General features: G+C 41.7%; 1 protein-coding gene across 1 annotated transcript; it reads left to right on the plus strand.

Moving 5' to 3' along the window:
* Positions 1-119,385: 119,385 nt before the first annotated feature.
* Positions 119,386-120,554, plus strand: LOC309387949 (tetraspanin-3-like). The gene has a single exon (XM_081944891.1). It carries the CDS (start codon positions 119,465-119,467, stop codon positions 120,362-120,364), a length of 900 nt encoding a protein of 299 aa, XP_081801017.1. The 5' UTR covers positions 119,386-119,464; the 3' UTR covers positions 120,365-120,554.
* Positions 120,555-144,179: the final 23,625 nt, after the last annotated feature.

Genomic DNA, 144,179 nt, shown 5'->3' on the forward strand with positions numbered 1-144,179 from the left:
TCAGGCAGACATGTGAGGGCACCACTGTTGCAGCATTTTCATCTCTGGCTTTGTGGAGTGCTCGCTTCTCTTATGCTATGATTGTCCTTCTGTCTTTAAATGTCTGGCAGCCTTGGTGAATCAACGTGCGCCATGTCAATCAATCTTGTGCCAGGGTTTCCCAAGAGGCGGTGTCGATATCCAGGGACTTGAAGGAGGCTTTTAACATGTCTATGTATTGCTTCCTTTGTCCCCCTTGCGACTGCTTTCCTTGAGACAGCTCACCACAGAGGAGCTGTTTGGGGATGTGGTGATCTGGCATCCTTGCAACATGGCCTGCCCAGCATAATGTATATGTATATTATATATTTGAAAAAGAGAAACTGTGAGGATCAGGTAAAGTGTTCCTCTGTAACTTATGGATTTCAAATAACCACAACTGCTTAAAATAGGGGTCCCCAAACACCCGTCCATTGACTAACACTGGGCCGCGGCATACCAGAAACTGGACCATACAAACAAGCAAAGTTCTATTCATGCAAAATCATGCCCACTCCGATCTATGGAAAAAATGTCTTCCCATGAAACCAGTCCCTGATACCCAGAAGATTGGGGGCCACTGGTTTAAAACAAGAATCAACTATTGTGTCAAACATGTCTTGTTTGTTTCTCAAATATTCTTATTCCACTAATAGTAGAATGGAATGGAATGGAATGGAATGGAGTGGAGTGGAGTGGAGTGGAGTGGAGTGGAGTGGAGTGGAGTGGAGTGGAATAGAATAGAATAGAATAGAATAGAATAGAATAGAATAGAATAGAATAGAATAGAATAGAATAGAATAGAATCTATCATGTCACTCCTACTCCCTTTTCTCATTAAGCTAGACATACCCAATTCCAGCAACGGTTCTTTATAGCCTTAGTGTCAATAGCTAGAGAGACCTCAAATTGATAGATGGATTAAGGAAAGAAAAAAAAATAGAATGTCACAACAATAAATTATGTTTAAACACTCAAGCAAAGAAATTCAAAAAGGATATGAACATATCCTGAAAAATAAGTTGAAAAGCAGAAGATGCTTCTACTATAATTATATAATTATAAATATATATGTTTGCTCATAACATCTCAATATCTTATGGTAGGAATTAAAGGTATACGAAATAATTATAAACAAATAACAAATGCAGAATGTCAATGAAATTTAAAACTCTCCCAACCACTGAGAACTTCTTGGTCCAGTCCACATAATCCAGTGGCTATCAAAGAACTACCTTTTCGACTGTTGTTTCCATTAATTAGTAAGCTGAATATTTCCATATAACGATACTGCTAGGAAATTTGTGGAAGCCAGTCACCCTATCAACTGAATTGGGAAATACAGCATAAATGCAAATCAAAGCAATTATCCAATTTGGATGATTTTTTAAAAAACACTTCAGTGAGTACAGATGGCATTTCTTACAAAGATGACAAGTTTTTCCAGTAGTTATCTTTGAAGACTCTCGAGGTTCAATTAAAACTCATTTTTGATATATCTAGAATAAAGTAAGCAGATGTGGAAAATGTTGCAAATTTTGTGTACATTTCCAAAACAAGGATAGGCCTGAAATGGGGAGTTCATCCAGGTTTTGGGTATGGCATCAGCTAGAAGAGAGGCAGGGGAAAAGCTATAGTTATCTGGGATATTCTAGTACCTTTCAGAGGCATCCAGATAATTGGATGTGAGAGCATGCTTGTTAAATTGGGCTCTAGGATCTTTAAGAGCCATGGTGGCACAGTGGTTAGAATGTAGTACTGCAGGCTAGCTCACTGCTCGCTGCCAGCAGTTCAATCCTAAATGGCTGAAGGTTAACTCAACCTTTCATCCTTCCGAGATGGATAAAATGAGGACCCAGATTGTTGGGGGCAATATGTTGACTCTGTAAACCACTTAGAGAGGGTTGTAAAGCACTGTGAAGCAGTATATAAGTGCTATTGAGTGTGTGCAGAGCTGGGAGTAGCATAGGACAGTCACTATGGCAACCATAGACTTGATCCAGGGCCTATCCTATAACAAATATCCTCACCAGATTTGGTTTTCATATCAGGGCAGTGGCAGTGTGATCTGGAGAGATCCTCATCATTCCATGTACAGCTGGATCACTTTCGGATTGCCTTGGTGCTGCCTTCTGTCACAGGGAGCCCTGTCTGATCATTTTGCCCCAGAATAATGGACCTCCCCACCCCACTTAGTTACAAATGGTACTTGGGGTTGTTCCAGAAGGTCTGGCACACAGTCCAATCAAAGTCTCAGTTGCTAGTAATGAGAGAATGGCTGGCTGGCTCTGAATTGGATCTCACCTATGAGGCCTTTTTCTCCTCTGGCTCCGTACCATGTACTGAGGCTCTGAGAGAGATGAAACATAAAAAGAGATACCTGGAGCATAGCTAGAAGACAGTAAGGGGTGAATTTGAATCAGCATGGTAGCTTCTTGAGATATCTTTGTCAGATTTTGGTGTGGGTTTATCCTTAATGACCATTATAGGTTTTTATGCTTCTCAAATACACTATTGTTTTTTAATATTTTAGTAGGTTGTTAGATATCCAGACTTGCATTTGCGAGATGGGCAACCCTATAAACTGATCCAATAAATAAACCAGGCAGAAAACAATACTGTAATCAATGAATGACCTCCTATAAAAAAAACCGCAAGCTTCTATCTATCTGTCTGTCTGTCTGTCTGTCTGTCTGTCTGTCTATGTCTATGTCTATGTCTATGTCTGTCTGCCTGCCTGCCTGCCTGCCTGCCTGCCTGCCTGCCTGCCTGCCTGCCTGCCTGCCTGCCTGCCTGCCTGCCTGCCTGCCTGCCTGCCTGCCTGCCTGCCTGCCTGCCTGCCTGCCTGCCTGCCTGCCTGCCTATCTATCTATCTATCTATCTATCTATCTATCTATCTATCTATCTATCTATCTATAATAGGACAATCTTCTCTATATATGCATATATACCCAAGTAAATAACATTATGAGTACTAGAGAGTGTGGATGGCTGCTACCTAATTACCTACCTACACACACACACAAACACACACACACATACACAACAGCAGCAACCTCCCACACCCCCTCATACTCATGATGTTACTTATCTGGGCAATAAAACATCTGTAAGGAAACAACCAAGCTCAGAGAGCACCAAGAACTTCACACAGGTCAATAAATGTTATTCTCTATTGGAAAACTCAGCTTATAGAATTTGTCTTAAACCATGTGTCTGCAATAATTAGCAAGCACAATATACCACAGTTTCTAGAGGCAAAACAAAGTGGTGGGAAATTCATTGTGCTCTACATGCCATTTAGCATATTTAGTAGCAAAATCAGGGAGAAAAGCTTTTTCTTTTTATCACACATAATTTTCCGGTTGATCTCTATTATCATTCTGGGGGAAATATATAGCAAAAGCAAAGAAAGTAGCTTCACAGAAAAAAAAAGCCACCATTTAATTTTACAATGAGTTATTAGAAAGTTCGTCAAGCAATCTGACATTCAATGTACGGCACACTTGAAACAGTCATAAATATTTGGGATGGCCTTAAACCTTATTTCACGCAACTCACTGAATTGTGATGAAAATGAGGCTGTTCCATCAGAAGGAGCAGACAAAACCTCTGGAATCTTAGATGAGCAAGCATTCAAAAATGATATTTTGTTCATGCAATTATACTTTAATTCAAGTACATTAATATCTTACATTATCTTCTGAGTTAGAATCAAATATAGGTAGTCTTCGACTTACAGCTACGGCTGTCATTGTTTAGCAATTTCTGTTGCTAAACCAGACAGTTGTTAAGTGAGTCTTGCTCCCATTTTACAACCTTTCTTGCCATAGTTGTTAAGTGAATTACTGCAGTTGTTAAGTTAGTAACATGGTTGTTAAGAGAATCTGGTTTCCCCATTGACTTTGCTTAGCAGAAGTTTGCAAAATGTGATCACATGACCCCAGGACTTGCCACCATCATAAATACAGGCCAGTTGCCAAGCATCTGATTTTGATCAACTAACCATGGGGATGCTGCAACAGTCACAACTGTGAAAAATGTTCATAAGCAGAGGTGGGTTTCTCTTATTTATACCACTGGTTTGCCCCATGCGTGTGTGCACATTCTGTGCATGGGCCCAGCCTTCCATGCATGCGCTTTGCACACGCGTGCGCCTTCCGCACATGCACCCAACCTCAAAAATGTGGCTAAATAGGTCAGTATAGAGCCGGGACAAGTGGGAGGGGCAAGTGGGAGGGGCAAGTGAGAGGGTCCTTCCCGCAATCTCCGCTACTGATTCACCCGAACTGCTCTGAACCAGCTGAATGACCACCTCTGGTCATAAGTCACTTTTTTCAGGGCTATTGTTGACTTTGAACAATCACTAAACAAATGGTTGTAATTCGAGGACTATCTGTTTCTATTGGTATCACTCAAAGAAACTTCCAGAAGCCATGCCATGTTTGCGGGTTTGCTGCACTGCAGACGATGAAGGAGATGGAGCCACTGGAAATTCAGCATCTCCAACTGAAACACAAACATTTTGTCTGAAACCTCTTCTGCATTAAAACAAAAAAAGCAGATGTTCTTATTCAGTGATTCAGGACCAAAAGACATGCTTGTGCTTCATGTAAGATGAAAAGAAAAATTTAAGCTTCTCATTGATAGATGCTCTGTTGGAACAATTGTCTGTTTTTATTAACATAAAGTGGACCACAGATCACTGCATGGGGTTTTTGAAGTGTGAGTCTGGCAGATCGATCAGCCATAGATCTGAAGAAATAGACTGATCAGTGTCAACCTCAGTGATTTAAACAGCAGCTATCAGCCAATCAAGAGTTGAGCAGTTCTCATTTTGTGAAATACACGACACTGATCCCACATAATAATGTTTTCTGTTAAGCCATTTTTCAACATTATTATTGGGGGGAAAGTCTAATATTGCAAACTCCTAAGAGAAGTCAGCTGAAGACAGGCTGCAGCTAAAGTGCATATAAAATACACAGATACTACCATAAAAATGCTTTGAAAATGATATGGAAAAAGTGTTCCATATCTTATGCACAACACCTCTCTGACATTTGCTCAAGCAGCCAAACTTTTTAAAGTTTCCTTTATGGAAACCAATCATAATGTAGCAATCCAGTTCTTAAAACAGTAGCATCTTTTCTCAGGCTCATGTCTGTCTGTTTGTTTATTTATTCAATTTAGAAACTGCCTATTTTTCTCACAAAGATAGGCTGCTTAAATGGATCTTAGATACCAGATACTTCTTCCCCAGGGGTGGGCTGCTGCGGGTTCACAGGGGTTCGGGAGAATCTCTAGCTAAGATTCTGTGCAGTTTGGAGAATCCCAAATCCCACTCCTGGCAGGCCCTGCCTGTTCTAACTGGGAGAACACGGGTGGACAAACAGAGGAGAGCCAGGACTTAACAAATGCTAACAGTTCATTGCTAACAGGTTGCCAAACGCGGCACTTCACATTTCGCACGTCTCAGCTAACTGGCAACAGCTGAGCCCTGTTTGACAGCCTTTATATATGCCGGCTGTCAAACAGTCAACCAATCGCCGTCGAGCACAGCGCCCCCTAGTGAAACGGACCAGAGGGAAAACTATGATACATAACATTCCTTCACACTTAGAACGCGCATGCGTAGTCTTCCAAATAGCCTGGGCGGGGTCGAACCCGCCCTGATCTTCGCAGAGTGACCTCTGCTCCGGAGTTTGTGGCCGCAGTTCCCATGGCCTCAGGCCTCAGACTCTGACAACATTGGAAACTCATGGGGAAGAGCAGGTAAATGTATAGGTTGTTCTATTCTATTATGTGATCGCTCGGGGGAGGTAGACCGGGACCTAGGTGTTTGCTCTGAGCTCTCGGAGGCTTGCCTATAGGATAGGCCCTGTTGTTCCCCCACCATGTTAGACTCCCTTTGCCGATTTCATAGCTGATTGATATGGTGCCTCCATACTCAGCCATCCTCTAGCTCTATCAGGTACGAGCAGGGGCCCGTGATTTTTCTGACTACCCCTGGGACCCATAGTGGGTGGCCGGCGTAATTCCGTGCATAAACTGTTGCGTTTAATGGGAAACCCTTAAGCTGACTGTGCGAGTCTAAAGGCTTTGAAGGGGCATATTCTGGGTGTAGCCTGTCTAGTGTTGTTCTGAGTCGCCGACCCATTAACAATTCTGCCGGGCTCTTGTTTGTCGTGGAGCATGGTGTGGCATGCTGCCATAGCAAATACGTGTCTATGTCTTCCTGCCAATTGAGGGGGCCAAACCTAGCCAGCGCTTCTTTTGCTGATCTGACCGCATGTTCCACTAGGCCATTGGCCGCTGGGTTGAAGGGAGCTACAAAAGCGTGTCGGACCCCTAGCCTGGCAAAGAAATTGTCTAGCAATGCTGCAGTAAATTGGGGCCCATTGTCAGAAACGACCAGATCAGGTAACTCGTGGGTTGCGAACACCCTCCTTAACACTTTGATAATGGCCGGGGCAGTGGTGGTAGACAATAATGCAATTTCAACCCACTTAGAATAAGCATCAACAATAACAAGAAAAGATTGGCCATTTACTGGGCCTGCCAAGTCCATATGAATCCAGGACCATGGAGCCCTTGGCTGATCCCAATTCTGGATGGGAGCTCTGGAACAGGCAGGTCAGGACTCCTGGCACTGAGAACAGCCAGAGACCCACCTCACAATGTCCTGGTCCATGCCCGGCCACCAAGCATAGCTCCGGCCCAGTGACTTCATCCGGACTATGCCCGGGTGGCCTTCGTGGAGAGTTGTCAGCACCGCTTCTCGCAGGGAGGCAGGAATGATCACTCGGCCACCCCACAGGAGGCAACCCTGCTGAGAAGAGAGTTCATGTTGCCTGGTTGAAAAGGGTTGCCACTCGGTGCCCAGTGGTTTCGCTGGCCATCCCCGTTCAGTCCAAGCCAGCACCTTGGTGAGTAGTTTGTCCCGACTCGTGTGCGCGGCCACATCAGTTGCTGTTATCGGTAGCTGCATCTTGTCAATCAGCAAAACCTCAGAGGCAGGCAAGCATCAGCATGGCAACTGTGCTTCCCTGGTCTGTGATGCAAGGTATAGTAGTAGGCAGCCAGGAACACAGTCCATCTCGTGAATCTTGGAGATAGAATTTGGGGCATTTGTCTGTCCCCAGTGATAATGCCCAGCAGGGGCTTGTGGTCTGTCACTATATGAAAATGACAGCCATAGAGATAAGAATGGAAGCGCTTCACCCCGGCTACTATAGCCAAGGCTTCCCGATCCAGCTGGCTATAGTTCCTTTCAGGTGAGGACAGAGTGCGAGAGAAAAATGCCACAGGGACTTCTAGTCCTGACTGCAGATAGTGGCTTAAGACTGCACCGACGCCGTAAGGAGACGCATCACAAGTCAGAATCACAGGGAGGGATTCGTCGTATTGGTGCAGGACACTCTCAGACGTTAAGAATTTTTTTACATTGTCAAAAGCTGTGGCTTCCTTCTTGCTCCAAACCCACTTCGTTGAGTGGTCTAGTAGTCTGTGCAGGGGTTCCACAACAGACGCCTTGTGAGGCAGGAAAATATTATAAAAGTTGTGCAGACCCAGGAAAGCTTGAAGCTCGGCTTTGGTGGTAGGCGGAGGAGCCTGACTAATAGCCCGCAATTTCTCAGGGGTCAGATGAATGCCTTTCTTGTCTACTAAGAAATCCAAAAATTCAACTTGGGGAACTGCAATCTGGCACTTGGTCGTTTTAAGTTTTAAGCCAGCACCACGGAAAGGCCGAAGTACAGTTCGCAATTGGGCCAGGAGGTTGGATAGGGAGCGGGCTGATACCAGGACATCGTCAAAATAAGGAACTATGCCTGGTATCCCCTGTAGCAGCCATTCCATTAAATTCTGAACAAGTCCAGGTGCTACGCTAACCCCAAATTGTAAACGGTTACACTTAAATGAGCCCCTATGTGTAACTATAGCCTGAGCTTCAGCAGTTGCCTCATCCACAGGCAACTGCTGATATGCCTGAGCTAGGTCAAGCTTCGCAAATATGGTTCCCTGACCCAGGGAGTGCAGCAAATGCTGCACCACGGGCACGGGGTATGCGCTCTGCTGCAAGGCACGGTTCAAAGTGCATTTAAAGTCAGTGCAGATGCGCACAGAGCCATCATGCTTAACTGGTGTGACAATGGGAGTTTCCCAACGGGCATGGTCAATAGGCTCTAATACCCCTTGGGCCAATAACCTGTCTATTTCTGCATCTACTTTGGGTTTTAATGCAAATGATACCCTATGCAGCTTCAGATGCCATGGTGGTACCTGGGGGTCTAGGTTAAAAGAGATGGGGGTGCCAGTGTATTTTCCCAATCCTTCCCCGAAAACTTCGGGAAATTCTTTGATTAGCATGTCAAGGTATGGAGTGGTCTGAACCTGATCTATTCCCGTTATGGCCAGACCCAGGGCTTCAAACCATTCCAAATCTAACAAACTGGGCCTGGGACCCTTGACTACAATAAGAGAAAGTCTCTTATGATATTGTTTAAAGGACACCCTACAGAAAAACTTTCCCAGCACTGGAATTGGATTTCCCTGAAAATCCCTCAGCTTTAATGGGCACAATTTCAATCTCGCTTGGGAGATGTCTGGCACAAGTCTCTTAATGCCTATTGAGGCTGAGCCAGTGTCTACCTCCATCTGACAGGGTTTGCCCTCAAGTCTAACAGTGAGGAATATTTTCCCTCTTGGGGTATGGACAATCTGATCTACTTCAGATTCATCTCTGTCCTCAATTGACTGCAAAACAGGAATCCTGCTTCCTGAACCCTGCGTTCCTACCAAAACTGGAGGGTTTTTTGAAACCCTGGCTGGTGCTGGGAGAGGTTCCTTCTAAAGCACTTGCGCAAGGCACAACTGCCCTACAAACCCTTGCTAAATGGCCCTTTTTTCCACAACGGAGGCAGGACGCATTTTTAAAATGGCAGTCCGCTCTATCGTGCCAACCCCCACATCCTGGGCAATTTGTTCAGGACATGGCTTTACCCTCACCCTCAGGCGCCTCCTGGTGGCCAACCAGCCTCTCTGGTCCCTGTTCTGAGTCTGAACCCTGCACAGGGTCCTCCACATAGTCTAGGGCACACTCATATGGTTCCTAGCTATCCGAATCCATCAGCAGGTCAACCGGATCCTGCTGGGCCACAACAGATATATATATAAGATATGTATGTATGTATGTATGTATGTATGTATGTATGTATGTATGTATATGTGTGTGTGTGTATGTATGTATATATATATATATATATATTCGTAGATTTTCACGGGTGTAGGTATGCTGGTTTTGTTGTATTCGGGTCTTTTCCCGTGTAAGGTTGAGATTGTCTTTGCAACGTTTCGGCAGGATCTCACCTGCCATCTTCAAGCTGTGGGCTTAAAATGCAATCGGAGCTGCCGTATGACTAAATATGGGAGGTCACTACTCCCTCTTTCTGTCCTTCGGCTTATTCACAGAAGACCATGCAGGCAGAAAACAGTACAATTACAACATTATATATATATATATATATATATATATATATATATATATATATATATATATATATATATATATATATATATATATATATATATATATATATATATATATATATATATATATATATATATATATATATATATATATATATATATATATATATATATATATATATATGTGTTGTAATTGTACTGTTATATATATATATTGTGTGTGTGTGTGTGTGTGTGTGTGTGTTGTATTTGTACTGATAAATAAATAAAGGGAGACTAGTATAGATCTATTTCGAGCTAATTAGGTCACTAGGTTCAAATCCCAGTAAGGGTATGGCTAGCTGATGAGAGCTAATTAGCTCAAAATAGATCTATACTAGTCTCCCTTTATTTATTTATCAGTACAAATACAACACAAATATAAAAAGGCAACATTAAAAATAAAAATATGGTTTTCTACCTTCATGGTCTTCTGTGATGAGCCGAAGGACAGAAAGAGGGAGTAGTGACCTGTATATATATATATATATATATATATATATATATAGATAGATAGATAGATAGATAGATAGATAGATAGATAGATAGATAGATAGATAGATAGATATAGATATAGATATAGATATAGATAGATAGATATAGATATAGATATAGATATAGATATAGATATAGATATAGATATAGATATAGATATAGATATAGATATAGATATAGATAGATATAGATATAGATATAGATATAGATATAGATATAGATATAGATATAGATATAGATATAGATATAGATATAGATATAGATATAGATATAGATATAGATATAGATATAGATATAGATATAGATATAGATATAGATATAGATATAGATATAGATATAGATATAGATATAGATATAGATATAGATATAGATATAGATATATATATATATATATATATATATATATATATATATATATATATATATATATATACAGGCCATGACCTGCATGATTGCTTTTTTTCTTGCTAAAGAAAACAACAACAACAACAACAACAACAACATAGATATCTCCTCACCTTCATTCAACAACATGAACTTGTACAACATAAATCACCCGTGTTTTAGATAGCAGTGTTCCAATATCCAAGGGGCTGCCACAAAGCCATTCTCCAAAGCACCTGAAGACAGAACATGAAGCAATGGATGGAAACTAATCAAGGAGAGAAGCAACCTACAACTAAGGAGAACAATTAATCAGTGGAATGACTTGCCTCCAGGAATGCCTCCAGCGGGGTCACATTTTCGTTTCCGGAGCGAACCGTTTGTTACATTATGTGACACCCACCTCTGGTTACAACATGATAGAAACAACAACAGAAAACATCAAAGCAAGTATTAAAATTAAAAATTAGCTAAGTTAGGAATCACTATACAGCAGTGTGGAGGCAAAGTCTTCCTTTGAATCCACTAACCACCTCCAGCATTGAACACCCCCAGGGGGTGGAGGGCCCTCTTGTCCCCCAATCAACACTAATTGAAAATGACCTTGGAGGAAAGAAATGAACCAGGACAACATAGAAGTGGAAAAGTTGTTATGAGAAAAATATGGTTACATTTGCGGAACCTGATGGTTGGTGTATAGAACTGGCTACGCTCCAGAGGAAGAATGCCTTAAGTAAACTTTTGACATATCAAATCAAAGGCTATTTATGAATAATGGGATTATGATTGTTTTTTTTTAAAGGATTGCTTTCAAAATGAAACATGTAAAACTCTGAGGAATTACAATAACGGAATCGAGCATCTGAATCATCTAAAAAGGCTCATATAAATGGATCTTTCCTACCCAAAAGCAGATAGGACTAAAGAGATTTTACACTGCAATGAAAAATGTTGTTTGTCCTCTCTTTTTTTTTCCCAAAGTCCCTGGAGAGAAGAAAAGAGGAAAGGCTTGTGAAATTGACAAAGCTTTGAACAGCAGGCTGCCTTTTATGTATAACCTTTCCTCTTGGTTTATGGGTGGCTCACTCCAAATGCCAGGCTCTTCTCTGAAATAGTTATTTCCTTCTGATCACTGCATGGTACCTAAAGGACACGTGGCGTTTGAGCTGGCATCGGCACAGACAAGTGCACTGATCCGTCATACTCTTCGCCACAGTCACCACAATTAATTGCTTGCTTCTTGCCGAACAAGCCTGCAGAGGTAGTCCTGCCATGGGAAAAAGATAAAGCAGGTTGCTGCAGGCCATAGATTTGGGGCATCAGTCAGAGTCAAATAATCCAAAGCACAGAACACTATCCCTAGGGAAGGCATTGTGTCAAAACTCACCAAAACAAAAGCAAGCCGGATATAGAAAAGTGGCTATTAGCAGTGCCTTGAGCTGCAATGGGCATCTGGTAGTTTTGTCTGTCTGTTTCAGATGCCTTGGGCAAAAGGAACATTATTGCTACATTATCAGGATGCTGTATACCTATAGCACAAGAACAGATTAACTGATAGACAATGCGCCAAGGATTTGGTGACTAGCAAATCATAACATGTTGTATAATATATTTAAACATGAACTATCATAATCAATGTCCCAAACTGGACTTTCTGGGGTTTTTTCTTTGAAGACGTTTTGCTTCTCAGCCAAGACACTTCTTCAGCTCTGACTGCATGGTGTGGAATGGAAAGATTTATATTCCTTGCAGACGGCTGTTCATTTGCATTCTTTTTAGATAGTTGTTGAGGCCACTTGGAGGTTTATCTGTGTTCTCAATGACTCTCTAAAAAGAATGAAAATGACCAGTTGTCTGCAAGGAATATAAATCCTTCCATTCCACACCATCCAGTCAGAGTTGAAGGAGCTTATTGGATGAGAAGCAAAACTTCTTTAAAGAAAAACAAGCAAGCCGCTGGGTGAGATCATCCGTGGTTTTGGGGTTGAGTACCATCTGTACGCTGACGATACTCAGTTGTACATCTCAACCCCAAGCCACTCCAACGAGGCTGTCGAAGTGATGTCCCGGTGTTTGGAAGCCGTCGGGGTCTGGATGGGGGACAACAGACTCAAACTCAACCCCTCCAAGACCGAGTGGCTGTGGCTACCGGCACCTCGGTTCAGCCAGCTGATTCCATCACTGGCCATAGGGGGCGAACAATTTCCCCCTGTGGAACGGGCGCGCAATTTGGGCGTCCTCCTAGATGCCCGGCTGTCAATGGATGATCATGTGGCAGCCGTGGCAAGGGGGGCGTTCCACCAGGTTCGCCTGGTGCGCCAATTGCCCCCCCTTCTGGACCGGGATGCCCTACGCACAGTCACTCATGCACTGGTGACGTCTCGCCTGGACTACTGTAACGCTCTCTACATGGGGCTTCCCTTGGGACGCGCCCGAAGACTGCAGCTAGTCCAGAACGCAGCCGCGCGGGTAGTCATGGGGAGTACTAGGTACTCCCACATAACACCTCTCCTGCGCGAGCTGCACTGGCTGCCTGTAGTCTTTCGGGTGCGTTTCAAGGTTCTGATTACCATCTTTAAAGCGCTTCATGGCATAGGGCTTACCTACCTGCGGGATCGCATCCTCCCACACACATCCCTGCGGCCAATTCGCTCTCACAGGGAGGGCCTTCTCCTGGTGCCGTCCACTAGGCAATGCCAACGGGCGACACCGAGGAGTAGGGCCTTCTCTGTGATGGGCCCAACCTTCTGGAATGACCTCCCCCCCGACATTAGAACCACTACTGACCTCCGCTCCTTCCGACAGAAACTGAAGACACACCTGTTCCGACTGGCTGGTCTGGCATAATTTATAACATCTACCTCCTGGCATACACATTTTTTACTGGTTTTTAGAGGGATTGTCTCTTTTAAATTTAATCTTATATGATATTGGGATTTTAAATTTTGTATATTCTGATTTATTTATTTAGCTGTACAGTTTGGCATATTTTTTATCCTCCTCTCATATACGTATTTATGTATCTATTTATTATGTTTTAATTTGTTGTATTTTGATACGGACTGTACACCGCCCCGAGTCCCTTTCGGGAGAGGGGGCGGTCTATAAGCGCTAATAAATAATAATAATAATAATAATAATAATAATAATAATAATAATAATAATAATAATAATAATAATAATAATAATAATAATAATAATAATAATAAGAAGTCCAGTTGCCTTTTGGAAAAACCACCTTTGGGACAACCATGACCTGGATGACTGGTAATCTCCACAGATATCATAATCAATGCACTATATAACATGGAAATACCACAAAAGAATCAAGAGGGATATTTAGCTGAAGATCATTTTACAGATTCATGCTTTGCTAGTCATCTAAAAGAAGAGCAAGACAGAATCTGACAAAACCGTCTATAAAGTAGGTACTCCACAGATCTACTCCAAGTATTCTGCCATCTGGATCTCAGGAGGAACCTCTTTCTAGAGATCAAGCATTGCCACCAAGAAGTTGCATTTCCAATAGGTCGCATTATTTAATCTAAGGAAATTGGAGCATGCCAATCTTGCCAGATTAAATAGGTTGGGCCAATTCTATGGGAAACAGGTAGTAAACCAGACCCTGTTCCTTGATTGTTTTATTTTATTATTTTATTATTTTATTTTATTTTATTTTATTTTATTTTATTTTATTTTATTTTATTTTATTATTTTATTTTATTTCTTTTATTATTTTATTTTATTTTATTTTATTTTATTATTTATTTATTTTATTCATTTTATTTTATTTTATTAGTTATTTATTTTATTCATTTTATTTATTATTTTATTTTATTTATTTTATTTATTTTATTTATTTTATTTATTTTATTTATTTTATTTATTTTATTTATTTTATTTATTTTATTTATTTTATTTATTTTATTTATTTTATTTATTTTATTTATTTTATGCTGCCCATCTTGTATAGAAATGATTCATGCTGGTTCATTCACACATTGTGGAAAACTCTTCTTCAACCAATGTTTATCCTCCCCCCCCCAACCCCCACCCCCGGAGGCATATCTTGCTTGCAGTTGTGCAAAACAACAGGTTAGAGTTGATATTCATTTGTCATTGTAATTAACTGTCTGAGCATCAGCAACAATATTTCCTTGTGCAAATATTCAGTTTAAAGGATAGTTTAGTTCCCTAAGTGCAACCAGGAGGCCCTGAACTTAAAATAAAATAAATAAAACCCCTTTCAATTTGGAATTGTTTTCCCACAGGGAAATTCAAATTCACTCCTTAAAAAAGAAAGCCAAAGGAGTGTAACTGGCACCCTACATTTTACACACTTAATCAGGTAGTTATAAACTGGTTAATAGTAGCAATAGCATTTAGTTTTATCTACCACCACCACCCCTAGCACTTTACAGCACTCATTGGACAGTTTACGACATGGAAGCATTATTTGAATTTGCCCCCTTGTGTTGCAGTGGTTAGCATGCAGTATTGCAGGCTAACTGCCCACAGTCTAAAGTTCAGTTCTGGTGGGGTTCGAGGTAGATTCAACCTTCCATCATTGTGAGGTCAGTAAAATGAGGACCCAGATTGTAGGGGGCAATATACTGAGATTGTAAACCACCAGAGATTGCTGTAAAGCACTATGGGTCAGTATATAAGTCTAAATGTTGTTTGTTTAATATTGCTGCCTATTTGTCCATGGCGACTCAAGGCGGCTTGCATAATTTAAAACTACATTAATGAATGAATGAATGAATGAATGAATGAATGAATGAATGAATGAATGAATGAATGAAATTTAATTTGTTAGCCGCACCCTCTCCAAAAGGACTCGGGGCGGCGTACAATAAAACACATGCAATATACATATATATACAATACATATACAAAGACAAATAAACACATACACATACATGTACCTGGAGGAGGTAACACTCATAAAATATATATAAAAATACAATTAAAATAGCTATTTAAAACACCCTCAGTTAAAAATTACAAAATTTAAAAAACCCGTCAGGAGCAATAGGATAAAACTATGGTTGAGCCAGGCCTGCTAATTGGAAGAGGTGGGTCTTGAGCTTTACACGGAAGGAGCGGAGGTCAGAGGTAATCCTGATATCAGGGGGGGAGGTCATTCCACAGGGCTGGGCCCGCCACAGAGAAGGCTCTGCTCCTAGGCGCCGCCCCCCGACACTGTTTGGTGGATGGCACCTGGAGAAGACCCTCTCTCTGCGAGCGAATTGGTCGTAGGGATGTATGGGGCAGGACGCGATCCCGCAGGTAACTAGGTCCTGTGCCATGAAGCGCTTTAAAGATCGTTATCAAAACCTTAAAAAACAATAAAACTAATAAAAGAATCAGATAAATTGATATAATAAAATCACACACACACACACACCAGCGACAGCAGATCACACGAGCCATTTAATGGGCTCCATCCCATTCCGGGTTTTCCAGGCCTGCTGGCAGAACCAAGTCTTCAGCGCCTTCCGGAAGAGTATTAGACTGGGGGCCATTCTAATCTCTGGGGGAATGATGTTCTGGAGAGAGGGAGCCATACTATCAGAGAAGCCCTTCTTCTGGGTCCCACCAGGTGTATCTCCCTTGGGGATGGAACCCGCAGCATTCCCTGCCTCCCCGCTCTAATGGGTCAGGTAGATGTGACCGGAAAGAGACGGTCCCTCAGATAATTATTCCTATTGCTATTAACTTTCCTTTATATGAAAATCCACATTGAGCTTCATGAATCAATTCTTGCAAAATTATTTTTAGTCTATCAGCCACAATCAATCAATCAGAATAGAGCTGGAAGGGACTTTGGAGTTCTTCTAGTTCAACACCCTACTCAAGGAGGTGATCCTGTACCTGTGATGGTGAACCTATGGCACACATGCCACAGGTGGCACACGGAGCCATGTCGCCTGGCATGGCATCCACCGGGAGGCTGATTGGCGCCTGCTCCTGCGCCCAGAAATCAAAAGTTAATTCAGGTCCTCTTACGCCCTGTGAGAAGCTGAACTTTCGGCTGCTCTCGGGATCTCCACTTGCTCCTCCTGCTCATCGATTGTAAGTTGCCCTAGGTAAGAGCGAGGGGGTTCGGGGGATGCAGGGAAGCCTTGCTAGCTACTTCCCAAATCCCTCCACCTCTGAAGCCATTTCATGTCCTGCTTGCCCAAATGAGATGGGCTAGCAAGGGGAGGGGATGTTTTTCAAGGAGCCACAACCACTGAAATCTGGTTTCTGTCCCACAAGTAAGATTTTGTCCAGAACCAATCCCAACAAGAAGATCTTTTATTTGCTCATTCTACTCCTTCTCTTTGCATTTTTACCAGGTAAGAAATTAAATGTCTGATGATAAAAAAATACCTCATAACTCACCTTACTAGACAGCTAATATCATGTCTAAAAGCAAGATATTCTTCTCCATTTTGTCTGGAGTGCCATTTAATCTAGAGCCTGACTTCTGGAATTAATAATGTAAAAATGCAAAGGCAAGGAGTACAAGGAGCAAATAAAAGACCTTCATGTTGGATCAAATCTTAATTCTGGGACAGAAATCAGTTCTCAGCTCCCTTGTGGCTCCTTGAAAAGCATCCCCCGATACACTCCAACACCTGAGGAGGCAGGGGAGGGCTGTAGGTATCCTGGTTGATCCCAAGGGGGTCTGGGAGTGGGTGTGAATTTCCCCAGACAAACCATCCCATAGCCCTCTCCATCCCTTCTTCTGTGAAATTGCTTTCTCCCACTCGCTGGTGGTCAGCAAATTCAAAAGAACCCCCAGCTGAGAATTACCGCTGTACATTGGTTGATTCAGGGAATTTCTTTTGTGTTAACTAATAGTGTTAGCTACCATATTTATCGGACTATAAGACGCACCGGTGTATAAGATGCACCAAGATTTTGAAGAAGTAAGTAAGAAAAAAAAAGTTTTTGCTTCCCCAGCTGCCAGGAGCAGTTTGCAGGCTTCAGCAGGGCTAGGGCATGGCAAAAACACACCTGTTTTGGTGAAAAATGGCCCATTTTCTGCCCTTTTTCACCAAAATGGGGGCATTTTTCCCTTCCCCAAGCCCGCTGAAGTTGGCAGAGTGGTCTTGGGGGTTGGGGAAAGATAAAAACACCCCCATTTTAGTAAAAATGGCTTGTTTTTCACCAATTTTTCACAAAAATGGGACGCGGGGAGGGGGCTTCAGGGGGCAAAAATGGCTGTATTCGGTGTATAAGACGCAACAACGTTTCCACACTCTTTTAGGGGGGGAAAGGTGTGTCTTATGTTCTGTAAGCGCTGTTATTGTGGAGTTTTCTTTCCAGAGAAAAGACGTTAATCACGTATGAGTTGCTTTTTCTACACTAAAACCTCATTATTCGGCTTCAATTGCTGTATTTGCGCTCCGAAATAAATATGTGAGTTTTGAGTTGCAGTTTGAGCACTTGGTCTCAAAAAGGTTCGCCATCACTGCCCTATACCATTTCAGACAGGTGACAAGTCTTTTCTTTAAAAACTCCAGGGATGGAGCAGCTACAATTTCTAAAGGAAATGTTTTACTGGTTCATTGTCCACCACTCTTAGGAAGATTTTCCTTAGTTCTAGGTGGCTTCTCTCCTTGATTAGGCCATTTGCTGTTTCTTGTCTTGGCTTCTGGTGCTTTGGAAAATAAGTATTACAAATAATAATTGCAAACAACTTGTAGTCATTATTCAATGGGGATATTGGCCTATAGTTCGTTGCTAAAATCAAATATTGCCCCTCTTTATGTATTAGTACTATACTAGCCTCTTTCCAACTCATCTTTCCATAGCATCTTTCCTCCCAGTAAGCCAAAGCTATTTTGTACAGATTGTAAAAGTTCATCCTCAAAACATTTATAATAAGAACCTGATAATGCATCTGGTCGAAGTACCTTCCTAGTTTAATCTTTTTTATAGCTTCAGAAACTTCTGCTACAGGTCCATTCATAATCTTTTTCTGTTCCTCTGTAATCCTCAGTAAGTTGTATTTCTTGAGGTATTCATTTATTTTTCCCAGAGAAATGTCACTTTCTTTACACAAGTTAGAATAATATTGATGAAATGCTCTCTGTATGACCATGCTATCTGTTTATACAGTATCTCCCTCTTGTAGTTTCAATATAATTTTCTTTTTCTTTTTGTAATTTATATGCCAGCCACTGCCTGGTTTGTTTGTAAACTGAAAGAGTGATTTGGGGGGGGGGGGGGGTTGGCTTCACATAGTGCATTTTTATTTCTATTTCCTTTATTGTTATATAGATAATCATCATTAAGATAAAGGTTCCCCTCGCACATATGTGCTAGTCATTGCCGACTCTAGGGGGAGGTGCTCATCTCCGTTTCAAGGCCAAAGAGCCAGCGCTGTCTGAAGACGTCTCTGTGGTCATGTGGCTGGCATAAATGCCAAAGGCGCACAGAATGCTGTTATCTTCTCACCAAAGGTGGTTCCTATTTTTCTACATGCATTTTTTACATGCTTTTGAACTGCTATGTTGGCAGAAGCTGGGACAAGTAACGGGAGCTCACTCTGTTATGTGGCACTAAGGATTCGAACTGCCAAACTGCCAAACTTTCTGATCGACAAGCTTAGCATCTTAGCCACTGAGCCACCGCATCCCTTTCGTCCCTAATCATCATTGTAAAAGCTTAATTTGTTGAGAAATAATTTTTCTTGAAATTTCTTTAATTCTTCTTTTCTCTTTATCTCATTCAAAATAGCTTGTGTTTTCTCTTGCTCCTTGTATGAAGTAACCACTGATAAAAGCTTTACCATTCTTAAATCAGTACTTTGGTTTAAATTATTTTTTAAAAAAATAAAAATTCCTTTTCCCAGTTCTCTACTCTTGCTTCTTTCTGCAACAGCATTTCATTTTATTCTCCCTCTAAGAGAACTGGATTTTCTTTTATAAACCAAACTCAGAGGATTATGATCTAAAGACCAACAATTTATCCCCCATTAAACATTAATTTTCATAAGAAAAATCTATTCTTCTGAATATAAGTCATCTATGGAACTGTACTTTACCCTCGTTTGAGGCATAAATTCCAATTTCAGAGTCTTAGTCCCATGCAAATTAACGTCCACCTCGACAAATCTACCATGGTCATCAGTCAATACAAGTTCTGTTTTTTGTTGGGGATTTATATACAAAATAACTTCATTCGTTCTATGTGGAATTCACTTAGGCCATCTTAAGATATGGGCTCTCCCCATGTGAACGAATTCCAACAGGCAGAGTTTAGATAGGGTGAATGGATGAGGCAGACTCAGGCTTCAGCAACAAACAGCTCTTTATTAAGTGACAACTGTACAATCCAGCAAAGTCTCTGTCTGGCAGCAGCCCTTTTATAAGGAGCTGTCAGACCATTCAACCAATCAGATTTGAGTATTGTTTCCACCGGAACAGAGGACCTTGGTGGAAACTACCATACTGTTTGTCAGTATGTAACACCCCTCCCCTCTCAGTTGGGCTCGTCGAGCTTGTAACTTACTCACGCAGGTAGGCAGGTTTTCCAGTGGCTCGCCCAGATCTGCGCAATTCAGTTGGTGCTGGATCTTTGGTCAGGTTGGTTGGACCTGTTGTCTCTCTGGCTTCACCTGGTAGAAGCTCCTGAAACTTTCCACAGGGCACGGCTGGAGTGTCTGGAGCCAGTTCACTCGGAACTCGCTGCGGCCCTGCAACTTCCCCAGATAAGTACCCCAGTACCTTTGGGCTTGAGAAGTCTGTGGAAGGAATGAGTTTGTGCTCTTTTTGGGTAGGGCTTTGGCTAACTCGTGCAGGAGTTACCTCTGGTTGCCTAAGGTTGGATTAGGAGAGGCGGCCTTGGAGTTGGTCAATGTACCGCCTCCAGGTTCTACCATCCTAGAGCTCCAATTGATATGAGCGAGGTCTGGTAATTCCTGTAACTGTGGCAGGAATCCAGAGGGGGCCCCCAGCATAGTTGTGGGCATAAACTCAATCCCCTATGCTAAAGTGTCTAAGTTTGCCAGTTGAATCGGGGTGGAGGGTGTCACAGCAAAGTAGTTTGGGTGTAGCCATTCTAAGGGCAATCTTAGCCAGAGCCCCATTAGAAGCTCGGAGGGGCTTCTCCCAGTGGTAGCACTTGGCACTCGTGTTTGCCAATCTCCCAGCCCCATCCTAGATAGGGCTTCTTTAGAGGATTGCACCATCCTCTCCACCTGTCCACTACTGGCCAGATGGAATTGAGCGACCAGGGCATGCCTGATTCCCTGTGATGCTAAGTAAGTCTCGAATTGCACGGCCATAAATTGGGACCCGTTGTCAGAGACTAGGACATCAGACAGACCGTGAGTGGAGAAAAGTCTCCATAGTGCCTTGATGACCGCTTCTGCTGTGGTCGTGGCCATGAGGACTATCTCTAACCATTTCGAGTAGGCATCCACAGCTACCATGAATATTTGGCTGTGAACCAGGCTGACAAAATCAATGTGCATTCTAGACCAGGATGCCTGAGGTCACTCCCACTCCTTAGCAGGTGCCTCTGGGGAAGTTGGTCTGGACTCCTGGCACGGTTGCAGGTAGCCATCCATTCCTCAATCTTTCTGTCCACCACATGTAACTCCTGGCCAAAGATTTCATCTGGACAATTCCCGGATGCCCTACATACAAAACCTCTAATACTGCAATTCGCAGTTTGGTTGGCACAACGACCTGGTCCCTCCACAGTAGACAACCATTGACAACAACACAGTTCGTCCCTTTTAGCAGAAAACATTTTAAATTCTGGTCAAAACAGCCCTAAGTCTTTTGAAAAATTGTTTCTTGTTTGCAGCCAATACCAAAATGTCATCAAAATAGGGGTGACTCCTGGTATCCCCTGCAAAAGCCGTTCCATGATGCTTTGGAACAGTCCTGGGGCAATACTAATGCCGAATTGTAGCTGGGTGCATTTAAAGGCATCCCTATGCGTAACAATAGTTTGGGCCTCCACCAAGCCATCATCTACAGGCAACTGTTTGTATGCCTGCGCCATGTCTAATTTAGCGAACACGTAGCCAAGGGAACGTAGTAAGTGCTGTACAATGGGCACAGGATAAGTGCTTCATTATAAAGCTTTGTTTATTGTTCACTTGTAATCCACGCACATGCAGACAGACCCGTCAGGCTTGACCGAGGTCACTATAGGGGACTCCCAGCATGCATGGTTGACCAGCTCTAGAATTCCCTGGCCAATTAATTTGTCCAATTCGAGATCAATTTTAGGGCGGAGAGCAAAAGGGACTCCGTGCTCTCCACCTAGACTGGTGCTGAAGACATCCTCAAACTCCTTAAGGAGCTCCTCATTTCGGCCCAGAACCAGGATGCGGTTCCCCTGGTAGTTGCTCAGGTGTAGGTCTGGAACCTTTAGCTTGCCTTCCTAGACTGGGGACAGCTCTCTTTAGCATAGCCCAGGACATAATGGACTGTGATGACCAGTGGTGGGTTTCAAATCCCATTCCACCCAGTATGGTTGGAACGGGGCCAGCAGCACCCTCATGGATGTGTGCAGTGTGTGCATGCATCTTAGCGCCTCTGTGATGCTTTGCAATGCTCCAGCTGCTCCATGGAGCGTTGCGCAGGCGCTGTACGCACCATGTGCCTGTGTGGAAGTACAGAAGCGTTTAAACACCAGTAACTGTATCGGAACGGTATCCAGTGCTCCGGGCTGGCTCTGGAACGCCCGTACCAGAGTGTACCACCTGCAACCCACCACTGGTGATGACCCAGTGTCAATCTCCATTGATCATGGAGAACCTTCAAGAAGGATTGTGACTCTCAGCTTTTTGTTCCATGGGGTGCTTGCTTGACTGATGGTGGTCTGTAAGGTTGCATTGGTTTCTGCCCCGGGCTGCTTTGGCCGTGGTTGCCATGAGACTCGTCTTGGAGGTCTCAGGCATGCAGGTTGGCCCTTCAGTTGCTTTGGTGATGCAGGGAATTTGCTTCTGCAGATCCTGGCAATGTGCCCCTTTCATTTGCTGCACTGGCAGATGGCATCTGGGAAACGGCAGACAGATCGCTGGTGGTTGCCTCCAGAGCCGGCGCAAGGCGGGAAACATGTTTCAAATTTCCCTGCCGATTCTTTGCAGTCAGTACGCATGCGGTAGATGTCGTCCTCACTGTCTGAAGTTTCTGGCTCCGTATTCTTGAGATGCACCTCCGAAGTTTTTCGCGCACTCTTTGGGCTGCTCTGCCTCTACAGCATTTCCGTCGATTTGATCAAAGACTTGGTAGCCCTGGCTTCATCCAGGGCAATTTGTAGAGTGAGGTTTGTCTTGACGAGCAACCTCCTCTGTAAACTAATGTCCTGAACACCACAAATGATTCTGTCCAGCAAGAGTTCATCTAAGTCCCTGAACTCACAGTAGGCCGCAGCCTTTCGAAGTGCAGCAACATTTTGCCTTCCTTCTGGTTGTGGAGGTTGAATTCGTGCCTCCGCATGTAGACTGTCTGGGAATGTAGTGTGTCCGCAGCATCTGTTGTAGGACCGACCAAGCAACCGACTGGATCAGAGTTGGTTCGGACAAGTCTTTAGCAGTCTCGAACACATCTGATCCACAGTAGCTCAGGAACATTGCTTTCTTCCGGCCTTCAGACAGGCCTAAGAGGTCATTGGCTTTGAGGAAGCATTCGAACCGCATCACATATGAGTCCCAGTGCTCAGTGGCTGGGTCGTACGGGGCGTACGTAGTCATCTTGTCTCAGCAAGCAGATTTGAATTTGCTGCTTTAAGATGGCTGCTTGATGCCGCGCTTCGCTCTGGGCTGGATTGACTCTCTGGATTGCATTTGCTCTTTTTGGTGCCTAGTTGCCTTCCAATCCCACCTTCATTGCAAGTGTTAGATAGGGTGAATGGATGAGGCAGGTTCAGCCTTCAGCAACAAACAGCTCTTTATTAAGCTATGTACAATCCAGCAAAGACTCTGTCTGGCAGCAGCCCTTTTATAGGGAGCTGTCAGATCATTCAACCAATCAGATTTGAGTATTGTTCCCACTGGAACAGAGGACCTTGGTGGAAACTACCATAGTTTGTCAGTATGTAACACGGAGCATTTTTCAAATACCATGCAAGAGATATTGACCTGCACAGTGGTCTCAGACAGGCCCCACCCTATATTATCCCAACCAGAAAAAAGTGTTCCATCTGCCTGTTCAACATTATCTTCAAAAACACCATTTTACATTACAATTAGTCCTTATTTAGCAACCACAATTGGGATCAGCTAAATCATTTGCTATGTGGAGCAGTCACTAAGTGAAAGAGTCTCTGTGCTCATAATTTTACCTCAGCTTTTCAGAGGATTGCATTACAGAGCTGCCAATGCGAGAACTGGTCACACGGTTACATTTTGAACACCATCATAATTGCAGTTGCTGAATGAGGAGACAGTTGCTAAATGAAGCCTAGTTATAACCTGTTGCAATGCTCTCCTCTCGGCTCATCTGGAGGACAGGTACAATCACAGCTTTGCCCTTGTAGTGAGCAAGAAATAGAAATGTTGTGTCATGTGTTGCTGTGCTGCCTTTCCTAAGGAAAAAAGCAAAAAGCGAGAAAGAGCGATATCTTTGGCCATTCCTAACTTAATATGCAGGTGTAGAATGAAGGCTAAGTAGATTAACCTCCTTTTAGCTGACCAGAAGCTTGTGGTTTTAGGCAGCATAGCCAGGTTTTGCATACAAGTTACTTTTTTTTTCTTTTTACAATCCTTAATCCCTTTATTCATGGTGGAGTTGGGGCATTTACTGGCGAATGCCTCCCTGACACCTATGCACAGTTCACAGCAGATATTTTTCTCTCTGCCTCCTGATAAAGCAACATCTGCCTCTGCTTGGATTGAACTATCGATCATCTGAGTGGGAGGTGAGTGTCTTCACCTCTAGGCCACCATGCTGCTCTTTGCATACAAGCTATAACTAAACATAACTGCTGCAACTGAGTTGGCCCCAAGGTATTATATCTAACTATTCTTACACTTATCTCCTTATACTTCTTGAGTTATACATGTAATCCTATAGAAACCCTCTAATATCTCAGAGGCAAACATATTGAATAATTACATCTTTATTGTGTTATTAATACTTAATTTTATATTTTAAATTCTATTGTTTGAGTTGTAATTTGATTTATGTCATGTTGGTTGGAATGAAATAAAAAAGAAATGCTAACATTTGCCAGCTGGATAATAGATGCAGTGAGCTTTCGAAGATTAAATATATTGCAAGAAGGAAATAAAGTGCAGGAAAAACGTATTAATTCAGGAATATTAAGATTCCTGAGACATACTTTTGCAGAGGTTGAATATTTGACTTGAAATCTTCATAATATTTTGTTTTCAAGATTTTAATTTTCTAATGAAAGGTAATAAATAATTCCTCACTTCACACCCATAAGCTACACACAAAATTAAAGATTTCAAGATAAAGATGGGCGGGGGGGGGGAGAACTCTATTACCTCGAAGCAATAGTTCACATTGACATTTAACAGTTTGGCTATTTGCGTTTAATATATATTCGTTATATTTATAACTCAGCATTCTTGAGGAAACTCAAGGCAGCCTATATAATAGTTCTACTTCCAATTTTATCTCTACAAACAGCCCCCCTAAAATTGGTTCAAAGCTAGATTGTGAGGTGTTTTTTTAACCTTTCCAGTTCTAGCTCAATAGCTTTGGGTCTTACATTTATACATCTGCTGAACCTCTGGGCATGACTAAAATACCCCATTTGGCAACCTCTTCTAACACACTTAACAACAATGGATGTGAACTAATCAAGGAGAGAAGCAACTGGAACTAAGGAGAAACTTCCTAACAGTGAGAACAATTAACCAGTGGGTTAACCAGTTGCCTTCAAAAGTTGTGGTGCTTCGTCACTGGAGGTTTTAAGAAGGGACTGGACAGCCACTTATCTAAAATTGTATAGGGTTTCCTGCTTGAGCAGGAACAAAATTGTATAGGGTTTCCTGATTGGGTTGGATTAGAAGACCTCCAAGGTGCCTTCCAGCTCTATTCTGAATTTGAATTTGACTTTAGTTAATCAGTGAATTTTCTACACTAGCATATAGGATCAATTTATTATACAAAAAAAGTAAACCGGATTCTCCATTGTTTAGGCCGCAGATCATATGGAGAAAAGTGCTATAAACTTTCATTGATAGATTTTTTGTAAAAGCCTGATATTTACTTAGAGCCAAGGGAAAGCAAGTATTTCAGGTAAACATGTATATCAGTGGTCCCCAATCTTTTTATCGCCGCAGACGGGTCAATGTTTGATAATTTTACCACGGCCCGCTGAGGGGGGGGGACGTTGATTGTTTATATTTTAGATTGTTTTGATTTAATAATTTTAATGCAATTGTATTTAAACATGCCTTCAAAATAAAATACAGTTACACCAAAAAATGACTATAAAGTGATTTAACATTTTAACTCACTAGAATGCTAAATCAATGAGAACCCTGAGCTTGTTTCTTTGCAACGAGATGGTTCCATCTGGGGGTAATAAGAGACAATGACACCCGAAGTGTGTTGCTTATGTCCAGTTTATTCTGTTGTTTTGTTTTGGTTGCTATCACTGCAGAAAACCCGGCTTCACACAGATAGGATGTCAGAAATGGCAATAGGGATTTAAGTGCTGTGGTGGCAATCTCAGGGTATTCCACCATGACTTTAATCCAGAACACCGGCAGAGTTGTTGTCTCGAACGTAGTTTTAAGGCCGCCATCATTTGCAATCTCCAGCAGTTGATCTTCTTCTTGCACAGACATGCTAGATTCGCCTGGTTTGTTGACAAGTGGGTCGCGGATCCATTCCTTACCAGTTCGTGGGTGTTTTATGGTTGGGAAGTAGCGCTCAAACTCTTTTAAAAGCAAAGACAGGTGATTGTGCACCAACTGGGAGAATGAATGCTCAGGCTCAGTCTCGCCTAAAATCCCCGCTAATGTCTGAAACATGTCCAAAATGCCTCTGTTCACGTGCCGTCCCCACAACTCCAGTTTGGCTTTAAATGCAGCTACTTTGTCTGCCAACTTGAAAACAATTGTCATTTTCCCCTGAAGGGACAGATTGAGTTCATTGAGCAGGCTGAATATGTCACACGGGTAAGCCAGTTTTGTGACCCATACCTTGTCACTGAAATGTGCTGCCAGCGGTGACTTCTTTTCTGAGAGAAATCTTTGCAATGGCTCTCGTAATTCAAATACTCTGGTTAGCGATTTTCCTCTGGATAACCATCTTATTTCTGTGTATAAGAGAAGGCATCTGTGCTCTGCGTCCATCTCCTGACAAAGCTACTCAAACAGGCGCGAGTTAAGGCCGTGTGCTTTGATGTGGTTAATAACTTTAACGACATCAATCAATACGCTGTTAAATTCCGGTGACATTTTTCGGCTTGCCAGCATTTCCCTGTGAATGATACAATGTGTAGATTCACTCTCAGGTGCAACCTCCTTAATCCGAGCAGTTAAACCAGACAGTCATCTGGTCATGGCAGCAGCTCCGTCTGTGCATATGCCGACACAAAAGGACCATTTTAGTTATCCTGATATATAACCATCCAGTGACTTGAACAGTTCTGCTCCTGTGGTGTTGGTTAGCAAAGATAGTGCACATAAGAAATCCTCATGCACATCCTCCTGATATAGATATAGCACATAAACAAGTAGTATTGCCTTGTTGTCGATATCTGTAGATTCGTCAACCTGGAGTGAGTACCACGGTGATGTATTAATCCTCTCCAACCATTGTTTCTCAATGTCTTCGGCTATTTCCTCAATGCGCCTGGTCACAGTGCTAGCCGACAAAGGCACATGTGCTATCCTTTCCACAGCAGCCTCTCCTAGAAGTTCATGGCAAATGTCTTTAGTGGAGGGCAAGATCAATTCTTCTCCGATAGTGAATGGCTTTTTTAGCCTTAGCAATACGGTTAGCCACCAAATATGATGCTCTCTGTGCATTCTCCTTTATTGATGTGGTGGCCCTCATAAATTTCTTCTGCCCTTCATGTTCCCCTTTTTTTTCTTTCAAAATACTCCAGGGGCTTGTCTTTTAATCCAGGGTGCTTGGCGTTCAAGTAGCGAAGCAGTTTTGAAGGTTTCATTGCCTCATTAGAGAGCTGGTCGCTGCAAACTATGCAGAGAGGGGTTGGTGTGTGGGAATCACCTGTCCCGATAAATCCATATTTCAAGTAGGACTCATGGTATTGTCTGTTAAAAGTTTTATGTTTCTTTGATGTTGAAGGCTCTTCTTCTGTCTGTTCACTGGGCCTTTTCTTTTTCCCAAGGAAACTTTCTAACGACGTCTGTTTCGTACTCATTTTTGCTAATTTGTGGGTTAAATTTGAGCAAACACAATATACACGTACACCAAGCACTGTTAAACATGAGAAACATGTGAACAGAGAGAAGAGCGCCCAATATCACGATATTTTGTGCATGCGCGGTATTGGTGTGGCTTAACCTCTCGGTTAACCTCTCGTCCATGGAAAGTTGAACAAACCCAAGAGAAATACACCACAGTAAATATAATGGAAATAATTTAATGTTCCTTGGGCGGCCCGGTACCATATGATCCACGGACCGGTACCGGTCCGTGGCCCAGAGGTTGGGGACCACTGATGTATATGATCTGGTAGTCCAATGAGTCACTAACAGAGATGAAGAATTCAATGGCTTCCTTCAATAAAAAAAATTGACAAAATTAAAAGAAAATGTAGGCACTTTATCTCTGACAATATTTTTGACTGATTCCACAGTTAAAGTTTCTAAACTCTAGGCTTTGCTGGAATAATATCCAATCCTATTTCTAAAGAACATTTATGATAAGACAGTGATCATTCTCAGGATAATGTGCATATATCAGATCTCTTTTATATACTCTCCATTTTATAGGCAGATGCAGAGAATGTTCCAATTATCAAAGAAGTCTCAATATTATTAATTTTTCATGATAAATATTTTCATGTCACGTTCTTTGCAATATGAACAAGTAATCTCAGTAAGATTGGCATAGGGTGAAACAATTGATGTATTCCTTTTCCTATTGTATCCCTTTGTTTTGCATTTGCTTATCAAAGGTATTCAATGAAGGATAATATTTGTAGTTCAGGGTTGAAATGAGGGCTCCTTTTGTGCTCTCTGAGCTTGGTTGGTTTCTTGCAAATGTTTCATTATCCAAACTAGGTAACATCATCAGTGCTTATAAGGAGTTCCCACTCCCTATTAGCACTGATGACATTATCTCGTTTGGGTAATGAAACATCTGCAAGAAAACAACCAAGCTCAGAGAGCACCAAGGAGCCCTCAAAGGTATTTAATTAGCTAAGGCGAAATGTGAAAATATGGTCCCTTAAGTCATATATAAAAAAAACAGACAGGTTTAGGACAGTTGCTCTAAAGCATCTGATAGGTAAGTCCAATCTAGGGGATAAGATCAGAAGGGTGGTTTTTAAAGGCCATTCCATACAATTGTTTCACATTACTGATGGTAGATAGTAAATACTAAAAGTGCCATCTAAAAGAAAAGCAAGGTTAAACACAGCTATTCTGCAGGGTATGATTAGTCTTCTGTTTATCAGCTGGCACCAATATTCAATAAAATGCTGAAACTTGAACACCACACAAGGTCAAAGTAGCAATAAACTATAGCAAAGTATATCAACCGTAGACCATGAAAGTATACTCAGAAAAATGTTTCAAGGGTGATTTCTTCTCCTTCCTTCTTTCCCTGCAAACTTTCAAAACATTGCAACACTGTGAAGTATTGTGTTACAAAAACCTTGTGGCTCCAAACATCAATAGCAGAGTACTGCTGTTACTTTCCTGTAGTTTAAAAAAATGCTTTTAAGGGAACAAAAACCCCTTTGATGCTGGCAAAGAGAAGGCGGGAATGGTTTTGCCAGTCCACTAAAGGCTCTGATTTTCTTTGTCCTTGGGACCCAACTAATGCACAGAAACAAAACATTTCTATTCAGCACTCCACAATGTTAAAGCTGGGTGGAAAAACTAAATTTCTCTTAAGCGACTATGAAAAAGCGAACTGTTAAAACATATATAAGTGTCCCGTCCCCCCCAGTTGCAGTCAATATACAAGAGATAAGGATAAAGGTGAAAGCTTTATGATTGACAATGTGATTTGGGATAATCCTATTACGTTGTAACTTTTGCTTGTTTGCCTTGCATTAATAGAATGGAGAATTCTATCAGGAGTTTTTGATCCCTTATAGATTAAGCCATATAGCTGATGATAATGAAAATAGCTGTTAAGATGTACATGAACAGAATCAGATGTTATTTAGAGATGTGGACATCACCAGTTACACAAACACGGGTTTCTCTTTATGCTGGGGAAATGTATCCTAAATACACCATGTAAAGCCACTTCAGAGACACTGAACCAGTACAGAAAAGGGGTTTTCAGGGGATGGGGCCAGATTTTGTACCCCAAATGCATTGACAAATATGCTGGCAAACGTTTATGACCCTTTTCTTAAGGGCAATGTTCCACGTACAGTGAATGCGTTTTCTCTATCTTTTCTCCAGTTGGATTTCTAATGTATGTGTTTTTCTTGGGGAAGATGTAGAACGCATCCCAGCCCTACAAATTTTATCCATTTCAAGTTTTCATATAAAAGCATTGCCAATTTGAGGAAAATGGTGTTCCATTATTCTCCTGTACAGCAATTGAAACCACAATGTTCTATGTTCTATTTTATGTTCTACTGTATATTCTAAGTAGGGTTAACAAATATTTATTTAGATTCTCTTGTCAACCGAGGATAACACTTGCATCTGTTTTTTTGGTAGCTCTGAAAAGAAGCACTTCATCAGGTATGGCAGAGACCCTTGTAGACAGAAAAGCAGAGAGCTTAAAAACACTTGCATCTGTTTTTTGGTAGCTTTGAAAAGAAACACTTTGTCAAGTATGGCAGAGACCCTTGTAGACAGAAAAGCAGAGAGCTTAAAAACACTTGCATCTGTTTTTTGGTAGCTTTGAAAAGAAACACTTTGTCAAGTATGGCAGAGACCCTTGTAGACAGAAAAGCAGAGAGCTTATTAACAAGTAATAGAAAACAAAACACTGCACTATTCACGGGTATGCAGAGAACTGGCTGAAGTTGATCATGTCCAGTCATTTAGCATTCATGGGCAAGGTATGAAAACAAAAACAGACTCTCTGCATCCTCAGGGGCCCACACTAAGCACTTAAATAATGTTCAGATTAAAATGCCTAAGCAAAGAGGTTAAAACTGTTCTGGCAGTAGCAATAGGAAGCTTGTCTCAAAGTGTGCTTTTTCAAAAGGCAATCTTGGATGAGAAGCAAAAGTCTAGTTGCCTCTTGAAAAAGCACTTTTGGGACAACCATGACCTGGATGACTAAAAATCTCCAGACAATAGGAAACTTGTTCTACTGTTCTCTCACCAATAGTCTTGATAGATCTTCCAGCCACTGTGGATCTATAAAGGTAAAAGTTCCCCTTGCACATATGCGCTAGTTGTTCCTGACTCTAAGGAGCGGTGCTCATCTCTGTTTCAAAGCCGAAGAGCCAACACTGTTCGAAGACGTCTCCGAGGGCACATGGAACACTGTTACCTTTCCACCAAATGTGGCCCCTATTTTTTTACTTGCATTTTGTGCGTGCTTTCAAACTGCTAGGTTGGCAGAAGCTGGGCCAAGTAACGTGAGCTCACTCCATTATATGGTGCTAGGGATTCGAACTGCCAAACTGCTGAGCTTTCTGATCAACAAGCTCAGCATCTTAGCCACTGAGCCACAGTGTCCCCTAATGGATCTATAGGCAGCTCCTTACTTGCATAATCTTCAGCTCTTTTTCTTCTGTCCTCAGGAAAACTTTCCAGCTTGAGGAAACCTGGGCAATGTTAGTTTCCCTCGACAATGAATTAAAACCAGGCAAAGTAGGAAGGTGGGAGAACTGAATTTTACAGGCCTTGTAAGAGTAATTTAGCAGGTGCTTTCTTTATAGGTTTCTCTTGGTTGACCTCTGCCATCGCCATCTTCTTCAACCTTCTCCAACCCTCTATACTACGTCCTTCATTAAAGACTATCTTCCCTTCTGGTGCCTATCATTATTCCAGAGATCCTTACAGTTAAATTCAATTAAAAATAGTAAAAGTAGCCATGGTGATCTGATCCCAGTTGCCCCTTTAAAACTTAGTATAGAATGGTGGCCTCTCTCTTGGCCACCTCTTTATTTATTCATTTTGATCAATGCCTAATGAGTTAAATAACCATTAAACAATCATTTCAATTTTTTTAAAAAAGGTGAAAAGTCAGCTCCAGTCAATTATCACCTTGTTACGGTATTAAATGTAATAAGGAGATTATATGCTCACATCTCTACATGAAATTGATAGATTCAGGAAAATATTTCAGCCATAAAACAAGCTTGCTTTAGGCAAGGTTTCTTGATTTCTGACCAAGCCATCATTTTATCACATCTGGCTGAGCAATATTCTATCCTCCCTGTCAGACACTTTAAATAGCATCCACTGATCTGGTTAGCTTAGGATTCAGCAATTCCTCTATGACTGGTTCCTGTTGGTGTTCATAGAAGAAGAGTGTTGGACCCTAGGCCCCTGCCATTTGGGCTGCCTCAAGTCTCAAATCTTTCACCTTTCCTTTATAGTATCTACATGAAATCACTGGGGGAGGTCATCCATTGAGCAGCAGCAGCAGCATGCTGATGATACCCAATTATATATCTCCATCCCTAGCAGGATAGGTGATGTTGCAATGGTGATGGCCTTGCACCTGGAGGCTTTAAGGATTGGCCTTGGCTCAACTATGGCAAGTTGGAGTGCCCCCCAGGGCACAGATGATACTCCATCTTTGATTTTGGATGGACTTGCCTTTCCCTGGACTGATACACAATTTTGGGCTTCTCCTGGACTGATGGCTCCTGCTCAAGGAGCAAGTGACAGCCATGACTAGGGGGGGGGGGTTGCACTGATTCATCTGGTGTACCAGTTGACCCTTTTCCTGGACTTGTAGGTCTTAATAATAATAATAATAATAATAATAATAATAATAATAATAATAATAATAATAATAATAATAATAATATTTAATGCTTCTAGACCGCCCCCTCTCCCGCAAGGGACTCGGGGCGGTGTACAGTTCATACAAAATATAACAGGATACAATAAAATTAAATTAAATATGTACAGTTGACAATTGACATGGAGGAGGTTAAAATGTAGTTAAAAGAACTGTACAAAGCAGATATAAAATAAATTCAAACCCCTAAAAACAAATACAGTAAATTTAAAAACCCCTAAAATAACCAGATATAATACATTTGCCAGGAGGGACAGTTGAATTATGCCAGGCCTGCTAGTCAGAACAGGTGGGTCTTCAGTTTTTGCCGGAAGGAGCGGAGGTCAGAAGTGGTTCTAATGTCGGGGGGGAGGTCATTCCAGAGGGTTGCGCCAATCACAGAGAAGGCCCTACTCCTCGGTGTCGCCCGCTGGCATTGCCTAGTGGACGGCACCAGGAGAAGTCCCTCCCTGTGTGAGCGTATTGGCCGCAGGGATGTATGTGGGAGGATGCGATCCCGCAAGTAACTAGGTCCCGTGCCATGGAGCGCTTTAAAGATTTATTTATTTATTTATTTATTTATTTATTTATTTATTTATTTATTTATTATTAGAGTTTATATACCGCCCCTTCTCCCGAAAGGGACTCGGGGCGGTGTACAGTCCGTACCAAAATACAACAGATTAAAACGTAGAAATAACTATATAAATACATGTATAAGAGGAGGGTAAAATATGCCAAACTGTACAGCTAATAAATAAATCAATACAAAAGTTTAAAATATCAAGTTAAATTTAAAACAATATCCCTCTAAAAACCAGTAAGAATGTGTATGCCAGGAGGTAGACGTTAAAATTATGCCAAACCAGCCAGTCGGAACAGGTGTGTTTTCAGTTTCTGTCGGAAGGAGCGGAGGTCAGTAGTGGTTCTAATATCGGGGGGGAGGTCATTCCAGAGGGTTGGGCCCATCACAGAGAAGGCCCTACTCCTTGGTGTCGCCCGTTGGCATTGCCTCGTGGACGGCACCAGGAGAAGGCCCTCCCTGTGAGATGGTAATCAGCACCTTGAAACGCACCCGGAAAACCACAGGCAGCCAGTGCAGCTCGCGCAGGAGAGGTGTTATGTGGGAGTACCTCGTACTCCCCATCACAGCCCGCGCGGCTGCGTTCTGAACTAACTGCAGCCTTCGGGCGCGTCCCAAGGGCAGCCCCATGTAGAGAGCGTTGCAGTAATCCAGGCGGGACGTCACCAGCGCATGAGTGACCGTGCGTAGGGCATCCCGGTCCAGTAGGGGACGCAATTGGCGCACCAGGCGAACCTGGTGGAACGCCCCCCTTGCCACGGCTGCCACATGGTCATCCATTGACAGCCGGGCATCAAGGAGGACGCCCAAATTGCGCGCCCGTTCCACAGGGGGCAATTGTTCACCCCCTATGGCCAGCGATGGGATCAGCTGGCTGAACCGAGGTGCCGGTAGCCACAGCCACTCAGTCTTGGAGGGGTTGAGTTTAAGTCTGTTGTCCCCCATCCAGACCCCGACGGCCTCCAAACACCGGGACATCACTTCGACAGCCTCGTTGGGGTGGTTTGGAGTTGAAATATACAGCTGAGTATCATCAGCGTAGAGGTGATACTCAACCCCAAAACCACGGATGATCTCACTCAGCGGCTTCACATATGTGTTGAACAGGAGAGGCGAGAGGACCGACCCCTGCGGCACCCCACAAGTGAGTGGCCTCAGGGACGACCTCTGCCCCCCTGTCAACACACATTGCTTCCGGTCGGAGAGGTAGGAGCCAAACCACCGCAAAACGGTACCTCCGACTCCTATCCCCTCCAACCGGCGCAATAGGATACCATGGTCGATGGTATCAAAAGCCGCCGAGAGGTCTAATAGGACCAGGATAGAGGAACAACCTCTATCTCTGCCCTCCAGAGATCATCAACCAACGCGACCAAGGCTGTCTCTGTGCTGTGCCCGGGTCGGAAGCCGGACTGGCGTGAGTCTAGATACTCGGATTCGTCAAGGTGTCGTGGAAACTGCTGCGCCACCACATTCTCTACAACCTTCGCTAGAAACGGAAGGTTGGAGACTGGACGATAATTAGCTAGCTCCATTGGGTCGAGTGAAGGCCTCTTAAGCAAGGGCCTCACCACCGCCTCTTTCAAGGCGGTTGGTAAGGATCCCTCACCCAATGAGGCATTCACCAGGCCCAGAAGCCAGCCTCGGGTCACCTCCCAAGATGCCAGTACCAACCAGGAGGGACACGGGTCCATTAAACATGTGGTGGGTCGCAGCCGTCCACGCAACCTATCTAAATCCTCGGGGGCAACAGAATCAAACTCCTCCCAGGATGGTCTCACAAGACTCGCTGTTGGCGGCCCGTCTGGTCCACTGAGTGGGGCCCATCCGCTCCGGATCTGAGTGACTTTGTCCTGCAGATATTCCCCAAATTCCTCTGCTCTGCCCTGTAAGGGTGCCCCCTGTGTCCTCTGTGACAAGAGGGAGCGGGTCACCCTAAACAGGGCGGCAGGGCGGTTATCCGCGGACGCAATAAGGGTGGCACAATATCTACGTTTGGCCACCCTTAATGCCACAAGGTAGGTCCGCAAGTAGGATCTTACCTGTGTTCGATCAGATTCGGAGCGTGAGGACCTCCACCTGCTCTCTAGACGTCTCCTGTGGCGCTTCATCACCCTCAGCTCCTCGGTATACCAAGGAGCCCGGGTGGGTCGCTGCCGCAGGAGAGGTCGCAAAGGCGCAACCCAGTCCAAGGCCCCAGCCGCCGCCCTATTCCAGGCGGCCGCTAGGTCCTCCGACCGAGCGCGGGTCAGGGCTACAGGTAATGGCCCAAGCTCCGTCTGGAACCTATCCGGCTCCATTAGGTGCTTGGGGCAGTACCAGCGTGGACCGTCTGGTCCCGCCTCCTCGCGGTGGGGGGTAGCGCCAGGGAAGTCCAGCCGGAGGGATGAGTGGTCTGACCATGACAGGGGTGTAACAGTAAAATCCCCTCTACCCAGATCACTCGTCCACTGCTCAGATACAAAAACAAGGTCCAATGTGTGGCCTCCTTCGTGTGTGGGGCCCTGAATTAACTGGGTCAGGCCCATGGCTGTCATGGAAGCCATGAACTCCTGAGCTACCTCAGACGCTGCTCCCGTCGACGGCAGGTTGAAATCCCCCATAACCACAAGCCTGGGGATCTCAACCGCCGTCTCCGAGATCAGCTCAAGGAGCTCGGGCAGGGCTGCTGATGTATAGCGAGGAGCCAAGTATACAATCAGCAAACCCAACTGCCTCCCTGGGCCCCATTTCACACCAAGGGACTCACACCCGGATATCTGAGGAACAGTGAACTCCCTCGGCTCTAGACCTTCCCGTATAACTACCGCCACCCCACCACCCTTACCCAGGGCCCGAGGCTGATGGAATGCACGGAAGCCTGGTGGGCACATTTCCACGAGGGGTAAACCACCCTCGTGGCCCAACCAGGTTTCTGTTATCCCTGCAAGGTCTAGCTCCCCCTCAGAGATCAACTCATTAATGAGAAGGGCCTTGTTGGTTACGGACCTTGCATTGCAAAGCATCAGCCGTAGGCCCGGGCTCTGTAGTTCCTGGCCACCTAGGTTGCGGGGGTTGGTGCAAACGACCGGGCATAGCCAACAACCACGGTCTCCCAACCGACCTTGTGATCTTCTCTTGTCCTCGCATTCCCCCCTCCCCGCGACCGTTGTAATCAAACAACCCTCTATTGGAATCACTTGTTCCCTCTCCCCCCCCGCTCCGCTCACTTCCTTCCCGGACTCACCTGTCCGTCTGGCACTGGCACTGGCGCCTCTCCCGGCCTGGTTTATCACTGTCGCTCATGCATTTGTCACCTCTGAATTGGATTACTTCACTATGCTATACCTGGGGCTGCCCTTGAAATCCATCAGGAAGTTTCAAATGGTCCAAATATGGTGCTGCATGCAGTTATGGTTGCCCCATGTAAACCTTTTGTGGCGCAAGCTGTATATAAGCTGTGGTGACTTCTAGTTTCTTTCCAGATGCAATTCAAGGGGCTAGTTATTACTTTCAAAGCCCCATGTGGCACAGGATCAGGTTAGATCAGGTTAGATTAGATTACCAGATTAGATAGGGTTGGCCCACTTGTAGACCCTTGCTGTAACAATCCCACTTATGGAACCAGGAAACCCCTGCCCTCTGGAACACCCTTTCCCCTGAGGTTGGCAGGCCTCTACCATCCTAGCCTTCCAAAAAGCACTGAAGACCTGGCTTTTCCCCAAGCTCTGGGATAAGAAGAGGTGACTGTGTGTCAGAAATTTATATTGATGCCATGTTTTGGGGTTTTTTTGCTTGTAAATGGTTAGGTTTTTAATGTACTTTTTATGTTGTTTTATTACTTATTTGTTTTAATCCTTAATTGGGAGGCACATCAATTTTTGGTATAAATTGGGTGGCTATATAGATGTTTTAAATAAATGAATAAAATTATGGATTCTGTGGACTAATTCTAATGCTTCGTGGGGATACCTTTGGGCAAGTTAAATATGATGTCAAGGGTACAGGCTCTTGAGTTCTGCTCCCATTTCTGTTAATATTTTTAAGTTAATGCACTGTACAGGCCCTCTCCAAATGCAAATCTCACCCTTCTTCACTTAATCAGATTAATTTTCATGCTCTTTTAATGCTGATGGTAATTATTTCCCTGACCCAAGCTGGCTTTCATCATAACCCTTAGGAGTTGACTGAATATTGTCAAATTGAGAATCTAGGAATAAACTATTCTAAAACTGGCGCTGATCTTCATAGAGAAACATCACCAATACAGGTTGTTGTTTTTTAACCAAGGAACTAGAAGTATTTAAATATTTAGTTAACTATTTTCTGGTTTCTAATTCCTGGACTTAACAAATTTGAGAGGTTATGGCCCAAGATCAAAAAGATGCCGGTGCACGAATTAGATTTTCTAGCTGCAATTGGAACATAACATTCCCTGCAGTTATTTAAGTATATAATACTAAGGTGCTGAACCTATTGTTGTTTAGTGTCAATTTTTGTGCTTACCCTGATTTTGAAGTTATTCAAGCTAGAGCAATTAGAATCCTGTTGTGAGCCTCCCATACCAATTCAAATGTCTTTTTCCAGTTAGAACTTGGATGTCTCTCTATAGCAGCCTGAGTGAGAATCTACTGCCTAAAATATTGGATGAGACAGATTGTCCAGGTTGAATCACTGGCCCGGCTCACTTTTGCTGATGAGGTCATTTTCATCTGAAAGGAGAATACTGCCAGTGACTTGTCCATTTGTGGCTTTTCTGCCTCATTCCTAATATCCCTTGAAATTGATAAAGCCATGTGCTCTTGATCTGGATATACAGAACGTGAGATCTAATATTCCATCTTATTGTCTCAAAGACCTTTTCTATAACCCTTCCATGAACTCTAACTCTTCTTACAGGATTGATTTTGCTGCACACCGAACAGCACTCACACTAGGAAAGTTTAATGCCTTACTGTATCTTCAGCATCACTGGGGGAAGATACAATAACATCTGTTATCTGATATGTTTCTGCTTCTGTTACTGAGGGAGAACTTCAGTCGAATCAGTGGTATGGTATTAATCACAGAACTGGAAGGGACCTATTCCAAGCTTCTGCCCAAGGCAGGAGTCATTATATCATTCTGGACAAATGTTTGTACTTTTTTTTTTTTTTTGGAAAATCTTGATGGAGCTCCCACAAGTCAGGGAGGTAAGCTATTCCAATGATTAACTGTTCTCACTTTCAAGAAATTCCTCCTAAGTTCCAGGTTGAATTTCTCTCTGAGAATCTTCAAGCTATTGCTGTTTTTCCTAAAAGCAAGTAATATTAGCTAGATTTTTATTATTAGCTAGTGTTTGTCCCAACATTTGTTCAATCATAAATCTACTTGAAATGCAGACCCCCAAATCAATTCTTAACATAGTGGAGTTCTTTTTTAATCTCTACTTGAATCCTGTAACATCTTTAGCCTGATATTCTCTGAAATCAATAATATTTCAATATATTTTTTATTTCTTAACCAATATGTCATTTCATTATCTAAACGTTATGTGATAATGCTTGTATCTGCTTCGTAGTTTGTCATAAATTATGATTGGATGGCCAGAGGAAATTTCACTCCTTTGTATTCTGCAGCCAAATATCATCTATTGCCAGAGGAAAAAAATAATATGTGTAAACAGCTTCTTAAAATTATTACAAGAAGGAAACAAATCAATAAAATGTGTCTGTCCTTCAGCGTGACATTTGGATTAGAAAGGACACAGTCAAAAGGAATATTATTTCAAAATCCCTTACTATTTCTTTATTAATTCTATTTCTGTAGACCAGAAGTTCAAGTACATCTGTTTGTGATGAGTTATGTCTATGTATAATTACATACCACAGTAGTTTCTCCCAAAATATTTCTTCCAGAATAAAGAAACAGCTGTTCAGCATTAACAATGTATGCTTGGATTTAGCAGCAGTATTTTTCACCACTCCTTTGACAACTGACAAATAATAAATGCCCTTGGAGATCTCATTAAATATACAATTTAAACTGTATACTGAATTTACTACTCAAAGTAATACTTTAAAGGACTTTCACCTTGTAATGTATTAAACACAGGGGAATGAATTCAAACAGACTTCAAATTTAAATCAAATATTAATCATGTTTTCTTTTTTGCCTTTTTATGTGTTAACAAGTATTGTGTGTGTGTGTGTGTGTATCTATCAGTAGTAACATTAAATATGGATCTGTATGTACATGTGTATATATAATAGCATTTTAATAAATCTCTCAGTTCTCATTAACATTCAACTAGCTATTGGATAAAAGAAAGCAAATGTTGCTTCAACAAACACCATAGCTGTCAATCTTCAGCTCTTTTTAGCACTCATTGGGGACTGTCAGATCCAAAGAGGGTTGGAAGTAATATTATCCTGCCATTGTTCTATTTTAAGGTTTTATGGAAGATATTCATTGTCATTGTTTAAACAGACACTCAAGAATAGAAAATTCAAACTAAAAATCAAAAGCCTGATGTGGAATCAGTAAATTATTAAAAAGGATGCACACTGGGACAGGACTCTATGGGATACTCTTGAGTAGAGAGTATCTTGGAATTAGTCATGACACCTGAATATTCGGAAGAAAACTATAATCTCCCAAGGTAAAATGGCCCCATTTACAAGGAATGGATGGGAAAGCAATGCTGTGACAAGTGAAGAATCAATTAAAATCTTTTATTTATTGATTTATTTTGCTTGGGAATGAAGAAGGGAATGATACTTTCTTCATTCCAGCTTCAAAAGCTGATGGGACTGGAAGCTGAACATGATAGGGATATTAGTAATGAAGTGGCTTCCTTGCCATTTCTAAGGGCCACTAAATAACTTAGCAGACCAGAATGCATTCTTACAACAAATGCAAACAGCCAGAGGACCTGCTGCTACAGGTAATCCATATTTAGTGACACTGCAATTGGAACCAGAAACTTTGTCATTAAGTGAAGTGCTTGTTAAGTTGAACAGGGACTGTGCGTATAATCTTACTTCACCTTCCTTTGCTTTACAGATCTGCGAAGGTTGTAAATCCAGCACGTCACAAAGTTAGTTTTTCATGTTTTTGATCTGTCATGCTTACACTGAAACTATGTCTGGTGCCTCATGGACCATACTTGTCACAAGGGATTTGTGAATTCATGGGACTTCTCTTAGCACAAAGCATGTACCGTATTTATCGGCGTATAACACGCACAGGCGTATAACACGCACCTTCATTTTAAGAGGGAAATTTCAGGAAAAAAAATTAAATTTCAAATAAAGAACTTTGAAGCAAAATAAGGGTAGCTCAGAACTTTTTTTTTATTAATATTATTACCACTTATAAGGTAAATAATGTAAAAGGACAGTAAAAGCAACTATGAACACTGCTGCTTTCACTGCTACTATCTTCCATCCTCCCTTCCTCCTTCCCTTCCTTCCTGCCTCCCTTCCAGTTCCCTCCTTCCTCTTTCCTCCTGCCTGCCTGCCTTCTTTCCCTCCTGCTTATCTATGCTTCCTTCCTTCCTTGCACCTCCCTCCCTTCTGCCTGCCTGCCTTCTTTCCTCTTTCCCTATCCTCCTATCCTTCCTTTCTCCCTCCCTCCTTCCCTGCCTCCCTTCCAGTTCCATCCTTCCCTCCTTCCTTTTTTTAATTAACTTTTAGTCGGGAGTCCGGGGAGAGGAGAGACGGCTCATCCATTCTCTCCTCCTCTCACCCACACCCCGCTATCTAAAGCGCTTCCTTTCGCCCACCCGAGCTCTTCCGCGGGCGAAAGAAAGTGTTTTAGTCGGGTGTCTGGGAGAGGAGAGACGGCTCATCCATTCTCTCCTCCTCTCGCCCACACCCCGCTGAGTAGCGCTCCGTGATCCTTTTCTGTGCGCCTGGTGTTTAGATAGATAGCCGGATGTTTAAAACGCCAGGCGCACAGAAAAGCAGCTGCTTTTGGGGCGAAGCGCTCCGCGATCCTTTTCTGTGCGCCTGGCGTTTAAAACATCCGGCTATCTATCTAAACGCCAGGCGCACAGAAAAGGATCGCGGAGCGCTTCGCCCCAACAGCAGCTGCTTTTCTGTGCGCCTGGCGTTTAAAACATCCGGCTATCTATCTAAACGGCTGCTGTTGGGGTGAAGCGCTCCGCGATCCTTTTCTGTGCGCCTGGCGTTTAGAGAGATAGCCGGATGTTTTAAACGCCAGGCACACAGAAAAGCAGCTGCTTTTGGGGCGAAGCGCTCCGTGATCCTTTTCTGTGCACCTGGCGTATATCGCCTGGCGTATATCGGCGTATAACACGCATACATCATTTGCCCCCTATTTTTCGGGGGGGGAAGTGCGTGTTATACGCCGATAAATACGGTATCTAGTGATCCCCCACCCGCATCTTACAAACATTAGGAGTGTTCTAATTTTTGTTCCCAGGCATGTAACCAATTAAGACAAGATTTAATTACAGCAGCTACATTCCCTCAATCTCCTGCCTTTTCTTTCTTTCTTTCTTTCTTTCTTTCTTTCTTTCTTTCTTTCTTTCTTTCTTTCTTTCTTTCTGCAGCATAACAGCAAGAACTGGAGACTGGATTTATGAGTAGCTGGCAGTGTTCACAGGGAATAATAAAAAAAAAGGCAAGGTAGAAATTCCAGTGGCACAATGCTCTCTCCTTTAAGCATGTATATGACATTAAGGCATTGACAAAATGGATGAGATTTCAATCACTCTGCTTTTCACCTTTTTTTTTTGATCGCCCACCCTGCAGATACTACCAGAAGCTGTCCAAGTGTTTTTTTAAAGCAACCAACTTTGTAATGAGTATATATTCAATTTAAATTGTCAATCAACTGGGTACATTGCTACTTAAATTTGAGAATTACTGCTCAAAGTCAGTTTTGTGTAGTGGTTAAGGCACCAGACTAGGAACCAGGAGAATGGATTTCTAGTTCTACTTTAGACATGAAGCCATCCAGGACATGTTCCATCAGTCCTATGAAGAAAAAGGCAAAAACATCCAAAATATCATGCTAAGAAAACTGCAGAGGCTAATTTAAGTAGCCACAAGAAATCAACACTGACTCAAAGATACAGTATAATATCAAACAGCATAGGGGAGCATGGAATTTTGCAAATACACTAGACAGTTAAAGAAGAAAATGGGAAAATGGAAGAATATTGGATGAACAGTAAAGAAGATACACCGAAGCCAATACATCACAAAGGCTTACTGAACACTGAACAGACCACACCAATCTAAAAGAAAGACCAAATAAAAAGTAGAAAACAGACCTAGGCAAGACAAAGTATTAGGTGGCCAGTATATTAAAAACATAGGAAGCAAAGCATATAACAGCAAAACCTGACAGTAAGAGCAAGAAAGTTGAAGAGCGAGCCAATTTTGGCTGCACAAGACCAGACTTTAAGAACAAATGGATATAAATCCAGAATTGAGAAGACAATAGGCAGCCAATGCCACCTCTGCAAAAAAGCTGAAGTGGAGCATCTAGTTAGCTACTGCAAGATCACACACAGACTGATTACAAACAACGGTGTGACAAAGTAGCAACAATTACATAAGGCCACATTGCTTGGATCTGCACAAATACTATGCTGATTCATTATAGCATCCTAGATTCTTGGAAAGAACTTGATGTATACTGATGATAGGAGATGATGGAGGAGGAGGGGAGGAGGCAGACATGAAGAGGAGATGGAGAGGAGGAGGAGGAGGTAAAGAAGGAGGAGGGAGTTTTTCTCTTCAGGTTGCCATAGATACCATTTGCAGGGAGTAGAAGCCATACCTCATTGCCATCTATTCTATTTTACCATCACAGGATCTAAACCCTGAACGTACTTCCACTTCAAAAATATTACTCTGGGATCTCCTAGAACCAACAAGCCATCAACAGCCAGTACTGGTGTGGAACCCATGTTGGTTTTTCAAGCCACCCTGCAACCTTCTTCCCTCTTTTTAAGTCTTTGCTTCTCTCCTCTCCCTTGCCAGTTCAGCAACAGTTCCTCTTCCTTTTTTTCCTATGGAAAAATTCCTGTCCATGCGAAAGTATAGTGAGCATGTTTGGTTGAATATTTGACAGGATGGCTGACAGCTCTGGGCTGTAATGTGCTATCACAGTGCCAAATGGTCAAACTGGTAGAAATGTTTCTGCTGCTATGCTACTACCATCTGCAAAGAAATGCCATCAGGAGCAGAAACAGCCCCGAAACCTATAATCTCTCCCCTGAGAGAACTGGAGAATTTCTGCTCAATGAAAAATTCATTCAAGTCCCACACATACATTTCCCCTCCAAACAGAGCTTAAAAGGCTTTTTTTTAAAAAACTAGGTTGGGAAAAACTGGATAATAATGGAAATGGATAAAGATTCATTGTGAAAAAAATCCCAAATCCTCTTTATTTAAATGAAAAGGATAATAAAATTAACTGGCAGATTTGTAAGATTCCCTAGGACTGCATGAAATTATGGTGACAGCTGTCATTTATCCACCAAATAAACAGACACTAGCTTGGGCTTCATTTTTCTTCAAATGCATAGCATTTTAAATTTTATAGCCGGCTCTTTTTTTATTCATGGCAAAAATCTGCATAATTCATGGCACACTGGCTAAAATTCCATGAACCATGTCTGTATATAAGGGTGGTTTGCATCAAGAAAGGTAGGGAGTATTTGCCTCCAGAGTCAGCTGCAAAACTGGAATTAAAAGTTAAAGTTTGTTTCATAGCAAAACATGGAAACCACTGATAGGAAGGCATGGTGTACAACTCCCAAAGCCCACCTCAAAAAGGCTTTAGGAGACCCTCAGTTGCACACTAACAATCTTGCAGACATGAATCTAAGACATTATCAGGATTCAAATTATATTTAGTATTTTACAGCTTTCTGCCTCTATATAGAATCTTTTCTGGAAATCAATATAATGAATGAGAAATGCATTGTAGCTATTTATTCTTTTTTCAAAAAAAATATATGTGTGATTTGAGTAAGGAATGCCCTGGAATTGATAAAATATTCAAGATTTCTTCTCATAGGAATCTTTATGGGAAAATCCCTACTTGACATTATCTGAAGTGTTTTGTTTATGCAGGATTGGTATCTTGAGTCCCAGTTGTTGGGGAAACATACTGATTTTGAGAACATAGATATCACATGGGCTTAACAGATGGCTAATTCATTGAAAATTGTCACATCTGTGTAATCAAATGTATTGCGTAAGACTTCACAACTCTTGTTATAATTGAACTACTGATTTATCAGCAGTTTGGTAAATAGTCCAGGAGGATCCATAAGTCATTGGTAAAACCCAGATAAGGCATTCCAACTATCTATCTGCACCTTTCAAATGTTGTCTCAAAATAGCTTATAGCAAGGCTGTGTTATGTAACTGGTTCTGTGTCCAGTTCATGTGAATTCTTCTGAAATTGAAGACCACCAGAAGACAACAGACAACCAAGGCTGCAGAGGACATTCCCCCCAAACACAAGTGTTTTAAATACATACCAAGACCAGGCAACAACTTACACTGAAAACCTTCAGTCAGCTTAATACTCTTTTTATAGGTTACATTTATCGGATTATTTATTTATTTACTTATTTGTGTTGTCCATCTCACTGATAAAGTGATTCTGGACAGCTTTCTGATGCTTTCTCCCGAAGGAAGGCTTTTTGTAAAGCTCAAGAAAAATTCACCCTTATATATTACCATGTGATCTTGGGTAACTGTGTAAATTATTATCAGAATTGATAATCTGGTACTTTATTACCCTTGGTTGGGGGTACATTCAAGAAAGAGTAAGAAAATAATAATAGAGAAAATAACTTTATGACATACAATATTAAAGGGAGATAGAATAGAATAACAGTGTTGGAAGGGACCTTGGAGGTATTCTAGTTCAACCCCCTGCCTAAGCAGGAAACCCTACACCACTTCAGACAAATGGTTGTCCAATCTCTTCTTAAAAACCTCCAGTGTTGGAGCATTCACAATGTCTGGAGACAAGCTGTTCCACTGATTAATTGTTCTAACTGTCAAGAAAGTTCTCCTCAGTTCTAAGTTGCTTCTCTCCTTGATTAGTTTCCACCCATGCTTCTTGTTCTACCCTCAGGTGCTTTGGAGAATAGTTTGACTCCCTCTTCTTTGTGGCAACCCTGAGATATTGGAACACTGCTATCATGTCTCCCCTAGTCCTTCTTTTCATTAAACTAGACATACCCAGTTCCTGCAACCGTTCTTCATACGTTTTAGCCTCCATCCTCCTAATCATCTTTGTGGCTCTTCTCTGCACTCTTTCTAGAATCTCAACATCCTTTTTACATTGTGGTGAACAAAACTAGATGTAGTATTCCAAGTGTGGCCTTACCGAGGCATTATAAAGTGGTATTAACCCTTCACATGATCTTGATTCTATCCCTGTTTATGCAGCCTAGAACTGTGTTGGCTTTTTTGGCAGCTCCTGTACATGGCCGGCTCAGATAACAGGTAGATATTTGCCCTGCTAAGCCTGCTGAACCTTTTTTTAAAATATGTAAGGCATTTATGCTTCCATACAACTTGTGCAGAGATATATCTGGGCAAAATAAACAATTTTGGGAATGTCCTTTAAACCTTTAAATAAATTACTTTTCAGTGTCTGCCTGGTTCATACTTCTTATTAAGTATCATAAAGAATGTGAGCCATTGATTCTATTTCTCCCTTCCTATTGGCTAATAGGATATGGATCCTTCATAAATACTGTAAGGCAGAAAGCATTAATGTGTGTCCTTGAAAAGGCCCATCTATATTTGTAAAAAAAAAAACATTCTGTCAATAATTATCTGGGGCTTATTTCCACTAATGAGTGAAAAAAGCATGAGGTTTAGACCAGCTCCTTCTGGTGTTCCATATCAGCTGCCCTTAACAATTAGCATTCCATAGTTGGCTTAGAAATTCAGGAGGTAGCCACCAGGAATGAGCTACAGACTCAACCAACAGGGCAATTATCTTTATATTTATCCATGAACAACAGTGGAAGAAATCCACTGAGGTTTCAAGTAACTCTGACCTAAGGCTATCATTAGGGGGAAAAAAGCTTTAACTTCTTCCTTTAGTTATCTGGAATCCTGCGAGATGAAATCCATGACAACTAAAAGCCATAGTGTTTAGTATGGCTGGTTGGAACTACTGACTGGCTTCATATCTTGTACTGAACCATATCTTTGTTTGTTTGATTGTGGCTTTGAAGTTTTTGGTTATGTACATTGGAAGATGTGATGGTCAAGGGCATCACTTTGGCATTTGGGGCATAGAAGTTGCAGAAAGTGGGCAAGGATGAAAATGAACAGTATTGTATGTGACTGGAACCAGGATTTTCAAGTGTTTTGCCAAGTTTGCATATATCATGGACTTCTTCAGTTGGAGGATTTGGCTGCAGAGAAGCTAGCTCTGGACAACTGTCAGCCTCAGGAGATGGCCAATAATCAAGCACTTGAAACTGACTCAGTCAGGTATGAAATGAGTCAGATGATGGAGCAAATGTCCACCCCAAAAATGTGCTGCAAGCAGAGGGGATCTGAAAGAAGAGGTGCTGTTGTCAAACTCTTGAGCAACCATGGGAACCAAAACCTTAATTAGGTCAAATCTGGTGGAGGTAGCTACCATTGGCTACCGGCTCTTTGTTAGAAACACCCTAGCATACTCTTCTGCCATTCTCTCTCCTTTTATTAGGAAACTTCATTATAAACATACAATCACTTTACATTGTTTGATAGGAAAATGAAGCATGGATATTGAAAATCGAAATACTGAAGTAATTTTTTTTTAAAGTTACAATGTAAAAATCTTAAGGAGGAACTTTTGGTAGTTCATTTTTTTTCCCTTTACCCCCATTCTCCCTAGAGAGTAATCACAATTTTAGTATTTTTTTTCTTATCTTGAAATATTGGAGAAAGTTGCTTATACATAAATTTGCCCGTCTGCTATTTTTTAAATTGATCACTTAACTTTTAATTATAAGAAACCATTTTCCAAACGGTTAAACGCGGCTTGCTGTGTTATGTTACCACATGTAAGTCTGCTTTGTTTGAATTTAGTTACATTAAATTCAATGGCTATCCGAACCTTAATTCTTTTAATTATTGATTGGCTGACTATACTTTGATGATGCTGAATTTCCGGATTGTTTCTGCACTTACACTTTTGTATGCTATGTGTAGCATCCCAGACAATCCTGCAGACCCTGCTCAAGCATCGTTTATATGCAGGGGCAGCTTCAAAAATTGCAGCAATGGTTCACTGCCCCATTGATGGGTGGGTGTGGCCATGATGGGCATGGCCTAGTCAGCCTCCTGCACCACAGTGGTGTGTTTCAATCTCCCCAGGCTCCAGAGGTTTTTTTCGAGCCTCCGGGAGGGCAAAAAGTGCTTCCCCTGGGCTTTGAAGACCTTCCAGAGGCCCTCCAGAGGCTGGAAACAGCCCTGTTTCCAAACTTACAGTAGGTCCCCTCTCCCCAAGCCACCACGTGGGCCCTGCAATTACCTGACATGATGAATGGGCCCATGGAGACTCCTGGGAGGGGTGGGCAGGGCCAGCCAGGGGTGACATTTAGGGGTTCACTGAACTGGGCGGAATCTTAGCTAGAAGCTCACCCGAATTTGTGAGAACCCCCAGCAGCTGACCCCTGTTTATATGTTAATAATAATAATAATAATAATAATAATAATAATAATAATAATAATAATAATAATAATAATAATAATTTTATTTGATTAGCCGCAACCCTCTCCTGAAGGACTCGGGGCGGCGTACAATCAAAATGGATAAAAAATACACAAAAGACAAACATATATACAAAAAGAACAGGGACATATACATATGTGCATGGAGGAGAGTTGACTTATAAGTGAAAGACAATTAAAAAACACAACTAAAAACACAATTAAAAACACAATTTAAAATCCCCTTAAATAGAATTACTAAATTAACAAACCCATCAGGAGCGTTACAAAGTTATGGTTGAGCCAGGCCACCTATTTGGAAAAGGTGGGTCTTGAGCTTAACATGGAAGGAGCGGAGGTCAGTAGTGGTCCTAATATCCGGGGGGAGGTCATTCCACAGGGCTGGGCCCGCCACAGAGAAGGCTCTGCTCCTAGGCGCCGCCCCATGGCACTGTCTGGTGGATGGCACCTGGAGAAGTCCCCCTCTGTGCGAGCGTATGGGTCGTAGGGATGTATGGGGCAGAATACGATCCCGCAGGTAACTAGGTCCTGAGCCATGGAGCGCTTTAAAGATCGTAATCAAGACCTTGAAACGCACTCGATAGACCACAGGAAGCCAGTGCAGCTCGCGCAGGAGAGGTGTCACATGGGAGTACTTAGTACTCCCCATAATCACCCGCGCGGCCGCATTCTGGACCAACTGCAGTCTCCGAGTGCATTTCAAGGGAAGCCCCATGTAGAGAGCGTTACAGTAGTCCAGGCGAGACGTCACCAGTGCATGAGTGACTGTGCGTAGGGCGTCCCGGTCCAATAGGGGGCGCAATTGGTGCACCAGGCGAACCTGGTGGAATGCCCCCCTGGCCACGGCTGTCACATGTTCATCCATGGACAGCCTGGCATCCAGGAGGATGCCCAAATTGCGCGCCCGCTCCACGGGGGCGAGTTGAATGCCCCCAATGGCCAGAGATGGAATTATCTGGTTGAACCGGGGAGCCGGAACCCACAGCCACTCCGTCTTGGAGGGGTTGAGCCTGAGTCGGTTGTCATCCATCCAGACCTGTACGGCTTCCACACACCGGGACATCACTTCGACGGCCTCGTTGGGGTGGTTCGGGGTGGAAATGTACAGCTGAGTATCATCAGCGTACAGATGATATCCCACCCCGAAACCACGGATGATCTCACCCAGCGGCTTCATGTATGTGTTGAACAGGAGTGGCGAGAGGACCGACCCCTGTGGCACCCCACAAGTAAGGGGGCTTAGGGTCGACCTCTGCTCCCCTGCCAACACACGTTGCGTCCGGCCGGAGAGGTAGGAGCCGAACCACCGCAAAACGGTGCCCCGGACCCCCAACCCCTCCAGTCGGTGCAACAGGATACCATGGTCGATGGTATCAAAAGCCGCCGAGAGGTCTAATAGGACCAGGATAGAGGAACAACCCCTATCTCTGGCCCTCCAGAGATCATCTACCAATGCGACCAAGGCCGTCTCTGTGCTGTGCCCAGGGCGAAAGCCGGACTGGCGCGGGTCTAGATAATCATTCTCCTCCAGATGTCATGGAAACTGAGAAGCCACCACACTCTCTACAACCTTCGCCAAAAAGGGAAGGTTGGAGACAGGACGATAATTGGCCAGCTCCGTAGGGTCCAGGGAAGGCTTCTTGAGCAAGGGTCTCACCAGCGCCTCTTTCAAGGCGACCGGGAGAGACCGCTCACCCAACGAAGCGTTCACTAGGCCCAGGAGCCAGTCGCGTGTAACCTCCCAGGATGCCAGTACAAGCCAGGAGGGACACGGGTCCAGCAAACATGTGGTAGGTCGCAGTCGTCCACGCAATCTGTCCAAATCCTCGATGACAACCAAGTCAAACTCCTCCCAGAAAGGTTTCTCAAGACTCGCCACTGGCGTCTCGACTGGGCCACTGAAGGGGACCCAATCCTTCCGGATTTGAGCGACTTTATCCTGCAGATATTTCCCAAACTCTTCTGCCCTACCCTGTAAAGGGGCCTCCCGTGGCCTCTGAAACAGAAGAGAGCGGGACACCCGAAACAGGGCGGCAGGGCGGTTCTCTGCAGATGCAATGAGAGCGGCACAATATTGATGTTTGGCCGTTCTCAATGCCACTAGGTACGTCCTTAAATGGGCTCGTACCTGTGCTCGGTCAAATTCGGATCGGGAGGATCTCCAACGACTCTCTAGGCATCTCTTGCGGCGCTTCATCACCCTTAGCTCCTCGGTGAACCAAGGAGCCAGGGTGGATCGTTGCCGCCGGAGAGGCCGCAAAGGCGCCACCCGGTTCAAGGCCCCGGTAGTCGCATTATTCCACGCGGCCACCAGGTCCTCTACCCGAGGGCGGGTCAGGGCTGCAGAAGGTGGCCCAAGCTCCGTCTGGAACCTGTCTGGTTCCATCAAGCGCCTGGGGCGGAACCATCTAGTGCTTTCCGGTTCCGCCTCCCCGCAGCAGGAGGTAGCACCAGGGAAGTCAAGTCGAAGGAGTGAGTGATCTGACCATGACAGGGGAGTGATGGTTAAGTCCCCTCCTCCCAGATCACTCAGCCACTGGCGAGAGACAAAAACAAGGTCCAAGGTGTGACCTCCCTCGTGTGTCGGGCCCTGAATCATTTGAGTCAGGTCCATGGCTCTGTTATGTCCTGGATAGAAGGGAGTAAACTGCCAATAATCTTTTCTGCCATCCTCACCACTCTCTGCAGTCTTCCTGTCTGAAACAGTAATACTTCCAAATCAGAATGTTAAGTGAGGCAACTGAGGCACAAAACAGTAAGAATAAAAAAAATCTCTAACCTAGCAGGTGATCTCTTAAATAGGCTAATGTCTGATGTTTGATGCAATGTCTTTTTGCTTTTAATCTCACGCAGTGTAACTACACCCTCTCCTTCTTAGTTAGAGGTGCTGCCTAACTTTGCTTTTGAACAAACACGGGGATGTTTAGTTGTCACATCAACATGAATGCTTAGAAAGGAACCAAAAGAGAAAACAGCTGTTTCCACACAGAGACAATGCATTGCCCCTGTAATGGCTGACAACCATTATTGATGTTGCCTTGTGACACACTGCCTCATTGACCTTATTCTTTTTCCAAACTCCTGCTAGATAAGGAGTTTAGCAAAGTTATCATCCCATAGGAAGACATTGAAACTCCTAAAACTCTGTGCTGCATAGTAAAGAAGGAGCAAATCCTTTAATCACTGAGCAGAGATGGAAATACTTGGGAAACCTCTTGATGTCTGTCAGTTCCGGCCTTGAATGTCAAAAAGCTTGTAATAAAACTCAGAGTGAAATAAACCCAAGGCACCAACTGAGAAATGTCTCACTCAGATCTAATCTCAGCAGGATGATCCCTCTCAGACTCAGTGGATCCCTTAGCTGCAGGCTGATCAAGCTGGATGATGGGCAGATGACAAATGAATTTTAATATTTAATCATTGCAAGCAGGCCTTCCAAAATCTGGAAGTAAATTCATTTCCTCTATTTGTTATGACCCGGTTAACTAAGTTTTACTTCTGTAGCTGAGCTGAAAAACCATTTGAAGAAATCCAAGGTCAGTCCACATATTTTAAGGAAGAAAAAAATATTTTTTGATGTGCTGCCTCAACACTAGACTCTATGGAATTATTATTTGTGATTCAGTATATCTCCACTTTAGCCAATGGATTTAAATTTCTTAGTGAGTGCCAGAAGTGTGAATAAATCTGTGGTTTTTCTCATTAAGTCTATGAACTACAGGTAGTCTTCAGGTCACTAGGGCAATTAGGTTCTGTTGCTAAGCAATCGTCTATCTAAATAAAAATGGCTGTGTATGTGAGTATGTTCCAGCATAACTCTGGAACACCTTGAGCAATTTCAACCAAACTTGGAACACAGATGAGTCACTCTCTGGAAATAAATACTGTGGGCGTAAGACACCCATAACAACCCTCGGTGTGTGTGTGTGTGTGTGTGTGTGTGTGTGTGTTCCAGCATAACTCCGGAATGCCTGGGACGCTGAAATGAAAAGAACTCAATTATATCTATACTGTCAAGTCACAGTACTTTTGACAGTGATAGTGTGCATTTTGTATTCAAGTTCTGTTAAGATACAGCCTGTTGTGCCTTAAAATGGATTTTACTGTACAACATAGTGGAGTTGCCATGGTAACGGCTTTGCAATATTCCCTCTACTGCTCCCTCTAATACAGGATTGGGATAAATACATACCCGGGCTACGCCAGGTTATCAGCTAGTGAGGTTATAAAGCACAATGTCACATGGCCGCATCATATAGCAAAGGCAATCCCAGCAGTCCTGGTTGCTTTTTTAAATCCCAAGACTGTATAGCTCAGGGCTGTCAAACTCCCGGCCCATGGACCAGATGTGTCACGTGTTAGCCACACCCATGCACAGTTTAGCGAAGGGGGAAAGTCCCGATATGTCACGTGACGACAATGTGACAATGTGAGTTTGACACCCTGGCACAGCTCATTAAGCCAGAAGTGACAGGAAACACAGGTAAGCAGGTTGCTGAAGTGATAGGTCTGGGTGAGAGCTACAGGTTACGATGGGGTGACACAGGCAGGTGAGCAGGTGCACAAGTGCTGCAGAGGAAAGCCATGGGCAGGTGCTGTGGAGCACAGGCAAGTAAGTGGGTGCTGCAGAGAGGTAGATAGCACAGCAGATAGGCACTTTGGAGCATGGATAGGCAAAAAAAAGTAGTGAGAGTAGAAACTACTAAAAACTTCCTGCCAGCTTCCCCATTGAATTTGCTTGTGGAAAGCCAACAAGAAACATCAGAAATCACAATCTAGTGACCATAATCATGAGCTGGGCACTTACATCTCAGTTGCACTCATTCCGCTCTTATTCTACTGCTGTTAGGTACATAAAAGGGTTAAGATGCAATAACTACTACCAGTAAGGTAGTATAGCCCTGCACTGGAGGAAGTCACTGGTTGAAATCTAGAAAAACAGAGTCCCAGAAGTGTGGATGGTTACAACAATCCAGTAAGGATACTATAATGAACAGAACATGGAGGACTGCATCATAAGCCCCCCACATTCGATGCCATGGTACCTTTGAACCATCACTGAACAAGTAGTCATAAATTTGAGGACTATCTGTATAATCTTAAAGTCAACACTTTAAGAAAAAATAGCACTATACATGCTTATCGTTGATTTTGATCTTCCCTTTTCCAAACTGACCCCCTTTTAACAAAGCAACTGGGCCTTTATAGAATACCATTCTGCCTTTATCCTACCTATTTCCCACTCTAAGATGCAAGGCGAAGACCTTATTAAAAATTATTTCCCAGTGCAGCCTTTAATTTTAAGTGTTCTCCTGACAGTGACTGCTTGTAATTTGAAAACTTTCACATAAGCATATTCACAGTATTTTAAAAGTTACAATTTCAACAAATCGCAAAGACTTTCACATTCACTGTCAGTTTTGATTGAAAGAAGATACCCAGAGGCCTTGCAAGCGGCAAGCTCACTTTTTTAAAATGGCCAAAATATTTTGTGCAAGCATACGCTTAATTTGATGCTACCTTAAAAATAAGAACCTTTCAAAATAATAGCTTCCAAAAGGCTATTTTAAGTTGGGGAGCAGCCCCCCACATACATGTTCATAATTCTGTCCATTCCCATCACACTTATTAAAAATGATTATGAAAGATATGCCAATATACAAATTACAATCAATGGAAGCAATTTGCCTAATTTGTCGTAAGTGCTCACTCCATTTTTTTTTGTTACATCTTTATCACAGAAATATCATTTTTCAGTTCCATATACCTCATCTCATCATATATCATGAATTTGTGTTTACTACAAATTACCTTGGTTCATCCAGTAATATGTATATGTACATAACAATATACGTACCAGAGATGGGTTGCTCCCTATACGATCCGGTATGCCAGAAGAGGTAGTGAATATCTGGCATACCAGATAGGACCGGTAGTAAAAAAGGTGGCTTAGCCACGCTCCCAAATCTGTTCTCCTGTCAGAAGCTTCGTCAGAAGCTTTTTTAAAAAAGTTTTTTTTCCTCTTCCGGTTCAGACAAGGGGAAAAAAACTTTTAAAAGTAAGAGAGAGAGGGAGGGAGGGAGGAAGGAAGGGAAGGGAAGGGAGAAAGAAAGAGAAAGAAAGAAGTAAGAAAACTGACTTTTCAGACGGGAGATTCAGCAAAGGAGAAAAACAAATGCTGTTGCTTTAAATTGGAACTGAGCATGCCTGGCTGCCGAATTCTGAGAGATGAAGTCAACTAGTCTTAAAGCTGCAAACTTTGGAGTGCTGCTTTAAATTGAAAAGCTGCTCAGGTTTACAAAGTGACATTCAGCAGTTATTTGGGGGGGGGGGCTTGCTTCCCACAGAGGGAAGGGAGAAAGAAAGAAAGAAAGAAAGAAAGAAAGAAAGAAAGAAAGAAAGAAAGAAAGAAAGAAAGAAAGAAAGAAAGAAAGAAAGAAAAACAGCACAGCAATTAAGGGTTATAAGGCTACTCAGAGGTCATCTAGTCCAACCCCCTGCTGCAGCAGGAAACCTTACATTGTCTGGATCATTTTGGTGCCTCTAACAGAAAGGGGGAGTTTACTAGGACAAGGCTGCCATGCAGAGGAAGGCAGAGATAGTTCTTGACTAAAATTGAGCCCAAATTTTTGGTTACTAAGCAAAAGCATTGTTAAATGAGCTTCACCACATTTTACCCAATCCATGACATCTCCTGGTGAGTGACATCAAGTTGGCCATGCCCACCCAGTCACATGACTGCCAAGCCATGCCCACAAAATAGGCCACGCCCACAGAATAGGTAGTAAAAAGTTTTGAAACCCACCCCAGATACGTACATACAATCATGTCCCCAACACACCTCTTGTGTCACCATAAACCACTATTTATCCATACATAGCTTAAACAACCAAAGAGGCATTGCATATCCTTGTTCAGTGTTGAACCATTCTATAAGTATTCAATTTACTTTTGATTCTTTTCTTCTATCGTACCATTCTTACAGTGGTGGGTTTCAAAAATTTTTAGAACCTATTCTGTAAGAGTGGCCTGTTTTGTGGGAGTGGCTTGGTGATCATGTGACCAGGTGGGAGTGGCTTGGTGATCATGTGACTGGGTGGGACTAGCTTGGCAGTCATGTAGACTGCGTGGGAGCGGCTTGGCAGGTATGTGACTGGGTGGGAGTGGCCAAGTTGATGTCACTGAATTTTTTGCCCAAAGAATGACCTACAAAAAGAAGATATAAAAAAATGAAATTTATTATGTTGTGCACTTACTACTTAAATAAGAATAAAATTGATAGACAGGGAAACTTAAAAACAATTGAAGAATTGGCAGAACAGAACATGAAAGTTGACTGGCTAACTTACCTTCAAATCAAAACTAAATACAATAAAGATACCAAATTATATGACATTGAAACAGAACCATACGAATTGGATAAAATTATTCAAAGCTCAGATAGAAAGATGATAGGGAGAATATATAAATTTCTCCTGAAGTATAAAATGGAAGAGGAAATTGTGAAAGAACAAATGATAAAATGGGCACAGAACTTTGGCTATAATATTGAATTAGACTAATGGGAAAAATTTGGGGGAACAAACTTAAAAATGAAGCTATCAGTTGTATACAAGGAAAACCAATACAAAAGGTTTTATAGATGGCACCTGGGACCAACAAGGTTAGCTAAAATCTCAACAAATACCTCCCCAAAATGTTGGAAATGTGAATCGATACACGGAACATATTACCATTTATGGTGGACCTGTGAAGAGGCTAAAAATTTTTGGAAAAAGATCAAAAATTGGCTGGAGGCAATAACAGGGGTTAAAATAGAATGGAAACCTGAATTTTTTTTATTATGAATAATGTCTGCGAAATACAAAAAAGAAATCCAGTATTTAATACTACATATAATTACAGTGGCAAGGATTGCCTTTGCCCAGAAATGTAAAAACAAACTAACTCCAAGTGAAGATGAAATAATAAGAAAGGTTATGGATTGTGCTGAAATGGACAAACTAACTAAAGAAATTCAGGGAAAAGAAGAATCAGAATTCTACCAGATATGGGATAAATGGTATAGGTGGATGGAGGAAAGAAAAAAGAATCAATGAAGGAATGTAACAAAATTCAAAAATAATAGTTATGAGTAAAATAAGAAAGTTAAGAATGGTGAAACCCAAATGAAATACAATTGAATGGGAAATAATATAGGTGAGAGCTATCGATTGATAATTGCTACTAGAAAGAATAGGAAGCTCCTGTTTGTATTGCATTGTGTAAATGTGTTGTACGTCTAAGTTTTGTGTGTGTGTATTTTACATGTTTGTTAATAAAATTGAAAAATTGAAAAAAAAAGAATAAAATAAGTGCACAAAACAATAAAACAGCTACTTACAGAGGAAATATGGCTGTCCTTGCCAGTCTTCAACATTACTGACCACCTTACACACACACTTCCAGCCCCTCTGCCTCTTCTCTCTTCCTGGATTCACTCAGACATTTTTAAAACTCACAGCCTGTGCACAGCACACACACTTCCAGCTTCTCTGCCTCTTCTCTCTTCCTGGATTCACTCAGACATTTTTAAAACTCACAGCCTGTGCACAGCACACTAAATTCACTACAGTGTACAACTGCTCCAGTAACATCTCACACATTCATACTTCTACATTTCTCCAATTACCACATCTACACCAACAGACTTACTGTTTTCCAACATCTCATAACATTTATGATTTCTTTCTCGTGAATTGCTTCTTAGACATATAATTTATTTTAATTCCACTGTTGGACATATCACATATTGTAATCATTTCTATATCATAATAGCCCCCAAAATGACAGATGCAGTCATACTGGGACTCTCCTGGCTAGACAAGTGGGGACCAACCATCTGGTGGCAAGAGGGTACCCGCAGGCTTAGTATAGAAAAGGGGCCCAAAAAACTTTTCCACCAGCAGGCAGAAATACCACCCAAGCAGGGAATACCCCAAAAGAGCACACCAGAACATCTGGGAGCCACATCCAATGAAACCCCAGAGACCGAACAGATCCCAGGGGAATATCAGGACCTCACAGAAGTATTCAACGAGACAGAATGCAACATTCTGCCCCTCCCCCAACCGTGAGGCAGATTGTGCCATCGAAATCATCCCCGGGGCAAAACTACCCAAACCCAAGCTGTACACCACCTGCATGGAGTACCTCGAAGAATTATCTCAGACAGAGGGGTCCAGTTCACGGCTAAGTTCTGGAGGGAGTTCCTGTGGTCCATTGGGTCATCCCAGGGCCTTAGCTCAGATTTTCACCCAAGTACCAATGGGGGGGCAGAGAGACTGAATGCTATGGTAGAGCAGTACCTGAGGTGCTATATGAACTATCAGCAGTCCAATTGGGCAGACCTTCTGACCTTCGCTGAGGTTGTGTACAATAATGCTGTTCATAGCAGCACAGGACAGCACAGGACAGCAAGGCATCCCCCTTCCTCAGTCAGCTAAAAGCAGCCTGGGAGAATGTGAAAAAAGTGCTAGCTAAAGCAGCACAAACCTATAAGAAACAGGCAGATAAGCACCGAGCTCTGCAATGACCATTCCTGGTGGGAATATATCAAATATCCACAAAATATTTGAGGTTAAGACTCCCTAGCAAGAAACTTGGACCAAAATTTGTGTGACCATTCCCCATAGTAAAGATCATCAACCCAGTCTCAGTGCAACTGAAACTGCCCCGACTGCTAGGGAAGGTACACCCAGTATTCCATAGTAGCCTCTTAAAACCTGTGGTCGGATCCACTCTGAGACCACTGCCCCGGGAGCCCCCAGGCCCTGTGGTCATAGGGGGCCAAGCCCATTATGGGGTGCAACGCATCCTTGGTTCGAGGTGGGACAGGAGGCAATTCCAGTACTTAATTAAGTGGAAGGGTTATCCCTTTTCAGAAGTATCTTGGGTAATGAGTAGAAATATCCAGGCTGATCACCTTGTAGAGAGATTCCATGAAAAAAATCCAAACAAGCCTGGGGGGAGGATGCAGTCTTGAATCCCATACTGGTACTCAAATTGCTTTTGCTTGCACAGATTGCCTTTGAAAAGTGAGGGGAGCCAAATGTCAACCCTCTGTGTTGACATTCCATGCAGAGCAGCCGCAGAGCCAGATCTCAGATTACAGTATATGGGTTGAAATGAATGAAGCTATTGGATAATGTGATTTATGACAGACTGAAGGGAGGACAGAAACATGGGCAAAGTTCAAAAGCAGATAAAGAAAGCAAAAAAGATGGCTGCGAATAAGAAATGCCTAATGAAGAATGCCTAATGAAGCTGTTAATAAATCACTGCTTTTTGTATTACAATATTGGGTCGCTTATTATGAAGCAGGCATCGTTACTTACTTACTTACTTACTTACTTTATTCATATTTCTAGACCGCCCCCTCTCCCAAAAGGGACTCGGGGCGGTGTACAGTCAATGGAATACATAAAAAAGGATACATAAATACACAATTACTTAAATATTTAAATACTTAAATACTTAAATGCTTAGATGGAGGAGGTTATAAAAACTGTACATTCAAGTAAAGCATTTAAAATACAATATTTAAAAAACAACCCCTAAAAAATTACCCCAGAAATTCCCAATTAAAAATATCTGCCAGGAGGTAAAATAAAACTATGAGTGGGCCAAGCCGGCTAATCGAAACAGGTGAGTCTTTGGTTTTTGTCGGAAGGAGCGGAAGTTGGTGGTAGTTCTGATGTCGGAGGGGAGGTCATTCCAGAGGGTTGGGCCCATCACAGAGAAGGCTCTACTCCTAGGCGCCGCCCGTTGGCATTGCTTGGTGGATGGCACCAGGAGAAGTCCCTCCCTGTGAGAGTGAATTGGTCGCAGGGATGTGTGCGGCAGGATGCGATCCCGCAGGTAGCTAGGTCCTGTGCCATGGAGCGCTTTAAAGATGGTGATCAACACCTTGAAATGCACCCGAAAAACCACAGGCAGCCAGTGCAGCTCGCGCAGGAGAGGTGTTATGTGGGAGTACCTAGTACTCCCCATGATGGCCCGCGCGGCTGCGTTCTGGACTAGCTGTAGTCTTCGGGCGCGTCCCAGGGGAAGCCCCATGTAGAGGGCATTGCAGTAGTCCAGACGAGACGTCACCAGCACATGAGTGACCGTGCGTAGGGCATCCCGGTCCAGTAGGGGGTGCAATTGGCGCACTAGGCGAACCTGGTGGAACGCCCCCCTTGCCACCGCTGCCACATGGTCGTCCATCGACAGCCGGGCATCTAGGAGGACGCCCAAATTTCATGCCCGTTCCACAGGAGGCAATTGCTCGCCCCCTATGGCCAGTGATGGTGTCAGCTGGCTGAACCGAGGTGCCGGTAACCACAGCCACTCAGTCTTGGAGGGGTTGAGCTTGAGTCTGTTGTCCCCCATCCAGACCCCGATGGCTTCCAAACACCAGGACATCATTTCGACAGCCTCGTTGGGGTGGTTTGGGGTGGAAATGTACAGCTGAGTATCATCAGCGTACAGATGATACTCAACCCCAAAACCACGGATGATCTCCCCTAGTGGCTTCACATATGCGTTGAACAGAAGGGGCGAGAGGACCGACCCCTGTGGCACCCCACAAGTGAGTGGCCTCAGGGTCGACCTCTGCCCCCCTGCCAACACACATTGCGTCCGGTCGGAGAGGTAGGAGCCGAACCACCGCAGAACGGTGCCTCCAACTCCCTCGTAGGGTACTTTACGGTCAAGCCTTGCAGCTTTGTTAGCGGGAAACAGGGTTATGAGATTTTAGTACTGGGCTTTAATAAAAATCCTAGTATTGCCCTCTGAGCTTCAACTCAGATGTAAGCCTTGATAATAATCTGGTTGTTTTGGGGGTTCTTCCCTGTTGTTTCACTGAGACTTCCAACAGCTGAATGGAGATTTGTCATCTTCCTTGGCATGCTATACTTTTGTGTTTCTGTTTACAATCTTTCTGCTAAAGTTAATAAAAGGCAAAGGTTTCCCCTATCCTGTTTTATCTGATTCTTGGGGGGGGGGGGAGACACTTATATCCATTTCTTAGTCAAGGGAGCCAACACTGTCCGAAGACATTTCCATGTTATGTGGCCACCATGATGCCGAGCTTCATAGAATGCTGTTACTTTCCCACTGAAATGGTACCTATTTATCTACTCACATTTCCATGTTTTTGAACTGCTGGATGGGCAGGAGCTGGGGGCAGGAATGGGAGCTCATCCTGCTGAACTGCGCTCAGGTATTGAACCTGGGTTGTCAGCTTTCCAGTTGAGAAAATCACTGTCTTTAACTGCTGAGCCATCACGTTCCCCTCTGCTAAAGTTAATAATAAAGCTTAAAATCTCTTACTTATTTATCTTTCTCTGGATCCTCAAAGAACCAATTTTCTGGCACCTGGCCACTGCTTGACACTTGACAATACATTCCTCATTTTTGGTAGCAACTATTCTCTGATATGCATTTTTCAACTCCATAGCGTCTTCCACTTAATCATTCTTCCATCCTTTTTCAGTCTTCCCATTAATGTAACTCCACATCTTAACACTTTGTCACATAATTCATTCTTCCAAACATCCTCCTTCCTTTAGTGGCTCATTACTGGATATTAAGAGAATTCCATTTAACAATATTGAAAGCAAAATATCTACGAAACTATTTTTTCGTCTGTAACTTCCTTTTAAAAAAATAGGTTTTAGAGAAATTAGAGAAATTTATCCTAGATTAATAACATTGAAACTTATCACTACTGTAGCATTTTGGATCTTTGGCTCCAAAAAAATCTTTTGATTTTTTTTTTAAAGTAAACTTCAGTTCTCTTGTTGATTATAATTTTCTCCTTGATTTTATCAGCTTCCAAGAACTTCCTTCTGCTTCAATATCAGCTTGGCTTCTCTGTCAAAGATCTGGAATGCTAGAAAGAATTTCAGATGTAGCATTCACTGGCCGTACAAACTGGCACAAGATTAAAAACATTCCTTAGTCATCCTGCTATTATGACTCAAATCTTGAAATAGGGAATACAATTCTAATAAAATTTTGTAACTGCTGAGGGAAAGAAATCCTTGCTTTGCTAAACATCACTAACATAGAGAGCCATACAGTACATTAAAAAGTTCTGGTCCACAGTATTACGCAAAAGGAATGCAGGCTTAAAAAGATATCAAATACCCAAATGAAAAGTGTGTCCCCCCCCCCCCCCAGTTCAGCCAGTTCGCACCACTTTGGGAGAACCGGTTGTTAACTTTCTGAGCAGTTTGGTGAACTGATTGTTGAAAGAAATCATTAGGGCAGAGAACCGGTTGTTAAATTATTTGAATCCCACCACTGCCGCCAGTTATGTCTTTCCAAAACTATCTTATGTGGTTGTCAAAACTTTACCAGTATAAATTTCGCTTTCTAAAGAATTAGACTCTATATGACCTAAATAAGGGATCTCTTTTAACATGTGCATATACTATAAAAAATGTTGTTACTCTAAGTGTCTAATTGGTTTTAATTATTTAATATCTAATTGGCTTTAATTAAGCATGTTTTAATTGGTACCTTTGCTTTCTTCTAAGTTATTTCTTGGGAGGAACATAACAACTCATCTTTATAGATTCTCCTAATGCAGGGGTGTCCAAACTTGGGAACTTTAAGACTTGTGGACTTCAACTCCCAGAATTCCCCAGCCAGCCATGCTGGCTGGGGAATTCTGGGAGTTGAAGTCCACAAGTCTTAAAGTTCCCAAGTTTGGTTACCCCTGTCCTAATGTATCCCACTTAGGATCTTATTCCAATCACATAATAAGGAAACATATCAAGGAACAGATACAATGGTACTTTGATCTTCATGTGCTTTCATTAGTCCTTTTCTATTTCTTTTGTGTTCTAGAATGATTTGGTTTTTCATTCTCTTTGTTGAAGTTCCTCTCATCTCTATCTCCCTTCAAGAAATCAGATGCTAGGTTCTGCTGTCTCCTGAAAGTTTCATTGCTATCTCACAGTGGTTTCATGTCTGAATTTTAGATCTTTTTCCCAGCAAGACTGGATCGCTTTTTTTCCAACTTGGAACCCTTCTCATGCTTGGACCCAGTCACCAACTCTTCTGTCATTTCCTGGTGTTCTTAGTAGCACTATATTAATAGTTCATGGTATGAATTTTATACATGAATTTTCATGTATCTCCACCAGGAAGGAAATTAATGCCATTGTTCAGGAAAAGTAAAAGTTCTTTCTTCACTGCAAGAAACCTATTGTTATGACTTGTTATTTTAAAAAGCCTATTCCAGAAATCAAAGTGGATTTAGGAGCTAAATGAAAGGGGGAATTCTACTAGCTGTGTTCTACTGTCATTGTAGCACTGCCTTCTGACAAGATGCGGGTAACGACTACAATTGTTCCCCAAGCTATATAGCGGGAAAATAAATCACAGTGAATTGATCTTAAATGCTTTTGAATTAAAAGCAGGATGCAAGTATCTAGTAATGATAAACTTTTCGAGTCACAACTATTTTGCTCAGCAAGTCCTTATAGCCTTCATGGACTATTTTACTTATTATGCAAGTTTCCTTCCAGGAAAGGAAGATGACCTTATTTTCAATGTGCTAGTTCAAATATGCAGTCTCAGCTTTGCAAGTGACTGTGTAAACATAACCTGGAAAAGATGGATGAACTTCATTCATCTGAATAAAAACAAAAGAAATTGCATCTTGTTGCAAGAAGAGACTGGATAAAAGATTGCTTGTCATCTAACATGTCATGTAGTGAAGAACTACAGCATTGGTTAAACTAGAAATATCTTCAGGAGAAGCTTTTCAATTAACCTCATTAGACTGAATTTATGATTTGTGATTGAGGCTATGATAATTGTTAATCCCTGCTCCTTAGACAGAGCTCTTGTGAAAAAGAACACTTTTTCTTATGATGATGGAAGGTGCTTTTTCAGCAACATCAGGAGTAAACCAGCTGTTGTCTAGCATGGAAAGTTAAACCAACTTCCCAGAAGGAAACAGTGGCAAATGGTGTCTGTATTGATGTCAATAAATCTCCACGAAGTTGTCGTACCTCATTCGAAAAAGTCATTTTTTCTACAAGCTAATATCCATCTACACAGCCTTCTTCATTTGATGTTGCAGTGGTTCCATTGATTTTTACCAATTACGTAATTAATGTGTTCTGACCTAGGCTTCCCAAGATCATGAAGCAGACTCCTCATCCCGATAAAACCTCTTTTATTTAGGTTGAAGATTGGTTATTTATGTTTGCTCTCCAGCAAAGTCCCAGCAAAGTCCCAGCAAAGTCTTTCATGAGATTTCACAACTACAAATCTTTATCAGGCTTGGAGAGTTGCCAGGCCAATATCTTCCAAATGCCACACTGTAGCAGCAATTACTTGGCGAAGTCAGGAACAGATCTTCACCCTAATGAACTGAACTAATTGTCTCCTGCAAACTCCCCTCCCTTTTTGCTCCTCTTTATTCCCTCTGGGAGGGACCATTCACTGTCCACCTGTGCCTTTACTCCCAAGTCGGTCCTTGTTCCTTAGCTGTTCCCTTCTCCTGGCAGTTCTGCACATGCATACATCAGGAACAGGCTCCAGCTGTTCTTCTGCCCCACTGATATCCAACTCCGAAGGCAGCTAATAACTGTTGGACAGCCCTGGTCCCATCTCTGCCTCTGATTCAGAGCATTCATCAGAGCCTTTCCCAGACTCCAGGACTGGCCCATGTTCTTCCCCAACCTCCTCACTGTCTGAGTCTTCTACCAGCTCCGCTGGCTGCTGGTGGGCCACAACATAAAGGAGAAATAATTGTTCAGATTATGTTGCTACTTTCCTTTCGTTGTAATGTATGTGGGATGACTTGGGGAGACAGGAGGAAGAGCTGAAGACTAGACAACAATCAGACAAGCAACAGATGAGCTCACAGAAACATGATATACATTTCAGAAGGGTCCTTACCAGTTTTCGGATTGTAAAAGTAAGGGGGAGGGAAGAGATGTACTTTCAGATTTGCAAGATTCTATTAATATAATCTTTGCATAAAATTTATCTAATATAAAGTATAAAATTGTTAGATGACCCTTGGCTAGTTAGCAATATTTTTGGACCTATCTTACAGGCTAGGTGTCTAGAATTATATTCATCTTGAGCCCTGTGAATAAACATTGTAGCCATTTTTTAATGTATGTACCACATTTTGGTCCCACTGACATCTCAATTGGGTCACTATAAAGCAATCAAGCCAGAGAATTAGTTTTATTATTTAAGACAGTAGTAGAATTCATGGCAATTGCTATATAAAACTGGTTTCAAGCTGATACTTAAAAAATGATTACTTGAATTGGTCAAAAGCTCCAGGTATTTAGACTGGGACTTAGAAGCCTATAATTAATTTGATTAGTTAGAATTCAGGTGCAGATAAAACTCACCATTTTATATTAAGAGAGTTTGGTTTATTTCCTAATGCAATAAAGGGACAGAAAATCTTTTGTTTTTCAACTTGCATTGTTTACTTGGTTGTTTCTTTGTCTCCACTAACAAAGTATTGACTACACTAAATATCTCATCAATTTTCTGTTTCTTTGATTCTTGATTAATTTTCTAAGACATCTTATAAGCTTGTTTCTTGTTCTCCATTTCAGGACATGTCAGCCCTTCAAAGTAGGTTAAGCTAGAAAAGACACCCTTAAAGCATTACCGGAACTCTCCTTTTTTAATGTTGGATGTAACAATAGCTTCTTGAAAGCCTGACAGAGGTTCTCTCCCACCTACCCACTCCCTTTATATCAAAGATAATCAAGGTAGGACAACATTTTTCACTCACTCCTCCCTGTGATCTTGGAATCACTGAATGAAATATTTGAGAACTCCTGGAACACCAGGGAACTACCAGAAGACTGTAAAAGAGCTGATGTTATTCCAATCTTCAAAGGGTAACCAAGTGGATCTAGGAAACTACAGACCAGTTAGGTTGACATCAATATCCAGGAAAATCCTGGAAAACATAATCACACAGTGGATTTGTGAGAAATGAACAAGGTGATTATTCAAAGCCAGCATGGGTTTGTTAAATGCAGATCATGCCAGACAAACTTTATTGCCTTCTTTGATAAAGTGACTAAATTAGTAGATCAGGGAAATGTTCTGGATATATTGTACTTGAGCTTCAGTGAGGCATTTGATAAAGTACGCCTCTCACTTCTTGGTAAGATGGAACAATGTCAAATAGATAATACAACCACCAGTTGAATTGACAGTTGCAACTGCACACCTCTTAGTGGAGCTACATCTAGGTTGAGGGAAGTGAGATACCTTGGGCCCAATGGTCTTCAGATCTTGATAAATGATCTAGATGAGGTGAGAGAATGGGAGCTCCTCAAATGTGTAGATGACACCAAGCTGGGGAAAATTGCCAACACTTTGGAAGATAGACTTAAGATTCAGAAGGATCTTGACAGACTTGAACATTGGGCCTTAAACATCAAAATGCAGTTCAGTGGCGAGTAAAGTAAGATATTGTACTTGGGCAGGAAAAACCAAAAGCATAGGTATAGAATCGAAGGTACCTGGCTCAACAGTAGTAACAATGAGAGGGATCTAGGTGTCCTCATTGATCATCTCTTAAATATGAGTCAGCACTGTGCTGCATCTGCCAAAAAAGTCAATGCAGTTTTAGGCTGCATCAACAAAGAGATAGGGTAAAGATCATGGGAAATGATAGTACCACTCTATACTGCACTAGTGAGGCCACATTTGCATCTAGTTCTCAATATAATATAAAAAAATATTTAAAAAGATGCTGAGGCTATAAAAAGAATGCAGAGAAAAGCAACAAAGATGTTAAGGGGCCTGAAGGCTAAACTGTATGATGAACAGCTAAGGATATATTTAACTTTTGATGAATCTCTTAGTTATGTTTAGCCTAACAAAGAGAAGGCTTAGGGATAACATTATAACTATCTTCCAATATTTGAATGCCTGTCATGGGGAAGAGGGAATTGATTTATTTTCCATAGCACCTGAGGGCAGGACAACAAACAATAAGTGGAAACTTATTGAGAGAGAGAGAGAGATTCAACCTGGAAATAAGGAAGAATTCCCTGACAATAAGAATGATTAATCAATGGAACAACTTGCCTTCTGGAGTCTGTGTGCTTCATTGCTGGAAGTCTTCAAGAAAAGTCTTTTCTTCAGGATAATATAAGGACTCCTGCCTTGGGCAGGAGATTGGACTAGAAGACCTCCAAGGTTTCTTCCCTTCCTATGATTCTTTCAGGGCTAAGCTGTCTTTTATTTAGTAGTTTGAAATTCTTCTTCAAGGCTGCCTCCATAGCTATTCTATTTTCTATTCTTCAAAGGTTTCAGTTGGGCATCTTTCTGACCATCTAAAAGACAAGCCATAACTTTACACCCACTCTTTTTCCAGACAAAATATGTTTGCTTCTGTAATCAAAACTTTTCTTCAACTTCTGGGTTCTGAAGCACTATTTCCTATTGTTCTTTTGAAATTCACTAGACTTAAGCAGGCCAGCAGGCCAAGCTAACCCTGCTGTTTTCATTAGCCCAAAATAATACCTAATTGCTATTATCCATAGCAACGTTCTGCACAATCACTACTTGCAGTTTCTTTTGAATCTCAACAACAATCTGCAGCACTTATCTCAGTACTGCTTCTTCTTAATAGTCAATCTCCTTCATTCTTTCTTTGGCAACAAGAAGCAACTTATAGACATTTCTGAGGCTGAAATGGACTCTTAACCACATGAGTCATATATTTAATATTTCATGCAGCAACAGTTGAACTGGCAATTAAAACAAACTTATTATTATCCTGTTACAGTATAACTAAAGCAATCGTGGCATCATTATAGTCAACTTCTGGCATCCAGAACTAGGGTTAATGGTCAGTGCCAGGCCAAAGCAGACTAAGAATCAATTCCTTTAGCTGCGACTTTCACAGTGTCATGGTTTTGACAGAGATATAATAAACTTGTCACTTTGCAATCCAAAGAGCTATAATAATTGGTTCTGATTGATGGTTCTGAACTTAGTTTAGGTATTCTGAAATACATATTTTAGCCTATTAGAACAAAGTTTCATTTTGGGGTGATTTAATTTGAATTCCATTTATTCAGATGCAAATACATCAAGGGCAGAAAGAAACATTATTGAGGAAAGGACAGTTTGTTGAATATTGGAGAATTAAAGAAAGAGCTACAAATTTTTGGTCTCTGATCAGTGAAGGCAAGAAGGCAGGTGGAGGAAAGGAAGGAAATGGTTTGTTTCTTACATTGAAGCTTGTCACATTTCTATTTTCTTGAAGAAGGAAGAACTGGTAAAAGTGATGAATAGTGTGATATAGTATGGTGGTTAGGGGCTGAATTTGACCTGGGAAGACCCTGACCCAATTTCAATTCAGACATGGAAGTGGGATGGATAATTTTGATTCTCTCTCTCTCCCTCCCTCCCTTCATCCCTCCCCCCCACTCTCCCTCCCTCTCTCTCTCTTTCCATTATAAAATGTGACTGTAGGATAACAGGAAAGGAGATATTCATGCCTTGAGCTCCTGGAGGACAGACTGGATATAAATCAAACTAATAAATAAAAGTCTACCTCATAGGGTTCCCATGAGGATAGAATTGGAGGAGGATGTACATAAAGCTTTGTGCTCCAAAGAAAAAGTGCATTTATAAGGTACATAATCAATCAATTAAATATTTAAATGATTTTGTACTCAGGAGATCTGTTTAGGGATGATTGTTGTTAGATATTAGCATATATCGCAGCAAGTCTCCTCTCTGGTCCGCCGCTACGGCGGGAAACAGGTATCGCTCTGATTGGTCGAGAGGCGTACCCGACTCCTATAAAAGGGGAACCCTCTGGCCACAGAGCAAGCTGGATCACTACTACTACTAATAAAGAGCTGATAAGTCACTACGTGTCCGCAGTCTGTTCTCTCGTTGCCCGAATCTAACATTGGCGACGAAGGTGGGATCGAGAGACAGATAGGACGAAGAGAGCTACTTCAGAATCTCAGGATTCGATCCAGCCCAGGAATTCGGCAGAAATTCCGGCAGCCATCTCAGGACACCGCAGCGCGGCAAATTCGAACGAAGAGAAGATGGCGATGCACACTCCACCCGCTCCATTCGACCCAACGAACGACGAATGGGAGGCTTTCATGATTCGTTTCGAGTGTTTTCTCGAAGCGAACAAATACACGGGAATAACAGATGCCCGAAAGAAAAACATTTTCCTCGGCTACTGTGGGCGAGAAGTCTTCAACACGGCCAGAGACCTCACCGCGCCTACTCCGATACAAGCGGTATCATGGACGGCATTGCAACAGACTCTACAGACTCATTACGCGCCAAAACCTTCCCGCCACGTTTGCCGCCAGGAATTCAACACGTGGAACAGAAGGCGGGAGAATCAATCAACCAATATGTTGCAGCCCTACGTAAAGCATCAACTAACTGCGAGTTCAGGGATCTGGACGAGCATATCCTGGCACAATTTGTTTGTGGGTTAAGGGACATTTCGCTACAAAAAAGGCTGTTGGCAAACCCAAATTTAACCCTACAAATAGCGCTAAACGAAGCAAGGGCATCCGAGTCAGCGGAAAGATCATCGGAAAGCATACAACGCGGATTCAACATAAGCCAGCCAGCACCCAGACAAACCAGAGTCCACTACGAGGACACCAACCCCGACTACGAGGATCCCGAGTTCGAGGACAGTCACCTGATGCGGAGCAGTCACATGAGGCCTGGGGGGAGACCCGGATTCCGTTTGCCACCCTGCGCAAGCTGCGGAGGGAATCACCCCCGGTCTACCTGTCAGTTCAGGAACGTTGTTTGTTCACACTGCAACAAATTTGGGCACATCGCACGAGTGTGCCGGAGTGAAGTCCCTGTCTCAAGGCAGCCGCCTACGTACCGCCAACAGAAGCCCAACCCAGGGGCTTGGCGAAATCAAAAAGGGCGCCCAGAGAGAAATCCACAAGTGTTTACCCAGAGAGACAATTCCCATAGAGCTGAAAGGGCGTATTCCCAGAGAGATTATACACAAAGAGCTGAGAGAGCATTCTACCAAGATGCTCAACGAGAGTATTTTCAGGATACAGACGCTGAGATAGAGTTGACCCAGAGAGAGGAATTGCGAACGTATCTCACCACAATAAGTCAGGTCCGCACCAAGCGGCCTAAAAAGCTGAAAGTCACAGTCCTCTTGGAGGGCTCTCCTTGTGAGCTAGAAGTTGACACAGGATCATCCTTGACGATCATTTCAGGGTCCTCCATGAAAAAGCCTATCCCTAGCCTCAAAAAGAGCCAACTACGCGCACCAGACATCCTGCTACGAGACTACCAGGGGAATCGAGTCCCCATTGTGGGCCAAGGCACGTTCCAAATTCGCTTCAAGGACATCGTAGCCCAGCTGCCTGTGACCATCGCCAGCGCTCCGTTACAGAACCTTCTAGGACTAGATTGGTTTGAAGCCTTGGGGTTAGAAGTCACCGGGATCAACGCCGTGGAGAACAGCAGCGCTGAACAGATTTTTAAGGAGTTCGAGGATGTGTTCAGCCCCGGTCTTGGTAAGTATGTGGGTAAACCAATCTCATTCAATTTAGACCGCAAAGTGGCGCCAATCCGACTTAAACCGAGACGAGTGCCTTTTGCACTCCGCCCCAAAATAGATAAGGAGATAGATAAGTTAGTTGAGCAAGGAATCCTTGAGCCGGTGGATCACGCGCGCTGGGAAACTCCCATTGTGACCCCAGTCAAGCCAGACAGGTCAGTCCGCATCTGCGCAGATTATAAATGCACAATTAATGTCGCGCTACAACAAAGCGCATATCCTGTGCCAGTAGTACAACACTTATTGCACTCGTTGGGGCCAGGAAAGATATTTGCTAAATTAAACATGGCACAAGCTTACCAGCAGTTGCCTGTGGATAGCGCCACAGCGGAGGCCCAAACTATAGTGACGCATAGAGGAGCATTCAAATGCAACCGGCTACAATTCGGTGTGAGTATTGCTCCAGGTCTGTTTCAGAGCGTCATGGAACGGCTTTTGCAAGGGATACCAGGAGTCGTCCCCTATTTCGACGACATCTTGGTGTCCGCTGCAAACGAGGAGCAACTATTAAAAAGAGTCAGATCTGTTTTGGCCAGAATCAGAGAAAAGGGCCTCCGCCTCAAAAAGGAGAAATGCCAAATTAATGTGCCTAGCGTAGAATTTCTGGGATATAGAATTGATGGTCAGGGAATACACCCCACTTCAAAGAAAATTAAGGCGATCCAGGACGCCCCCACACCACGAAATCAGACCGAGTTGCAGGCCTTCCTCGGACTACTTAACTTCTACAGTGTTTTTCTGAGACAGAAGGCGACCGTTGCTGAGCCATTACACCGACTACTCCAGAGGAACGCAACATGGAGATGGGGACGATCCGAAGCAGCAGCTTTTGCCGCAGTAAAGTGTTTGCTCACCACTGACTCGCTGCTAGTACAATACAGCCAGACGCTACCGCTGGTATTGACCTGCGACGCATCACCATTTGGAGTCGGCGCAGTCCTTAGCCACAGGATGCCAAACGGGAACGAAGCACCCATCGCTTTCTACTCCAGGACTCTTTCATCAGCCGAAAGGAATTACAGCCAGATGGACAGGGAAGCGTTAGCTGCTGTAGCTGGAGTGAAACGTTTCCACGAATACCTCTATGGCCGAGATTTTGAACTGATTACAGATCACAAACCGCTGTTGGGACTTTTGGCGGGAAACCGCCCCACACCAGTCTCCCTTTCTCCACGCATGACCAGGTGGACTGTTTTCCTGGCTGCGTACTCATACAAGCTAATTCATCGACCGGGCTCCACTCTAGGACATGCAGACGCGCTCAGCCGTTGCCCACTTCCGGATCTCTTGCCAGACCCCACTCCCGAGGTACCGGTGTTGTTAATTGACTGTTTGGATTCAGGACCGGTTTCTTCCTGCGACGTTGCCAGATTCTCTGCTAGGGACAATATAATAAAGCAAGTTCAAACCTGGGTTTGGAGGGGGTGGCCGAAGGGAAACGTGGGCCCGGAATTCAAGTTGTTCTGGGGGAAACGCGATGAGCTTTCAGTATTGCAAGGTTGTTTATTGTGGGGGGATCGAGTTGTTATTCCGTATGCGTTACGTAGAAATGTATTAGAGGCATTACATGTGGGGCATCCGGGGATCGTTAGAATGAAGGCATTAGCAAGAAGTTACGTTTGGTGGCCCAACATGGACAAAGAAATAGAGGAATGGGTGGCCACTTGCGATCCATGCCAGGAATCGAGACCAGCACCCCCGGAAGCGCCCGCCACAGAATGGGAGAAGCCTAAAGCACCCTGGTCGTGAATACACATCGATTTCGCAGGGCCAGTCCAAGGTCAGACTTTCCTTATAGTTGTGGATGCATACTCCAAATGGCTAGAAGTAGTCCTAATGACTTCAACCACGGCAGAGGCAGTCATTAAGGTTCTACGGCGACTTTTCGCCACTCATGGCCTGCCCGACCTACTGGTCTCCGATAATGGGCCCCAGTTCACGGCCATGCAATTTGAAACGTACTTAGCAGGTCAGGGAATTCGGCATGCCCTCGTCGCGCCATTCCATCCGGCATCAAATGGACAGGCGGAGAGAATGGTGCGATCCGCAAAAGAGGCCCTCGCTAGGATGGGTCCAGGTGATTGGCAAACACGCATTGACCATTACCTACTAATTCAACATATCACCCCCAGCGCAACGACGGGTAGGAGCCCCGCTGAACTACTCATGGGCCGCTGTCTACGGTCTCACCTGGACCGTCTTCACCCAAATTACTCTGCCACAACACCCCCAGACTCCACAAGCAAAATTCGGAGTTTTAGCATAGGGGATTCAGTATACGCCCACAACTATGCAGGAGGAACATTGTGGATGCCGGCAAGGGTCATTGGCATCACGGGTCCACGATCGTATCTGCTAGAGCTTGAAGATGGACGGAATTGGAAAAGGCACATCGATCAACTACGGGGTCGCCTGGCACACTCAGACCTGCGGGCCGACGATGGGGACTACCTGCCAGCACAAAGTCAGCCACTCGAGACCCCCAACACAGAGAACCACGACACCTATGAGCCCAGGGTAGAACAAGAGGTCGAAAGAGAACCCGAACAACGCCAAAGCAACGAAAGTCTGCAGACCCCCGAACGCGAAGCAGAGAAAGCAACCGATCCTGAAACCACTCCAGATCAACCAGAACTGCGACGTTCTACCCGTGTAAGGCAAACACCAACATATCTTAAGGACTATGTAACCAACCGTAATGCGCCGTCTAAGAGGGGAGGGGTGTTAGATATTAGCATATATCGCAGCAAGTCTCCTCTCTGGTCCGCTGCTACAGCGGGAAACAGGTATCGCTCTGATTGGTCGAGAGGCGTACCCGACTCCTATAAAAGGGGAACCCTCCGGCCACAGAGGAAGCTGGATCACTACTGCTACTAATAAAGAGCTGATAAGTCACTACGTGTCCGCAGTCTGTTCTCTCGTTGCCCGAATCTAACAATTGTGCTCCAACAATCTAGCCCTCTGTTTCAAGCCACATGCAGCATACAAACTAAAAGCACAAAGTCCTTTGCTGAAGAAAGAGCAATTGCCCAATGATGACCAAACTACAATAATTGCTGTTTTGCCCATTAACCTTGAATGTATTTACAAGTGAGAAAATACAAGCTCTCCATTCCTATTTTACTCACTATCACCCTAACTTTGATGTCCTCTTTTTTTTTCTAACGTAAAGTAGCATGGCTGCTTGCCTTGTTTTAATCCTTGGCATACAAGGGTCTGAATAAAACATAGATAGGAAATTTAAATTACCTACACAGAGAGAAGGGGGGGGAGGTCATTTCTGTTAGCATCTTTTAAAACCTTGCTGCTTTTGGAGAGGCATCTAATTTCTCATCATACATTATCCTTGTCCTTCTTCTATTTGCCATAATGTCAGATTAGTAAGTAATGCAATCTGTTCTCCAAAATGCTTTCCTTATTCCAAAGCAACCTGAATATAAGGGTTCATTGGAGCCTCACTGCTTCTCTTCCAAAGATGCTTTTCTATGTTAACCCTTCAGCTGACTCTGAGCTCAAAATGGAGTTAAGAATGATTGACATGAGTTCAGCTGAAAATTTGCCAGGGATTCAGAAAGGAAAGGTATTTTCTCCTTACTCACAATCTCCACTAGAATCAATCAGGCGGCCTTCTGTATGAATATATACAGACTGCAAATGAAAGCTCAGCTGGAAAAGGATAAATACTTAAAGAAATACAACTCAGTCTAAACCAACATATCATTTTTTTCAGCATCCTGTTTGACAATACTATGAGCAGGCAGATATCATAAGGTTTATCAGTGAAGTAAAACTATTTCCTTTAATTAATTTTAATCTCTGCCATTTGATGGTGAAAATGTCTTTGGACAGCGCTGGCTCAGTGGTTTTGAAAAGGAGAAGAGCACTGCCCCTTCTAATCAACAACCTCTAGCAGAGTAGATGAGTTAGACAGTTGGTCCAGTGAAAGTTGGATCATAAGAAAGGCTGAGCACCAAAGAATTGAGGCCTTTGAACTATGGTGTTGGAGAAGACTCCTGCAAGTCCCTTCGACTGCAAGGCGATCAAACCGATCAGTCCTAGAGGAGATCAACCCTGACTGCTCTTTAGAAGGCCAGATCCTGAAGATGAAATTCAAATACTTTGGCCATCTAATGAGAAGGAAAGACTCACTGGAGAAGAGTCTAGTGCTGGGAAAGATTGAGAGCAAAAGAAGAAAAGAACGACAGAGAATGAAGTGGATGGATGGAGTTACCAAAGCAGTAGGCATGAGATTAAATGAACTCCGGGGGATGTTAGAGGACAGGAAGGTCTGGAGGAACGTTGCCCATCAGGTCATGATGGGTCAGACACAACTTTGCAACTAACAACAACAACAAGCAGAGTAAAATCCAGAGGGACTCATTTTTTAAATCATTTGATAGTATGGTATACACTAGGGAAAATTCAACAAAATGCTATAATGTGGAATGTTCTAAGGCATAGTCACAGCAACAACATTATAGGACTCCCAAATCTTGGCAGCACAGCTCTGGAGGGCCATTAGATAGCAGTGAATAGATGGAATTTTTCTGTATTGTAAAGTCTTCCGTGCTCTCTGAGCTTAGTTGTTTTCATGCAGACACATCGTTACCTATCTAATTCAACAATGAACTGCAAATATTCTCTTCTGTTGGCATTTATGTATTGCTTCAGGTTCTTCCATGACTCCAATCACTCTATATTAAATGCAAGTCTGGCCAACCATCCCTGGGGCATTTTGCCATCATCACCATGCACTTTTACAGATTTCTTTTGGTGAGGCAAGTAACCTTGGGGATTTTTCCAAATGTGCTGATATCCCCTCTTGTGTATAGTCATGCTATTGATGAGAATTAAGACTCGTACTTAACTCACAATAGGAAAGTGACATGGATAGATATTTATTGGATATACTATTAGACATAAATGCTAAATGTTGCTGTTCTTAGTTTTTATTTATTTAATTCATTTATATTTATTATATTTCCTATTACTAAACTGCCTTTCTCCTCAGAGCTCTTGTTCATTTTGTGATGGTGAGTTTTAAAATTGGACTGCTTAGTGTACAAATATTTCTTACTTGTCTTAAGCCAGTCGCTTATCTAGTTTACAACTTTTTTCTGTTGTAAAGGAAAGTGTTACATCAATGAGATTGCTTTCTTAATAGCTAAGATTTTTAGATCTGGACTGAACTCAGAATAAAAGCGGGCACTTTATACCCTAGGATCCTTCACCCGCAATACTGTCAACTCTGACTAGTACAGAGCTCCCAACTTTCACTTTTGCCTAATTTTTGCCTACATTTTTGCCTCAAAGGTTGAAGATGCAACCCTTGAAATTACCTAAAGCACAGGCTCCATTACAGAGCTACAAACCCTTCCCAGTGGGAAATAAAAATTCAAAGAACCATTCAGCTGTGAGAATTATTATATAATCCTGTTATTATATAATCCAGTTCATATATCACAATGCAAAACCCATAGTATACAAAATCTTCTAATGTACAGTTTCTCCTCCTCTTGTTACAAGCCCTAGTTCTGTCTCATTCTAATCAGCAATAGTTATAATCAAACAGTGCACGCTCTGGCTCTGTCCCAAATCAGAACATTGAAATAGAGACTGAATGTGTTTTCAACCCTGATTTGTAGGTACATTGTTGCTTGCACTTGTGGTAATTATTGGATAGATGGTACAGCAGAAACAGTGCATGAAGTAAGAGGCACTGCAGTTAGGACTACAGCCTTTTATTAGGAAGTATTCCCAAGGCTGCTGCTTACATGAAAGAAAATAAAACTAAACTTTATTTAGGAAATACCTTTATGTCATTAGCAGCAGCAGCACATCTAAATTTATAGCTCAACTTTATGGCCCTGCTGTAATTAGCCTTTCCTAAGAGCTTTTCCCCATCACATCCACCAACTTCTTCTCTTCTGTGTGTAAACTATTTGGAGAGAGAGTCTATTTAAGAAATCCATTCCTGAATTTTAACCCTTTTTTCCACTGTTGTTCACAGTGATGGCCAAGAGTTCTGTCCATACAATGAGTTATGATTCCTTCCAATTGTTGGATTCCACTACCGCTTTTCCCATCTCATCCAAACCAGCAAATTAAGAACCAATTGCTTCCTCTTCTGTGTATGAGCCTTTGAAGGACTGATGATTAAAAAATGGACAACACATTATTCTTGGGCTAGAACATGGCAAACTATTTATGTATCCATCCAGTTAATAAACAAGAAAACCACAATTCCTGAGATCAGTGGTTCTCAACCTGTGGGTCGGGACCCCTTTGGGGGTCGAATGACCCTTTCACAGGGGTTGCCTAAGACCATCGAAAACACATATTTTCTATAGTCTTAGGAACCGAGACACCAATTTTATGGTTGGGGGTCACCACAACATGAGGAACTGTATTAAAGGGTTGGGGAGGCATTGGGAAGGTTGAGAACAACTACCTTAGATGAACAAAGAAGGGAGGAAGGAAAGAGTGCCAAACTTTTCACCATTCTACAAATAAATCTATAACCCCCCCCCTCCAAAGATCCAGCCCATTACCCCCAAACCCGAGCAATGAATAAAAAATAACCTTAAAGGCATAAAAAGATTTGAGAAGGGGGACAGCCAGCCGAAGCACATAGAGGTAGTCTTCGACATATGACCATAGTTGAACCCCAAAATTCTGTGGCTAAGTGAGACATTTGTTAAGTGAGTTTTGACCCATTTTATGACATTTCTTGCCACCACGGTTCAGTGAATCACTGCAGCTGTTAAGTTAGTAATATGGTGGTTAAACAACTCTGGCTTCCCGGTTGCCTTTGCTTGTCAGAAGGTCACAAAAGGGGACCTCGTGATCCCAGAACACTGCAACCATCATAAATAGGAGTCAGTTGCCAAGTGTCCAAAGTTTGATCACATGACTATGGGGATGCTTCAATAGTTGTAAGTATAAAAAATGATCATAAGTCACTTTTTTCAGTGACGTTGTAACTTTAAAGAGTCTCTAAATGAACTCCGAGGACGCCCTATACTGGCTAATAAGAGCAATAGCATTTATAGAAAATGGAGTTAAATGGGTGAACTTGCCATGATTGGACCAAGACAGGTGGTCAATTTCCCAGCAGGGTAGACACAGGCTGAGGATGTCATGATGCATTTCTATATTCCCAGAAAAATAGGAGGCCGGTCCTCAGACTAAATGTAGAGGAAAGTGGGAACAAGAGGAGTAGGCAACTGTAGATGATCATTTGAAGCCATGTGCAGCAGCAGGCAAAAAAACCTAATACAATCCCGGGTTGTGTAAACAGAGGCAGAGAATCAAGATCACATGAAATATTGGTGTCGCTTTACAAAACCCTAGTAAGACCACACCTGGAATACTGCAACCAATTCTGGCCACCATACTACAAAAAAGATGTGGAGACTTCGGAAAAAGTTCAGAGAAGGACAATTAAAATGATCAAAGGCCTGGAAATTAAACCATATGAAGAACGGCTGCAGGTTTTGGGCCTGGCTAGCCTAAAGAAAAGAAGAATTAGGGGTGACATATAGAAGTATTTCAGTATTTGAGGGCTGCCACAAAGAAGAGGTGGGTCAAATTATTCTCCAAAGCATCAGAGAGCAGGACAAGAAATAATGGTTGGAAACTGATCAAAGGGAGAAGCAATCTGGAATTAAGAAGAAACTTCCTAACAGTAAGGACAATTAACCAGTGGAACAGCCTGCCTTCAGAAATAGTGGGTCATTTATCTGAGATTGTATAGATTCCCCTGCTTGAGTGGGGGGCTGGACTACAAGACCACCAAGGTTCCTTCCAGCCCTAATCCTAATCCTATTCCACTCCATTCTATTAGAACTGAGCCCAGGCCAAGAATGTAATGTGAGTAAATGACTCAGACATGCCCCTCCCTAGTTCAGATGAAGAGGGAGAGGGAAGCACATTCCAACGTACAAGATTCCGTTTTTATTGCTATTCGGTAAAGATTGTCCTGACCTAAATAGCATTGGTTTTCTAGTCTGGTACAGGTAGTCCTTGATTTACGCCCGTTCACTTAGTGACTATTCGAAGTTACAACAGCACTGAAAAATGTTACTTATGACCATTTGTCATACTTATGCCCGTTTAACATCCTCATGGTCAAATGATTCACATTCAGATACTTGACAACTGATTCACATTTATGATTGTAATGGTGTCCTGGGATCATGAGATCACCTTCTGACAAGCAAAGTCAATGGGGAAACCAGATTCACTTAATATTTTGGGTGCAACGAAATTTCATTTTAATGTATGGTAATTAGTATACATTCAAAGTGACAATAAAGTTATTACAATACAATACAATACAATACAATACAATAGTAGAGTTGGAAGGGACCTTGGAGGTCTTCTAGTCCAACCCCCTGCCTAGGCAGGAAACCCTATACCGTTTCAGACAAATAGCTATCCAACATCTTCTTAAAGACTTCCAGTGTTGGGGCATTCACAACTTCTGGAGGCAAGCTGTTCCACTGATTAATTGTTCTCACTGTCAGGAAATTTCTCCTCAGTTCTAAGTTGCTTCTCTCCTTGATTAGTTTCCACCCATTGCTTCTTGTTCTACCCTCAGGTGCTTTGGAGAATAGTTTGACTCCCTCTTCTTTGTGGCAACCTCTGAGATATTGGAATAATGCTATCATGTCTCCCCTAGTCCTTCTTTCTCTTAAGCTAAACATACCCAGTTCCTGCAACCGTTCTTCATATGTTTTAGTCTCCAGTCCCCTAATCATCTTTGTTGCTCTTCTCTGCACTCTTTCTAGAGTCTCCACATCTTTTTTACATCGTGGCGACCAGAACTGAATGCAGTATTCCAAGTGTGGCCTTACCAAGGCATTATAAAGTGGTATTAACACTTCACGTGATCTTGATTCTATCCCTCTGTTGATGCAGCCTAGAACTGTGTTGGCTTTTTTGGCAGCTGCTGCACACTGCTGGCTCATATTTAAATGGTTGTCCACTAGGACTCCAAGATCCCTTTCACAGTTACTACTACTGAGTAAGGTATCACCTATACTGTACCTGTGCATTCCGTTTTTGTTGCCTAAATGTAGAACCTTACTCTTTTCACCATTGAATTTCATTTTATTAGATAGTGCCCAATGTTCAAGTTTGTCAAGATCCTTCTGTATCTTAAGCCTATCTTCTGGAGTGTTGGCTATTCCTGCCAGCTTGGTATCATCTGCAAATTTGATGAGTTCCCCATTTATTCCCTCATCCAAATCATTGATGAAGATGTTGAAGAGTACTGGGCCTAAAACAGAGCCTTGGGGTACTCCACTGCATACTTCCCTCCATGTAGATGCAGTTCCATTGAGAACTACACGTTGAGTGCGGTTGGTCAGCCAGTTACCAATCCATCTGGTGGTGATGCTGTCTAACCCACATTCTTCTACTTTATCTAGTAGTAGGTTATGGTCTACCTTATCAAAAGCCTTACTGAAGTCCAAGTAAACTATATCAACGGCATTCCTCTGGTCCACTAATTTTGTCACATTATCAAAGAATGCAATAAGATTAGTCTGGCATGATCTGTTTTTGACAAATCCATGTTGGCTTTTGGCTATTACTTTGTTTGCTTCTAGGTGTTCGCAAATTCGTTGCTTGATTATTTTTTCCAGAATCTTTCCTGGTATTGAGGTTAGGCTGATAGGTCTGTAGTTTCCTGGATCTAATTTTTTCCCTTTTTTGAAGATGGGAACCACATCAGCTCTTTTCCAGTCCTCTGGTAGTTCCCCGGTGTTCCAGGATCTCTGATCTCTATTATTCTATTCCATTCTATTCTATTCTATTCTAGTTACTAATTTAACAACTGCAGTGATTCATTTAATAAATGTGGCAAGAAAAATCATATAACTGGGCACTCACACTCACTTAACAAATTTCTCACTTAACAACATAAATTTTGGGGTTAATTGTGGTCGTAGGTTGAGGACTCCCTGTATACAATACCTGGAGGGGTTTACCCTGGGCAAGATGTGTTAAAATTATAGCTCCTAGAAGTCTTAATTAATATGTTTAAAGTCTGGCAACTGTAATTTCAATTCATCTAGGATAAGAAAGGTTGATTTCAAAAGTATAGGAGAAAAATGTCAATTTAATTAGCAGAATTAATATGCCAATTGTATTCTCCTTGCTATAGTCAAGCTGAAGATGCAAGAAAAGTAGAATAGAGGTATAGAAAATAAGAACAAACAGATGTTCTTTTTTATGACAAATTTCTAAAAAATCCTTTTAAATTGATATAAATGAAGAAAAGAAAAAACTTTATTTAACTACAGCCTAGATTTGACAGGCTGGCATCATCATTTCTAGTTCTATTTTTTAAACTCTTTTACAGGCATTGGGTCATCAAGTTGTTAGCAATAACTGTTTTGCCAATTTACTGTGCCCTCTTGCTGACTTTCCTTCTTCTTCCATAACCTTTTTTTTCTTCTCTTGCCTGTTTAGGAGAGTTTCAATCCCAGTTTTCTTCCTGGTTTAACAAAGTAATGTTAAAGAAAATCAAGCAGTTCTATAAAATATTTTTAAAGTACAGTGCAGGAATTTATTATTTATTTCTTGGATTTCTAGACCGCCCCCTCTCCCAAAAAGGGACTCGGGGCGGTGTACAGTCAATGCAGATAAAAATACAATCATAAAACAATTAAATACATTTGGATGGAGGAGATAGGCTGTACAAGAAATAAATATATTCTAAAACCCTAAAAACATCCCCAATTAAAAACCCAAACCCAATTAAAATAAATCCCCGGGAGGTAAAACTAAGAAAGTGCCAGGCCAGCTGATTGAAATAGGTGAGTCTTTAACTTTTGACGGAAGGAACGGAGGTCGGTGGTGGTTTGAATGTCGGGGGGGAGGTCATTCCAGAGGGTTGGGCCCATCACAGAGAAGGACCTACTCCTAGGTGTCGCCCGCTGACACTGCCTAGCGGACGGCACCAGGAGGAGTCCCTCCCTGTGTGAGCGAATAGGTCGCAGGGACGTGTGTGGTAGGATGCGATTCTGCAGATATCTAGGTCCTATGCCATGGAGCGCTTTAAAGATAGAGATCAATACCTTGAAACGCACCCGAAAGGCCACAGGTAGCCAGTGCAGCTCGCGCAGGAGCGGTGTTACGTGGGAGTAACGTGTACTCCCCATGATAACCCGCGCGGCTGCGTTCTGAACTAGCTGCAGTCTCCGGATGCGTCCCAAGGGAAGCCCCATGTAGAGGGCATTGCAGTAGTCCAGGCGAGACGTCACCAGCGCATGAGTGACCATGTGCAGGGCACTCCGGTCCAGTAGGGGGCGCAATTGGCGCACCAGGCGAACCTGGTGGAACGCCCCCCTTGCCACGGCTGCCACATGGTCCTCCAGTGACAGCTGGGCATCAAGGAGGATGCCCAAATTGCGCGCCCGCTCCACAGGGGACAGTTGTTCGCCCCCTATGGCCAGCGATGGTGTCAGCTGGCTGAACCGAGGTGCCGGTACCCATAGCCACTCGGTCTTGGAGGGGTTGAGTTTGAGTCTGTTGTCCCCCATCCAGACCCCGATGGCTTCCAAACACCGGGACATCACTTCGACAGCCTCGTTGGGGTGGTTTGGGGTTGAAATGTACAGCTGAGTGTCATCAGCGTACAGGTGGTACTCAACCCCAAAGCCACGGATGATCTCACCCAGTGGCTTCACATATGCATTGAACAGGAGAGGCGAGAGGACCGACCCCTGCGGCACCCCACAAGTGAGTGGCCTCAGGGACGACCTCTGCCCCCCTGTCAACACACATTGCTTCCGGTCGGAGAGGTAGGAGCCGAACCACCGCAGAACGGTGCCTCCGACTCCCATCCCCTCCAACCGGCGCAATAGGATACCATGGTCGATGGTATCAAAAGCCGCCGAGAGGTCTAATAGGACCAGGATAGAGGAACAACCCCTATCTCTGGCCCTCCAGAGATCATCAACCAACGCGACCAAGGCTGTCTAAGTGCTGTGCCCGGGTCGGAAGCCGAACTGGCGTGGGTCTAGATAGTCGGATTCGTCCAGGTGTCGTGGAAACTGCTGCGTCACCACATTCTCAACAACCTTCGCCAAGAAGGGGAGGTTGGAGACTGGACGGTAATTAGCTAGCTCCATTGGGTCGAGCGAAGGTCTCTTGAGCAAGGGTCTCACCACCGCCTCTTTCAAGGCGGTTGGTAAGTAACCCTCACCCAATGAGGCGTTCACCAGGCCCAGAAGCCAGCCTCGTGTCACCTCCCAGGCTGCCAGTAACAGCCAGGAGGGGCACGGGTCCATTGAACATGTGGTGGGTCGTAGCCGTCCACGCAACCTGTCCAAATCCTCGGGGGCAACAGAGTCAAACTCCTCCCAGAATGGTCTCTCAAGACTCGCTGTTGACGGCTCGTCTGGTCCACTGACGGAGGTCCATCCGCTCCGGGTCTGATCGATTTTGTCCTGAAGATATTCCCCAAACTCCTCTGCTCTTCCCTGTAAGGGTGTCTCTCGCGTCCCCTGCGATAAAAGGGAGCGGGTCACCCGAAACAGGGCGGCAGGGCGGTTATCTGCGGACGCAATAAGGGCAGCACAATGTCTGCGCTTGGCCGCTCTTATTGCCACAAGGTAAGTCCGCAAATAGGCTCTTACCTGTGTTCGGTCAGATTCGGACCTCCACCTGCTCTCTAGACGTCTCCTGTGGTGCTTCATCACCCTTAGCTCCTCAGTGAACCAAGGAGCCCGGGTGGGTCGATGCCGCAGGAGAGGTCGCAAAGGCGCAACCCGGTCCAAGGCCCCAGTTGTTGCCCTATTCCAGGCAGTCACTAGGTCCTCAGAGCGGGAGCGGGACAAGGCTACAGGTATTGGCCCAAGCTCCGTCTGGAATCTATCCGATTCCATCAGGTGCCTGGGGCGGTACCAGCTTGTAGAGTCTGGTTCCGCCTCCTCGCGGTGGGGGATAGCGCCAGGGAAGTCCAGCCGGAGGGATGAGTGGTCTGACCATGACAGGGGCGTGATGACTAAGTCCCCTATTCCCAGATCACTCGTCCACTGTTCAGATACAAAAATGAGGTCCAGTGTGTGGCCCCCTTCGTGAGTGGGGCCCTGCACTAATTGGGTCAGGTCCATGGCCGTCATGGAAGCCATGAACTCCCGAGCCACCTCGGAAGCCGCTCCCGTTGACGGCAAGTTGAAGTCCCCCATGACCAAAAGTCTGGGAGTCTCAACTGCCGTCGCTGAGATTAGCTCGAGGAGCTCGGGCAGGGCTGCTGATGCATAGCGAGGAGCCAAGTATACAATCAGCAAGCCCCACTGCCTCCCTGGGCCCCAGTTCACACCAAGGGACTCACACCCGGGTATCTGAGGGACAGTGAACTCCCTCGGCTCTAAACATTCCCGCATAACCACCGCCACCCCACCACCCTTACCCAGGGCCCGGGGCTGATGGAATGCCCGGAAGCCTGGTGGGCACATTTCCATGAGGGGTAAACCACCCTTGTGGCCCAACCAGGTCTCCGTTATCCCTGCAAGGTCTAGCTCCCCCTCTGAGATCAACTCATTAATGAGGGGGGCCTTGTTGGTAACAGACCTTGCGTTGTGCTTGTTTTGATAGTCTTCTTCAAGACCTGACTTTTTTCTCTTTTTATTTTAAAATTTGGAATTGCCATAAACAGCATCAAAGAAGTGTTACCAATAAAGGAGAATATTTTGTAGTTCAGGATTGAAATTAGGGGTCCTTGGTGCTCTCTGAGCTTGTTGTTTTCTTGCAGGCATTTCATTACCAAACTAGGTAATATCATCAGTGCTAGTTTGAAAGGTAAATAAGTGCAACCAGTAAGTTCTCCAGAAACTACTTTGTAACAACAGCAGCAATAACAACAATAGGGCTTTGGAAGAATATCTGAAGGACAATGAAGAAGATGCACTGAAGTTAGTATGCCAGGAAGGCTTGCTGACTACTGTAGAGACCAAACTGGCCTGCAAGAAAGACCAAATGAAGAACAGAATGGAGGCATGGGAAGACAAAGCACTACATGGCCAGTACATTAAAAAAAAATAACAAGGAAAGCAGATAACATGATCAGGCAATGGCTGAATTTAATCCAAACACGTAACCAAGAGATAAGGGAGGATATAGTTGAGGCACTTAAAGGATTATTTGGCTACGTGGCATCTCTCGATGAGAAGGTGGAAGAAATTAATGAGGCTAATACAAAGTTGGACAACAAACTTGTGGAGGCACAAATTAAAATTGATAAATCAGAGGCGGAGCTTACAATGATGCAATATAGAACAATGGAATTTGCCTTGAGGATAAAAAGGTTGAAGGAACATACTCAAGAAGACTTAAAAGAGATTTTTGCAGACGCTTTTGTCCAATTAACTGGGGAGCCAAAGTCCGAATGCCTCTGGCAAATTGACGAAATTTATTGCGTTAATTCATGGATTGCCAGACAAAGACAACTGCCAAGAAATATCGTAATCTATTTTGTTACCATGATCTGGCAATGGCTAAGAGCAGGAAAGTTAAAGAAAGAGACCGAGGGATTAATTCTGGCTGCAGAAGACCAAGCCTTAAGGACAAATGCATAGAAAGCCAAAATTGCGAAGAAAGCAACAGACAATAAGTGCCATTTATGCAAAGAAGCTGAAGAAACAGTGATCACCTGGTAAGCTGCTGCTGCAAGAAAATTGCACAGACTGACTACAAGCAGGGGCATGACAAAGTAGCAATAATGGTGCATCGGAAGATCTGCGATTATGGATGAAACATGTAAGTGATACCAGTGGTGGGTTCTGGTCGTACTGGTAGCAGCCGGAAGCAACGGCCACCATACCAGTACTGTGGCTTGTTTGGCCCGCCCACCTGCCCACGTTCCATAGCTGCTTATAACACAACCGGCCAATTGCGTACATGCAGATAGCGCGTCTGTGCGACCTCCGCCGAGCAGCTGGGTGTCGCAGGGTGGTGGTGTGCTGCGCCGGGCCCCATGCGCAGAGTACCAGTTGCAACGGGGTCCAGAACCCACCACTGAGTGATACCCATTGTCATCGGAGCACTTGGAACCATGTCCAAGAATTTTACAAAATGCATCAAGAAATTGCAACTACCTGCAATTCCAGAGGAACTGTAAACAACTGGGCTACTTGGAACATTGTACATTTTAAGAAGATATTTGTTTGATACCTAGGATGCAACCAGTATCAACCATCAGTGCCAGTAAATGATATTTGTGCTACATTTTTTTAAGTTTAGTTGACTGAGTTTCATGTTTAATGAATAAAATAACAGCAGCAGCAGCAGCAACAACAATAATGAAATGGAAAAAATAACAATAAAAAAAAGCACCAAGGACCCTTCATTTCAATCATGAACTAAAATATTCTCCTTTATTGTTAACATTTCTTTGGCTCTATTTTCATGACAATTTCTATTTTCTACTGAAGTCATGACAGTCATCCTAATGACTGCCTATTGTTTCCTCAGCAATCCTACAGTAAAATCAAAAGCAGAGTGTTCATTTTTTCCACTAATATAATATTCAGACAACATTGCCATCAAGTGCATATTCATCAATTATTGGTACTAATCAGTGGTGAGTTGCCAATTTTGTTACTACCGGTTTGGGTGCGCGATGCTTCTGCGCATGCACAGAAGTGTCCGGGCAGGTGGGCGGAGCCTCCCGCCACCACTACTACCAGTTCGGCCAATCTGGGCTGAACCGGCAGCAATCCACCTCTGGTACTAATCTCCTAAAGCTTCAGGTTTGGGTACATTGTGAATCTTCCCATCTTGAAAAGATAGAGCAAAGGTACTTAGAAGGGAAGTCTCATGTAAATGCTATAATAGGGTTGATCAGATTCAATTCAAAGGTCAGCTCGTCTGCCAAATATCCGTTGGATACTCATCAAATCCATCTGCTTTTCAGGTTGATTTTTCAGAGTGAAGGATTACTTATTTTGTATTCCCACTAACAGTATTCTTATCTTTTATTAGAAGTATGTGATTCAGATTCCAGTTAGCCTCTTCAAAGAGATGTGGACTGATCTGTAGCAAAACAGATCCTTCTAAATATTTTCTTGCTGAAGTGTGATGTTCCTAAAAACTCAAGACCACTGTACAGTTTCTAGAAAACCCAGATTTATATTCTCTGTGTCTTTAAATTTACGATAAAATCCCTATTTAGGAAGTCTGTTTTTAGTGGGTGCACTGTGAATACAAACAGACCAAGCTTACAAACATCTCTCAGAAAGAAGAGACAAGATAATTGCATCTAAAGAAGAGTGGATGAAGCAGTTAGCCTTAGGTTAATTTTACCTTTAGGTTTTATTATGCAGTTATTTACATAATAATGCTATTATACAAGAAATAAATTGGTGGAATTATTACTTTTATATTTCACAACCAAATGGAAATAATGGGCAACTTGCTCCCCTATTAGTCCATTACGTTGAGATTTTACTAATATTACATTTTTCCAAGCTTTTCATAGTAGCCAAGAGAGAAACGGAGGGTAGGAATATCATTCCAGGGTAATTTCATGTTTATTATAAGAAACTTTAAGGGCTCTATTATATTTCTAGTCACAGTGCTTTGGGGGAAGGGTATGGTTAAACATAAAACCAGGGATGAAATGTTACCGGTTCGGACTGGTTCACCAAAACCGGTAGTAAAAAAGCCTTTTTACTACCAGTTTGGGCAAACCGATAGTTCCAACGATCAACTGTGGGACAGTCAGCTATGCTGTGCGATTTATATTCTAAATCACGTGGCACAACTGTTTCCCCCCTTGCAGTTCTACTTACCTTTGCAGACTCAGAAAAGGCTTCTTAATTCTCCTTTTTCAGCACTGCATGGTAGCGTCTGGGGTGTGCATGCTTGAGAAGCGCACATGCGCGCACGAAGCAAACCTGTAGTGAAGCGGTAGCAGACTTCAGAGCATTTCACCCCTGCATAAAACTGAAATAAAAGAACAGTTTTAACTCCTGAATCCTTGTCCATAATCTTTTGAACACCTGAGAGGTATCAAGATAATCTATACTTTAAGGTGAGCTATTTTCTAGGATTGTGCATCTTTTAAAAATGAAGAAATGCCTCAGACCTCCGATGAGCAACTTCAGGTTGTGTGTAAGTCTGAAAGTATACACAGTTTGTTTTAGAAATCAGGTCATTAAGATGGTGTTTGCAGCAGCAGCGTACTTTCTCAAGTAAATATGGAAGCTTAAAAAGAATGTGACATCTTTAATTGATAGCAGAGAGATGCTGTGTTTATCAAAAACAAGTGGTTAGGATGCGGTATTGCAGACTGACTCTGCTTACTGCCAGGAGTTCAATCCTGATCCGCTCAGGCTGGTTGACTCAGCCTTCCATCCTTCCAAGGTTGGTAAAATAGGGACCAAGATTGTTGGGGGTAATATGCTGATGCTGTAAATGGTTCAGAGATTGCTATAAAGCACTATGAATTGGTATATAAGTCTAAGTGCTATTGCTATCTATCCACCTAAAATGTAGAGATAACTAACCGAGAGCATCTATAGATTGGGTTGACACATGTTAAATCATAGACTGTTAAACAACCCACAAGTAACTGGGTTTACCATACAGAGTCATAAACCATCACATTCATGTTGGAAGCACCTAAGGCACTTCTGGGTTTAAAGGATCATCACTGACATAACTGTTGCCCAGAAGATGTCCAGTTAGGGGATCATTTCATGTCCCCGTTGATGTGCCTACCGAAGTGGTAACTGTCTACTTGCAATTGCACACTTTTGAACTGCTGAGTTGCCAGGAACTGGAGCGAATGATGTGAGCTCACTCTGTCACCGACCAGCACTCGTGTCTCAAATGCGGGCTTGCTGGTTGTCAACCCACAATCCTAACCGCATAAGCCACTGCGCTCCTAGCCATAAACCATTATTTAGAATGAAAGAAATACTAATTCATAATCAGGGATGGGCTGCTGGGGGTTCACAGGGGTTCAGGAGAACCTCTAGCTAAGATTATGTGCAGTTCAGAGAACCCCGAAATCCCACTCCTGGCTGGCCCCATCCCCCCTGCCCCTCCCCTCCCAGGAGTCCAACATGACCCATTTTGGATGGAGGTAAGTGCAGGGCGCACACGGAGGCTTGGGGAGGGTGAAAAATGGGCCTACTGAAAATTTGTGAAGTTTGTTTCCAGCCTCCAGAGCGCCTCCAGAGCGCCCCCAGAGCTTGTGGAGGCCATTTTCACCCTCCTGGAGGCTCAAGGAAAGCCTCGAGCCCGGGGAGGGCAAAAACACTCCCCCCACCATGGTACAAGAGGCTGAGTAGGCCACGCCCACTATGGCCATGCCCACCCAGCAACCGGGCAGAGAACCCCTTGCTAAAAAAAATTGAAGCCCACCCCTGAATTCATTCATATTCTAACATAAATATTGGAAAGTGTTTCCCTTATGTAATCTTTATTAATAGAAAGAGCAGCTCAACTGCAGACCCTATCATTCAGAAATGTGGTGGGTTCCCCTTTATTGACTGCATTCTAAGAGAAGCTAGTTAGCTAGCTATCTGTATGCCTTAATTAGGATTCCTGCTCTGAATACGCAATTGGATGTGATGGCTTAAGTGGTCTCTTTTTTTCCTATTATTCTAAGGCGAGAATGACCTTTGGCAGATAAGATAATTGTCAACAACCTCCCACAACTGCCAATACCTGTCTCCAGGCTTGTTATCATTAGTAATGGATTTTAGGCAAATGCCCCTAACAATGAGAAAAACAAGGCGATGTCCAGGTTCCCCCCCTTCCTTTTGAAAAGGCCAGTTTATATAATAGCATAAATCCAAAATGTTCAGAGACAGCAGCCATTTACAATTATACTTGGCATCAAGATCAGGTACAAAAAAGGTCAGAGCTTCTGTGCCTTTAAAAATTGCAGAGAGCAGTAATTTGCATAGCAAAGTGCATCTGTTGAAATTCCGTTTTCCACAGAGTTATTAAAAACACAGAAACCTTTTTTTCCCCTTTTATGCATAAGCTCATTGATCTAGATAAATTTCAGACTCTGGGTTATCACTGTATTGCTACTAATTTTGGAAGGTAATGGCTAATTCAAATCCATGTTTTCTTTTTATTCCAACCAGATTCACACAGAATGCTATATCATTAATGGGGTGTGGGGAGAGTAATTTAATGTATTGTTATTATGGTCTATACATAATGGAATGTGTAAACTCATTCATCGCTTATTGAACAAACTATAGTTTAAAACTTTGGGATTAGTTTCGTGTGGAAAGTTAAACCCAGTTGTGTGTATCCAGTGGTGGGTTTCAAAAAAATTTGGAACCTACTCTGTGGGTGAGGCCTCCTTTGTGGGAGTGGCTTGCTGGCCATGTGACCTGCTGGGAGTGGCTTGCCGGCCATTTGACCAGGTGGGAGTGGCTTGCCAACCATGTGACCGGGTGGGAGTGGTTTGCCAGCCATGTGACTGGGTGGGAATGATAAGACGATGTCACTGAATTCTTTGCCCCAATGGATGAACTACAATAAGATTAAAATAAATACAAAAACAATAAAAGAGCTACTTACAGAAGGAAGATGACTGTTCTTGCCAGTCTTCAATATCACGGACTCCAATGAAAAGACACAGAAATGAACTCTTTCATTGCATGCACTGCATTGGGATGAAACCAGCACACAAAATAATAGAAAAGGAAAATTACTCTCCTTTTTTCCGTCTTCTGCACCACCATCTCACCACCTTGCTCCACCTTGCACAAAGGAGAGATACAGAAAGCAAGACTTTAATTGCTTGCACTTCACTATCTCAAGGATGAACACAGCACAAACCACACCACACCCAGCAATAAAGGCAGCTACTTACAGAGGAAGGATCTTCTGCACACCACCTTATCGATTTACTTTGTTCAAAAAACCTGCACAAAGGACAGACACAGAAAGCAAGACTTTAATTGCTTGCACTACTATATTAAGGATGAAACAAGCACACCAAGCAATAAAACAGCTACTTACATAGGAAAGATGTCTGTCGTAGCGGTCATACTCTGTTGCCTCTTCATCCTGTTAAATAATACTAACTGCAGAAGAACTAAAACAATATTAGACTCAATTGTGGTTGTAAGCTGAGGACTACAATACAGGTAACAGAAGGGACCTCTGTTTTCACCCAACAATACACAGTCTTTTCAGGAAGGATGTCCCCCAACAGACAGGAAAGATATAGTCTTTCATCCAAGAAGATAGTTCAAGAATGAATGCCATGCTTCCGGTTCTGGCAGCTGATCGCGACGGGCAGGCTCTGCTTGCCCCACGCTTTCCTGGTGGGCCCCACACCCCTTGGGGGGCACAGGACGCCCCGTAGAGAATCCTGCCAAAGGAGCGGCACCGCGGGAATCCCCTGAGTCGGGGGCGGCCAGGGGGGCCCCCGCATCACCCTAGGCACCGGGAAGCATGATGGGAGGCACTCTGGCGCCTTCGTGAGGAGGCTGCTGGAAGAATGAGCAATCCGATGGACGCGGTTGCTGTGCGGTGAGGCAGAAACTTCTCCCCATTCCTTTGTTTGCTTTTAAAGAAACTGCCAGCTATACTTAAAACTGCTTTCAACTTGGTTTGGAGAAGCGCGGCTGGAGGGAGGGGGATTTCCCCCCCCCCGTTGGACAGGCGGCTGTAAACTGTTTTTGCTCTCAGCCCTGGAGGAGGAGGAGGGAGAGAGCCAATCAATGATTCCACGCTCATAGCAAAGGCTAATTTTGGATTATAACCCTATAAATGAAATGTTGATCTGAAAACTTTTGGAACTTTGAAAACTTTCTGTTATGCCTCTTAACCCCGAAGCTGGCAGGGCAAGATGGCACACTTCCGTTGTCTTTATAAACAGTGAAAACTGACTCCACCTACAGAACTTCAGGCTTCCTGTCTTTGTCTCCGTGCTACTCAGACAAATCTCTTGTTGATTTGGATTCCCTGGAGTAAAGGATTTATTACTCTATTGCCAGAAACTGTGACCAGAGAAATCTCCTTCTGCCTGGACCTTTAGTCTCTCGAACTCTCTTGGTGGTTTTCCCTCTCTGACTGATCTCTCTCTATATATCAGAGTGGGGGGAGTAATTTAATGTATTGTTATTATGGTCTATACATAATGGAATGTGTAAGCTCATTCATCGCTTATTGAACAAACTATAGTTTAAAACTTTGGGATTAGTTTCGTGTGGAAAGTTAAACCCAGTTGGTGTAAGGAAAGGTCCCTAAAATGTATAAGGAAATATTACTAGATAATTATTAATGTGTAGATAACTGTGGGACATTACACACCTACAAATTATGACAGGAAAACACCCAAAAATAAGAATCCCCCCCCCAAAAGACTGCAAATGAAACCAGTTTTTTTCCTAACCCTAAGGACAGGAAAGACAAAGCCACTGGAATAAAAACCATCAAGGCATTGTGGGAAATTATAAAGGACAGTGCCAGGAAGCTCACAGAACCATCAACCACCTCAGAATTACCTAAACAACGAGGGTGAAACACATTAAATCTGGCAAAGCTGCCTTGCACCAACCTGGCCTGCCCATAGAAAAACAGCCACTTTGAGATACATAAACCTGGTCTAAACACTTTTAAGCAACATAGTGCATCACAAAGAAAACATTTGCAAAAAGGAATAACATTTCTTGTAGTAAATATATTTTATAAACAATTAAAAAATAAAAATTCCCAAAAAATAATTTTTAAAAAGATATTCTATAAATAAATAAAAATCCTTAAAAACCATTGTTAAGTATTCCACCAGCAATAATTTATACTGTAACTATTTTAAGGTATTGTACCAGCCATAGTATACTGTAACCATTATTCCACCAGCAATAATTTATACTGTAACCATTTCAAACTATTCCACACACAATAATGTAAATGAAACCATTAAAAATATTCCATACACAGTAAATTACAATAAAACAATTTAAAACATTTCTATGCACAATACATTTTAAAGTATTGAGTATAGAATATTTTAAAATGGTTTATTTTAATTTATTTTGGATAGAATCTTTTTTAAAATAGTCTAAGACAATTTAAAAAAAGAATCCACACACAATAAATTGAAGTAAACCATTTTAAAATATTCTATATTCAATACTTTTAAGTAAAATTATTTTAAAAAATTCTATGCACAATAAATAAAATATTATTTTAAAATACATTAAAAAAATTAAAAGAAAAAAACCCAGGTCACTTATCAGCAGGCAGAATCAGCAGCACTCCGATGCGATGGATCCAACTCTGATGCGATGGATGGATGCAACAGGGAGCAGGCAGGTAGAGAGGCAGCAGGACAGGTAAGACTGTCACTAAGCAGATCGCCTGGCAGGCTTAGCCAGCCAGGGAAGGCTGGAGAGTGGGGCGGGGGGCTTTCGGCCTTCCCTCGCGGAAGCTTGCCGCCCACTGCCCGCGCCGCCCCTGCCAGCCCATGGCTTCAGCTAGGGAAGGCCTGAAGGCTTTCCGTCATGGAAGCTAGCCTCCCGCTGCCCCCCCTCGCACTTAGTTGCTTACCTGAGGGAAGCAGCAAGCTCCTGGAAGGCGAAAGGAGTTTTGAAATGGAGGACCCGGTCAGCAAGCATGATACGAGAGCTGCTCGGGAGGAATGTTAGCCGTTGGCACCACGCTTTCAAACGGGTCACCTCCAGCCCGCTCACTGATTGGCTGGACTCCAGCCAATCAGTGAGCGGCAGGCTGGGCTAGCCTAGTTTAGTGCAGACAGACGGGGGAGTGAGCGAGCTGTGACGGGACGGCAAGGGCGATCAAGCGACAGGGCCGGTTCCGGTTCCCAGAAGTTACTTCCAGGTCTGGTTACTTCCGGGTCCGGTCACGAACCGGTTCGCCCGAACCAGTGCGAACCAGAAGAAACCCACCACTGGGTGCATCCCACCAATCTTTTAAATTGTTTAAAAAACCAATCACAGGGCAGTTCTATACTTATTCATGGGAAAATAATTTCAATGGGAACTGTTCCTACATTGGCATATCTGGAACTGCATTCTTATTGACAGCATTTTATAAAATAATAATTTATTAAACTTGTTTGCCGTCTGACTCTTAATAACAGAATAACAGAGTTGGAAGGGAACTTGAAGGTCTTCTAGTCCAACCCTTTACACACACAGGAAGTCCTATAACGTTCCAAAAAGTGACTGATATGTGTTTTCTTAAAAGTGTCTGGGCAGTTCACAACAATTAAAGAAACTAGAATAAAATCAGCAAAACATAAATTAAAAGATAATGATAAAACCACAAATAGTTCATTGACAACATATTTTCATATTAAGTATATTGAACTATTGATAGGGCCTTCTCAAATCTGATTTTCTAAGAACCAATCAGAATAGATAAAGTTCATATGGAAAGATTAACACTTATATTTTCTTAAGCAGTTACTAATGTAGCATGGAAAGGAAGAACTTTTTGTTTTTACATTGTATTTGGAAAGAAGAATGATAAGAATTATCAAATTGTCTATGATCTATTAAAACAAGTATGACTAAGAAAAATGTTTGAAATTTCTAGCACTGCATTGGATATTGTTGTAAGCTTAGAAAGGTAATTTGGATTTTTCAATGCCCTATGTAGTACCAATATTAGAAAACACTGGTTTTTATAAACTATTTTTGCAATAAATACATTATTTCTGCATCTTCATCATGTAACATGTTATTTGATTGATAGTTGGATACATTTAATCATTCTATCAATCAAAGAAACCAGAAAATGGTTGTATTTTTTGTCCTCTCAATGAATCCCAACTCAAAGACATCTACTAATTTAGACTGTACAGTTATAATGTACTTCATTTCTTTCTCAATTTGCTAATGAGACTGAATACCTCTATGAGAATGAAGGAAAAAAATGCTCACAATTTTGTTTTGTTTTATTCTGGGGACATGAAACATGCCATACAGATGGGGTTTGCTGAAGATACTAAGCCATAAGAATTGGTAATAAGTTTACAAAGTGTATTTTGTCTTAGTGTGAATTGTGAATCAGAATTAAAAATTTAGTGCTATACAGAAATACTCAGAAATACATCTTGCTGAATCTTGTGAGACTTATTACACAGTAAATTACATATTAGTGCCAAACAATGTGTAAGTCTGAATTTAACCATGGTTAGTGCTGACTAAGTTTTAGAAGCGACCATTATGTGTCACAGCTTTACATAGTCTTATGTATTTACTTCGAAGCTGCACTTCCAAGTTGCACTGTACACCCGGGAGAGTTATATATAAATGTTCATAGGGTTTCAGTCACTAGGATAAATTTATATATGGCTTGTCTACTAGACAATTCATCTCTATTTTTGTGTCTAATAAATTCAGGTTCAATTGAATTAAATACAATTTATTCCCATATAAGTGTGAATAATGTTGCAGTGTTCATCTCATATTTCTGCGTGAATGTTTGTTGATCCATCCTGAAATAGCAAATCAACCAATTAGGGATTTCAATCCTCATTCCCTTCCATGGGAGTCAGGGCCTAAATCCCCAAGGCAAGCTTTACAAATTGAATAGTAAAGTTGTGTGAATAAAGAAAACACATCCTTTACTAGAATCCCTTTTCAGTTGTATGTTTTGTTTGACATGTCTTTCCTGGAAGCTCCAGCTTTCTATAGCAGCAAGGCAGACCATCTGCTGTTGGAATCCTTTGCTTTTGTTTGTGTAATGTTGTCTACTATTTTGCTAAAGGCAAGGTTATATATCATATTTACAATTAAAATATCTCTGAGCCTGTTTTGTCTCACACCTGCCTGCACTTTAGGGAGTGTTATGCTTCACATTTTCTGATTATGATTATATTTTCTGTAAATACATAGAAGAAGAAGAAATGTAAAAGTGACCTTCTAAAATATTGTTGTGGAAAATAGAGAAGAAACATTTTCACAGATTTCTCAGGGTCAAAAGCCTTCATGCTATTTTTTTTAACCATTGTACTTTAGCATTTCTGCTTTAAGTTCTATCTGCCTCCTGCAGAAACTCTTAAATTTTCTTCTCTTATACCAGATAGGTTATCTGCCTATGCAATCAATACTATCAATCACCCAAATCTTTCCTCCTGTGAATGACCAGTTGAAAATATAATCATTGGGGAAAGGGATGAAGAAAGAACATTAAAAGTAAGCGAAGTTTCTGCCAAAAACTTGTTTGAGCTAAGAGTCTAAGCAGGATTAGTATGCGCCTAGTTCATACAAACACAAAATATGTTGATAACACACTCCCCCACCCAGACACAGTCCAACTACTGTAAAACTTAACACATACAAACAGTTAAAATTACACAAAAATAAAATCGATATACATTGTACTAGTTACAATCAGAATTAAAATATTGTAGAAGTATAAAAGCCTAAATCTACCATACTTAATGCTTAACTTTGCCAATGCTATTTACAATAAACAGACATACAACTGGCATTCACAGCATTTCCAAATAGCCATTTCCACCAATCAATCTTATTTATAATCTTCTAAATTTTTCTTTAAAATCTTCTAAAATGCAACCAAGGATATATGGACAAGATGGGTGGAGGAATATATTGCAGGAGAATCTAGACCTGGAAGTAAAATCAGGTTCCTAAAACTAACCTCAATGCAACAAAATAATAATAAACTATCTCCCCATTATTGGAAGAAAGCCAGAGGGGATTTTTTTTTTTTTTATGATGACAAAATATTTAAAGGAATTTGGTGTACTGGTTAAAGCTAGAAGCCCGGAAACTTTGAGTTCTAATCCCACCTAAGACCCAAAGCCAGTTGGGTGACCTTGGGCGAGTCTAGCTCTCTCAGCCGTAGAAAAGCAGGTAATGGTAACCCACTTCTGAAATTTTGTAAAAACCCTGTAAGGATTGTTCAGGTGATTACAAGGCAGGGGTGAGTTTCAGCCGGTTCTTACCGGTACTCTAGAACCCGTTCGTGAAATTTAGTGTACCTTTTAGAACCCGTTCGTCCGGTGGGACAGTACCAGAACGCTCCCTCCAGCCTGCCCCCTCGCTCACTCCCACTGTCCATCTGGTCACCGCTCGCTCACTTGCTCGGCTGCCCATCCGCACCATGCTTTCCCTGCCTGCCACTCACTGATTGGCTGGCTCACCAATCACCCCGCCTCTGAAAGACAATGGGGGGGGCTTTCTCACATGCCTTTCTCCAAAGGCGTGCAAGAAAGCCCCCCCCCCAATTGCCCGAATGTATGAAGGAAGTAAGTTGCAGGCTCTTTTGCCTTGGCTACACGACCTCCTTTCGTTCTCTGTCTGCCTCCTTCATTCGTTCGGGCAGCAGAGAATGAAAGGAGGCCGCGTAGCCAAGGGCAAAGGAGTCTGCAGCTTCCTTCCTTCACACATTCAGGCAGAGAGCAGGGGAAGGGCTTTCTCGCATGCCTTCTTTCTTTCTTTCTTTCTCTGAAGGCATGTGAAAAAGCCCCCCCCCAATTGCCCAGCAGGGAAGCGAGCCCCGGGCCTCATCTCTGCCGGTGGGGCATCTCCCATTTTGTCTCCCGAGAGAAGCTCGGGAGAGACGCCAATAGCCGCAACTTGATGCTCCCGAGGGGGATGTTGGACACTGGGGGTGGTAATGGTGCCCACTACTGCTGTTGCTGCTGTTGCCGGTAATGCAAGCTTCTCAGAGAGCATTAAGTTGCAGGTGCACCAATTCCAGCAGCTGTGTTTTGCCTTGAAATTTGCTGTCCCGGCAACCTGAAGGGGACATTCTTCCAGCAGCATCTCAGGTGCTCCCACCCTTAGCCCGGAGGGAGTGAGGACAGCTGGGTGCATTTTGGCACCTCCCGACCCTTTCAGATCATCAGGGGACCGTGAGCGCCTGCTCACTTGCGTGGCCTGTGTGCTTCCAGCAGGAATGGGAAGTGCATGGATCTTAATGAAGTAGGGCAGGGGAGACTGGAGCGGGAGGCTCCCTGGTGTTTGTGGCCACAGCCACTGCTTTGGAGAAAATCAGTTGGAATCTCAAGCGAGAACCACGGGGCAAGACACAAGCGATGAAATGAGTCACCACAGGCATAAAAAATGCTGTCAGATTGCCTCCCACGGTCTGGGAACCAACTAACCAAATAAATAAAGTTGGCTTCGCTTCCTTGTGTGGCAAGAGAGAAAGTTGCCTGAGACGCAGCTGCATTTTGCCTTGAATCTTGCTGTTCCAACAACCCGAAGGGGACATTCTCCCAGGGGTGTCTCAGGCAATTTTCTCTCTTGCAGCGCAAGGAAGCGAAGCCAAATTTGTTTATTTAACCTTCCACTCCAGCCTCCCCTGCCCTACTACATTAAGATCCCTGTGCTTCCCATTCCCGCTGGAAGCACACAGGCCATGCAAGCGAGCAGGCGCGCGAGGCCCCTCGATGATCTGAGGGGAGCCAGGAGTCACCAAACTGCACCCAGCCATCCTCACTCCCTCCTGACTAAGGGTGGGAGTGCCTGAGATGTCGCTGGGAGAATGTCCCCTTTGGGTTGCCGGGAAAGCAAATTTCAAGGGAAAACGCAGCTGCTGGAACTGGTGCGCCACTGCGCCTGCAACTTAATGCTCTCCAAGAAACCTGCATTACCGGGAGCAGCAGAAGGAGCAGCAGTGGGCACCAGGTGAAAGGTGAGTGATGGGCACAGTGACAAGAGAGGCTGGCTGTCCCTGAAGCCAGCTCTTGAGGAAGGAGGCAGAGATGAGGCCCGGGGCTCCCTTCCCTGCCTCCTTCCTCTGAGAGCTGTAGCAGCAGGGAAAACGAGGCTTCTTTGCCAGCTTCCCAACTGTCAAAACAGAAATTTTTGCCAACTGGAAGGTATGTGTGTGAGAGAGAGGGGGGAAGAGAGAGAAAGAGAGAGAAATAAAGAGAAAGAGTAAGAGAGATTAACAGGAAGGAAGAGGGAAGAGAGAGAAAAGAGAGAGAGAGACAAAGAGAGAAAGAGAGAAAGAGAAAGAGAAAGAAGGAAAGAGAAAGTAAGTGGGGGAGATAGAGACAAGAAAGAAAGAAGGAACAAAGGAAGGAAGGAAGAGAAAGGAAGGAAAGAATGAAAGAGGGAAAGAGACACACAAGAAAGAAAGAATGGAAGGAACGAAGGAAGAAAAAGAAATGAAGGAAAGAATGAAAGAGGGAGAGAGAGATATAAGAAAAAAGGAAGGAAGGAAGAAAGAAAAAGAAAGAGAACTTAGGATCACAATTGAGCCCAAAATTGTGGTTGCTAAGCAAGAGCATTATTAAATGAGTTTCACCACATTTTACAAGTTGGACACTCTGTTAAGTCTATCCCTGTTAGGAGGCTAGAGTTCAGCAGCAGAATGTAGTAACAAATAAGCCGTTGAATAGTCACTCACTGTTAAGTAATTAAGCTCCCCGTTGGAAGAGCGAGTATGCAGGGAAGCGTAATGAGAGTGATATGGAATAACACGCACAAACCAGCATACAGAGACAGTGAATAGTATAAAAATATAGTAGTTTACTATGTAGAAATATAGAAGTATTCTGAGTCCGGTTAACAGTCCAAGTTATACACGGTTCAGTAATTCAGTTATCAAATAGTCAGTCTAACACACAAAGTATAGCTAAACAGTAGCAAACCACAATACCTCAGTAAACCACAGACCAGCATCTAACAAAACAGAGAGAGCTAACAGCCATTCTGGCTCCCTCTTATAGCTGCTTGAGGTAACAAACCAATTACATCTCTGAATCATTTAAAGTAACAGATACATTTGTTACAATCATGGCCTATATACATTGCCAAGCCAAGCCTAGGATTACATCCCTAACACAGCCACCAAAAGGTAAAACAAAGAATAGCGTTACTTGTGTAACAAAAATTGGATAAATAGTCTCCAAACAGACTATAAGCAGTCTTGAAGTATATACAGTCTATTTACACCTCGTTGAAGTTACAGTAGCTCAACTCACAATTCACCATGTAGACAGGTAACTTAGTTACAGACTAGCCACCATCCAATACACGGTCTTCTCTCCAATACAAAGCTCATACAGTAACAGTCAGGAACAGTCAGGAACAATCAGTAGCTATTCGGGGGGAAGGAAACCGTAATAGTTCCTTCCTCCTTATATGGCTGCTTAAAGCAATTAGTATCCAATTACATCTCTCTAGCATTTAAAATAACAGATACGTTTGTTACAATCATGGCTTATATACATTGCCAAGCCAAGACTAGGGTGACATCCCTAACGCACTCCCACCCGGTCACATGACCGCCAAGCCATGCCCACAAAATAGGCCACACCTACAGAATAAGTTCTAAAAAAATTTGAAACCCACCACTGTTACAAGGAGTCAATACTGACTTGAAGGGATCAAAAATAACAAGAAAAACCATTGAAGGTAATAGTCAGGGTTAAACTCTACAAAGTCTACCATTCTTGCTATTTCCATTTTATTCAGACAGGAAAAAACACAAGTGTAGGCATTTTGATTTTTATAGCCAGACTGTTTTCTGAACTGATTTCAATGCAGCTGACTTAAAATTAGTATTGCATATTGCAAACATGAATTGAATCTTGAATCTTCCATCAAAGCTAAATTAGAACCAGTTGGCTGAGGCCTAGTCTCTCAAACATGCAAATGCCACTCGTTTTCCAGCCTATCTTACTTCTCATCTAAAAATGTATTTTTGGGATTGTTTTCGACCACAAATTCAAGACGGTTCTTATTAAAGGAATGTTAAGAGGGCTTCCCTGTCCTTAAAATTCCTCTGACCAAGAAAAATAAGATAATACTGTACATCAGAGTTCCTCTCCAATTCTAATTCTTCATCTCCTTTCTCAAAAGTTATAGTAAAAAGTCAATTGCCATTTCTTCTAAGATGGTCAATCGTTACTTTTCCATGATTTTAAGATCCTCTGGAGAATCATCCAGCTCCCTTTAAACTCAGCCTAAATGTTTCCCAATTTTGCATTGAAATAACAGTTCCAGTAAAGAACATTCAGTTACAATATACTTGAGAACCTTCATTTCAGACACTGCATCGTCTCTTTTTATCATGCTTTTGTTCAAGGTGATAGTTTTCTAGGTTGTCCCAGAAAAGAAAAGAAAAAAACTAGTACAGTACTAGATTTGCCTAATTTCAGAAAAGCCCATATTCAACATACAATTGAAGAATGTATGTCTTTCTTTTAGTAATTTTGCTTATATTTTGTGAGCGATGCAAGGAAGAAACTGTTCTGACCCAGGCTTCCTTAGAAAGCAAGAAGCAAAGTCTTGGTCCCGACAAAACCCCTTTTATTTACACGACTGTGAATTCTTTCATTCACAGTCAGCAAGGCTTGGCAAACAATCTTTCAGAGGAATGTTTATCCACACACACCTTATCGCGTTTGGAGTGCTGCCAGGTAACTAGTTTTCAAACACAGGGCAAAGCAAAACTGGCACAGAGTCTCTTATAATCACAAACAGAACTTTCCAGACCGAATGAACCAATTGTTTCCTGCAAAAGCCCATTCCCTGTTTGTTCCTCTTTTGTTTCCTCTGGGAGGGGCCAATCATCTCCAACGTGTGGCTTCACTCTTAAGTCGACCCTGCTTTCTTAGTTGTTTTTGTCTTCTGGCAGCACATGCACACACTTGGAACAGGCTCCAGCTGTTCCTCTGCCTCACTGCTGTCTAACTCCCTATCTGTCTCCCAGGCAGAGCCCTCATCTGAGCTTTCCTCAACCCCCAGGACTGGCCCATGTTCCTCCCCAACCTCCTCACTGTCTGACTCTGCTGCCAGCTCCGATGGCTGCGGGTGGGCCACAACAGAAACAGCCAAATTCAAAATCTATGGCGGGGGGGGGCGGACTTTACAAGCATTTTTTTTCCTGAGCTCCAATAGTTTCAATTGGGACCTATTTAAACAGTAAGAATTTAAATCTCTCTCTCCTAATTATGATTTTACTAAAAAGAATAAGGTTTTGTTTTTAATTGTTGCTACATGGTTGACTTTTTCCAACAGCAAATTTAGTCCAGAGTAACTAAACGTTTCTTCTTCCTCTTCACTGGCAGGCAGACAGCATACGGAAAAAATCATTTAAATGCTCTGTTCTTTCTTTTCATCCCAATAGGATTTTTTCCTCAGTCTTCAGCTCCTCCCCCCTGAGATTTCAGAGTTCCCAAGCTGCCTGGGCCTAAAAGCAAATATTATCATAAGCCTCGCATCTTGGCATCCTCTAAAGCAGTTTTTGTTCTGGTAGAATTATCTGGAGGAAGTATCCACAAGGTTTCCTTTCTTCCTGCCAGATTCACTTCAAAATCACAATAATTGGCATTAAATATAATATGTTTGGGCTTTCGCGTACCATTTGCCAGAAAACCTTGAGATGCCTCCTGTATCTCACAAAAATAAAACAAGAACTCTTTCGAAAGTCGTAAGTCATTCAATTCAAAATTAGAAATAGCATTAGTCTCAACAAGAATGTTTTTTGTGATCCCAAAGAAAGAGGGGGGGGGGGAGCATTACAGATCCAGCCTGAATTTGAAAAACATTCAAGAATTTCAATTACAATCAAGGTAGCTTTCCACCAATCAGATTCCTTGGTCTCTGTAGGTCTGAGGCAAGCCTATATTTATGCCTAATTTGCTAAAAGTGATCAGTATCATTTTAGAATTCTAATTAGGGGTATGGCCTCCATTCCCAGTGAGTTTCCTATTTTAAAAAACTCTTAATTATTGTAATGGTAGCACAAAATATTTATTTATTTAGCATATGGAATCATACATGGACCACCAGTATATATTAATGTTTCATCTAGATTGGTAAAACACAATAAAATATAAATGTTAAAACAATCTATGTTCAAATACCAATGTCTAGGTATCTAGCCATCTAACTATCGAAGTGCAGCTTTATTTACATTTTTAAAAAATCAGATACTGGACCAGTATATGCCCTCAGCTTACATCCAGTCACAATGCGCTCTACAGTTTGATGTGGGACCTCGCAGTCACAACGAGGGGAGGATACTATGCGCCATTTTTACAGAGAGTCCTGGCAGAAATCCTATTCAGGATTATCAAATGCTGACTAAAGCCTGGCACCTTTTTTGTGAAGTTTGAAACTAGTTCATCTCATTGTGGTGCACCCTGGAAAGTGTGAAGTGAACTAAACGAACTAGCAACTGCTGGCAGCCAGACTACTCAGTAGCACAAAGTATCCATTTATAATAGAGTGATCTGTTTTTGACCATCTTCCCAGAAATGTAGTATTTGAAATTGAATTGTAGTTGACAAAACTCCTGGATGGATGTTAAGAAAAGTTTTTCAATAGCAGTTTTATAACTCTCTCATTAAATATTGGGAATATATCTCATCCACCAGGATGCATTACTTCTTAATCAATCTGTCCTATTCAGGCCAATTTAAGCATGTAGCATATACATTCATTCATTCATACATATGTACGTACATACATACATACATACATACTACATACATGTGTGTGTATGTATATGTATGATTTGTGTGTATGTGTGTGTGTGTGTGTGTTTTCATAGATTTTCATATATATATATATATATATATATATATATATATATATATGACGGTCTTGTTGTATACAAGTTGCATCTTGTTGTTGTATCTCACACAAACATGAAACCGAAAACACCAGCCTGAAGATGGTGAGTGAGATCTCGCCGAAACAACAAGACCAGCATACCTACACCCGTGAAAATCTACAAAAACAATATCCTTGCGGTTTTGAAAGCCACCATGAAGCTTAGATTTGCATTTTGTGTTAAATTTCCCTACGGACGTTATCATTTAAAGTTATATCTTGGGTATCAATTACCTCTGCAAGGCAAATCTCTGAGGTACTATATAAAATAATCTATGTATATTTAACAAGGATAGTGATTTTAAGACTAGAGACATCGATCATTCTCAAAAACAGTTTTCTTTCATTTCACAGAGAACAGGAGTCATCCCTCTCTAAAACTTTTCATTCCCTGGAAAGGAAACTACAGAATCTAGAGGTATGTAGGCTATATCAAATACAGGTAGTCCTCAACTTACAACAATTCTCTTAGTGACTGTTCGGTTACAACAGCACTGAAAAAAGTGACTTATGACCATTTTTCACACTCATGACCATTGCGGTATCCCCATGGTCATGAGGTCAAAATTCAGATGCTTGGCAACTGACTCATATTTGTGACAGTAGCAGTGTCCTGGGATCAAATGATCATTTTTTTGTGATCTTCTGACAAGCAAAGTCAATGGGGAAGCCAGATTCACTTTACAGCCGGGATACTAGCTTAACAACTGCAATGATTCACTTAACAGCTGCGGCAAGAAAGGTTGTAAAATGGGGCAAAACTCACTTAACCAATATTTTACCTAGCCACAGAAATTTTGGGTTCAATTGCAGTCATACATCAAGGAGTCCCTGCACACATCCAGTTTGCCAAAATGTTGAAGAAAACAAAATAAAAATGACTTTTCTAGAAGGTGAATATGTGTAGATTCAGGTGCTGCCTATGTCAATGAAGATTGCAGCTCAGTGTGTTAGAAAAAGCTCAATTTCTGAGCGATTTGAATGATTGTTTCAGTTTCAAGAAAGGCATCAAGCAGCCATTTGGATTCCTTCTTCCACTTTTATCAGTACAAGATCAAAGCATGTTGAGGCAGACTTTGGAAAAAGAGTCTAGAGCAGGTGGTTCCTCCTCCTCAAATGTTATTTGACTCAAAATAAAATAAAATCGTGTGAAGTATTAGTACCGCTTTATCAAACCTTAGTAAGACCACACCTGGATATTGGAATCCAGTTTGGTCACTGTTATGTCCCAGTGCGAGGGGACTTACATACTGAGGCAAGACAATTGGTAAAAGCTAACAGTCTTTACTGCTAACATTGGAGGCTAACAAGCTTTTGACAGCTCCTTATATAGTGGCACCAGTTCCTCCTCAGCCAATCAAGGCTCAGCAGCTTCTGTATCAGACATGGACCAGAGGGAAGACTGGACACAGCAGTCACCATATTACAAAAAAGATATTAAGGCTCTGGAAAAAGTGCAGAGAAGAGCAACTAAGATGATTAAAGGCTTAGAAATGAAAACATATGAAGAACGATTGCAGGATTTGGATATGCCTAGTCTAGAGAAAAGGAGTGCTAGGAGTGACATGATAGCAGTATTCCAGTATCTGAAGGGCTGCCACAAGAAGAGGGGAGTCAATTTATTTTCCAAAGCACCAGAGGGCAGGACAAGAAACAATGGATGGAAACTAATCAAGGAGAGAAGTAATCTGGAATTAAGGAGAAACTTCCTAACAGTGAGAATAATTAGCCAGTGGAATGGCTTGCCTTCAGATATTTATCATTGGCAGTGTTTAAGAAGAGACTGGACAGTCTCTTTTTATTTCTCTTTTTTATAAGTCATTTTAGACTTTGTCTAAAATGGCATAAGATCTCCTGCTTGAGCAGGGTTGGACTAGAAGACCTCCAAGGTCGTTTCCAGCTCTATTCTGATACAAAATATTTTGGATTACAACTTCTAATGGAACTCATGTCTATAACTCACTCTATCAGTCCCTGGCCTCTATAGAACCCATTGTGAGACTGCCTCCTTCCTGACAATTTGGAAGATAAATTTTGGAGACTGGCTATAAAATACAAGTTATTTTGTATTTCCTGTGAAGGAAGCATTCATTTGCATGGGGAGAGGAAAAATATCCTTACTGTATTAGGTGGTGGAAAAATACCCTTCCTGCAGAGGTGGTATTCTGGAGAACCGGTAGTGAAAATTTTCAGTAGTTCAGAGAACTGGTAAACACCACATCTTACTGGCCCCGCCCCCATCTATTCTCTGACTCCCGAGTCCCAGCTGATCAGGAGGAAATGGGGATTTTGCAGTAACATTCCCCTGGAGTGTGGAGGGAATGGAGATTTTACAGTATCCTTTCCCTGCCATGCCCACCAAGCCACGCCCACCAAGCCATGCCATGCCCACCAAGCCATGCACACAGAACCGCCTTACTGTATTATCAGATATGCCGTGGTTTCAATTTTTTGCTCATTTGTCTTTCTGCTTTTCCTACTGTGGTTATGAGCTTCTGTAGAGTTATACTAATTAAAGATTTACCATAAAAGAAGCTAGCAGAAATTAATTATTGAAACCAAATTATTGGTCACAAATTTCCTAACTTCCTCGATATCTCCAGATGAACCAGGAAGCAATCATTACACTATATATTCAATATTTGTTTTTATTTACCTGTGGGGTCTGTTTGCTTTTTGCAGATTATTCTTGAGCAAAGGAATGAGGCTTTTTTTTAAAAAAAAGGATTTAGAATAATGCATGTTCTAGATTTATAATAAAATGATTATATTGCCTGATGCTTTTTTGTAAAAGGAGGAAACATTTTAAGAAACATCCATTTTACAATACTTGCTTTTTTGAAGTGTTATGCTTTAAGATACAAAGAAACTATAATGCTAATAGTGATCATAAGAATATATAGGTTTTTTTTTTACAAAATGCCTGCAAATTAATTTATATAGTATATCCAACAGTTCCAAAAAGTTATTTTCCTTGCTTCTTTATCAGAAAAATAAAATCTGGCTGAAATGTTGACAATTACAAACAAAACAATCAGTAATCCATTGTTCTAAAATGGGTCTTTCTAGCATTTCCTTAAACACAAACTTTATATAAACTATCAGTATTGTAACAGTCTTTTTCCCCCCCTCAAAATCTACTTTTGGATATGAAAAGCTATATTTTAATAGCTTATATACTGTTTACATGAAAATAAATTACTTAAGGATATGCAACTTGTTAGATCTGGGCAACGAGAGACAGACTGCGGACACGAAGTAACTTAACAGCTCTTTATTAGTAGTAGTAGTGATCCAGCTTGCTCTGAGGTCGGAGGGTTCCCCTTTTATAGGGATCGGGTACGCCCCTCGACCAATCAGAGGGATACCTGTTTCCCGCTGTAGTAGCGGACCAGAGGGGAGACTTATCTCGATATATGCTAATATCTAACACAACTATATTTTCTTGTATTTATCTAATGATAACTTTGGATCTCCTTTTTTCAATCCATTTTCTTCCTGTCATTAATTCTCCAGGAATAAGAAATGAAACACTTTCTCCCTCACGTAAGCCTGTTCTTTTGTGTGTATAATTTGAACATAGCCAGACCATTTTTAATCAGGAGTTGGAAAGAAATAGAAACAAAATGTTTAACTTATATATTATTTGTGGCTGTCAGGCAACCATATTACCTGCTTCTATTAAACCCTATTTTCTCTCTGTGTTTCTTTCTGACATAATAATAGAGAATAGGCTATATTACCACCGCTCTGATTTGGCACCACAACCAAATTTCATTTGTTACATAAATTCTCATGAAACATTGGCTTTGCATAGCTGGTTAGAATTGTTTCTAATGCCACCTGAAGCTACATCAAGGTAAGATTGCTGTTCTAATTAAGGGACCCTTAGAGACCCAAATCATGTTGCTGTAAGGTTCCAGAAGTTTTCCTGAGCCACTGAAATGCCAAAGAGAGTGCGACTCCAGACGAGGCTTGCAAAAATACCAGCTTTTATTTATGGCCATAGCAAAAGCTGGGTGACAAAACTATATCCAAAACATACAAACAAATGCATGTAAGGAATAGCCACACCCTGCAAGAGTGGCTCAGAGTATTATATACATTTTAGGCAGATAGAAACAAAGTTTATCCAATCAGAGACAAAGATTCATTACCAATGTGATTTTTAAAGCATTATTTTGTTCAAGCTCCTGTCTCTGTCTACCTTATCTATAGAGTATTCCTATAGCCTTGTGTAGGGGGTGGCAGCCTCCCTTTGCCAAGTTGTTTTTCGGTAGAATGCTTTAAGGATTTATGAGCCAGGAAAACTCCCTAGTTTGTTTCCTTTATCTATGGGGCCTGATATTCCCATGTAACAATTTCTTCTATGTTTTCAAGAATGTCCCTAGCTTTGAAGCCAAGAATAGAAGCGAGACGCAGCAGTGAGATACTTTGCAGTAATGCCTTCCAGTATTAAGATTACAATTTGCTAGGCTAGAAAATATCTAATTTCTGACAGTATACAATAATATAAACAGAAGCCAATAAATGATTTCTACCAGTATATCATATCAGAGGCAAACAGTAAATATTGGTTTAATTAGTAACAATGATATAGTAATATAAGCAATTCATAATAAAAGCAAATTGATTCATATTGATTCATATACTCCCTCATTGCCAGGATGGATATGGCTAATTGTTATTGTCTTCAATGGATATTTCATCTTCAATGAATGCTAAAGAGAATTCTCAGCTGAGAAATGTAAACTATTACTATAAAAATTGTCATGTATCTTTGAAAGTTAGTTTGTGTAAGGTTACCTAGTGAAACTCTACTTTTATGGATTAGATGCCTGTTTCTTCATAAGAAGAGGTAGGGAGATGGGCAGTTATAAATTGTGATAGGAAGGAAGGGAGGAAGGAAGGAATTGAATTAGTGGGTCTTTTGGTTACCTAAGGATATACTCAGTGGTGGGTTTCTGCTGGTTCACACCGGTTTGGGCGAACTGGTTCATGACCAGACCCGGAAGTAACCAGACCCGGAAGTAACTTCTGGGAACCGGAACTGGCCCTGTTGCTCAGTCGCCCTTGCTGTCCCGTCGCAGCTCGCTCGCTCCCCCGCCCGTCCACACTAAACTAGGCTAGCCCAGCCCGCCGCTAACTGATTGGCTGGAGTCCAGCCAATCAGTAGAGCGGGCTGGAGGTGACCCGTTTAAAAGCGTGGTGCCAACGGCCAACATTCCTCCCTCCATTTCAAAACTCCCTTTGCCTCCAGGAGCTTGTTGCTTCCCTCAGGTAAACAACTAAGCGCGAGGGGGGCGGCGGGAGGCTAGCTTCCGCGAAGGAAGGCCTTCAGGCCTTCCCTAGCTAAAGCCGCGGGCTGGCGGGGGCGGCGGGGGCACCGGGCGGCTGGTTTTAATTTTTATAAATTTGTACAGGGGTTTAAAGTTTAATTCGTTTTAACTATATGTATGATTATTTGTAAGGCTTTTTAATTCGCTACCTGTACACCGCCCCGAGTCCCTTCGGGGAGAGTGGGCGGTCTAGAAATCAAATAAAATTCAAATTCAAAATTCTGCGAGGGAGGCCTTCAGGCCTTCCCTAGCTAAAGCCGCTGGCTGGCGGGGGTGACGCAGGCGGCAGGAGGCTGGCTTCCGCGAGGGAAGGCCTGAAGGCCTTCCCTAGCTAAAGCCATGGGCTGGCGGGGGCAGCGGGGGCAGCGGGAGGCTGGCTTCCACGAGGGAAGGTCTTCAGGCCTTCCCTAGCTAAAGCCGCGGGCTGGCGGGGGCGGCGCCGGGGGCGGGCTGCTGGCTTCCGTGAGGGAAGGCCTTCAGACCTTACCTAGCTAAAACCACAGGCTGGCGGGGGCGGCACGGGTGGCAGGCAGCTGGCTTCCGCGAGGGAAGGCCGAAAGCCTCCTGCCCCCCCCCCTGAAGCCTCGTCTGGCTGGCTAAGCCTGCCAGGCGACCTGCTTAGTGACAACCCGGAGCTTGTCTCTCCAGTCTAGTGTCTTACCTGTCCTGCTGCCTCTCTGCCTGTCTGCTCCCTGTTGCATCCATCCATTGCATCGGAGTTGGATCCATCGCATCGGAGTGCTGCTGATTCTGCCTGCTGGTTAGTAACCCGTTTTTTTTTCTTTTTTTCTTTTAATGTATTTTAAAATAATATTTTATTTATTGTGCATAGAATTTTTTAAAATAATTTTACTTAAAAGTATAGAATATTTTAAAATGGTTTACTTCAATTTATAGTGTGTGGATTCTTTTTTTAAATTGTCTTAGACTATTTAAAAAAAGATTCTATCCAAAATAAATTAAAATAAACCATTTTTAAAAATTCTATACTCAATACTTTAAAATGTATTGTGCATAGAATTGTTTTAAATCGTTTTATTGTAATTTATTGTGTATGGAATATTTTTAATGGTTTCATTTTAAATTATTGTGTGTGGAATAGTTTGAAATGGTTATAGTATAAATTATTGCTGGTGGAATAATGGTTACAGTATACTATTGCTAGTACATTACCTTAAAATGGTTACAGTATAAATTATTGCTGGTGGAATACTTAACAATGGTTTTAAGGTTTTTTTTTATTTATAGAATATCTTTTTAAAAAATTATTTTTAGGATATTTTTATTTTTTAATTGTTTATAAAATATATTTACTACAAGAAATGTTATTCCTTTTTGCAAATGTTTTCTTTGTGATGCAATATGTTGCTTTTAAGTGTTCAGACCAGGTTTATGTGTCTCGAAGTGGCTGCTTTTCTATGGGGAGGCCAGGTTGGTGCAAGGCAGCTTTGCCAGATTTTGTGTTCACCCTCGTTGTTTAGCTAATTCTCAGGTGGTTGCTGGTTCTGTGAGCTTCCTGGCACTGTCCTTTATAATTTCCCACAATGCTTTGATGGTTTTTATTCCAGTGGCTTTGTCTTTCCTGTCCTTAGGGTTAGGGGGAAAAAACTGGTTTCATTTGCAGTCTTTTGTGGGGGGGGGATTCTTATTTTTTGGTGTTTTCCTGGCACTGTCATAGTTTGTGAGGGTGTGGGTGTGTAATGTCCAACAGTTATCTACGCATTAATAATGATCTAGTAATATTTCCTTATACATTTTAGTGACCTTTCCTTACATAATTGGTGTTTTCTTTCATACTTTTGGATTTCTAATTTCTGTTTCTTTTAGTTAGCAATTGCTAAAACAAATCCCACATGAAAAAGTATTCAAAGCCTTCTTGATTTTAATTGTCAATTTATTTATTCCTGCACATTGTAATATTTATTCATTTTCATATCTCTGTTTTTCCACTGTTGTGCAAACACAATTCCAGCAGCTGCTAACATGTGTAAAATTAAATATAAATTGTAGTCCCTTTCAAATAGCCAGCAAAATATTTCTGGTTTTAATTCCATATTTTGCTTTACCATTGCTTCTAACCACTAACTTCTGAATAGCTACTTGGACCGATCTAAGTAGTGAACCTAATTCATATATTCCTGTTTTTTGGAACTGAGAACTAAATTTCAGAAAAAGAAAATAAGGTGGTGTGCAGAAGACCGTCAAGCCAGTGAGATCCTTCCTCTGTAAGTAGCTGTCTTTATTGCTGAGTGTGCTCTGTGCTGGGTTCATCCATGAGATAGTAAAGTCTTGCTTTCTGTGTCTCTCCTTTGTGCAGGTTATTGGAGCAAGGTGGTGAGGTGGTGGTGCAGAAGACGCAAAAAAGGATAGTAATTCTCCTTTTCTATTATTTTTTGTGCTTGTTTCATCCTAATGCAGTGCATGCAATTAAAGTCTTGCTTTCTGTGTCTCTCCTTTGTGCAGGTTATTGGAGCAAGGTCGTGAGGTGGTGGTGCAGAAGACCAGCAAGGCAGTAATCTTCCTTCTGTAAGTAGCTGTCTTTATTGTTTTGTGTGCTGTTTCGATGCAGTGCATGCAATGAAAGAGTTCATTTCTGTGTCTCTTCTTTGTGCAGCCCATTCATTGGAGTCAGTTATACTGAAGACTGGCAAGAACAGTCATCTTCCTTCTGTAAGTAGCTCTTTTATTGTTTTTGTACTTATTTTAATCTTATTGTAGTTCATCCATTGGGGCAAAGAATTCAGTGACATCATCTTGGCCACTCCCACCCAGTCACATGGGCGGCAAGCCACTCCCACCCGGTCACATGGCTGGCAAGCCACTCCCACCTGGTCACAGGGCCAGCAAGCCACTCCCACAAAGCAGGCCACACCCACAGAGTAGGTTCCAAAAATTTTTGAAACCCACCACTGGACATACTGTATATTTAGTGTGTGGGTGTATGTGTGTGGGTGTGGGTGTGGGTGTGTATACATACATACATATATACTATATATATATATGTTACTGTGAAAGTCCGAAATCTGGTGAATGTCGACATTCACCGGTGAATGTCGGAATGTCGACATTCACATAGTCGCTTGGTGTATGTCTGAAATTAAAACCGACACCCTTACCCTAATACCCTTACCCTAATACCCTTATCCTGTCGACACTTCCTTAAAAGGAAGACTCTTCCTTTTAAGCGTCTTCTATTCGCGGACTTTTTTTTTTTAAACCGACACCCTTACCCTAATACCCTTACCCTAATACCCTTATCCTGTCGACACTTCCTTAAAAGGAAGATGCTTCCTTTTAAGCGTCTTCTATTCGTGGTTTTTTTTTAAAAAACCTGTGATCCTGGGCGGTTAGAACGAGTAGTTTCCAGGACCGCGAATTGAAAAGGAAAAGTAAAGCGGTACGCTGACTCGTTGGACTTTCACAGTAACAAATGTCACCGTGAAAGACCGAAATTGGTATGTGTCGACATTCACCGGTGAATGTCGACATTCACCAACATTCACCGGTAAATGTCGACATTCACCAATTTCGGTCTTTCACGGTGACATATATACATACATATATATACACCATACATACATACAAACACACACACTCTCTCTCACACACACGCACGCACATATACATATACAGTTTTCAAATGCCTGATTGGTTGCCTTCAAAGTTATATCAACATTCTTCAATAGTGCTCAGAAATAACAACTGGAATCAGTCCACATGTCATTTATAATATCTTTCTTATGAATAAAACAAGGCTAAGGAAGCTCTAAAACAAATCCAGTTTATGTTAATGAACTATTTGACCTTCTGCCTCCTATCAAACATTTCACACTTTATCTTAAATTGATGTAAATGTAAATGCAAAAAAAACCCACCTCATCATGCTGGCTGTTTTATTAGCTTGAAGGATTGTGCTTTCAGCAATATATCACTAAATATTTTATCTAAGCCATATTAATGATTACATTTCCATTTGAATTTCAGCCATCATTTCATATGCAGAAACAAACTTAGAGAAAACAGGACAACATTAATCATGTTCAAATGATCTGCCACAGGAAAGGAAATTCTGAGACTATTCTAATTTAATGTTTCGCCTAGATTCCCCTCTCTCCCAATCTAATTCAATAAACTGGGACTATAAAATCTTGGTGTATGATAAAAATAGTCCTGACGAGAATGACGGGAAAATCAACATTACCACAAAAACTAAACCAAAGATGGAATAGAAGGGGAAACTTTCCACTACTTTTTGTAATAGAACTAGACTCAGGCAAAACTGGGGGGGCTATCTCCCAAAATACTTCTTCCCACATATATCTTTGATATCTTAACTTCTGTTCAAAGAAATCTTTTTTAAAAGTTTGGGAAAATTTACATTCTGCCTTTATTTATGAGCTTAAGATATCATATGTAGCATTCCTTGCACCAATGAGGCAGGATACAAGAAACAAGGTGGATTGTAGCTCAATATGGATTAAAGCCTGTCAAAGAATCAGGACCATAGGAAATTTATTCAAGATTATTCAGAAAAATCTAGTCAACTAAAGTTCAACACTCAATTGGTAGCAGATAAGAGATCGGAAAGGTCAGCAGTTTAGTGGTTCAAATCCCTAGCGCCGCATAACAGAGTGAGCTCCCATTACTTGTCCCAGATTGAGCTCCCATTACCTGTCCCAGCTTCTGCCAACCTAGCAGTTTGAAAGCATGTAAAAATGCAAGTAGAAAAATAGGAATCACCTTTGGAGGGAAAGTAACAGCATTCCGTGTGCCTTCAGCATTTAGTCATGCTGGCTACATGACCGTGGAGACATCTTCGGACAGCGCTGGCTCTTTGGCTTTGAAACAAAGATGAGCACCACCCCCTAGAGTTGGGAACAACTAGCACATATGTTACCTTTAGCAACTCTAATTTTCTGACATGCACACTGCAGGGGAAACCACTTTCCTTGATTCAATTGTATATAATTATGACTGTGTTCTTCATTTACCTGAATTACACACATTCTCTCTTCTCCATCAATGTAAGCACAAGAAAACGACTGAACAATTTTCACTTCCATTTTAAACTACCTGGTTTCTCACTGACTGGATTTGCAGATTGTCCAAAACTCATACTTGTTTTAATAAATCACAATGTTCCCATGTAATTCACAACTGTAGATTGCAAACCACAAAGGCTGTGTTCATGTATCACATTAAAGCACATGATGGCACAATATAATGTGCTATCCCAGCCATTCAAAGCCAAATAAAATGTGGTTTGTTACAAGGACAGCTTAGAGAAACAGCCATATTCTTTTGTTAATTCATATCCATCAGTACCCATCTTTATTTCAATTATCATAGCTGCTATTAGGATAACTGAAAATTGAAATGAAAGAACATGTGAGGGTGTTCTTGCAACATTGAACTGTGGTTCATAATTACATTTGCAAACAAGGATATTAATCAAAGTAGCAATACTTCTATCACATTATTTCTACAGCTCTGCATGTCCTTCAAATATCCACAATGTAAAAAGTGAATTGCTAACAATGCCCCTATGCCAAGCATCTCTTCACCATCACCAATCAGTATTATTGCTGAACATTCTGTATTATATTTGCTTACTCTCTCCTTTCTGTTTTAAATTGTAATCAAGCCATTCGAAATATGTCTCCAATATATACTTCCAACTACAACCGTGTATAAATTATAGGGTATGCGTGCAGTTTTTATTGCTGCGAAATATCTTTAATCACTCTTTAAGCAAAATGGAAGCTCTCATACAAGTGTTTGTGTGTTTGCACATATACATACAGTATATACACAAGCGCGCGCACACACACTTACACATGCACAGAGTTTAAAACATTCCTGTATTTCCTTGTAATCATATATCACAAGCCAAAAATAATATCAGATTTTCAATCCACTGAGTAATTGAGACCATAAAATTGAGGGATTCACATCTTAAGAATAAGAATGGCATGGAGAATCTATTTCTGGGCTCAGCATCAATTTCCAAGTAATAGATGGATAGTTTTAAAAAAATTATAGATATCCAGAAATTAAATATTGCCTTATGACAATTATTTATTTCTAAGCCGTAATAACTTGAGCACATAGCAAAAACATGTTTGAATAAAACGTTATTGTATCCCCATAGATGTTGTTGTGTTGTATTATGTTTTTGTCTTTCACTATGATTGCATGCTTTTATGTTTTTCTGTTTTATTAGATGCAAAGGCCTCATCATTCTGATTTTGAAGGGACTGGAAGTTACAAGATTCTCAGTAGAGATGGAAATTCCTGCTTCTGATTGCTTCCTTTCTTTTCTGAGTTCAACCTGATGGAACATTTATTGCCAAGTGACAGTTCTTGGAGTGAGGAGCTGGATGTATTGACTTCTCCACAGAACTGATGATGCCTCTACCTCTTTTCTTTCTGACTGCCTGATGGAATGGCCTTACTGTAAACATGAATCAATATATTTATATACGCACTAAAAGACTTGTCAGAAAAGCATTATGATAATGCTAGTTAGAATCCTAGTTAGAGCATATCTGTGTGAGCAGAACCATGTCTGTTTAAACCAGTGCTTCTCAAATAGTGGGGCGGGCCCCCCAGGGGGGGCACGAGGCTCCGTAAAGGGAGGCTCAGCTCAAATTATTTTATATATTTTTGTTTTGCAGGTTAAAGTTTTTTTTAATATTGTGTTCCTTTAAATCCTGTGCTCCTTTAAATCTTTTCTGCTACAGTTAATAAAGCTATTCTTTGTTGTAAATTGATCCACATTTCTTTCTTTTTTTATTCTCTTATGCGTTAATAAGGATACAGTGTTATGCAGAGGTGTACTTATAACAATTTTATAGACAAATGATACTATTTACAGTTGCGCGGGGGGCGCGAAATGTTTTCTTCTTCCTAGAGGGGGCATGACAGAAAATAATTGAGAAGCACTGGTTTAAACTGTCTACAGGATTGTGTAGTGGGCTTCAGTAGGCAAGAACCAGACCAGCATAGATACAACAGCATTTATTGACTTAAATTGGAACTGAGGAACAGCAGGCAATTGCCTGTAATTTATACTTTGGGCCAAAAGGACCTTAACCAATCATAATATCTGAAAAACCCACCCAAATATGAATGTTCAAAGTTTCCCTCCGAAACAGTTGGAGGTAACAGTTAGGGTCATCTAAAGGTTAGTTTCACTTTGGCAGGGATTAACACAACTATATATATTCAAAAATAACATACAGGAAGATGTTTACAGGCCAAAAGGACAAGCAAAGCTGATTATGGAAGCTAATATGTTCCAATAAACAAACCTTGAATTTCTGTGTTTGGTGGCCTCATGATGCTCCTAGGGTTTCATTGGTTAGATAGGTGGCCATATAAATTATTTGATTGATGGACTGACTGATAGATTGATTGATTCAATTTGGATGTCACTTGACTCCAACCAATTTTGGGCAGCTCACAACAACATCAATATAACAAAATGCATGTGATTAATCAAGAAAGTACATAAATAAGTACAAAGGAATATTTTTAAAAAATAAATGGGAAGGAAGCTGAAGAGAATATTGTTTCTCCTTAGGTAGCAGATAAAAGAGAACTAATATCATTAAGAAAAAGTAGAGCAGAGAAAAGAGAAAGGAAGAGGAAACCCCTTGCTTTGTGATACACTAGTACAGCTCCATTACAAGACCCACTTAATCTGAAATTAGGTTATCATGATCTTTGGAGGAAACTGACCACTGGAATACAGAAAACTGCTATATATTCAATTCAACCATTTTTTCATTTTAGTCCAGTATTATTTCTTCTGGCAAGGACTCACTATTTCTAGTCTCAAGTAACTATGAAAAACATCTTTGCTATCACGACTAAAAGCTGACCTTAAGATCCCGAATTCAAAACGCACATAGCACAGTTATTTCCCTGTGCTCCTTCCACTAAAGTTGGGATAAAATTGGTCTTCCAAAGATCGCTAGATGCAAGTTCTTATCAGTCCCAACCAAATGGCCACCAATTATGAATGAGAGGAGCTGCAGTCAAAGCAGGCAGATGCAGATGGTAGTTCAGGAACTTGAATTACTGTAGTACAATTTTAATGAAGCATATTAAAGAATTGAGAACTTGGCTAGATAAGAACAGTGGTGCATGACAGAGGAGTGAAGAAAACCATGATAGTTCTCACACGTGCATCTGCAGAATTCCATAAATGGACACCAATTTTGTGATCACTGCAAGATATAGGTTCTGTCGGATCTTCAGGATTCTTTTCTTCTCACTCTTTCAGTGAAAAAGCACAATACTTCAATTGTATGCTCTCCTCCTCTCACCCCACCTCTTGGTTTCAGACAAGTGCAAAGAGTGAATTATGTATCAGGAAACTATTTAGAAATACGGGCACCTTGATAATGTGTCAAAATTATCCTGTGCTATTCAGAAAGCAGCAGAGTCCTTACCAGAAGAGCTGTGAGGGGCTGTAAAATGTCTCTGGAGGCTGTCTTAGTCATCAAATACCTTTTAGAACTTATAGAATAAACTATAAAGGGAGCTGCAACTCAAATGTTAATATCTCATTAAGTTTTATGAGGAGAGAGAAATGGGGAAAATAAACACAATATAATTATTTCCCCAAAGAGAAGACTTGCCAATAAACCTGGGGCTCTTTTTCTGCCTGTTTCTGACTCGCAGTTTAGTTGTTCTGTTTCAGTGAATGAAAATATAAGAACTGCAGTGAAGCCTGATTGCTTTTCTTCTCAATATATACCTTCCCTATTACCACAAAGTGGTTGAGGACACTAGAGTAAAGCTTTTACACTTAGTAGGAAAAATCAAAGGAATAAGTAAAGATGAGGCGAAACCTGGATCAAAAATGGTAACTGTGAGAGGGACCTTGGAGTCCTAGTAGACAATCACGTAAACACGAGTGAGCAGTGTGCGGCAGCAGCAGAAAAAAGTTAATACAATCCTTGGTCGCCTAAACAGAGGCATAGAATCAAAATCATGAAAAGTATTAGTGCTACTTTGTAAATCCTTAGTAAGACCACACCTGGAATACTGCATCCAATTTTGGTCACCATATTACAAAAATATGTTAAGAGCTTGGAAAAACATCCCAACCCACCACCACGCATACGCGGCAGAGAGCGAAAGGTACTCTCCTGGGTTTTAGCCTGATTGGGGCTACATTGGGGTCCAAGTTAAAAGATATTGGAATCCCCTCATACTTACCTAGACCAGTGCCAAAGACGTCCTCGAACTCCTTAAGGAATTCCTCAGTGCTTTCGTCTCATATGGCATTGATTCCGGTCACTTCTAGGCCCAGGGCTTCGAACCAGTCAAGCCCCAGGAGGCTCTGTAAGTCTCTGTTGACTACCGACACTGGTAGCTGGCCACAGAAGGTCTTGAACCTCACCCGGAAGGCTTCTTGGCCCATGATGGTGACTCGGTTCCCCTGGTAGTCGCGAAGGCAGATGTCTAGAACCTGCAGCTGATGCTTTTTAAGGCTAGGGATAGCCTGGTTGAGTGCTGCCCAAGACATTATGGTCAAGGATGACCCCATGTCAATCTCCATATTGCATATGAGGACTGTGACTTTGCATATGAGGACTGTGACTATGACATCTCAATGAGGACTGTGACTTTCAGCTTTTTTGGCCGCTTCTTGTGGACTTGGCCTATGGAGGTGTGGTAGGTGACTCTGGTGTCGCTTTCTGTTTGCCATGGTGGCATCTGAAGATGGCATCGCAGAAACGGCAATGTGTTCTGAGGTGGTTTCCTCCGTAGCTGGCACAAGGCAGGAAACGTGGTTCAAATTTCCGCGCCAGCTTGATGCGATCACTGCGCATGCGGTAGCTGTCATCTTCGCTCTCCGAGCCTTCAGGCTCTGTGGCCTTGCGATGCACGCCTGCGCTCTTCCGCGCGCTCTTTGGACTATTTTGGCGCTGCAGGGTTTCCATTGATTTAATTGCAGAACTCAGTAGCCCTGGCTTCATCTAGGGCAATTTGGAGAGTAAGATTAGTCTTTGCTAATAACCTCCTCTGCAGGCCAATGTTCCTAACACCATATATTATGCGGTCAAGTAGTAGTTCATCAAGATCTCTAAACTCGCAGTACACTGTGGCCTTTCTGAGTGCCGCAATGTATTTGTTGATGGATTCCCCTTCTTTTTGGTTACGTATGTTGAATTCGTGCCTCCAGATGTATTTAGATGGTCTTGGAGCGTAGTGTGTCCTCAGTGTCTGTTGTAGAACTGACCAAGCAACCGATTGGAGTGGCATTGGATCAGACAAATTCTTCACCGTCTCGAACACCTCTGGTCCGCAGTAGTTCAGGAACATATTCTTTTTCCGGCCTTCAGAAAGGCCTATGAGGTTGTTGGCTTCGAGGAAGCAATCGAACCTCATCATATAGGATTCCCAGTGTTCGGTGGCTGGGTTGTATGGAGTCGGTGGGGCGTGCATTGTATCTTGTGTTCCTGAGTGTGTTTGAATTTTCCGCTCAAAGATGGCTGCTCGATGCCGTGCCATGCTCCGGGCTGGATTGACTTGCTGGATTGTAGTGCTCTTTTTGTCTGCCTAGTTGCCTTCTCATCCCACCTTCGTCACCAGTGTTAGATCGGGTGAATGAAGGCACACTCAGGCTTCAAACAGCTCTTTATTAGTACAAGTCAACTATGTACAATCCAGCGAAGGTTCAGTTTGACAGAGCCCTTTCATAGGGAGCTGTCAGACCCTTCGACCAATCAGATTGAATCTCTGTTCCTGCCAGAACAGAGGACCTTTGTGTAAACCATTACCAATGTTTCTAGTATCTAACACGTGCCATAGATTCAATCCTTTTCAAGCTACTTTTTAAAAGAAAAAGAATATTTGAATTCATTACTACATACTTTTAGATAGAATTTGTGGAGATGCAGTTTAAATGACTTTGGGAAACTCCAACAGATGTGAGGTTTTGCTATTAAAAGCATAAAATCTTATCTTCATGTAGAAAAATCAGATATGTACTTATTGAATTAATGAACTACTCCACCCATTATATGCCACTTAAATTTGGCTGAAACAATCTTTAATGTGATATTTTTATTCCTATTTTAATTTTCTAGTATTTATTAAGGGATTTTATATTTTAGTATGCAGACTGTTTTAAATAACAAGGCATCATGAGTAATCCAACAGGAAGATGGCATATAAATCCAGAAAGCAAATAATAACAGTACAGTTGTGTTATATAGGCCGAATGAGCTATAAACTAGCTGCTTCAGACTATTCCAATTATCAACAGGCTGAGAGCCTGTCTTAAAATTGTACAATCTTAACCCTTCTCAGAATTCATTAACAAACTTAACTACAGTTTGCAGATGTAATTTAAGTTTTTGCAACAGGCTGAACTGTAAACTCATTCTAAGGGCTGGGCATCATAAAATATGGTAGGCCAGTGTAGTTACTGTGATTCAGTGAATTTTACAAATCTACCCTGTTATAATCCTTACCTGCTAAGATTTGCACAGCCATCTTCTGTTCCATGCATAAGAACCAAGTTAGGCAGGTCTGTTTGCTTGGTTTAATCCACTGACAATTTTACAAGGAAAGCCAGTTGCAGAACATTTAGTAATCTACTTTCACTGGGACAAGTCACACATCCTGTATTTTTCAGGAGAAGACCTGCTCACCCAAAATGAAGTGTGTCTAATAAACAACTGTCAGATAAATCCAACTTTCCTTTTGTTGTTCCTTGTTGCATCCTGAAAACAAAAGGGCAATAACTGCAATATGTGTTTTTATCTTCCGTTAAATATCCTAGGATTCTTAGGCTTTTTGCTGGTGCAGTTCAACTATGTGCCAAATTGTTTATTCTCCTTTAATTCATCACTTAAATGAAAGGCAAGGGGATTAAAAAGGAGAAAAAAAACAGAAATGAGAAGGCTTTGTAAACCCAGCTAAGGTGGTTTATAAAAGAATCACAGTTAGGATATATTCAAGAAACTGACTGGACTAACCATGTTTTATGTGAGGTATGAACAAATACAGTTTCTCTAATTAGCACTGGGTCCATAAGCTTTGCAGGATGGGGACTGCAAAACTATAAAGAAGAGAGGCTGATCCTCACTGGGGATCAAGGTTGGATCTGTCTGCACCTGCCTAAAGATGGAGGTATTTCTGGAAGGAGAAAACGAGGTAGAAAGGAAAAAGGAAAGGAAGAATGTACATGGAATTATAATGCAATGTTGTAAAATCAGAAGGATTTGGCATAATCTCAATTTCAATCCTTTCCTGATACTTGCCACTGAGTCCTGGGACAGAGCCTTACCTAAAGTTGTTCTGACTTTCATTGGTTTCTTTCTTTGGGGAACTTCCTTGCTCTTACTGTTTGGAGGAACATTTGTGATCCTTACCTACAAAAACTATGGAGCTTTCTTTCCAAATCAATTCTTCCCTCTGCCGGGTTGGCTGGCTATCCTGACCGCTGCTTTGCTTTTACCAGCTGGCTTGTTGGCAGTCTACAACCCTGTGAGAAGTTCTCATTACAGTCAAGGAATTCTAATGTATTTGCTGCTGGTCCTGTTCTGTCTGGAAACTTCCTCGGTTGCCATGACCCAAGTCTACTCTGCCAAAGCATGCTACCAACTGAAAAGCAGTCTGGGTCACTTTTTCCACCAATACAACCGGAGTTCTCCACATCGTTGCAGCACTGAGATGGTGGACTCCGTCCACAAACAATTAAAGTGCTGTGGGATCTACAATTACACTGACTGGATAGAAGGGCTCCCCAAGTATCTGCAGAATGGACACGTCCTTGTTCCAGAAAGCTGTTGCAAAGAGACTTTCTTGGATTGCAATGGTGACCTAAACCAATCAGAGAAACTCTTCAAGGAAGGATGCCTTATGAAGCTACAGAAAAGGCTGCGGTTTATCGCACAGTATATGGATTGGTGTTGTGTGCTGGCCATTTGCTTGGAAGTATTAGCTGCTATCAGCAATGTAATACTAATGAAGGCATCCCCAGCCCAAGACTTCCACATTAGGGATTCTTCTTCTTTTTCTTAAAGGGCCACACTGGCTCTACTTTCTGTATTTCCGGTGGTTTTACACACTCCTTTTAAAATTGGGTTATATAAAATTTTCCCTCTTGATGTCTTAAAGAACACAATATCCTTTGTGTATAACTGATCAGATTGGGGTGTTTAGATACAATTTTTAAAAGTTAATATAAAAATTAAAATTAAGTAATTGCAAATACTGTACTGGAAAAGTAGTGTTTATTATATAGTGTATGTGACCATTAAGTCTTTGATATTTCACTGGTTGTGGTGTTCAGGAAGTATTAGATAGTTGGCATTAATGAAATAATGGTAGGAATTTAACATCTCAAAGGCCCTTCAAGAGGTTGAGGTCTGAAGAAGAAAAAACAGAATAATTACTTTTTGTAGGAGCATGGAGTACACCATACACTTGGCAAGTGAAAGGAGAAGCAGAAGGAGGGGGAACTCCCCCCCAAGAGAATTCAAGAATGAAAATGGTGAGAAGAAAAGCACAGATTATAAGAGATTATTCCGAGTATGAAATAGGAAGCACTGAATTCTCAATATGTGGCTCTGTGGCATAAGAGTTCGTTGCAAGATAATTATTTGGGTTGGGGTTTGCATTGTCAGCAGATCAGTGTGATTTTGAAGATGAAGGAGTGGAGGGCAGGCTGGGAGTTAGAATAGAATAACAGAGTTGGAAGGGACCTTGGAGGTCTTCTAGTCCAACCCCCTGCTTAAGCAGGAAACCCTACACCACTTACAACAAATGTTTGTCCTCTGCACTCCCTCTCAGTCTTCCCTACTTACAATCAGCAGCTCCTCCCACCTCCTCTGGGAAGTTATGCAGACTTAAAGTACAGCAGGCTTCTTCTGGGTGCGCTTTTTAACTGGAATACCTGGGTAGGTTGACATCAATCTTGCAAAGAATGGCTGGCTGGGGAATTCTGGAAGTTGAAGTCCACAAGTTATCAAGTTTGCAGACTCCTGATTTAGACCATTAAAATGTGACCTCCAAAAAGGAAAAGATTTTGTGTTCTCCAGAATTTTTCATCAAGGGATGAAGAAGAGCTGTGTCTCTTTCTCCCTCCCTCCCTTCCCCCTCTCTCTCCACACCACACACATACACACCACAGCAGGCATTCCCAATTGGATGTTGGTTATGTGTGATCTAATTTACAGAATGCATTTCCATGCTGTCCTAGGCACTGATAGTTTAGATTTTCTCAACCTCAGCAAATTTACGACATTTGGATTTCACCTCCCAGAATTCCTCAACCAGTATGCTGGGGAACGGAGAATGCTGGCTGGGGAATTTGGGGAGTTGAAGTCCAAATATTGTAAAGTTTGGAGGTTGAGAAACACTCAATAATGCCACCTCTACCCCAATATGCTGCCTCCAACAGTAGCCAGCCAAATGCCCCTAGGAGAAGGTTTTCCAATCTGGAGACCAGAGACCACTATTAGTCCATGTGGATACCACTAGTGGAGGGAGAAAGGAAGGGAAGGGGCACCAAATAAATAAAACAACCCTTTTAAAAATAATTTTGGCCAGCATTTTGGGAGGTCACCGAATATTACAAGGTTGGGACATTCTCGATTGAAATCACATGTATTTGGGAATCAACAAATGTCCTGATCCCGAAACAAATATGAATTGTTCTGATGAGTGTGAACAGGTATATTTTTCCATCAAGGAATATTGTCTCTCTTTAGGATCTCTACATGCATGCTTGCATACAGTAGGGGCACGCGGGATTGGAAGTCTTCAATTCTTAATTTTATGTTGTCCTAGTCTCTGACATGCAATTTTTAAAAACAAGATAATTTCCTGTCTTTGTAGAAAGAACAGAAGATAACACCAAGCATAATGCCCCTCCAATGTTTATAACCAATGAAAATCAGGGCAATTTCTGCATCATTTACAGAGCAATGGCTGCCCTGAATTGGCTTCTGAAGCAATTTATTAATAAAGCAGCTGTAATAGTTTCCTTTCCATTTATTTTAAGTGCCTACACTGCTTTTCAGCCTTTAAGTAAGCATAATAGGATGTTTACTCTTACCGCAAATTGGGCAATGCTTTCAGGATAATTGATGGCTTTCAAATGCCATTGCATGATACTTGCTTTACATGTAGCTTGAATTATGAGGATACAAAACATCCAAGTTTTTCCATTGGGCATATGAAGAAGATGGCAAGTAACCCTAATGGCTAGTTGGCACAAATGCCTTGTCACCTCTCAACTAAATTATTGTGATACTCTGCTTGGAGCTGCTTTCATCCAGCCTTAGGAAGCAATACCTCATTCAGAATGTAGCAGTTTAAGCACATAAAGATGTGTTATTGCATAGCCATGTAATACCTAGCTACTACTTGGATTCCAAGTGGTGGTTGCTATCTTTAAAGCCCATCAAAGTCGAAAACTTCAATATCTGCTGGATTGCATTCTCCTAGTAACCTCAGCCCTTATTAAAGGATTGAGTAGGATGGGATCCTTCTTTCAAAAACCGCAGGGACCTCAGAAGTTTAACTTTTCAGTTGCAGCCTTCTCCTCTGGAACAGTTTGCCCCTGAACATCAGAATGGTTCCTTCTGACTTCTAGAAAGTCCATTAAAATGCAGCTGTTCTATCAGGCTGTGGTGCTTGAATGCAATGACTATTTAATCTGATGAAGAATGGTGTTTTAATATATGTCCATTGAACGTGGAATTCTCTGTCTCTATACATGCACAGACATTTATGTTTCTTTTTTCCTATGTAATTAACTGTTATGTTTAATTTTGATTCTAATCTAACTTTATAAAGGTACACTTTTTGGCTTTGATTTGTGTGGTTTAAAAGCCTTGTAAATGCATTCATTGTTAACAACAAACTACTTTTAAAAAGATATATGGGGGAGGGAGAAGAAAAGACTTAAACTTAATCCTTAGCATCTTAGATACAGCTTAGAAAGATCTCTACTAGGAATCTTCGGATAGACCAGAAATGAGATTCTGTATCCCCTCTAAGTGCAATTGGTCTACAATTCCTAGTATCTCACTTAGAACTAACTCAATCGTCGTCCTTGACTTACGACTGAAATTGAGCCCTACATTTCGGTTAAGTGAGATGTTTGTTAAGTGAGTTTTGCCCCATTTTATCACCTTTCTTGCTACAGTTGTTAAGTGAGTCCATACAGATGTTAAATTAGTAACATGGCTATTCAGTGAATCTGACTTCCCCATTGATTCTGCTTGTGAAAAGGTTGCAAAAAAGGGATCACGTGACCTTGGGACACATCAAGGGTCATAAGTATGAACCAGTTGCCAAGCATCTGAATTTTGATCACACAAGCATGGGGCTGCTACAAGGGTCATAAGTGTGAAACATGATCATAAATCCCCTTTTTTCACTGCCGTAACTTTGAAAGGTCACTAAAAGAACTATCTATAAGTCGAGGATTACCTGTGGTATCTTCATAGTGTTACCCAGCCATCACTAAGCAACATACAGTTTGTCCTCATTGCTATTAAGGTAAAGGTTCCCCTCTCACATATGTACTAGTGGTTTCCGACTCTAGGGGGCAGTGCTTGTCACTGCGTTAATTGGTTTGCTTAGCTGTGCTGAAAATTTATTGTGCATGCTCCAGTTCTTATCTGCAAGTGATTTAGTGTGCCTGCTCATTAACATTCCTTAACTTTCTCTTCTGATCTTTTGTTCGCCTGCCAAGAAGGTGGCAGGCACATAGCTCTTGCCAAAATGTAGTTAATTGAGTTAGCACTTTTGTATTTTTATTTTCTTTTATATAAAAATGTTTTTATTAGAACATTGCTTCGGATTTATTTTTGCTTATTCAAAAGTATGCTACCAGGAGAAGCCACGGTCCACGCTTCGTTAATTCAGGGCGGAACCTCCCCCCTAACAAATGGTAACAGAGGTTGGTTATATAATTTATGGCTTTCTCCTTGTTAGCTACTTCCAAGAGATAAGCGTAATAGGCTAATTAGACAGGATGATTTAACGACTGAGGAATGTTTTAAATCATTTCCTAAGATGCCTAAGAAAAAAAAAAGAAACAGAAAGATTTCTCTTCAAGACATTCCAAAGGCTTCCTCCCCTCTGATGGAGAAGCGAAAAGCATTTTACGCTGGCTTCCAAGCTTTCAAATGCCGATAGCTTCAGCAGCCATGCTGGATGAAGACCCTGCTATGGGAGAAAGATCTCAACAAGATGGGACTGCTCCAGAAGATGAAGCATCCAGACCGAGGTCAGTGATACTCCCTTCTGATTATGCATGCTCCCAAAATCTTATTGAGTTTGAGACACTCGATGCTTGGCCAAAGCTCTCGCGGCTGCAGGAATTTCACTCCCACGCACAAGGAGATATGTATAATTCTCCCCAAACCTCTGAGCAAGATATGGAAAGCTATCGTAATCAAATAGAATTCTTTGAAAATGAGCTATTTCAAGCCAAAAGGGCTTATTCCATGCTCAAGTCAGAGAAGAGAGATTCCCATGCTTTTCAAATTTCTGAAAACGCCATCTTGCCTACTTCTCCAAAGCCTAAGACACACACCCTGGTGGATATTGTGTCAGGCAAATCAGAACAGAGAGATGTGCACACGTCACAATTGTCACATGATTTCTTTTGTTCTCCAATGGCCCATGCCACAAAGGCAGAAATATTACAGCCAAGAGATGTGGTTGCAGCGCCATCTCCTGGCAGAAATAATTTACTACAGAGAGCAGATTACTCATATATTCAGGCTGCCAGGCCACAAATGCCTTCTCAAGCCCAATTTTCAGCACCTCCTGATGGTGCACGTGCCTTCCCAGATGGAACAAGACAGTACTCAATGCAGCCTCAAGCAAGCCATGTTAATTTTGCTGCCCAAGCACCAGCACAGGTTAGATTACAGCGACCCCTGGTGCAACAACCAGCTCCAGCTGTAGGGCAACAGCAAGCATTTCAAATACACATCCCTCAACAAGCATTCTTTGCTCCTCCATTGATTGGTGAGTCAAAATTAAAGATGTCAGGACAAAATTATAAAGCCTGGGTCAGTGAGATTTCAATTTTGCTTCGCAGAGAAGGTACCCATTGTATGGTGTTTAATCCTCCTGCCCAGCCATGGACTCTTGCAATAAGAGACTTAGACACTAAGGCTTGCACAACATTATTAATGTCCATGGAAACTGAACTGCAGGTTATTTTTTCACCTAATGCAACAGCCCAACAAATTTGGGCCCATTTGGAAGATTGCTACAGGCCCATTTCAATTGAATCTTCATGTTTGCTCATGTCTGAGTTCCACAGTTTGAAATTGAAACCTGGTGAACAAATTGGTGGACATTTGACCAAACTGAAAGAAATGAGAAGTGAATTGAGAGAAAGAGGCCATGTTATTGATGATGTTCAAATGATCAGCATTATCATTAACTCATTGAATTATGAATGGGAAGATGCCATTGCAAAGATTAATCATGTGCCTATTGCTCAATGCACAGTAGATAATGTTTGCAGGCTCTTAATTGAAGAAGGACCACTTATGTTAGCCACACCACATTTACGAGGGCCACCAGCGTCAAGAGCTCCAGCGAGACGTCCCTTCCAAGGAAGAGCCTACGCTCCAAGGATGCCAAGATGGTACATCTGTAACCATATGGGACATGACACTCGGGATTGTCTCCAACGAGTTCCAGCTCCTGTCACATACCAGCCCAGAGGAACAGATTCCAGAGACAGAGGTAGAGGCGGAAGACGAGGTCATCGTGGTCCAAGGTGTGATCCACAAGCTCCACTTGCCACATTGGCCTTAACCAACGATCCACAACCTGATCCAGAGTATGACAGATGTCTTTTGTGGACTTTGGACAGTGGCGCAGCTTTACACGTTACCTACAGAAAGGAACTTTTCACAGAGATTCACGAGCCAGAACCTGAATTTCGAGAACTGCATTCCTTCTCCAACCACCCTTGTAAGGTCATGGGAAAAGGAACTGTTTACGTTGAAGAGCTCGATACATTCATCCCTGATGTTTATTACATACCTTCAGCAACCAGTAATTTGCTTAGTCAAAGTCACTTGTCTAGAGTGTTAAAGTTCCAGGTTCACCACCTCAAAAAAGCAAGTTACATAGTTAAAGATGGAGATATTGTTGCTGAAACCATGGTGATTGGTGGTGTTTATTACTTAAAGCCAAAGCCTAAACCGCAAGCAAAGGCAAGTATGCAAACTCCAAAAAGGGAAAGCACAGGCCCAGAGAGAGTTGGTTCAGAGAGAGATCCTGTTGCTACTCCAAAGGCTCCTAAAGCCAACAAACAGAAAATAAGGAAGCAGGTTGCTCAGAGCAAGCCTGAGGGTCCTCATGAAACTGTTAATGTTGAAAATTCACTAACTGGTAAACCTTTGCATTCCAGGTGTATCCACAAGTGGCATAGAAGATTGGGGCATGCCAGTTTCCATGTCCATTTCAAAGCCGAAGAGCCAGCACTGTCTGAAGATGTCTCCGTGGTCATGTGACCAGTATGACTAAACGCCAAAGGCGTACAGAACACCTTCCCACCAAAGGTGATTCCTATTTTTCTACTTGCATTTTACATGCTTTCAAACTGCTAGGTTGGCAGAGGCTGGAACAAGTAATGGGAGCTCACTCTGTTACGCGGCGCTAGGGATTTGAACCGCGGAACTGCCGACCTTTCTGATTGACAAGCTCAGCATCTTACCCACTGAGTCACTGCGTCCCTTTCATTGCTATTGCTATTATTGTAGCATAATTATAGTTGGAAGACGCTGTAGATTAGCTATGATGACCAAAGATGCAAAGTGGAACAGGCAGCTCTCTCTATTGCTTGATATCAGTCAGAAAATGAAATTAAGGGAGACCTTAACAGAGTAATAGCAGTTCTCAGCCCTGTCTCCCACAAACATCACCCTCAAAGGGTTGCACGGTTTTCTATTGATAAATAGGGACAATCGGTGCACAAGGAGAGCCATCTTGCTAATATGCTTCTGAAACATTTCTTTTTAATTAAAGGGGGGTTTGTGTGGGTGGTAGCTAATTACATTAGAGCGTGAAAAGAAACGCTTATTTCCAGGAGACGTCTGGGTGTATTTGATCTTTTAAAGCTTGCCAACAAGTGCTTTTCCTAATGACAGAGCCAGCAATTCTAACAGCAGCTATTCCTTTTTTTTTCCTTTGCTAGGGCCGTACATCTGTCAATTTCTTATCTGGGATTATTGAGGCAGCTTCTTAGGGAGATTAGCCAGAAATTCTGCTTTCTTTGCTGCTGAATTTATGAAGTTTGTGTGTCTATGTTAATTAAAAGGACTTTGATGCCTGTTTTTCTATCTCTCTCTGAAAGAAAAGCAGAAAAGAAAGAAACTGCCACCAAATCACTTTTGAAAAGCAAGAAAAAAATCAGGCAGGGATTTGAGCCACTATATTAAACTGACCCTCCAGGCTAACAATTGAACTCTTACGGTTTCTGTTCCTACATTGATCTAAATATGTAATCAAAATACTTTGATTTAAAGTTTATTCACATGAGTAAAAGGAAACATTGATTTGTACCACATTGTATATAGAACAAGAAATGGAACAGCAGGTACAATAGGAGTTGCATTAATCCACACTGTTCCATGAGCAATTCTGTATGTTATAAGCCAGGGGCGAAATGCTACAGGTTCAGACCGGTGTACCCAAACCGGTAGCATGTTTTACTACCGGTTCGGGCACACCGGTCTGAACCTGTAGCATTTCGGTATAGAACCGGTATTTACAGTGATCAGTGATTTATATTAGCTAGAATCATCAGATTTCCTGCTTTTTAGCTAATCTAAATCATATGGCACAGCAGATTCCCCCCCCCCCAATTGGTGTTCTACTTACCTTTGCAGACTTAGAAGTCTTCAGAACGTTCCTTTTTAGAAGCTGCACGGGCACACATGCACTCTCAAAATGCACACTCAGTTAGCAGACTCACCGAATCAGTAGCAGACTTCAGAAGATTACATCACTGCTATAGGTCTCTTGAAGCAAATACAGGTAGTCCTTGACTTATAACACTACACTTAGTGACAAAGTTACACGTTTTACTGAAAAAAAGTGACTTTTGACCATTTTTCAAACTTATGACCGTTGTTGCAGCATCCCCGTGTGACTTACATTCTGATGTTTGACAACTGACTCACATTTATGATGGTTGCAGTGTCCCGGGGTCACATGATCCCCTTTTGTGACCTTCTGACAAGCAAAATCAATGGGGAAACCAGATTCACTTAACAACCGTGTTACTAATTTAACAACTGCATTCACTTAACAACTGTGGCAAGAAAAGTTGTAAAATGGGGTAAGACTCACTTAATAAATTTCTCATTTAGAAAGATAAATTTGGGCTTCATAGTTGTCCTAACTCAAGGACCACCTGTATATGGTGTCTACTGTAGGGTATTTGCACCAACATGAGCCTTGGTGGCACAGTGGTTAGAATGCAATATTGCAGACTATTGTAAGCTAACTCCGGCCACTGCCTGGAGTTCAATCCCGAGAGGCTCAAGATTGACTCAGCCTTCCATGCTTCCAAGGTTGGTAAATAAGGATATAAATTGTTGGGGGCAATATGCTGACTCTGGGAACCACTTAGAGAGGGCTGTAAAGCACTATGGAGCAGCATACGTCTTAAGTGCTATTGCTATTTATTAAATGAGCCGCACTGCCCTACCCTTCTAATTAATATGTCCCCTTGCACAATTGACCATGATAGGCAACATTACACAGCTAAAGTCTCTATCAAACACTGGAATGAGTAAGAATCAAAACTGCCTCCACTGACATAGCTATCAACTTTATTATTATTAATCAAATGTGGATGCTGCCAACTGCTGGCAATTCTTCCTTGCTGCATGAATTTAAGACCTTATGGAGTTATTGAAGTACATATGAACACGGTGTATTATGTTTCTGGCTATATGTGTGTGTGTGTATGGTAAGGAATGGAGTAGTTGACTATAGAGAGTACAATTTCAAGCGACTCACTTAAATGTGTGAAGGAGCCATCACATAAATAGCACTATCTAAAGAACAATCATGTCTCTCATATTTAATATTTTTAAATGACTCAATTCATCACATTTTACTATTCACCAGTAAAACATTTTCAAATGTTCAAATAAATATTCATTATCGATGTCATTTGAGTTGTGTTTGTTTTTAGGTTTCTGACTCCGATGCCTTTGGAATACAATAGGCTTTTTGCCCTTTTGAATACCAAATGAAGCTTAAGAACCTGGAGGTAGGGAGAAGGAGGTAAGGAGAAAAATAGATAGCCATGCACCTCACCATGGTGTGCACATTCCACTAAAGTCCTTTCTGGAGGGCCAACAACATTTCTTCCTTTTTTAAGGGAGTGCAGAAGATGGTTGCAGGGCTTTCATAATACCTGTTTATCAGATGGAAACAATTTTATTTGTTCTGAATTTCTAATCCGATACGCTGCTTTTATAAAAATATGTTCACCCAAATCTCTTAGGAAGTGTTACTACCTGGGAATAATGAACCAAACAAGATCTACTTTCTACTAGACATGCAAGGTTGACCTGTCTCATGTGTAGGAAGTTAGCACTCACCCCTCTCCTAGACGAATGAAATATTCTAGGGAATATTAAAAAGGCAGAATATATTTCCCTGGATGAGAAATGGAGAATCATGTTTTTTAGGCAAGAAACAGACTCACTCTTAATAGCCCCTCCCTCCTCAATAGCCCACAGCAGATATCAGCACTTAAGAGATAAAGAAGTAGCTAGGTCTATTCATAAGCAAATGCTCTCACCCAAAATCCAACAAAGGTAGGATTAGTCCTCTACCAATCTAACAACAGAACACAACACATGGCACCTAGGGAGATTACATCACCCAGCAAGATTCAACCAAGCTTGGGAGTCAAGACACTACAAAGTTACCCCTGCATGGTCCCACAGGAGTCTGACAACCAATCAGAATACATTTCTTACACAGGAATAGGAAGCACCAAAGTGGGGCCCATGAGAGGTTATAAATCTCTCTCTCTCCCACCTATGTGGTTTTTTCCTTTGCGCAGGACCAAAAAACCCATGTGGTCCTGTCCACTATTAAACCATCTTTCCAAGCAGTCTCCATGTTTCCAGTGTCTTTCTTCCCACTTGGAACTGAACCCAGATGGTCATTTCTTCCAACACATGTATTGTTTTTTAATTTAGAGCTCATTTCTGTTATCAGCCAGCAAAGCATTTTTTCAAAAGTTCAAATAAATGGGAGTTTGTTTGCTTGTTTTAATGAGCTATTGAAACTATTCAACAACCTGTCAAGCACATTTGTTCATTTATGTTCCCACTGTCTGTCTCTTTCCCAAGACCCCCACCCGCAAAGCAAAGCATCTATAACTAGACTGAAACAGTGGTTGACAATGTGTGTGTGGGTGGGGTGGGGGGAATCTTCCCCAAGCTGAAATACCACAAATATCCAAGTAATGAATAGAGATGCTGCCTACCAAATTTATTGAAACTGTCACTTGCCACAAAGAGCATTTCTGCAGTTAAGAACAAATGGGGGGGGGGGAACCAACCTCTGCAGAAATTCCAATTATTATATTAAGAGCTAATCAACACTTAGAATTCTAAATCCTTGTTGATGGTTTTTGTACGTACAATTATTAGAAAGCTTTAAAGTAGATAAATTTAGGTTTTGAACAATGCAAGGCTCAATTTGAAATGGAACTAGGTACAAGTGAGGATCATGTTATTGCTAAAATGTATACATTCTTATTGAAATATGAAACAGGAACAAGTGAAAGAATGTATGCAAAGGGGGCTAAAAATTCAGTTTTAATATCTACATGAATCAGTGGGAGAATGTGGCTGAAAGGACTGAAATTTAGACTATGTCATACTTGAAGAGAGTTTTTATAAAACGATGTATCATTGGCACATGTCATCAGAAAAATCAATGAGCATCATTTTATAAAAGTGTAACAAGTTTTTCAACTTTATGTTATGTTATGTAACTAACAAGAAGGAGCATTTATTATGTTTGGTGGGCATGTAAAAAAATTCATGAAATATGTTTTGTGATGTTTTTGCTTAAGTTTGTTTAGGTTTAAAGCAACAACAATATTATGAGAATAAAAAAAGTGATTCTGTATCAGAAAAGCCTCGGTCCAAAGCAGTAATTTCTGTCTAAAAACAAAAATCCTTGGCTTCACTTCTCTACTACTAATCAGCATCATATTCTGGAAAACATCACTGCAGCCAGCATCATCATCTTTTTAATGTCCCAATAATCCCTTGAGGGACTGAGTTGGGCAACTGAATGGAGCTGGGTGTTTACTGGCCGGATTTCCTTCCTGTCACCAATGCGGGGTTACATTCAGCAGATATATACTCACCGTGGCCAGAGAGAGAAATATCTGACTCTACCTAGGATAGAACTCACAGCCTCCTGATTGTGAGGCGAAAGCTCCACCCAGAGGTGGGTTGCTGCCAGTTCAGCCCAGATTGGCCGAACCAGTAGTAGCAGCGGTAAGAGGCTCTGCAGAAGTGGCACATGCGAGTGTGCCCAAACCGGTAGTAAAAAAATTTTTGCAACCCACCTCTGGCTCCACCTCTAGGCCACTGCACCACTCATCACTGCAGCCAGCAGCTCTACATTATACTGTAGTGTTGGCCATTCCCTTATCCTATCCTCTCTTCAATTTACATTGGTTTCTATGTTCCAGCATCAACACCAAATTGAATGAACCCTAGTCAAAGGAAGAAGAGTCAATGCATCACTACTTATGTTTTCTTAAATAAGGAGTGTTTTTCCCTGTTCCTCCTGCTGCTGTTATGAAACTACTGTTGCAGCCAGTCCAATGTCCAAACAGCATTCAACATTTTTCCAGAGAATCTTTTTCCAGCTGAATCAGCTGCCAAAAACTATGACTGTACCTAGGTAGCTGGCAGCTATGCAATCTGTGATCTTGCAGCATCCATTAATTATGTTCAGCTGATGAAAAAGAATGTATTCATTAATACTCAATTTGGAGAAATGATAAAAGTGAGAACTAGAGATGAAGCCTTGTCTATGAAGGTTGGTGAAAAATTACTGAAATTCTAGAACTATATCTCAGTGAGTTCAACAGCCAGTGGCTTTTCCTTGGGCAAATTTTAAAATCGTTATCCTCTGCCCTAATCATGGAATCAAAATCTTTTCCCAGCAGTTGATGAGTCTAAATCAGTACTTCTTCCCCTGGAATGAATTTATTCAGCATGATGTATTTCTATTGTCATTTGTTTATAATAGGTGTCCACATAATAAAAATGCCAGTTTCTCTACTTGTAAAACTAAGCTACAACCATCTAGGGGGACATTGTGGGAATTGCTTTCTGTGCAACTTCTAGCTAAATTCAGTCCACTTTCTATTTTTATTTGCAGGGGTGTTAGTGGGTTTCCCATCCCACCAAATTTAAACCTATTCTGTTCTCTTTTTAGAGAAGCAATAGATAGTTTCTTTATCACTTCAGGGATATTTGTCTAAACAGAGAAACAGGATGACCATGGGTGAGTAAACAAAGCAGTGGGAGTGGGAATGACTTCTGATTTACTGCTGGCTTCCCCATTGACTTTTCTTTCTAGGAAGCTGGCAGGGGGCATTGGAAATGATGATCACATGACTGCAGCTGACTGGGACTGACTATTGCAGTCGGGTAGCACGGAAATGGCAACAACTTTCTCAAACGGCAATCCCATGGGAGCCATGGGTCCTGGATATTGGACACATTCTACAAGTTAATCTATTTGTGGTAATCCTTTTGAGTCAGAAAATGCATGTTTTCCGGCTGTGCAAAAACTTGAATCCTAGGCTTGTATGATCAAATACAGTATTTTATATCATCGTTGAAAGAAATATTTGAAATACTGATTTATAAATTCCTGTTTCTACTATGAATTTTTAGGTTGTAAAAACAGTATACAAATTCTATGTCTTGGGAAGTTACGCTAATAAGTGTATGTGACATAATGTATTGAAATAAATGGTAATGTATTCTCTAGGTGCATGAAGTTATATTTGCATATGAATCTGTGTGTGAATGGAAGCAAAAGGAATCTAGTGGTAACCATTATAAACCATACCTTTCACCAATTTTCAACCTCAGTTCCTTGAACATAGTTATGTTTCTAGTAAAGAGCAGTTTCGGTTCTCTTTATCACCATAAAATGCTATTCACTAACCATTATTACATGAATAACAATAACTTTATATATTAGTTTCCTCTTATAAAGCACTATTATATCCATACTTTATATGTCAACTCCACTAAATAAGTATAAATAAATATAATTTACCCTTAAGTAAATAACCCTAAACTTGCTCATTAAATTTATTGGAGCATATTTTTGAGTCAATATGTAAAAGATTGAGCTTCAGAAAATGTAACTTCTATCTCTTCAATACATCTCTCCCCCCCACACACATTTTAGGGGTCCCTAGAAGACACAAAATGGATGCTGGTGAACTACATGGAACCCCTAAATCACACTTTTGGCACCTTTATTCTACTAGTAATGACAACATGTCTAAAGAGCAGAAACCCAGTTAAAGTTCCTAATATTATCCTTAAAGTTTAGATTGGGTTGGGTTTGAATCAAACCTTTTATTGTGAAATTCTAAAATATCATATACATAATAGATTGTCTTCTAGGTCAAATTGTGCTAGGCATAATTATATAACATGGTCTACTGAATAAGCAACTGTTGCAGTGTTTCTCAGAGTTGACAGCTTTAAGGCAGATGATTGACTAGTGAATTCTGGGAGTTGAAGCCTACATATCTTAAAAGTTGTCAGGTTTGAGAAACACTTAACTGTTGGCTTTCACATTATCACACTAAGCTACTGTTTAATGCTTTGTTATATAAGTCCTGCCAGCTGGATTCATATATCACAATGAGCCATAAACTTTGTTTAGAAACCACAAGGATGTTTCACACTAGAGCCCTAAAACCATTTAAAACAAGACTGGTTTACTGCTAAGAACTGATCTAAAAGATTTCTTACTATATGTCACCTTTCACCATTCAAGGGACTTTCAAAAAGACTTCCAAATAAACCATCCCCAAAAGTAGAGATGTTTTATTTATAGATAAAATAAAGCTTTCAATTCAATTTGTTGCCGCCATAGATCATTACAAATAAACTAAGTATCTTTAAGCACTTTAATCTGTATGGTAATTTAAGCTCTTTCCCCGTCTAGCCTAAAATTTCTAAAATTTCCTGGCAGCCTTCCTTCGGAGGAGTACTAACCAAAACAAGCCCTCTTTAGCTTCTGATACAGATAAGCTAAGTCAAGTGCTATTATGCTATATACTATATTTAATATTTATTATTCCATGTACAGTCTTGCAACCTCCTCCACCTACCTACTTATTTAATTATTTAACTGTTTTGCATGTATTTTATAACGTATTTTAGTGACTGTACACCGCCCCGAGTCCCTTTCGGGAGAGGGGGCGGTCTATAAATATGAATAATAAATAAATAAATAAATAAATAAACTATCTCTCAGAAGATCAGGTAAGTATGTAGCAAGTGATATAACAATGAAAGGGTGCAAAATGAAGGAAGATCATCTCTTCCAAGTGGATCACTGGATCTAAAACAAAAATTAAGGAATGGGAGATCTGGTCCATTAAAAAAGAATGTCAGGTTTTCTTTTCCTCCTCTTTAAAAACTTTTCTTTATTGGTTCAGGCACTGGCTTGTCCTTTAATAATACTGTAAGTGCCTAAAATCCAGTGTTCTGGAGATGCTTTGTTTATGATAAATACCGGTAGGTCCCCAACAGCTTGTAAGTGCTTGCTGTTTCATTACAAAGGATGGGTGTAAGCAGCGGTAAAAGAATTGCCTGCTGTTTTAAGTTGCTTTCAGAAACTATGACCCATGAAATCAGTGTAAAGATAGATAGCCAGATAGATTAGAAAAATAATAAGAAAGCTTTTAAAATTTCCTTTAACATGGCATATGTGATTTTTATTCTTCCTCCTCCTCCTCTTTTACCTGCAACTTCATTAAAACTAAATCTTCCCACCTGCATTAGGTAAAACTCCAAGGAAACAACCTTTCCCAACTCTCGATTAATCCAAAGAGTGAACATGGGACAAGACAGATGGGGTATAATTTGAGTATGGAGAGAAATTGTCATCATCCCACTTTAATTAGCATTATAGCAAGGCGCTCTCTTCAGATATAAGCAGATATGACAAAGATGTGTTTCGTGTATTCAAGAGGGTAATTAAACTGCCACATGCTCAAACCAATATGCACACAGGCCTGATTAAAAAGCTGGAGACAAAACAATGATGGATGAGGTTTTAATGTGCATGGTTATGGAGGAGGAGAAGGAGGAGGAGGAAGAGGGGAGCAGGAGGATTAAGATGAATCAATGGGGTTTTGCAGTGAAAAAAGGGAAATGGATTAATAGGGACTAAGAGAAACCTGAGAGAGGGGTGAGTAAAATGATACAATGCACATAACCCTCCACTTACAACAGTTCATTTAGTGACTGTTCATAGTCACAATGGCACTGGAAAAAGTGACATGACAATTTTTCACATAATTGTTGAGATATCCCCATGGTCGCATAATCAAAATTCAGCTGCTTGGCAACTGACTCGTATTTATGACAATTGCAGTGTCCTGGGGGGACATATGATCACTTTTTGCAACCTTCTGACAAGTCAAGGAGAAGCCAGTTAAGTTAGTAACAACCGTGTTACTAACTTAACAGCAGTGGTTCATTTAACAACTAGATGTGTCAAGGAAGGTCATAAAATGGGGCAAAACTTACTTAACAAATATCTCATTTAAGAGCAGAAACTTTGGGCTCAATTGTGGTTGTAAGTCAAGGACTACCTGTATGGTTTAATATAGGTGAATATTAAATGACAGAACCATATTTTGCCAAACACCAAGGCTAAGATCACAACAGGTCTCTGGCCAGGAGTAAGAATCCATCTTCTGATCTATTTTTTCCCCTTTCAACAGAAGGCAACTAGACACTTCTGGAATATGATGTTTCATTTCATTTCCATTTAATAGTTGTGACTAAGGTGTCAGAGCTTTTCTGTGAATTTGTTTCATCTCTTTTTAAAAAATGACTCAAGGGAGTGTCCATCACCACACTGAATCTACTGACGTTCAGGTGTACTGGATGAAAGATTTCTTTTTATATGTTCTCATCAGAAATAGGTCTGAGAGAAGGTTAATAACCAAGAGTTGTGCAGCTTGGAATTAAATTTATAAAAGCCATGGTTTACATGCCAGGTCAAACAATATACTGATGGAGCTTGACAAATCTCAGTTGGCACAATGTTCCCCAAAGTGGGCATTATTTCACAAATTACCTGCACCTGGCTGTCCAGCTTGATCAGGCCTAAAGATTTGAAATGCTGACTTATTAGATATTGAAAACACATGAGAAAAATCTGGTGGAAAAACCTGGTGTTTAAAAGAAGCCAAGACAGTCCCAAAATGAATATGGCTTTAAACCAGGGAGCTCCAAGCTTGGCAACTTTAAGACTTGTGGACTTGAACTCTGGGAGTTGAAGTCTTAAAGTTACCTAGGTTGGAGACCCCTGCTTTAAGCAATCTTCCAAACCTGTGTCCTCCTCAGTTATACAGACTTTATAATAATTGTTATATACTCAATGGGGTATCCAGGTTGGGAAAAGCTGTTTGAAAAATTGACAGCAGAGTGTTGAGTTGAAGTCAGCCCACAGTTAAAATGCATCCAGTATGTTTTAATTAAAATAAGAAAAAAACATGATCAAAATGCTCCAATAGCAATCTAATGGATTTGCTCCCTTCCAAATTCTGTTTCCAGATGCTTGTCAAGAGTAAGTCCTTAATGAGCAACAACGCAATAATCTAACTTTAAGGTAACTGGGGTATGAGCTATTAAGGCAAGATATACTTTTGTTAGTTAAGATCTCTGCCAGCAATTTCCAACAACTGGCAGGATTTGAACAGCTATTAAGAGTGCCAGAATAGTAGCATTTCTCTCTGTTCCCTAAGACATTTCTCTGAACGTTATCAAGACATAGTCTTGCTAAGTTAGTAAGCAACTTTGAGACTAATCTTCAGAGCATGTCATCCAAGCTCAGGCAGAAAATTGCAATTGAGGATAAAGGATTGTCCTGTTCACAAAGTGGCTACCATGATGTGTGCAGCTGTCACAAAGTACTGGAAGGCTGTAATAAGGTTGATTCCAGTGGTGGGCTTCAAAAATGTTAGCAAGGGGTTCTCTGCCCAGTTGCTGGGTGGGCATGGCCATAGTGGGCGTGGCCTAGTAGGCCTCCTGCACAATGGCATATCCAATCATCATATTCATGTTTTAAGGGTAAGGTTAAACTCAGACATTCAGAAGAGTTAATGAGTTCTAATGACACAAGAATTCGATGCTCTAGCCACTCAAGAACACTACCCTGCCTACACGAGGATTTTTTGAAAAGCCTGGCATTAAAATATGGCACCGAAAAATGTTTAGTTTTTTTTGTGAACTGGCTGAAAACATTACTATTAAATGGAATAAGAGTGCATAAGAGAAAATCTCTTACAGATCAAGAAGCTCACCCTGAAGTAACAATCTTTCCAAGAGAACATTGGGTCTTGCTTGCATTCTGTGTGGTTACATATTGGTGTTGTTGATATTTAAGGATTGAAGACCATTACATTGCAGAGAATTGTTAAAATATGATGTAAAAAAGAGAGATAACAAAGCAAAAGCCTAATGAACCAGACTATAAAGAACAGAATGTGTTAGATCGGGTAATGGAAAGGCACACAAGGCTAAGGCAACAACAGCTCTTTATTAAAGTACAACAAGTAAGAACAATCCAGCGAAGGTTGAGTCTGACAGCAGCCCTTTTACAGGGAGCTGTCAGACCCTTCGACCAATAGGATTAAACCTCTGTTACCGCCAGAACAGAGGACCTTGGTGAAAACCACTGTAGTAGATACCAATATCTAACAGAATGCCTCCTGCCTTTTACTGTTCTGGTTTTACTTTTTTCCAGCTGGTTCTCATTGTAATTTGACTGAGAAGCTGTATCAATGTAAAACAATCCCTCAGCAGATACGTTCCCTCTAAGAATAATGCATATGTGACAATTCCGAGAAATACATTTACAATAGTAATTCACACAGAAACTCAAAGGAGAGGCTCCTTTTGGCGAAGGTTTTTCTGAATAAAACATTTTTAAGACTAGAGATTTTAATGCAGGGAGGAAAAAAAATGAGATTTGCTTATTGGAAGCTTGTGAAGCCAAGTATTATTATCTTGGCATCTCAGTTAAAGTAGAAGGTGCATACATCACCAAAATATAGCCTTGGTTTTAAAAATGAAGCATTCATTTTGATTCCATTAGCTGCTTGTTCAGAAGAAAGTTAAGCGTTTCTGGGAGTTCCATTGTTTATCTGCTGAAGATTTGATTATAACAAGATTCTTAGCTTGCATTCTGCTTTTGCTTAAATAGCAAGATGCCAATTTTGCTCCCTAAGCATAAGAATGACAGATTTACGGGATTATGATATAGGAATTATAAATTGACTGTGGCTCATCTTATAAAGAAAATCTATACAAAATGTTCTAAAGGTGGCACTTACTGCCAGCAAGACTGGCAAAAATGTTTAGCAACCTGTCTACAAAATGCTGGAAATGTAATCAGTCCCCAGGCACATACTACCACATGTGGTGGATGTGCAGCAAAGCAAGAAAATATTGGGATAAATTACATAATTGGCTGGAAGAGATAACTAAACAGAATATAGATTTGAAGCCGGAATTATATCTGTTGGGAATAATACCAGAGGGTTACGATAAAGGGACTACATATTTAGTTTTACATATACCGAAAGCAGCAAGGATTACATTTGCCAAATACTGGAAAAATGAAAACACTCCATCAGACAAGGAAGTAATTCAGAAAATTTTAGAATGTGCTGAAATGGATAGGTTAATTTTTAAAATTAAGGATAAAGAAGATACAGAATATTATGCGACATGGAACAGTTTCTATGAATGGCTAGAGACAATGGTAGGAATTAGAGGGAAAAAGACTATGAATGTCTGTATTGAAATAGAGATGATTTTTCAACTAGAAGTATGATAATCTATAAAATGTAAACAGGCCAAGATATAAGAAAACTCAGTTTAAACTGGTTATACACTATCACAATTATATTTAATACAAGTGTTATATTATAGCTACTATTATGAGTTCATGTATTAAAATTTACCAATTTTTTATTATTGTTCTGCTCTTTGTCTGTGTAGCTGGCATACCCTGTATTCATACCCTGTATTCAAAAATGCTATAAATATTTTATTTTGAAAATAAGATTTATAAAGAAAATGAATACCTTTACTGAAAATTCCCAAAGCTTTCATGATTTAATTTTAACTCCTTATACTAGTTACGACTAGTATAACTGGACTCTTATCATTCTGATGCACTGGTTCCTGATGAAAGAAATTGTATTTTTTGTAATGAAACACAAAATGACCATATATTTGCCCATTTGGTGGCCTCCTATAGAGGTGACTGCTATCTAGAGAGGTCCCTACAGTTTTCTTGGTAAAGCTTTGCATAAGTGGTTTGTCATTCTCTTCTTTTTAGGGCTGAGAGAGAATGACTGACATCCGGCTGGCTTTGTTCCTGAGGTGGGACTTGAACTCATACAATACAATACAATACAATACAATACAATAGTAGAGTTGGAAGGGACCTTGGAGGTCTTCTAGTCCAACCCCCTGCCTAGGCAGGAAACCCTATACCATTTCAGACAGATGGCTATCCAACATCTTCTTAAAGACTTCCAGTGTTGGGGCATTCACAATTTCTGGAGGCAAGCTGTTCCACTAATTAATTGTTCTAACTGTCAGGAAATTTCTCCTCAGTTCTAAGTTGCTTCTCTCCTTGATTAGTTTCCACCCATTGCTTCTTGTTCTACCCTCAGGTGCCTTGGAAAATAGTTTGACTCCCTCTTCTTTGTGGCAACCCCTGAGATATTGGAACACTGCTATCATGTCTCCCCTAGTCCTTCTTTTTTTTAAACTAAACATACCCAGTTCCTGCAACCGTCTTCATATGTTTTAGTCTCCAGTCCCCTAATCATCTTTGTTGCTCTTCTCTGCACTCTCTCCAGAGTCTCCACATATTTTCTACATCGTGGTGATTAGAACTGAATGCAGTATTCCAAGTGTGACCTTACCAAGGCATTATAAAGTGGTATTAACCCTTCACGTGATCTTGATTCTATCCCTCTATTTATGCAGCCTCGAACTGTGTTGGGTTTTTTGGCAGCTGCTGCACACTGCTGGCTCATATTTAAATGGTTGTCCACTATGACTCCAAGATCCCTTTCACAGTTACTACTACTGAGCAAGGTACCATCTATACTGTACCTGTGCATTCCGTTTTTGTTGCCTAAATGTAGAACCTTACTCTTTTCACCATTGAATTTCATTTTATTAGATAGTGCCCAATGTTCAAGTTTGTCAAGATCCTTCTGTATCTTAAGCCTATCTTCTGGAGTGTTAGCTATTCTTGCCAGCTTGGTGTCATCTGCAAATTTGATGAGTTCCCCATTTATTCTCTCATCCAAATCATTGATGAAGATGTTGAAGAGTCCTGGGTCTAAAACAGAGCCTTGGGGTACTCCACTGCATGCTTCCCTCCATATAGATGCAGTTCCATTGAGGACTACACGTTGAGTACGGTTGGTCAGCCAGTTACGAATCCATCTGGTGGTGATGCTGTCTAACCTACATTCTTCTACTTTATCTAGGTTATGGTCTACCTTATCAAATGCCTTACTGAAGTCCAAGTAAACTATATCGACGGCATTCCTCTAGTCCACTAATTTTGTCACATTATCAAAGAATGCAGTAAGATTAGTCTGGCATGATCTGTTTTTGACAAACCCATGTTGGCTTTTGGCTATTACTTTGTTTGCTTCTAAGTGTTCGTAAATTCGTTGCTTGATTATTTTTTTCCAGAATCTTTCCTGGTATTGAGGTCAGGCTGATAGGTCTGTAGTTTCCTGGATCTATTTTTTCCCCTTTTATGAAGATGGGAACCACATCAGCTCTTTTCCAGTCCTCTGGTAGTTCCCCGGTGTTCCAGGATCTCTGAAAGATATAATTCAGTGGTTCTGAGATCTCGTCTGCTAGTTCCTTCAGAACCCTGGGGTGTAATCCATCCGGTCCTGGTGATTTGAACTCGTCTAGGGTAGACAGGTGCTCACTTACCATTTTCTTCCCTATTTCAATATGTGTTCCTAATCTGATTTTTGTGGTGCTCTTTTTGATAGGTTGGACTGTTTTATCCCTTTGTGTAAAGACAGATACAAAACATGAGTTAAATAGTTCTGCTTTCTCCCTGTTGATTGTCACCTTCTTGCCACTTTCTCCTAGCAATGGACCAATTGTTTCCTTAACTTTTTTCTTGTTTTTAACATGTTGGAAGAAGCTTTTTTGTTAATTTTTACTTTTGTGGCAAGCCTTTCTTCATTGTGAGCCTTAGCTTTCCTCACTTCATCTTTACAGGCTCGGGCTATTTGCTGATATTCTGCCTTAGTTAAGTCCCCCTCTTTCCACTTTTTATACTTATCTTTTTTGTCTTTCAGTTTGTCAGAGAACTCTTTATGCAGCCATGCTGGTTTCTTTTGGGAGCTGTTATTTTTCTTCTTCATTGGTATTGTGCTATACTGGGCTTTTGTAAGCTCATTTTTCAAAATTTCTCAAGCTTCTTGAGTTGTTTTCCCCTTGAGGATTCTCATCCATGGAATTTTTCCCAAGCTCTCTCTAAGTTTATTGAAATTAGCTTTCTTAAAATCCAAGACTCTAGTTTGATTTTGTTCTACTACTTGTGTTTGCATAATGTTGAATTCCAATATTGCATGATCACTTGCCCCCAGGGTTCCTGTGCTTTCAACACCTTCTATCATTTCCTCTCTGTTAGTGAGAATTAAGTCCAATATGGCTGATCCCCTTGTTCCCTTCTCTACTTTTTGGAAAACAAAGTTGTCTGCTAGGTTTTTTAGGAACCTGTTGGATCTTCCACTTGGTGCAGAGTTTGTTTCCCAGTTGATGTCAGGGTAGTTAAAATCTCCCATTACTATTGTGGTGTGCTTCCTACATACCTTAGTTAGCTGACTAGCAAAAAGTTCATCTACTTCCTCTGCTTGGTTGGGTGGCCTGTAGTATAGACCTATGGCAATGTCATTTCCCCCACAACCTTTAATATTGACCCAAATGCATTCAAGATAGTTCTCATCATTGTTGTGCTCTGTTTCTGTAGAGACATAGTTATTTCTTATATATAGTGCAACTCCACCTCCTCTTTTATTTGGTCTATTTCTTTTAAATAATTTAAATCCTTCTAGCTGTATGTTCCATTTGTCGGTTTCATCCCACCAAGTTTCTGTAATGGCAACAATATTGTATCTGCCCTCTTTTACTTGAATTTCTAATTCGCCCTGTTTATTCCTCATACTCTGTGCATTGGTGTATAGACATTTGAGTCCATTTTGATTGACCTTGTGTTTACTGTCTACATAACCTGTGTTATGCCTGACTGCCCCTATTTTCTTGCCACTTGTGTGATTCATGCACATGGTATGGCAATCACTATTAAATGCTTGGTTTTGCTTGACAGCAGAAGTGATAATCTTATCCACACAAACATCTATGTTACATGCACATGCATAACCCTATGAATTTTAGTTTGCTGGGGACAGAAATGTTCTGTATCTATTAATTCTCTGTCCCTGCTCTTCAGTTTAAAAGTTTATCAAGAAAATCTGTGAATTTAATGCCAAGTAACTCAGTCCCTTTCTTGGATGGGTGCAACCCATCTCTTTTGTACAGTTTTTCATTGGACCAGCTACAGGCATCATGACTAATAAAACCAAAGCCTTCCCTTTTACACCACTCCTTTAGCCACACATTAAACTCTGCTACATGCTGGCCCTTCCCTTTTTGTTCCTTATATACTGGTAAAACCTCTGAAAAGATAAGCCTACAACCTATACTATTAAGTTCATACCCCAAGTTCTGGAAATCATTCTGCACAGAAAGTACATCTTTCTGGGACATATTATTAGGGCCAAGATGTATAATAGCATCAACGTCACAGTCCTTACTTGCATTCTTGACTATCTTAAGAATACGCCTCTTGTCTCTGCTGGCAGTAGCACCTGGCAGACACCTGACCTCTTTTTTTTTTTTATTAAAAGAGTTTTGTACAAACAAATTTTCCCCCTTTTCACCCCCCCCCCTCCACACAATATAAATCTCATACAAATGCTATACCCCCCCAACCCCCCCCGCAAAAATTCACATTCAGATATTATACCAAACACTTTACCCCCTCCTCTCCCCCCATCTTAAAATAGATTACTCATAACCCCTCTCCTCCCAACAAAAACTATATAAATTACTCTTAAATTAATAATAACACATTGATCATTTTCTAAGCTAATTTAACATCTATAACTCTTAATATAAATTTCTCCTAGCCTAACAATGTTTCATTAGTCCCCTCTTCTAATTTATTCATACATATATATTGCCCCACCCTCCACCCTAACCCTCCCCCACCTCCCACACAAACCCACCCCCCTGACTTCCGCTGTACCACTCTAACAATTCCAAACATCCCATATACTATTTACTCAGATCATCTATCGGTCTAAACATTCTTACCTAAAGGCTAGGTAATAACTCCTAGTCTGGTATTTATTCTGTATATAATCAATCCATTTTGCCCATTCCTGTGTGTAATC

Source organism: Natrix helvetica, assembly GCF_964273705.1.
Source record: "Natrix helvetica genome assembly, chromosome: 2".
NCBI lineage: Eukaryota > Metazoa > Chordata > Lepidosauria > Squamata > Natricidae > Natrix > Natrix helvetica.

Excerpts from the sequence above, each read along its gene's own strand:
- LOC309387949 (XM_081944891.1), top strand. The coding sequence starts at position 119,465 with ATGGAGGTATTTCTGGAAGGAGAAAACGAGGTAGAAAGGAAAAAGGAA.